Source organism: Haliotis cracherodii, unplaced genomic scaffold, assembly GCF_022045235.1.
Source record: "Haliotis cracherodii isolate W230 unplaced genomic scaffold, xgHalCrac1.p SCAF_6, whole genome shotgun sequence".
NCBI classification, from domain to species: Eukaryota; Metazoa; Mollusca; class Gastropoda; order Lepetellida; family Haliotidae; genus Haliotis; species Haliotis cracherodii.
Window position 1 is genome coordinate 22,991,820 of NW_027266319.1, and position 144,179 is coordinate 23,135,998.

The window sequence follows — 144,179 nt, forward strand, 5'->3', positions numbered from 1 at the left end:
ACCGTACCGTACAGGCACACCTGTAGATGTGAACTTAGCCTCATACAGCTTGACTGGGAATTTATCAAGAGATTACCCTTTGATAGTTATGAATGAACGATTTACTTCAATGTGTTACAATATATACAATTATCTTATTCCATATGAACATGCTTGCAGCAGTGTCATAACATATGTATTGTCTACCACTTCTAACAAAAGAATAAAATCCAAAATCCCATTGAAAATGCTCTGAAGAAAGATACTTGATAAATTTCACACAGAAACGAAAAGATAAAAACATACTATAAGTTTAAAAATGGATGTTAATTTATCACACTTCCAAGATGCATTCCATTTGCCCTGAACCTGGATTACAAAAGGATTATGGTTTCTTGATACTTTTTAGGTCAAGGAAGGAGACAGGAAACTTAAGTATACATAACAGAGACCAGTCCATAGTTATATTAAATAAGAAGATTTTATCTAACGTCACATGTTTACAATACTACAGTGATGACAAAAACATCTCCAGAACCACAAAATGCAGCAATGTTAATTAACAACAGTTGTTAACAGCTAATATAAATAATACCACAATCACAGTTTATTCATAGACATGTCTATGTGAAGACAGGCAAACCATATCTAAATGATTCCAAAGCTAGACCTGACCTAAACATTGGTAAATGCTTAATCTGCGAACACATAAAAAATCGATTAGAACTACACATCTATCAAACAACACTGTCCCTGCTTGACAACAGTATAAGAATATAAACCGAAATATCGCAATTACAGAATAATAAAGAAGTTGTTATCCATAAAACATTTTTGTCTATTGTCATCCTTAAACTTCTAAGAAATGCCTGTCAAACAATGAATATTGGATTAGTAAACATTCACTCATACAGTCACACACTGATGTCAACCAACCATTTATATATTACGCCTTTAACTTGTAAGTAAAGTTTGCAGCTAGAAGAAATCCAAATCATTATCTGTAAGTGGCATTAACTTCTCTTTTTTCAATGAGACATTTCCGTTTTAGGTCCTTTATCAAGCAAGAAAAATTCTGTCTTCAAATAAAAGTCATATTATTTAGTGAGTGAGTGAGTTGGGTTTAACGCCACTTTTAACAGTATTCCAGTTATATCGCACCGTGTCAGCTTAATGTGGGAGGAAAGCCCCAAGTGATGCAGGTCTCAGACGTTTACCACTTCGGTGAAACCCACAAGCACGGGTATGGTGCGGACAAACCTAGAAACATAATTGGGGCGAACCGGGATTCGAACCCACAATCATAGGTTTCTGGCATGCCCAAGGGACGCAACTCTGCACAGCGAATCGCCACGCCTCAGATGACTGGGCCACCCGTGCCCCCACGATTATTTAGCTTAACTGAGGTAGTATAATTGTTCTGTTATGTTTTGGTGAATGTGGCATGTCTAAGACATTAACACAGAGACAGAGAGAGGGGCAAGGATCATTTGTTTACATTATTTACATACACAGGTCCAGACTAGGTTAAGCGTGACTATACATCGTATGATTCCATTCACATCAAGAATAACATTTCATTTCAGACACAACACAATCAACTTGCAAACAAGGTGAGTCAAGCTTCCATCAAAGGAAGCTGTAGAAACATAAAGGTACAACAATAAAACGTGAATGTCATTCTCTTTCTGATATTAACACACAGAGCCTGTTCACTGCTGGAACTGGTAATTAACAGACAGATGTTGTTGATTTTTAAAGAATGATACACAATTGATGACACTACCTCACTCATTCACAGCTAATGAATGCTCAATTATATGTAAAATATGCTGTATGACATCCAAGTCGTGTGAATCGCAAAAGCAAGGGGAGATAATTATGGCACCCAAAGTTCTACATGGTAAAGTTACATACCATCATAACTAAGAAAAATCATGTCAATTTCAAATAAATACAAACATTCTTGGAATCACTTAAATAAACAATTTAATTAAATCTTAACTGAATTCTTTAAGTATGTAATCTATTGATATTCAGGGTTGAGCTGACACATTGTGATTAAACTTACTCCACAATTACCATACAACTGACTGTCATGACACCCAGGTTGTGCACCACACAGTGGCACTGTAAGACCAGTCTCCTTGATTCCCAGGGCATCTCAGGACTGGATGGGCAGGATGGGCAGAGTGATGGGCAACATGTCAATATTGCTCACCACTGACTTCACCTTGACCTTCCTGCTGACGAGGGTGAGACTTAATGTGATTGGACGGATGTGATGCTACTCTCTGAAGCGAGATTCCTGGAAAGGCAATGTTGAGTCATTTATCGTTTCAATAGACTTGCGCCAGTAAGCAGTCCAAGGATATTTAATACAAATATATAATTTTAAATCACACTGCCAACATGAATCTGCTAATGATCTGTCCAATATGAATTTTCCTTGGGGTAATAAAGTCTTATCTTATCGAAACTTATAGACATGACTGAGTGAGACTAAACTGTGTCAGGCCAATTATCTGTGACAATTTTCCCAATAATCAGACCATTATATTCCAAACATTTTTGTGTTTATGCATTGCCACTCGCATCAATGCATAGCAAAGATAGTCAGTCAACCTCAATGGCTGATTGCAGTGTGAGAAGCTATATCGTACCTTAAATTACTATACATCCATTGCCTGTCATACTCATTTCTTTAATCTTTGTTTTTACAATTTTACACCGCTTTTAGCAATATTCCAGAATTATTTCATCAATACCACAACGAGGGACACAGAAATGGGCTTTACATATTGTACCCACGTGGGAAATCGAACCAGGGTCTTCGGCGTGACGAGCAAACGCTTTAACCAAATGGCTGCCCCAGCGCCCCACGTCCACAATGAAGTGAACAGAATGGTGAGTATGGATGTACACCGCTCTTCACAATATCCCAGTTATATCGTAGACAGGGGACACCACATCTGTGTTTCACACATTATACCCATGTGGGGAATAGAACCTGGGTCTTCGGGGTGACAGGCTATCACCTTAACCACAACACTAAACCAAGGCACCTTACCACAGAATACACACCTTATTATGGTTTGAAGGTTGGTCTGTGGTCCAAGCTGGAGCGAGCTGTGAGGTTGGACTTTGTTGATTGCTGAGACATCGTCCGTGCAGTTGTACTGGCGCGGGAGAGCCGACCTGGAGGATACAGACAGAAAACCTTGACGATGGTGTTCACAGTAGCATCTATTACATCAAAGGAGGAGGACTACATTTCATATTTCTATTTCAGGTGTAAACTTAAACAATTGTGAAAAAACAATAGATTTCCTGTAAAATTATTGCAACAAAAACTGATGTGAAAGATGTAAGAATAGTTGAATTCAGAACAGCATTGAATTAAACTGTTCAAGATTATTCCATAGGGGATGACTCATTCTTGTTAATGTCAAATAATGCACACCTGCTCTAACTTATGCTTAAAGAAAGGATTAGGCATGACGAGTGGCTCACAGGATCTGCACAAATCGACAAGAAGAATTTCTAGAAGCCGTTATAGGTAGTGTGCTTATCATGCTTATGAAAGATCTAAACTTTGTTAATTTCAATTGCATGTTTTGGAGTAAACACAATGCTAAATGTATAATTAGGCCATAATTGATAGACAAAGTATATATTAGAGACTTCCAACAGATGTTTTTATGATATTTGAACATGACCAGTCTCTGACCCAAACTGATTGAAGTACATTGACATACATTAGACATACTGATGTACTTTTCATGTGAGAGATTCAATAATTATAATTTTTTAATTCAAAGTTTACATGACATTCAGCTTTTCCATTGCAAGAGAGGAGAGTAACCCAACCCTGGAACTGACGTTCATAAGTGTATGACACAATTTGATGTTCATACGTTTTTCACGAGACTGTATTCTTGAAATGACAAACACTAATGGCCTACTTCCACATTCCTGGGGAAACCAACGAAAAAGGTTTTTACAGTTGGGCCCTCACTCTATGAAGGTTTTTCTATCAATATTTCCAAGCTTAACTTAACTACAAAATTGACATTTTAAAAAAGGACCCCCATTCCACCTCATTTATCCATTGTGTATTTATGCAGAGACTTAAACATATACAGAGACTTAAACATTATTTATTTCAATTAACACATGCATACTTTAGACTATTAGCAATACTAAAAGAATAGATGAGGATCCAGTTGGTTGAAAAGGCGGATAGCGGGCTTTGAGGGATTATATTCATCCTCTACAGCATGCATGGATTTCTAAGAATATATCTTACAAACCAGGTAATCACAATTGTTTGTACACAAATCTTTCCCTTATAAAGCAAATAAACCAGCTGACGGATCTCTAGTGTGTGTCAGTATCATGATAAAGGCCAGATGAAGGCTGGTATGATCTACAGCACAGTGTGTGACATAGTCTGAAAATCTTGCCAGCCAGGTTAGCTAGCTTGCCTTACAAGTTACAAGGGAGTTTCAAATTTCACAAGTTTAAATATGCGAGTTTATATGTCCAGATGATAATTCTATGAAGATAAAGTGACCCCAAATTTCTAAATGGAAAATGTTATATGTTACTCCAGTGATAAGATAATCATATTACCATAGTACTGATCTCATATTCTGAATGAGAATCTGGATTGTGTAGTGTACAGTCAAAAAGTCAGAATGAAGTATTAAAAAATGGATGCAAGTCAAGGTCATCTCAACATACTACTTTTACTAGCCATAGGCGTGTGGGCAGGCGGCTATTTCACACACTGGAGCAGCACCACCCACATGCAAGGTTTAATTCTCATGCAGTAGTACACTACTGATACTGATGGCACATGCTACATGTTGATGAATGTTATCACACACAACTGTACAGAGCATGTTTAAGGTTAAATTGCTATTAACAGCGAAAGAAGATTCACTCTGCATAATACTGTCAAGTATCAGAAATGGTACATAGATCAATGATGGGCAGTACTGACTTTACTCCATAATGCTTATGAAAGGTTCAGCCTCTGATGAGTGAGTGAGTGAGTTGGGTTTAACGCCGCTTTTAACAGTATTCCAGTTATATCACGGCGTGTGGGATGAACGCCCGAAGTGATGCAGGTCTCAGACCTTTACCACTTTGGTTAAACCCATGAGCACGGGTATGGAGCTCATAAACCTAGAAACCATAGGTTTCTGGCGTGCCCAAGGGACGCAACTCTGCACAGCGATATATATGCATACTTCGAGCCGCAGGGCATGACTAGAAGAACTCCCATGGTACATTAGAATTAAATCTTAAAGATTTGTAACCTACTGAAGAAATATAACAAAAATGCAACTACTCCCTTCTTGGAAAAAGCCATGAGAAACACAAATATTTTTTAACTGGCCTCCATACTGAACACAACAGGTGCCTCACACTACCCTGGGGACCTTGGCCAGTGCCTGAAATAAATGTCTGTCTGCCCGTGGCTAGTAACTTTTCTGTCAGGCTGCATCAAATTTTCCTCCACCTCCCCGACTATCTGGCAGTTAATTTTAAGACTACTTACGTATTCAGTCATATCATAACACCTCGTAGAGTCTCAAGGAATTGTTTGCACTATTTCAACTGAATTAAGACATGATTTGTCTTTCATTTTTCACGATTTTTCAATATTCATGTCTGAATGTGGGCAGGTAACTTTGAAGATGGGCAGGCAACATTTATGAGTCACCTTCCCGACTATCTTGTTGGGTTTTGAAATTATCTCAAACACAGCCCTGGGCAAGAATATAGGTAACATCGCATGACTTAACACTGGGCTTTGGTTATAGGGCATGTAATCACCAGTATGTGTGTCTGTGTGGGCCACACACCACCACAGTTATGTCAGCATCTGTCATTATACATCTGTGAATAGTCATGCAAATATACAAGACTAAATACTGACTACCACTGTATACTGACGCCATGCAGTACAAAATGCTAGATATATGATTAGCATGCATCTCTAAACAGCACAGTCCTATTGGTTTACTTGATGCATCACCACTAACCTTTCTCTGAAAATGATGGAAACAGGAAGAATTGTCAACAGATGTATCACTCAGAAATATATAGGATAAATAGGACGAACACACACTTACACATGTGTATCACAATGTTTAAGAACTTCACAAGAATGACCTGCAAAAAGCATGTGAACTTTTTCTTAAATATTTCAGTCATTTATAATCCACTAATTTAATACCTCTGATAAATGACAGTTGTTAACCCGCATCACACAGGCAAACCATTCAAATATTACCCGTATTTCACCCAAGCTGATTGTAAGGCAAAATTTGTCCGTTCTGCTACCTAATCCACTGTTGGGTAAAATAGCTAGACATATCGAATCCTTATGTAGGAATGATACAAAATGAAATGGTAACTTTCAAACTAGAGGACAAATCAAAATACTTCTAAATGGCTCGGTGTGTTCATAGCTTTCAGCCATGGGAGGCATGCCATTTTACACTTGTCAGAGGGGAACAGAAAGTACGCGATCTAGACTACCAGTTGTCAGACTTTCATTTTGTGGAAGCCTCGGTGGCTGAGTGGGTTAGATCTCCGATTTTATGTGATTAGATTAGGTGCCTCGCTCTGGCAGTGTAGGTTTGAATCCTGAATTGGACTCAACCTAAAAAAGTACGAGAATCTATACTTTACTAAGAAAGTGTTATCCAAAATATTACATTTGTTATATCAAAGGGAGATAACTTGACAGAATATTACCTCCCTTTACTCATTGTGACTCATTGAGTTTCCTAAATCTGGTAATTTAAGTGTCACTGAAGAAGGAAATGAAGACTTGTGGGTTAATATGCAATATGGTGGCCATCGGATACCCATTATAATTACCTACAACAAGGATGGGAACTGGAGACATCACCTCCCCGTAATCCCTAGAGGGCTGTTTATACTCACTTCCTATACTCTGGTCCTTGAGAGCATGATCTAAGTATATTGACAATCTGTCGATATCGTCACTACAAAAGTGTTTCTGATCTGCTGGCTCTATGGTCTTCAGTTTCTTCTCTGTGACTGATATGGGCGGCGTCCCTGTGATCAGACCCTCAGGGTAATTCTTGTATGCTACCTTGAGACCTGAAATTAGCACAACAATTGCAATAGAATGGCGGGAACATGGAACAGCAAAAGGAACTATTGATACATCCACTGTCAATACTTTTATACAATGTTGCTTCACCACCTGTGATACACCTGGCTGGTATGCAGTGGAGTGTTACTGTCAACCAATCAGTAAGGCCACAGTCTGCTAACAGCAAGATTGATGATGTCGAGTAGGGATGAAGCGATTTTTTTTTAATTGGATGCATTGCAATACTCTGTTTCATGATAGAATATTGTATGTCTTGGTTATGTATCGATACAAAATGATACCGTATATCGCTGTGTATAAGGCGAGTTTTTCGTACCTAAATTGAGGGGGGTTAAGAAGGGGGGTCGTCTTATACACGGAGTCGAAGATCTCACATTTATTTCCAGTTGTTTCACTTTCAGCTTCCACTGGCGATGTCAACCCGCAATTGACAATAAAACTTCGCATTTCGTCCTAATTAACTGTTCCAAAAACTATTTCAATACATAAACATGATTTGTATCTGTTTTCCTTGAACAAAGTTTAATCATTTCTGCAAATAAAGTTGAAATGACCCTCGCCTCGATGCAGATTGTTAAACCATACACATCTGTATAATAAGAGTGACCTGTAAAACAGCATAACATTGTCTTAAAATATACTAAGTATAAAATACTAAGTACTATAAGCATGTGTCGGATTGTACTAATCTGGACTAAAGCCGGTTTTATAGTGCTAGCCCACTGAGATACCATGCCGCAGTTACATGGATACCTGAATCAGATACAGTATGCAGCCTCTGAGCCGACCAGTCCTTGTTTTATCCACTTAATGCAGAGCGTCAGACAGGGTAACAACAAGTACTTCATTTAAGTATCTTTTGATATGACTTGGCCAGGGATCAAAACACTTCCACTCTACAGGCAGAGGTGCTATACACTACACCACGGAGGTGTGTCCGTGTTACACTGCATGGTGGACGGATGTATTGAAGGGGGATGCAGGTTTATAGTTGTGTACACAATCTTGTGAAGTACTGACAATGTTTATCATACCTTATCTTTTCTTTATAGCTAAAATGGATAGAATTATCATTAAACTGCCCGCATGTTAACAGAAATCAGGGGCCACTGTAACTTGATTATGCCCTCATATTGCTTGACGACGGGCCATTATCATGCCCATTGTTAGGTGACGTCATAGGATAGGGATAGGTGACGTCACATTCAATAGTGACGTCATCTTGTTTGTTCTATGACGTTTCCATGTTTGTAAAAGTGGGTCAGTAACGTTCATGTTGATTGCAGTAAATGTTTCAAACCCGATATTGTTGTTTACTTTTATTTGATAACAAATTCCATCCATTAGCTACAATAACAGTAACGCCATTTTTCAGGGCATTATCATTTGCAGAAGCCCTTGGCCTTTTCAAATGCTCCTCTTGTCGGGCAGTTAATGGACGACCTTGGGCTTCTGCAAATGATAAAGCCCTGAAAAATAGCGATACCCTTATCTTACTGTCCAATTTAATATCCACAGTATAATTTTTCTTTTGCTGACTTCCTGTTTACTGAACAAATGACTCACCCCCAGACAACAAGAATATGTTGTCGTAGCCTCTCTGTACAAACGTCGTCGCTGCATCGTGGGCAAGCCTTTCATCTTCATCATATAATATAATGATTTTCCCCGTCTGGTTTCGCTGAGAGACAAGTTAAGGAAAACGAGGATACAACTTTCAGCATTGAGATAGTACTTTTAAACAGGACTCCCTGCCCAACCCAACGTAAGTCAGTATATGTGTAACGCAAGTGCAGTCTCATTTTTTTATCAGCCAAAATAATCAGAGTTATCTCCCTTTCAAAGCTCTTCTTGTGCAAAGACAAGAATTTTATGTCAGTTTTCTTTTCGTGATAACAAAGCATTATTGTTACCATGTACGAAGGAAACGCAAACAAACTTAATTGGCTATAAGCTTGTGCCATCTGTGTTTGACCAAACATTTACATTCCGGTAAGAAATAGGGCCTTCATAGTCAAAAGGACTTGTGTTGATGACTGCATTATCTGCAAAGCTGATGACAACAACTGCTACAATATGCCATAAGCAGATCACCGAGTCTGACCACCCAATCCAGTTACTTCATGAAACTAGCACAGGCTGCTGTGGACCTATTCTACAGAGGGGGGGGGAGGTGTGTGTGTGTGTGTGTGTGTGTGTGTGTGTGTGTGTGCGGGGGTGCGCAAAAAAAAATATCTTTATTTCTGTATAAATTACCACCAAAGACAATAAATAGATCTTAATTGTGCACCCCCCCTTTTAAAAAAAGCTGTATCCGCCAATGGGGGTCATCCTAAAAATTCGGTTACATCCCATAGTGATATCAACCTGACACAAGAGACGAAGTTTGGACACATGAGCTGAGAAGGATACGTATACTAGAAGATCCTTAGTTTCGTAGTTCACAGACCGAGTTAACATCGTGCGAGGATAACTTTTTGCTGCAAAGAGAAATTTAGACATACAAAAAATACTGTCAAGTGAGAAATAACCAAATCAAAATTTGTCTGATTATTGCAGTAATACTGGGTTTTATTTTGTTACATTGCTTCAGTTAGTTACATGATCATCATGTTTGCTATATGGGCGAGGTATTATCGATGTGATGTTAAATATTAACTCATTCACTCGAAATGATTGAACTGGTGACATGATTTGTTACTTGTGTAAATATTTCTCAGCATAGCTTTTCCATTCTATCAACTGCAAATTTCAATTGTTTTATACAGTAAACTTTGACTTTGCAATGATCTGAGTCATCATAATGAGAAATATTACAAACACAAGTTTAGCACAAAAGAGTTTTGACAAATCAAAAATTTAACACACCTGAAGTATCCTTATAACCAAAGGTTAACAATGGTTGGTATTTGAGAAACAGTTTACCTGTAATGATGTGCAAGACTATTTACCTGTAATGATGTGGGAGACTATTCACCTGTAATGATGCTAGGGACTATTTACCTGTAACAGTGTGGGAGGCTATTTACCTGTAATGATGTGCAAGACTATTTACCTGTAATGATGTGTGAGACTATTTACCTGTAATAATGTGCGAGACTATTTACCTGTAACAGTGTGAGACTATTTACCTGTTATGATGTGAGAGACTATTTACCTGTAATGATGTGGGAGACTATTTACCTGTAACAGTGTGGGAGGCTATTTACCTGTAATGATGTGCGAGACTATTTACCTGTAATGATGTGCAAGACTATTTACCTGTAATGATGTGGGAGACTATTTACCTGTAACAGTGTGGGAGGCTATTTACCTGTAATGATGTGTGATACTATTGACCAGTAACAGTGTGGGAGGCTATTTACCTGTAATGATGTGCGAGACTATTTACCTGTAACAGTGTGGGAGGCTATTGACCTGTAATGATGTGCGATACTATTGACAAGTAACAATATGGGAGGCTATTGACCTGTCATGGTGTGGGAGGCTTTTTACCTGTCATGATGTGGGAGACTATTTACCTGTTGCAATGCGGGAGACTGTTTACCTGTAATGATGTGCAATCCTGTTGACCAGTAACAATGAGGGAGACTATTTACCTGTAACAGTGAGGGAGACTATTGACCTGTGACGATGCGGGAGACTATTTACCTGAAATGATGTGACACTGATTGTAGGAGTCTTCATCCCGGATATCCAGCAGCAAGTACGGGCACAGGTCATCTACAAACGAGTTTTTGGGTGGGGGTGGGGGTTTGTCCATATCAATTTCTCCTACACCTCGTATCACGCTGAAAAACACATAAATATGATACTCAAAAGAATCCAAGGAACACTGGAATTTTCAAGCAGATTTTAACAACAGCTGGCATGTGTGTTATAATCTTTAATGCAATTTCTAGACATGCCATTATATGACCAAAAAAAACAGATCAGCACAAAGAAAGGATGATAACTGTAAAGTTAATAAGTTGCACTGAAGACGACTGGGGTCATTTGTTAAAGTCACAGTGGGCAGAAACACTGATTCACTGGTTAATATCGTGTTTGATCACCTCTGTTGTTAATGCATTTGAGACAACATTAACACATCAAACTAACCTAGTTTCTGATGGTAATCTGAAGAAAGGCTAACACTTCTTGTTGCAAGAATTACACTAAATGAGCACCGCTTGCTGGCTGTGGGGGTTATCCCAAACTTTTGTCCCAACACTTCCTGCAAATGTTCAGTTGGTGCCAAATTAAGAGAATAGGCTGGCCAGTCCATTTTTGTAACCAGTACACCAGGGGAGACAACAAGCACTCACTGTTGTAAAGACCAGTACACCAGGGGAGACAACTAGCACTCACTGTATTATGGAAGACCAGTACACCAGGGGAGACAACTAGCACTCGCTGTTGTAAGGAAGACCAGTACACCAGGGGAGACAACAAGCACTCTCTGTTGTAAGGTAGCCCAGTACACCAGGGGAGACAACTAGCACTCACTGTTGTAACGTAGACCAGTACACCAGGGGAGACAACTAGCACTCACTATTGTAAGGAAGACCAGTACACCAGGGGAGACAACTAGAACTCACTGTTGTAAGGTAGACCAGTACATCAGGGGAGACAACTAGCACTCTCTGTTGTAAGGTAGACAAGTACACCAGGGGAGACAACAAGCACTCACTGTTGCAAAGACCAGTACACCAGGGGAGACAACTAGCACTCACTGTTGTAAGGGACATCAGTACACCAGGGGAGACAACTAGCATTCACTGTTGTAAGGGAGACCAGTACACCAGGGGAGACAACTAGCACTCACTGTTGTAAGGGAGACCAGTACACCAGGGGAGACAACAAGCACTCACTGTTGTAAGGAAGACCAGTACACCAGGGGAGACAACTAGCACTCACTGTTGTAAGGGAGACCAGTACACCAGGGGAGACAACTAGCACTCACTGTTGTAAGGGAGACCAGTACACCAGGGGAGACAACTAGCACTCACTGTTGTAAGGGAGACCAGTACACCAGGGGAGACAACTAGCACTCACTGTTGCAAGGTCGATCTGCTGGACTCAGCCCCATCTCTAGATGAAGCAGGAGGAGATTCCTCCCCATCACATATCTTCTGTACCTCCTGGTCAGCGGTGCTTGGACGATCACCATCTCCAAGGTCGCCATCTGTGAAAATATCAGCATTAGAAATTGGCACCAGTCCTGTTGTCCTTGGCAAACTGCCCAATAGTTGAGGTATGCATCATAAGGACTAGTAGAAATTTGCCGTTTATCATTATAAGGACTAGTAGAAAAAGATCTTAGTTTCTACCACTGAATACATAATGCTTGATGGCAGAGTCAATGAGCAAAGACACTTTGATAACACAACCACAGAATGCGGAACTTTAGTTTCAAAAGCTGATTTAACCACACAGCAACACTACGCCCAATACTTACCAAAAGACCTGTTGGTGTCAGCGACTTCTAATTTAGCTATCTGTACAATCTAAAAACAAAAAATGTATTTCTACACCAACGTATCACTTAACACATGCTGTGCTAGGGCAGTGTTTGAAGATAATGGAGGCAGGAGGGGGTAAGCTGGGGGTATCTCACACTCTCCCAATTGTATAGTCTACTGTTACAGCACTACCATTACATTTTTACGCTGCTCACAATTTAAGAAACATATCTACTTTCACATCAATAATGACAATGCTGTAAATGTGCACAAGGCTGGTCAAAGTCGCAGTTTCAACAAGTTTTATTCAAATAGTTCAGTGAGTGAGTGAGTGAGTGAGTGAGTGAGTGAGTGAGTTTTACACCCTTTTAGCAATATTCCAGTAATATCACAGAGGGGGAAACCAGAAATGGGCTTCGCATATTGTACCCATGTAGGGGAACTGAACATGGGTCTTCAGCATGAGGAGCGAACACTTTAACCACAAAGATACCCCACTGCCTCTCAAATTTTTCGAAGACCACATTGTTCGTCTGCTAAGTCAAATTTTATGACGAATACCACTCTAACAGTTAATGATGACTAAATACACTGAGACCAAGTCTCCACTTCACAAATAACATCTAGACCTGGACTGAAAACTGAAAACAAAACATGGACCAGAGTCCCACTTTACATCTTCCCGAGGCAAGGGAGTGAACTGACCAGTCCAGTTTCCACCATTGCCAAACTAGGCTGGAATTGTGGAGCTAGTCCAATCAAAATTGTGTAATGAAATCGACGTCCAGTTCATAAACTGCATAACAGAGCTGGGAGTGTTGGTTTTGGAACTACATTTTCATTTGGTCATTCAGTATAATGTTACACCTAAATGAAAGTTCGCAAAATGTCAAGATGCCGTTGACTTCTAAGCATACTATTGTTTTAGGCACCAGCTGCATTGTGTTTTTGTGAAAAAATATTGATATATCTCTACATACTTTATAAACATGAAGTCTGGCATCAATGGGAAACTTATTTATGGCTAACAGGTATAAAAAGTGGAGATAGTTCCCCCTTAAGTTCTACAGGTACATGTTTATACCCCGGAAACTGAGTATCTCACCAGCTGTATCAGGGTCGAGACTTTCATCCGTTTGAAGATCTCATCCTTCTTGAATTTGTAATCTGAAAGAAATGAGTTTATAAGTAATCCATACATATATATATATATAAATCTACATTAATCATGAAAATCCCCAGAAAAACTCAACCATGCAACACAGGAGTACAACAATATGCAGGAAAATATTCCACACTAATAATCCTGCAAAAGAATCACTTGCCTAAATGGACAGGTTTTCCACTCAAGCGCAAAATTACTACAGTGTAATTTTGGCGTTCTTCCGAAAATTCAAAATTAAAGCGTCTCCGAATCATTTTGCTTGAACACTGTTAATATTCACATGTACCAAGTATTTGAAAACAGTTCAAAAGTCCATTAAAGAGCGACAAGTTCCTGCCATCTGTCGACAGGAGCAATTTCACTGTGGTGTCCAAGTACACACAAAATTTACATACACCCCATTACTATTGCATTTCATAACGAGGCACAGTTAAGGTTGTAAAATGTTTTGACTTCAGTCTCTCTTATTTTCAGTGTTGATAGTAATCTCACTGACATTACATATTTCTGAATAAAAAAGAACTATGATTACATTAAATAAAATAATCCTCTTTTGTTCTACCTATATGCAATATCAGCGCAGAAGAAAGTCAAACCTTAACAGGGCCTCATGTAAATGTCCGTAATTGACAAGTAGTTACTGTAAAGATTCACAAAGTGATTACCCTCCCCCCTTGACAACCATTCTAAGGGAATACCGTAACATGTCACTCTCACTTTACTGCGTCACGGGTCACTGGAAACATTCACTATAACAACGCTCTGCCGCTATACTACAGCACCCTTCATTGCTCGACACCCGTACAATAAGAAGTCATAGTCAGCACTGACAGAACGGAATCCGTAATCCATCTATATGGACTGTCATTTAAAGCTATCCATGATCTCAACACGTGACATATATTCACGTAACTGACATTGGAAGTCGTGGTATATATGAAAAGGCAAGTGCTAGGTTATCAAATGTCTGTGTTGAATTCAGTATATTTGTACTTATGGTCTCGCGGCATACATTTGAATAATCCCATGGCTCCCTCAAGTAGCACAGGCCCTTTGAAGCCATGTCTGATATAGAAAGAGGCTTTTTAGCTGAGTGTGTTTCTATTCCAAAATGCATTATGTCTGCCTATGGCCATGATCAATGGCCAGCATAATCATGACAAGACATTTTTTTGTAATCCTAATATGGGATATTTATGACACAGAATCACACAAGGCAATAAACTTTTTGTCACATTATGCTATTCTTAATTGGTTTAAAATATTTTTTTACTCAAAGAAATAATTTTAGAAACCATGTACATTTTATGAACACTATACTTGAGTGAGTGAGTGAGTATGGTTTTACGCCGCTTTTAGCAATATTCCAGCAATATCACGGTGGGGGACACCTGAAATCGGCTTCACACATACTAGAGAGGACTGCCTTAATTACCATATAGACCAAAAATGTTATGTCATCAGAAAACATATATCAAAACTTGTTGGGAATAGAAGGCATTATAATTGAGCAAAAAATAATTGATACCATGCATTATTAAAAGTAAATCATACTGTTCGACCTGATATGCATATTCATTGAATGATATTTGTGATACCAAGTTTGTCAGTTTGGTTTATGGCATAGACATAATCAAAAACTTGGGGAATGCCTTAATTCTTATATTGGCAAGCAATTTCAGCTCTAATGAGCCTCCAGAGGCCATACATAAAGGACAATCATGATGCTTAGACTGTTTTTGCCGAAGTTAACTTGAGTAAGAAGCATCATGATTATCTCCCTTGTTCCCTTGGTATATATGACATCATGTGAAGTTAGAACATGACACACTGCAACGCAATTATCTGTTATGTATGGTCTGAAGAGGTTCGCCTTGAAGAAGTATAAATTCTTTTTCTATATACTGCCTGAGAATACACACAGACACGGACACACAAAAGACATGCACACACACACACACACACACACACACACACACAAGATCTTAAATATTTGTTAATGGAGGCCTTAGACATTTACACTATCAACATAAAAGATTGATAAGTGGATTGTCTCCTTTACGTAGGATGTAAGACACAACAAACATGAAAATTATACTAAAATTAAAACATCTGTATCACAAGATTGTGTCAGACATTTTTTTGTCAATGAAGGTGTCACTGCTTGTCCCAGGAGAAGATGTCTACAGTCCTTATGTAACACATGCAATACAGAATGAACTATATTGAGGTGAGGTGAGGTGAGGTGAGGTAAGGTGAGGTGAGGTGAGGTAAGGTGAGGTGAGGTGAGGTGAGGTGGGAAGGCTAATCTGAAGGATCATGAATATTTTTGTGAATATTTTTATGAAATTATGTGCTGAGTCTTCACTACAAAAATAAATATCCCAAAAATATTCAAGATCCCTAAAGTCTTGTCCAGTCAATTTAATAATTTTTTATAAAGGTGTGTCCCCGTAACAGGAAAGGAATAACATAAAATCTGATGCTGAAATTCCAGTCAGTTATGACATAATCCACAAGTGTTGCCGAGCATGATGAAGCACTGATTACATATTACAGATATTAATGATCATCGGATGTTAACGGACGGGAGGTCTCACCAGGCTGTTTGTAAACATGGATGAAGACAGGATACCATGTGTAGTAGTGACGTTTGTTAAAGAGCTGATAAATAATTGATATGTATCTCCACTGACGACTTGACAACAGATCTCTCCAAGCTGTCAATAATTCATTGGACTGTGACACACCACTTTCCTACCTACAACATCCTGCTTACGACACCCTCTAGACAATGTATGAGTGATTATTTTAGCTCTCAAAACCCATCTTTTCAAGCGCCAGTATAATAAATCTCCTCTTCACCACTCTCTCTTAATGGAGAGCTGAACGCAGGAATCAGAATGATCAGCGCATGGATAACAAATGACCAGCTTGAGTGTCAGCGGTCGAAACTAACATGTTTAGTCCACTAGTCCTCATAATGATAACCTATAGCAAACCTCTTAAAAATGGCAAATTTCTATCAGTCCTCCTGATACCTCATATATTGGGCAGTTGGCAAGGACTATAAGACTAGTGCCAATTTCTATTGCTGAGTGTTAGCAAGTTGGTAATAATCAATGGTGTCTTTACTGAAACAGTTGTCTAACACATCTGAAGACATTTAAATAGTATGAATATAATATATGCTAAGATTTCCTACACATCTCACTCTGTGTTTACCACACAGCAGTCAACTTGCTGATGTCTGTTTGTGTGGACTTCACGGGGATTCACATCGGTTAATTTTCCAGGATGCTGACTCATCGTTTCCAAAATATCCTGAACACATTTTTCAAATTTTGGTGATGGTATATCCTATCAATATGTAGTAATTTATAATCTGTTGTGATGATATTTATCTCCAGCAAAATCACTGCTTCATGAACGGATTAATTAAGTAAGGCCCCTGATAAAAACCCTCCACAATAACCCCCAAAAATGTCAAGTCAAAATACTTGTATCTCTGTTCCAATCATGCAGCATTCTCAGACATCAGCTACCGGCCTGAACCCTAGTCTTGCAAAATTCTTTTCAGTCTCTTTGTCCAATAACAACACAAAAATCGCCTGAAAATGCATCTTCCTGGGGCATGGGAGAACTGACTAAAAAAGTACAGTTTTCACCCTTGCCGAAATAGACCGGAATTCCGGAGTTACATTTTGGCTGCACTAACAAGTCTATGCATAGGCTAATCAAAATCGTGTAACGAACTAGACATCTGGTTCGAAAACAACATGGATTTCAGAGGGAAGATGCTGATAATTATGCTGAGAGCCAAGTCTGGGTATATATCTCTCTATCTCTCTCTATATATATACTACTTAAAAGAAGTTAAAGAACACCTGATTCTTTCACATCTTTCATATAACTATAGTTAATCCGTCATGCCATGACAGATTAACTATAGTCACATGAAAAAATCTGCCATGACAGATCAACTGTAGTCGTATAAAAAATTGTGTTCTTTAACTTCTTTTTAGTTTTATATAATTACAACCCTGAATTTGAAAAGATGACAAACTGATAAATGAATTCAACTGATTTAAAGAAATACCTCGTTTTCCAGCATTAATAATATCCCACAGCTCTAGACGCTGTTCCTTAAACAACTTAGGTCTTGGTGGTGCCGGGCGAGGAGAGTAACAAGGGCTAAAATTGTGAAACGGAGGAACACTCTTCTTAGGCATCTTGCAACATCAGACCACAAACAAATCTTGATTAATCCACATTCTATTCAAACACAATCTACGGACCCAAGAAGTCTCCCGTCAGCAGCGAGATCAGTGATCACCATGGTAGAGACAGCCCACATACTAGTGTATCAAGTTCAACTGCCGGCTTAATCCTACACCTATTTATTTCAATGATAGCTGGAGCCCCAACTGGATACACGCTCACATAAACATAGCTATTTATTCCCTAGAGAATTACACATAATACAACGTCAAGGGGTTAAAGAGAAAGTGCTTGACAAAAAGTATACAGTTTATATTTTTAACATTGCTTCTGATCCCCACTTGATACAGGCTGACTGCCCCCTGAACTTGGCTTATCTATATAAGCGCATAAGTGATAAGTCTTGGCTTGGTATCATCTGTATATCGGAGCTTTGTACAATGCTACGGAGAAAACAATTGCATTTATTTCCTGAATGGCAGGCTATAGCATGGCATGTGTATTGTGTAGGTAGCTTTGCAATTGTTAGATAACACTGAATAATGTTCTGACTTGCAATTTACATGATAAAAATGGAATTAAAAACCTGAACGATATAAATCATGCAAGTCTACTTTATGAATGTTAAATACTAGATTCCTGCAGATCAATATTTACTGATTACAATTAATTATTGAACAGTGTTCCCATGGATACAAATGAACAGGGAATTAAAGAATTTTTTATTTGTTTTTTTGCTTTGAGCTACAGTCAACAATATTCCGATCATAGTATCCTTAAATAATTAATTGTGGACCAGAAAAAACAGTAACTATGGTAAGGAATATAATGAGCAATGTCCTATGTCGTCGAGTACAATGCCTATAATCAGCCCCAACAACCTTTAGCACTGTCTTCATCACTCAACAGTCTGTGACATTAGCCACTAGTCTGAAGCCTGAGTCTAGTAAGATCCTCTTCCGTCAAGTTAGCTCAGCTAATAATAGCCTACATAATAACAGTAAAATCTGGGCCAGACAAACCAGTGATTGAAATAATGAGCAATGTCACAGATCGTTGGTGTATGATGACACAGAATTAGCCAAGACACAGCCTCAACCAGCTGGGGACCAATTCTAACCAGGGTCCACAAGGGAGGGATACAAATTTTATATCATGTACACTGTAGAACTACACATAAGCTGCTCATCTGCGTAAAATAACCCCCAAAACTATTCCAAACCCAGTTATTTTCAGTTAACTTGCATAAAGAAACACATGCATTAAATGAAAAACTCAATTGTTTGAAAACAGCATGCGTAAATACCAAATGAAGCTTTTACAGCATGCGTAAAAAGGAGTTAATTTCCGAAACACAATTACGAGCTAATTCACTTTCCGAGTCAAGCCTATATTTAGTACTGTTATATACATCTAAAACATTATTACATTTTTTTTTAAATCTCAAAATGCTTACTCATTCTGGGAAAAACCCAATAGAGTGATGAATAGATGAGTGAAAAAATATTGGTTACCCAATGAAGAATGTAATAACCCAATTAAAATAGAAACCTTCGAGTAAAAAGTCAATTTCTCAAAAAGTTATCTGGAGCTCTGATACTGTTACAAATGGTTGTCATGGTGAAGAGTGAGGAATAGTCTCAGATAGTTGACTTTGACCCTGATAAACATGATCATGAACAGCACTAGTCAACACCACACTGCAATCTTGAACACTTTGTGTACTCCCACATCGACAGGCATTCTTTGAGTTGGATGTAATGCTTTAATAAACTAATTCATTAACATCATTTCATGGTATGGCATGTAAGCCCAAAGCTGTGTGGAAAGCCTAAAGTGATGCAGACCGGAGATGTTTAACCAACATATCCTGGAGCTGTCAAGGGACGTAACTCTTCACAAGGAATTGCAGCACCCTCCATCAGTTCGACCAACATACTAGACATGCTAGAGATGACAGGTGAATGAGGAAAGTTATGTGAACAACGGCTAACAGGAGTATCCAGACAGATTTTATGTGTGCTTTACACAGTCAAAATATCTGAACAATGACAAATAAAACCTTTATCTCTCAGCTCTGTTACAGCTTGAAACAAAACATATTCTTTACAAACAGGTTAACATTTTTGGCTTTAAATTTGATCCAATATTGGCAATGTACTACTATATCAGCGCTAGAAATTGGCACTAGTCCCATAGTCCTTGCCAAACTGCCCAAAAGTTAAGGTATCATAAGGTCTAACAGAAATTTACCATTTTTAAGGGTTTTGCTATAATAGGTCATCATTATAAGGACTAGTGGACTAAAACTGTCATGTTAACCAAATATGACCTATTGAAATAACAAACTACCCATGTTAGTGCTGTTGTATTTTGTTCAAAACGTAAAATATGTCTCTTAACAAGGGTGCAGGCAATGAGTTGGATGAGCCCTTCAGTTTGAGGATTTTCAATTTATGCCACAGGTCACAAAAGATTTCATTTAAACCCAAGTCCAATAAAACTCAAGCGTTCTTGTGCTTTAACTGTAATAGTTCAGGGCATAACTAAAATTTATTACACTACACATGAGGGTAGAGCAAACTTTATCTCTTAAATATGATGACATCCTTATTAAACACAGGTAGAGATTGTAATCTACAGTAGAACCAGCACCGGACACTGAACAAGAAGCTACAATGACATGTGTTAGACAGTGACCTTTGTTTGTTGTTAAACACCTGTGCAACATTCCAGCTATAATACTCAATAGAATGGCATAACAGATTAACTATAGTAATATGGAAGAATTGGTGGTCCTTAACTTCTTTTGAAACGGACATATGGCACTCATGTATGGACTGGACAAACCAGTGATTGATATTATGCCGTCCACAAACAATCCACCAAGTCACCGAGCCTGACCTCACGATCCATTAAGTCACCTCTTACAACCACCCTGAATGTCCAGTGTCAGTGAAGACATAGACACATGCACCCAACTGTGGAGACAAGCCTGTCCTCAAGGTCTCAATGATCTGGGTATAATTTGGGAGCACTACGTCTGTTACTTCATCATAATAAGCTCTTAACAAAACATTCCATTCTTAAAGAAGATGTATCTAAACCTCTCTCGTACCAGCTTATCATGCTTATTTTCACAAATCTCCATGTGTGGGTTCGTTTAACATTCAGAGGAACAGGTGGTCCTTCTTTTCATCCTTAACTGTGCAAACATGAAGATAAATAGCTTAATATGTTCAACCTAAACAATCAGACTGAAAAGAATTTAAGAAAAGGAACAAGTAGTCAGAGGGTATGATCATGAATATTCAATATTCCTACACTACACATAAATGCCCATTTCATAAAATCAAATATACGAAGCATACAAAATGTAGGTTATACGGGGAAAAATATGGAGTTCGTTGTCTCTTTTTTTTGGTTTTAAAGGCTGTACTCACCAATATTACAGCTATATGACGGCGATTTGTAAATCTGGATCAGATAACCCAGTGATTGACATCATTGGCATCGATCTACACAATTGGGATACAATGACATGCATCAACCAAGTCATCGAGCCTGACCACCTCACCCTGTTAGTCGCCTCTAATGACAAGCATGGGTTGCTGAAGACAAATTCAAACCCGCATCTTTAGGAAAGTAAAATATGACACAATGGTCATGCCACATGCATACACGTATGTGTCACCATGGTTACTCATTAACTATAATTACCTATTAATTGGTGTGGTGTTTATTACTGATATCAGGGGCGGTCTGGTAGCCTAGTGGTTAAAGCGTTCGCTCGTCACGCCGAAGACCCGGGTTCGAACATGGCTACAATGAGTGAAACCCATTTCTGGTGTCCCCTGCCGTGATATTGCTGGAATATTGCTAAAAGCGGCGTAAAACCATACTCACTCACTCACTTACTGATATGACAGCAAATCACAACTTCACTTATTTAAACATGCCTGTACACTGAAGATCAGTCGAAGCACTAGTGGACTATTGATGGCCATTACCATGGCTGGGTTGCTTGTCAACAACAAAAAAAGTAAAAAGATTCAAATGAACAAAAACTTGATGAATGAAACTAATAAAAAGATTACAGTGAACAAAAGAAATGAATGTCAAATTAAAGTTTTATCTCCAACAATCCTGATCTCAGCACCATTAATCATGTTAATATGTATCCTAGTGTCATGGGTTTTCGGACGCTTTAAGAAACATTCGTAGTTTTTTCTCTGATCACAAGAAGAACTGTAAAACATCTTACTCAGTCACAAAAGACGACTTTATCTTAAACACAGGTCATCATCTGGGTACATCATGTACTACATGTGTTTACAATGTCTGTGTGATGCCACACCCCTTGCTATAGCGCGAGTAATCACGATAAACATGGCCGTCTGAAAACGCATGATGTCTGAAATCCTATGATCCAATGGATGATACTTCAGGCATGAAACAGCGTGTTTCTTGGTGTGGGAAGAAAGCTTAAAGTGACACAGGCTATTCAAACCCCGAAGCACAGGTCTGGTGAACCAAGAATCATTACTGAGACAACCTGGAATTCAGCAGATCTTGACACAGCAAAGGTATGAAACTCTGTACAGAAAATGGTGGTGCCTTAGACGGTTGGTCTACCAATACCCACACGAATCCAGATAGTTAGAGCCCAGAATGCATTCTTAGGGAACTTCAATCAAAGTCTGGGTCAAATAAATGGTTCACAGAGAGGAGTATGGATCCTTGTTTCAATGTTTTTCATAAGGAATAGTTACAGTACATTACAGACATATATCTTGGTAATGACAAGAGAACAGCATGTTCCATAATTATTGGGGTTGAGCAGTCAGTTATACTTTTAAACCAATCCAACAAAGTTGAACAACAGTGATTGACCAAGTGACTTCAGTATCTGTGTACCTCATCATGTCATCCCTGTTGCCAGCATTGCAACTATTGTTCTTTGAGTGGGTGATTTGTGCTCTTTAAATATGCAGCATTAGACATTTGCACTCTGGCTTCATTAGTCATGGGTGAGTCATTAGAATTGTCCACTAGCCCTAATGGAAGACACCTTAATGTATTCTCTTCCTTTGTGAAAGCTAGACAAAAGTCTTCAAAACATCCAGTATTTTCATCATTATTTACATCCTGAGAATCGAGATAACATAAAGCACCAACGTCATGCACTCTTTGGGTTCTTGGGGCCACTGCCCTTCTAAACATTTGGGGGGCTAAAATATTCCTCACCTGACAAAGATATTTGTGTAACAATTCTTGTCAAAAATTATCTTGAGGTTAACCTTGATTTTGATATATTTCTTCAACTATTAAGGGTAACAATAACCCCAGTAGAATCATGACATCCTTGGTAGAATCATGACACCCTTGGTAGAATCATGACATCCTTGGTAGAATCATGACACCCTTGGTAGATCCATGACACCCTTTGTGAAATCATGCTAACTTTGGTAGAATCATGACACCCTTGGTAGAATCATGACACCCTTGGTAGAATCATGACATCCTTGATAGAATCATGACATCCTTGGTAGAATCATGACATCCTTGGTAGAATCATGCTACCCTTGGTAGAATCATGACATCCTTGGTAGAATCATGCTACCCTTGGTAGAATGACACCCTTGGTAGAACCATGCTACCCTTGGTAGAATCGTGACACCCTTGGTAGAATCATGCTACCCTTGGTAGAATCATCACATCCTTGGTAGAATCATGCTACCCTTGGTAGAATGACACCCTTGGTACAATCATGACACCCTTGGTAGAATCATTACACCCTTGGCTTTTGTAGTATCAAAACACCCCTGGTACAATCACGACACATTTGGTAGAACCATTATACCCTTGGTAGAATCCTGACATCCCAGGCATTATTATGACACCTTCTGTAGTATAACCACAACCCTGGTATAATCACACCTTCTGTAGTATAACCACACCCCTGGTATATTCACACCTTCTGTAGTATCATTACGCGCCTGGTACTATCCTGACACCCTTAGTAGAATAATGACACCCTGGCAGAAAAGGGACACCCTCTGTAAAAAGTATAATGACACCCTAAGTAGAATCATGAAACCCCTCGTAAAAGATAGAAACCCTCTGTAGTACTATAACACCCCTGGTAGAATAGAGACACCTTCTGTAGTAATATAACACCCCTGGTAGAATAGAGACACCTTCTGTAGTAATATGACACCCCTGGTAGAAGCAAGAAACCCTCTGTAGTAATATAACACCCCTGGTAGAAGACAGAAACCCTCTGTAGTACTATAACACCTCTGGTAGAATATAGACACCTTCTGTAGTAATATAACACCCCTGGTAGAAGACAGAAACCCTCTGTAGTAATATAACTCCCCTGGTAGAAGACAGAAACCCTCTGTAATACTATAACACCCCTGGTAGAAGACAGAAACCCTCTGTAGTACTATAACACCCCTGGTAGAAGACAGAAACCCTCTGCAGTAATATGACATCCCTGGTAGAAGACAGAAACCCTCTGTAGTACTATAACACCCCTGGTTAAAGACAGAAACCCTCTGTAGTACTATAACACCCCTGGTAGAAGACAGAAACCCTCTGTAGTACTATAACACCCCTGGTAGAAGACAGAAACCCTCTGTAGTACGATAACACCCCTGGTAGACAGAAACCCTCTGTAGTACTATAACACCCCTGGTAGAAGACAGAAACCCTCTGTAGTAATATGACACCCCTGGTAGAAGACAGAAACCCTCTGTAGTACTATAACACCCCTGGTAGAAGACAGAAACCCTCTGTAATAATATGACACCCCTGGTAGAATATGGACACCATCTGTAGTAATATGACACCCCTGGTACAATATGGATACCCTCTGTAGTAGTATGACACCCCTGGCAGAATATAGAAACCCTCTGTAGTACTATCACACCCCTGGTAAAAAATAGAAACCCTCTGTAGTATCATGACAGCCCTGTAGAACAGACACCCTCTGTCTAAAACATTATTCCAGTTATATCACAGCATGTCAGCTTAATGTGGGAGGAAAAACCCAAAGTGATGCACGTTTTAGATGCTTACCACTTCGATGTAACCCATGAGCACAGGTATGGTGCTGACATTACCTAGAAACATAATCGGGGTGAACCAGGATTCGAACCCACAATCATAGGTTTCTGGTGTGCCCAAGGGACGCAACTCTGCAAGTGAATCGCGGTGCAATGGATGACTGGGCCACCCATGCCCCCTTGTAGAAGACAATATTTGTTTTCCCAACAATATGAAGCATAATCATTTTTTCTCAAGCATTTTCGGGGATACAAATGGCGATGACTGACCATGCTGAGTAATATTTACTTTAGTGTGTTGAAATCTGCATGTAATATCTGTGTCATTCACTGTCAAATGCTTTAGCTCCCAATACATCACAACAGTATTACAATACAATTTCTTGGCCACTACACAGCCCAAATTCATATGCAGTATTCCCTCCTACACGTTTCTGTCACAATATTGCATACAGGAATGCTTAAACACCCAGTCATTCATGTGTATTCATGAACTCAAAGTCTGACGTCTGGAGCCAGCTTCAGTATGCACACAATATCAGCTCATTCCTCACCACTTGGGATCTTGCAGATTATGGAAGGGGATGAGTGTTTAAAATGACATCGTGACCACTCTTAAGTGTCCATAGACTTAGTCACATGACACCATAGCTAACCACAATCTCTGTAACTGTCCGTCACCATTTCGTCCCCTTCCATAACTTTTTGGCATGACTAGGCATAAGTTTAACAGTGTGGGCTGCTAGTTTGTTGGGAAACAGTTTGAGGATCCTGAGTTCAAGTCTGAAGAATTCTCACAAAAACAGGTTGCCTGTCTCAGTGACTTGTGACCTATGACAGAGTGGTACTGAATTCTAAATACCGCATTCGAGGTAATAAGCGTCCAGGGCGCTCTCAAAATTAGAAATAGGGGGCTCTTATTAGAATATAATTTTGGTGAAAAATTGTAAATTTCGTAGTTTATGCTGACAGCCTGAAATGATACAAAAGAAAAGTCTGTGCATATTATACACGACAGATATATTTTCCAGAATTTAATTGCCCATAACTAAGGGTGTATTGACACACAAGAGCGTATTATACACAAACAAATAAGTCTTGTGTACATTAATCAATTGGAAGGGGTGCTATTTGGGATTGTTCATTAGCCCATATATTAACAAATATCGCCATGGCGCTTATTACGTCAAATACGGTAATCAAGACGCACCTACTTGATGACACAGATAGGTGCCTGGGGTGAAATCCTCTAGTATCTGTGCAGCGAATGAGCTAGTGTTATGATAATTGTTCAAATTTAATAGACCCACCTCTCTTGAGTTCTTCAATTCGTGCCAGGTATCGCGACACACTGCACCCTGCAAACACAAACATGGACATCAACACTCAACGTACTGTTCAAAACATTATTCTATTACTTATAGTATTCAATATCCTGGTATTTGAAATACAGTTTAAATGTGTTGAATATGGACACAACAATTATTAGCAAAACTGCATTACTGGTGTTTCACATTGGGAAAGGGAGGTCACTCTAATTACAATCTGGCTCTTTCTCCATTGTGATTGTATTTGCAATAAGTAGTGTTTGCCAGCAAATTAAAAAATTGTTCTTTTGCCAAGGAAATCAAAAACATGTCCATAATGTGGGCCAATGTTCTGAATAGAGATGGCTGCAGTTGGGTCCACTTCATAGAGGGTCAGTCATCTGTTGAGCGTTATATATATTACATGCACATCCTCTTAGGTCGGCTTGGATCAATAATTTTTTTCTAAAACAAACAGTGTTATTATTGAACTTTAATTAGTTTTAAGCTAACAAGACTCAACAGAATTTACTAGACTTGGGCTCTGGACCATTGGTTAATGTAACATCATATATAGTGATAGGAACAAGTATGCCTACTGTACATCCGTACATCACCAAGCTTCATAGGCTGACTTAGTGTTGATAATCAATTTGAATAATGTATGCCCACTTTTCTTTCGTCATAGTGGTAACAACAGGTGTGTCCACATTTTTAAGCTGCAAAGCGTCACAAGGTTGGCTTACTGATAATCATTTTTTAATAAAAATTTGCCCAGTTTTCTGTCATAGTAGATTTGTAATCTTTTGGCATGGATACATAGCAACAGATATTATTCTTGTTTTGCTTTCAAGATTGAAAATTACACCCTTTTCATCAAAGAATTTTAGATAATTAGCATACATAAAGTCTGTAAACATGATAAAGTAACTGACAGAGCTCCAGATAAGCTGCGTATCTGCGTGAAATACGCATCAGAAATGCAGAAATATGCAGTAAAATATAATCCAAGCGTATCAAATACGCAAAGAACATTACAGATACGCTACAAAAATAAAACTTGTGCGTATCATGAAAATATTGTGAAGTAACCCTGCGTATTCGATTAGCAAATCAGCAACTTATTTTGAATTATAAACGGGCATTCCGTCGACCTTGCCAAACTCCAGGATGACAGTTACATCATGATCATTTGCCATCACACTTTCTTGTGGAAGTATCGTATATATAAAGCTCTCGAACCCACACGACACCAGTTTGCAGGGACTAGATGAATAATGTTTTTAAATATTTAACTTAAATACCCACATCTGTAAAAACTAGTGGGTAACAGAAATTTGAATACGCAGATTGAATTACTGATACCCAATGATTTTAAAATGCATGGGTAAAATACCCACAACACCAAAAGCTTATCTGGAGCTCTGCTGATCACATCAAAATTAAGAGTTCAGCAAATACATATATAGAAAGCAATTCGATTGGTTAGATTAAATCCATTTATACCAGGTTCATAACATTTGATAACGGAGAGATTCCAATATCATGCTTCACTCCGGTATTTATAAACACAGTTATTTCATTCCAAGCAGGGGTGCTTTTATCTGTTGACATCGATCTCCCTGATTTTAAAGTCAGATTCTTGTGGCCGAACGCGGTATCAGATGAATATAATTCTAAACCTCTATTCCAGCTACATGATCAATCGCTGACACAAGCGTAGATGAAATACATCTTGTCAAACTCACCTGTGTCCACCGTCGCTTTGACATGTTTGTACTTGGGATTCTGAGGGATCTTTTTGGACAGTGGCTGTAACAGTAACATTGAAATATTTAATAATGATCGACTGTCAGATAAGGAACCAAGAAAATGAAAGATCAATAATTGTATCAAAAACATTCCAAAAGTCAAAGGCATCAAACCCACATCAACTTTTTTCGGACGTGCTGAGCTGACCGCCGACATCTTGTTATGGTTCGTAACCCGGCGCGATTCCCTTTTACGCATGCGGTGTAGAGAAACAGCGAGTATCGATTTCCGGACAGTAGATATAAAATCTGAGCATTCTGGAAAATGCGGAAAGAGTGAAACGAAAATAATGCTCATAAAAAAGTACGAAATTAACATCAAAGGAACAAAATGATTGAAATCATACGTTGGATAAATTATTATTTTTCTTATCATAGTTTACATATAAAATAATGCCGTATAAATATATGCCATAAATCTATTTCTAATGACACCAGATAATGACGGATATACATAACGAAGTCTAGGTCTGGTGGCATTTCCGAAATATGCAAAATAGTGCACATAAATACATTCCAATATACAATGTTAAGACCTTCATAGTTTATTATCAATAACACAACGCTCATTCAATTTACGTTTAATATTCCTACTTGTACTCTATTTCCATCGAGTCTGGCGCTGAGTGGCATTGAATTGACTTATTTCATGCATGTTCAATATCAACCATCGATCATGTTTACAACTGGCGTTGTCACTAAACAGATTACTTCAGAAAACATTGTACTCGTTGACACGGAGTCTGTCTGATAAAATTATACGTTCGGTATTGTTTATGAGAGGCGCTACTTGCTGACATACAAAGAATACTTCAGCCAATTGTAAGTTCAATGCTTCCAGATACCTATTTTTTTTGGTCTAAAAATAAAATGTATAAAAATTAAATTTCATATATATTTCCTCAAAAGGTAGGAAAACGTAGGGCGAGAGGAATAGGGAAGTACACACAACATGTCTAGGTTGGATTGGCTGTTTAGTGCAAAACTAGATTCTTCCGATCTGTCACAATTCGCCATGATTCGTTGTGTTAAAGTAAATACTTCAACACCACGAATTATGACGACTTGCGACATGATGCGACAGGGTGAGTGAGTGAGTGAGTGAGTTGGGTTTAACGCCTCTTTGAACAGTATTCCAGTTATATCGCGGGAAGTGATGCGGGTCTCAGACGTTTACCACATCGGTGAAACCCACGAGCACGGGCATGGTGCTGACAAACCCAGACACATAATCGGGGAGAACCGGGATTCGAACCCACAATCATAAGTTTCTGGCGTGCCCAAGGGACGCAACTCTGCACAGTGAATCGCGGCGCCTCAGACGACTGGACCCCCCTTCCCCCCTGATGCGACAGGTGTCGCCTGGAATCTCAGCACTAATGACTGTCATACATGTCTCTTCCCCGACCCCTCTACACTTTCCGATATGTCGCAATTCGTTGCAGCTGTGATGTGAAGGTACCGTTAATTACTTCAACACAACGAATTCTGACAAACTGCGACATGTCGGAAAGTGTCGAGGGGGCAGAGGAAAGACATGTGTGACAGTCACTAGTCACTAGTCCACAATACTATATATAAGCTGACGTTGCACATCAAACATCGAGTGATTAACACGCAATTGCTGATCAACATATTTATTGAAAATCACTCAACGCCGCATTTGAACCGACCTCTTTGCACAGTACGAAGTCAATGTGTTGCCCTGGTCACCTTATTCGTCAGATTATAAATCCCATGGAACACTTCTCGGACGAACTGGTACAACGACCTAAACTATTACTTAGTAATCCAACTTCTAAATGTCTCTCAAAGAAGTTATCATCACTTGACCTCAGACAAACGGAACAGGCTCGGTTGGATGAATGGAATAACCTGCCTTTGAGGGATGACTGAACTTAACCAATCTTTATTACACTCTAGCAGAGCACTAGCAGCGAATGAGTGGTACAGTTCAATGGTTGATTATACAAAATGTATGTACATGAAAACATTATGTCAAAAATATATTTTCCGAGCAGTCAGACCATGCAGGAACAAAACACAGCAAACACACATTTATGAAATATTCTTTCCCGGTTTGAACTTTAGCATGATTATTTTACATAACTCAGATATATTTCTCAATGTTCCTATCTTCGGCTATTAAAACGTAAATTCGTTGTGTACGTTAGGTTTCATACGAAAAGATGACCGTTGTTTCCTCTCATTTTCAAATGAACAAATAGTGAAATTCGTCACACAATTGGCAAAGTGGGAATTTTCTTTCAGTTAATGGTATTTCCCTCCATCTTGACAAAAACGACATTGCGTCGATGAGACTTCTTTGTCGGTGTTGCATGCGACCAGCGACGGAGGGCACATACCGATGACAACATCACTGTGTGATTACTTTCTGGCACCTGGGCTTTGACCCCTGCATTTATCCATATGTTAGAAGTAGGGTCTTTGACGTCTGTGTTCCAGATCGGCTTCTCCTGTCCACTGACAACAACACTAGCTTCTACCGTATGAATAATTGAATAAACACTCTACTGTATTGTACATTTTCTCTCTGTGGACAAATAGTGATTCGGAAATTTGTTAACGCAGCATGTTCGTCAATATTGCAGCTACTGTGAAATCCTGGGTGGTCAGCTTTGCTGACTTGGTTGTTACATGTCATGTGTCCCAACTGCGTAGATCGATGCTCATGATGTCAATCATTGGAACGCCTGGTCCAGACTCGATTATTTACAGACCGCCGTCATATAGCTGGAATATTGCCGAGTGCGGCGTTAACAAACTAACATTGTTTTGGTAATAAGGTGAAACTTCTTTAACTCGAATTCTCAGAGCTTGATTTAATCATCTTCCAGAGGCAAAGGGGTTACCTGACTCTACAAGTCCAGTAGAAACTGGACTTTTGGAGTCAGTCAACTCCCTTGCCTCGGAGAGATGGATTGAATTTTAGACGGTATAACGTTATTGATGTCCTCATTTTGAAGCATTGCCTAAATTCGAAACTCTGCTTGTCTCAACCTTCGGATAGCCCGAATGTTGAGGGTGAACAGAACTGCCAGTTGTCAGGGTGATCCTGTACTGTGTACAGACACATCACAGTCTCGACGAGACCATTGTTTACTTACAGTTAACATTCTGTGTTTAGTCATTGTTCACAAATTTATGTTTAGTCATTGTCACGTTTGATTTATTATCGATAGCCTGACAACCAAAACATGACGACAAAACACAACCGGCATCAACAAACAACAGCGTGGTTATAATCAATACAAGACTAATGTATAGATAAGTGAATACTTCACAATTTTAACCCAAGGTGCTTCACACCCAAACTTGTGTCATGTATGCTTTAAAGTTATGACGTTAGTGTACATAATAAACATTCAAAAGGTGTTCAAAGTACAGCCATGCTTCAGAATTGACCGAAAGATGGTGTATTTTCATCTTACGTGGGCAGAGCTTTGGAGAAAGTTTAACGATTGACAATGTGTAAACTAGTGTTGGGATCGACAAGTGATCGTGCTCAGATCTGGATTGTCATTTCCCGAATGACCTGATACGTTGCCTCGGAGATCCCCGTTTTAATCGGGATATAGATTTACTTGTATTGTTGCACGTTGCATCAATGGCCAGTTCATTATAGAACGTACATAGAGCTATATGGCAATCTAGGCTGAATGTATGTACGAGGTGAGGTGAAATGGGGTTTACGTCGGGTTTAAAATAAGCGCCATGTGTGCGTGTGCGCGTGCGTGCGTGCGTGCGTGCGTGCGTGTGTGTATGTGTGTGCCTGCTTGTAATAGACCAAACAGACACAATGCCGAAATTTAACAAGGATACCCCATTCAGACCACTCCTTGTTTTATCCCCTTATGCCGAGCGCAAGGCAGGGAAACAAGTAGTACCATCTTTTAACGTCTTTTGGCATGACTCTGCCGGGGATCGAACCACCATCCTTCCGCCCTCCGGGCAGACGCTCTATCCACCCGTCCACGGAGGCGGTCTCTGTACGAATCCTGAAGATCAATGTATATATATTTATCTTGTAGAAATAAAACTTAAACTAGGCTATGCATATTGATCACGTATGCGCCATCCTGTAGCATACCCTGATATGTCATTCACTAAGCGATGGTTGCAATGGATCCTCTAAAAAACAAGGGCGTTTCCAATTACGTATGTTGGTCTTTGGTGAAATTCAACACGCATGTCTAGGCAGTGGCGCATAACGTACCCAAACAGCGTTCATCGATCATCTAAAGTTTGGATATAGTTGAGAACACGTTCTTTATTTTACTTACTTAAATGCTTGAATAAACATTTATTCATTTCAGAAGTTCCTAAGTTCCGATGCTAGGCTTGGCGTAAGAGGCCACTATGCTTGTCGTAAGAGGCGACTAACGGGATGGGGTGATCAGGCTCGCTGACTTGGTTGATGCATGTCATCGTATCCCAATTGTGTGGATCGATGCTCATGATGTCAATCACTGGATTGTCTGGTCCAGATTCGATTATTTACAGACCGCCGTCATATAGCTGGAATATTGCTGAGTGCGGCGTTAAACAACAAACAAGAACTTATTCGAGGCAGGAGTAGGTTTATGTTCATCTTCCCAAGGCAAGAGAGTTAACTGACTTTAAAAGTACAGTGTGGAAACGCAGTATTAACATTTTTGAATGCGACATATAGACAATTCAATTTGTCTGTAAATCATATCTTATATATTTTTTTTCATATTGTCAATGTATATAGGACAGTGTTACGTATGTGATACCGACTGTGCAGATTAAACATATCTCACATCACTGTGTAGATACAAAAAATACTGTCACATATAATAGAAGTTGTCCCTGCGATAAACTAGATATATAAATGAGGTCATCTATCTAGAACTACTTGTTATAATGAACTCTATATATCGATGCGTTGCATATTTGCTCGAAAACATATTGCCGGTATATCGATCCAAAATACATTAATTGTCCTGATGCGGGAGCGCTAATATGAATATAAACATGGCTGCAAATCATTTGTCACTATATGGGGCGTTTAACTGAGGAATTATATGCCTATACGTGATTTACATAAAGTTACTTTTGTTTGTTTGTGTGTGTGTGTGTGTGTGTGTGTGTGTGTGTGTGAGAGAGAGAGAGAGAGAGAGAGAGAGAGAGAATGTGTGTGTGTGTGTGTCTGTGTGTGTGTGAGAGAGAGAATGTGTGTGTGTGTGTGTGTGTGTGTGTGTGTGTACAAAATATGAATTACGCTCGCATTATACAATTTGCATTCCTAATATATACTGAGTCAAATTAAAAACTTTATATTTTTAAAAGTTATCCAATATATGATATACAACGGACAAATGTATCAGAGAAGGTAATTTTGAATCATTAATGTCCAAAGAAGGATTTTAATTAACGGTGGTAACCATAATTTGTTCCAAGCACCTACGGTATTCGGTAATAACATCAACAGTTTAAATCATAAGTCCCAAGCACGAGAATCTGATGGCACACAAGTTCAGTAGCCTGTATGGCCACCATGTGCGTTGACAACTACCACACAACGCCTCCGCATGGACCTTGTGATGCTTGTGAACACATGATTGGAAAGACGACGCCATTGTTGCTGCAAAATGGTGCCAAGATCTTGCAAATTCTGTGGTTGGTTCTGGAGAGTGCGCAGACTTCTGCCAAGAGCATCCCAGACGTGTTCGATGGGATTGAGGTCGGGAGACCTTGACGGCCAGTCCATGACGTTGATTCCCGCATTCTGAAGGAAATTCCTTGTCAAAATTGCTGTGTGGGGTCTGGCATTGTCATGTTGGGAGATCAAACCGGGTTCATGTGCTGCCATAAAAGGCAAAAGTTCTGGTGCCAGTACCTTGTCGCGGTAAGCAGCAGCGTTGAGGTTTCCACGGATGACAAGAAGCCTGTAACGTGCATTGCCACAGAAAGCACCCTACACCATGACACTTCCGCCTCGTAATCTGTCAGCTTCCTGTACATAACACTGGGCGTAACGTTCATGACGGCCTCCACACCATCAGCAAATCGAAGATTAAATCGGGAATCATCACTGAAGACGACTTGATTCCAATTCCTCTGAGTCCATCGTTAGTGTCGCTGTGCCCACAATTGACGTTGACGTCTGTGTAATTGAGTCAGAATCGCCCGCAGTATGGCCGTCGTGCTTGAGATGAGCAGTTATCAGACGGTTTCGAACAGTTTGCGCACTCAGTCTACCCCTAAACAGTTCATTTCTGGTTGATGTAGCCGTCAAATATCGGTTACGGAGGTGACGTAAGACAATCTGACGATCCTCTGCATTTGACGTCACACGTGGTCGACCTGGCCGAGGGCGATTAGCGGTGGTACCCGTTTGCTGTAGACGCGTCTGTAAATCATAAACAGTCCGTCGACTACAACCCATCGTCCTTGCGACTTCAGCTACGGACGTTCCCGTCTGCAACATGCCGATGGCACGTTCACTTTGCACATTTGAAAGACGTGGTATGTCAAATGGCCGTAAAGACTTTTGTTTTCTTGTGTTTTTCTATTTTTGTTAATAACTGCTAACAAGTATGGCTGAAAACACGTGCGGTATTATGGTCACGTGACCAGTTGCACGTGAAAAACACCCTTTGCCATTATAGTGCTGTGCACATGATTTTTATCGATTCACCTGCACAAAAACGGGTGTTATCTGAAAACAATACGTGGCCATTACTGTTTAAATACACAATAAGGGCCCACAATGATAACTGGTCAAAATGTTAAAATTTTAGGATTGTGAAGTTTTTAATTTGGTTCAGTATATTTACGTTATTTTCCATTTTCAATTAAATAGTGTTTGTTTTGTGTATTTCTACTGTTTGAATCTAGGTAGCAACGCCAATGTTTGATGGAGACACCTTTTGGTTCTCATTGTAATGACTATTTGAAGCGTTGTTCTCGGCAGACAATGCGGCGTTGATTACATCGCCTCTGGGCCCGGTCGTTCATTGAGGATTAGTTACCCAGCAATTCAACAACACCACAGAATCATAATCTGACTATAGTATTATCATAAACTAGACGCCATGTGCTTGTTGTTTTAAGCGTTTTGTATTCAAGGAGGAGGGAACTTATTCGGTGTTGTGAACAGAAACTGTGTATTTTAGCTATACTTTTGCAATACGGATGAGTCATTTGATAACACTCCTATACTTCTAATCATCATCATCATCATCATCATCATCATCATAATTCCCCGTGAATGTGTCTTCAGCAACCCATGCTTGTCGTAAGCGGCGACTAACGGAATCGAGATGTCAGACTTGTTGGATGAATGTCATCGTATCCCAATGGTGCAGATCAATGCTCACGATGTCAATCACTGGGTTGTCTAGTCCTGACGCGATTATTTACAGACCGCCGAGATAAAACTGGAATATTGCAGAATGCGGCGTTAAACAACAAACAACAAACTCGTCCTTATCGACATCGTACACACTACATCGAAGGGGGAGCGAGGAGCCACCCGGATCCCCCTCCCAACTCACGTTACGATTAATCTGTGGTTACTTTAACACGCGGAACCTATGAGGAGTCACAAATTGTCACAAATTGATTCACGCCGTTCACCAATACAAACACATATCCAATGCTACGCCGTTTGAAAAAGTTCCTGTCCCAGCATTAGTGTTTGAAAGCACAATGCTGGAAACCTTAATCTATATTAATACCCGGGAAAATGTTCAAACCGTTTGCAATGATGTGCATTATGCATAGGTTAGTGAACGAGTACCCGGTCTACTCTTCTAAAGAGTTTCATTTCAAAGATGAATGTTTCTAAGGTTACATTATCTCATAAAAGTCAATACTAGAAAGGGGGCACGGGTGGCCCAGTCGTCTAAGGCGCCGTGATTCGCTGTGCAGAGTTGCGTCCCTTGGGCACGCCAGAAACCTATGATTGTGAGTTCGAATCCCGGTTCGCCCCGAGTATGTTTCTAGATTTGTCAGCACCATACCATTGCTCGTGGGTTTCACCGAAGTGGTAAACGTCTGAGACCTGCATCATTCGGGATTTCCTCCCACATTAAGCTGACATGCCGTAATATAACTGGAATACTTTTAAAATCGACGTTAAACCCAACTCACTTATTCACGCACAATAATAGAAACATTTGAGGTTATGTCGTTACCAAGTGCTCTTTAATGCATTATTAAATCACTATAACAGTTACACACAGTGTTGGAGTAGTTTGGCTAAATGCGGAATATCACGATTCAAGTAACGGTTGTGTGGTGATTATAATGCGAACCGCTGTTACAACGATATTTACTGCATTTATTTCCTTCGCGCTAGGTAACAATACACACGGTATAGGTTACCTTCATTCCGACAATGCTTCTTTGTTTTCAAATAAAAAGGTGGGCCTGATACAGGTTGTCCCAGCGTCGATTCCGGTTTAAACAGGTCCCCAGCAACCTAAGCCGGTCGCTAGGGGCTACTTAATGGATCGGGTGGTCAGGCTCGGTGACTTGTGGATTAGGTGTCCGCCTCGTATACCCCGACGACGTTCATGGGTCGTTCCTCACGATATCAATCACTGGATTATCTGGTCCAGAGATTTTTTTTAAGTGAATGATTTCTTCAAAACAATGCCCAAAATGAATAGATTGTTGGCAGTGGCGAAAACAGTGAATGGTTTGATAGAATTTTAATTTTTTTTAAATGACAACTGTGCCTTTGTGAAAAGATGAACCGTACAAAACATCAACCACTTTTGAGATTATAATCTTTGTGAACCCGGTTGTCGGCGTGGTCAACGCTTTAACCACCAGACTACCCCGCCGCCCCTTATAATGAAGAGGTGTTATGTTTCTGAAATATTCTAACCGTTTCCTTATCAACATGACAAAAATCATTGATATCATATCGACAACTTTCTTTTTTAAGTTTTCTCCGCCTTCATCGCATAAAAATAATCATGCATGAATACAACTGATTCGCAATTTGTTCTTTCGATTTCAAACGTTAGTATTCTACGCGTGAAAAATGAAGGTTCGTGTCTTTTTACTATCCAATATGATATCTAACGATCGGGATGTCTGAGAGGCATATACAATTTTATTATTTCAATTAGAACTTCGGTGTTATGCAAGCGCGCACTGATTGTGCGAAGATGCCAAATGCAGCGTGACGTCATCCATTGTTCATGACGTCGCAAACGATTATTATGTTACGTGTTCCTCAATGGAATTCTGGAGCAAATGTCTCAAGTTGACACAAGGAAACCCACCTTTTTCTACAAAATTATGTGCACCGTCTACTTGTCTGAAACGCGTTTAGTGAGTTGGTTCAACTTATGCTGGATTACCAGCGGTACCTCTGCCACAGGCCAGCGCCATATTACGATTATACACTCCATTCAACAAATTACACACTCAACACATTCGTTAACAACGCGTTCGTTTACAGACACAGAAGACTTTTGGTCATGTTATATGCAATTTATCCGGTAGCAGTTGCGTTATGCACAGGAGTCCGTATCTAAAAATAGACGCCCTCATGCATATTCATGACCCTTCGGGCTCGCGTGTGGAGATTTTCATGAATATGCATGAGGGCGTCTATTTTTAGATACGACGCTTGTGCGTTATGCAAAGTCATGTTTACACCAGATAATGCTAAGTCATCACTTGTGCGGACCTCCATATGAGCTCAAAGCTCTGTGAACATCTTCAGCGGACGTGCAGGACCAGTGCTTGTGAGACTTTCATTTCATTGCAAATCACATTTAACATAACGTTCTATCGTGTATATTTTCCATTAGTAATTCAGAAACATAAAACTGTATTACATACTATGCTTGTAAAATATTTTTGATGATGTTTCCAAATGACAACCAATAGAAACACATTTTTTGGATATGTGTCTGGTTACTAAGTAAGTGACAGGTCGTCCACAATCTCATATGGATCCGTGAAGATCCAGGAATAGGTCTTCAGCAACCCATGCTTGCTGTAAAAGGCGACTATGCTTGTCGTGAGAGGCTTAACGGGATCGGGTGGTCAGGCTCGCTGACTTGGTTGATGCATGTCATTGTATCCCAATTACGTAGATCGATGCTCATGATGTCAAACACTGGATTGTCTAGTCCAGATTCGATTATTTACAAACATTATTTACGATCATTTACATACATTTACCGTCATATAGCCGGGATATTGCTGAGATCGGCGTTAAACAACAAACAAACAAACAAACAAACAATGTCATGAAGCTCAAACGATAATCGCAGTTTCTGTTGCAACAGGAATTCTCAACGATGGTGTTGGTGTTGCAAGTTGCTGTGGTGGTGTTGGGTGTTGCCATTGCAGTGTTCCTATTCTACCCCCCACCTCCGTTTTCTCAAAGACTGTTGTCATGGAAACAGAGAGGCAAACTATACAAACATTATGACCTGGAGGTATTCTATATTGGTAATGATGTCTTTATGCTAAATAAAAAGATCAAACTTTAATCAGATCTCACCTTTAGCATTAGATATTTGATTGGTCAGGTATGTAGACAATGTAGATATTCTGTTTCCCTCCCCAGATGAGGCACAGTCCATCACCTGTATAGATCCAAATGTATATAATGTAGACATTCTGTCTCCCTACCAAGATGAGGCAGTCAGTGCATCTACTGTATAGATCCCAGTGTATACAATGTAGACATTCTGTTTCCTCCCTAGATGAGGCAGGCAGTCCATCTCCTGTATAGATCCTAGTGTATACAATGTGGACATTCTGTTTCCATCCCCAGATGAGGCAGTCAGTGCATCTCCTGTATAGATCCCAGTGTATACAATGTAGACATTCTGTTTCCTCCCTAGATGAGGCAGTCAGTGCATCTCCTGTTTAGATCCCAGTGTATACAATGTAGACATTCTGTTTCCTCCCTAGATGAGGCAGTCAGTGCATCTCCTGTATAGATCCCAGTGTATACAATGTAGACATTCTGTTTCCTCCCTAGATGAGGCAGTCAGTGCATCTACTGTATAGATCCCAGTGTATACAATGTAGACATTCTGTTTCCTCCCTAGATGAGGCAGTCAGTGCATCTCCTGTATAGATCCTAGTGTATACAATGTAGACATTCTGTTTCCCTCCCCAGATCAGACAGTCAGTCCATCTCCTGTATAGATCCCAGTATATATAATGTAGACATTCTGTTTCCCTCCCCAGGGGAGGCAGTCAGTCCATCTCCTGTATAGATCCCAGTGTATACAATGTACACATTCTGTTTCCCTCCCCAGATCAGACAGTCAGTGCATCCCCTGTATAGATCCCAGTGTATACAATGTACACATTCTGTTTCCCTCCCCAGATGATGCAGTCAGTCCATCTCCTGTATAGATCCCAGTGTATACAATGTACACATTCTGTTTCCCTCCCCAGATGAGGCAGTCAGTGCATCTACTGTATAGATCCCAGTGTATACAATGTAGACATTCTGTTTCCCTCCCCATTGAGGCAGTCAGTGCATCTCCTGTATAGATCCTAGTGTATACAATGTAGACATTCTGTTTCCTAACTAGATGAGGCAGTCAGTGCATCTTCTGTATAGATACCAGTGTATACAATGTAGACATTCTGTTTCCCTCCCCAGATGAGGCAGTCAGTGCATCTCCTGTATAGATCCCAGGGTATACAATGTAGACATTCTGTTTCCCTCCCCAGATGAGGCAGGCAGTGGGAAAGGAACTGTCTTCTGTCTACATGGTTTCCCAACTTCCAGCTATGACTGGATCAAGGTAAGATTGTTCTGAAATAACATGAGGGAGGGAGCAGTAAAGTATGATTATTAATGATACCTTTGGCAGCATAAATATTCAAAAACACAATTTTAAGAAACGTATAATAGTCTTGGTTCTCAAGCACCGCCCGCATCATCATAAAGTCCACCGCACGTTTCGTTTTTATTTCCAACAAAAAACAAAAGAACAAAACAAATAAATCTTCAAATAATCGGCGTAACCAAGACACGACAACAGCGGTTTCGCCGAAAGTATTGTAAACAAAATATGGTTCCATACTAGCCATAGCATTGAATTTCCCTGCCAAGAACCAAAATGATCCACCTTCTCTGTGACCTTGGAGCACCAGGATGTGAAAGATTTGTCCTTATATCCTTATATATCCAGTAACGGCGTTGAAGGAATACCTGAAGGACTGTTCCTGCCGTTCTCGAGTATCATTAAGATACAAGTATCCCAAATACCTCATCCTTATAGTTATTGATGAGAGTGTTGGAGGCCTACCAGGCCTGTTGGATTGCAGCTGACAGAAGACTACACATCAACTGCTCCGTCAACGACATCTTGAAATATTGCAGTTGGCAGACAGATTCCACCTTGGGGATCTGTTGGTAGCAACTCGCCAGTCCTAGAAAACAGCATTAACATCACCTCTAGCCTGTTCGCGTAGGTCGCTGGTTTGACAGAAGTTCTCACACAGACTTTCGTTCCTCGTAAAGGCTAAGAGTAGCTTCCTGTCAGGTTTCGGCAGCAATTGTAGGCATAATGGCTTGCACCCTACTGCTGTTTCCTAGCAGATACCACATAATCTCCTTACATGTCCTATAGAAGCAACCCAATGGGCATCTACTGTATAGATCCAAGTATATATGATGTAGACATTCTGTTTCCTTCCCCAGGGGAGGCAGACAGTCCATCTCCTGGATAGATCCCAGTGTATGCAATGTAGACATTCTGTTTCCCTCCCCAGATCAGACAGTCAGTACATCTCCTGTATAGATCCCAGTGTATACAATGTACACATTCTGTTTCCCTCCCCAGGGGAGGCGGACAGTCCATCTCCTGGATAGTTCCCAGTGTATACAATGTAGACATTCTGTTTCTCTCCCTAGATGATGCAGTCAGTCCATCTCTTGGATTCGTGCTTCAACATTGAAATAAGAGTAGTTATTGGTTAATGGATGGATTTGAAAGTTGTGTTGATGTTGAAATGTCAACATTGAATCAACATCAGATGTCAATGCTGAAACAATGTTGATACAATATTTTTCAACGTAGCAACCTCAGATCAACCAAATTCAACATTGAAACAATGGCATGTGCTTTCTGGAAGGAGACGTATCAAGGGCAAGTAACTCTTAACTGGTGACAGTCATCCAGATTGCGTTTATGCAGTTTTCACTCTGTTATGAATATCAAAGGCAAGAAGGAAATTGCATACTGTTGTAAAATGATTTTTAAAAATTTATCACATGATATATGAAATATTAAAGTTTCTGTAAACATACATTTCAGATTATGCCATACCTGAAGGATCAGTTTGCTCGTGTTGTCCTTGTGGACTTCCCAGGCATGGGCTTCAGTGAGAAACCGGTGAGTTGACACCTCATCCTGCTGCTAATTAGACTGTGAAATTGTATCTGAGAACTGCTCCACTGTTACAAGTCAATCTACTGTTTTCTAATACATACATCAACTCAACTTTCACATGGAGTTCAATGCCAATTTTTCACCGGCCTCTTCAAGCTCTCTCAAGAGTACATATTAAGGAATATTTTTAAATTGTTAATACGATTTATAAATCCATTTATGTTCATGTATACCAGATATTTGGATTGATAATGTTTTCTGTCAAATTTACTGCCTTTGTCGCTGAAGATATTTTTAGCCATTTTTATAGGGCCTCTTTTCGCTAACAGATTTTTTTCAAAGCCTTCGGTGGTCAAACAATAATCTGTAGTTGTCATCAGGGACAGCTGATTGGATCAGGTGGTTACGTGACTTGGTTGATTGCAAGTCACTGTATACATGATGCAAGGAGCAATGCTCATGATGTCAGTCACTGGATTGTCTGGTCGATTATTTACGCACTGGCATTAAATCTCATGCAAACAAACAGCAGTCCAAATAGATGTAGAAATTAAAAAAAAAGTAAACCTGTTGATAAGTGATAGTCTCATCGTTTCATGTTGTGATGTTGTTTTTCGGTTACTATAATTAGACTGGAGTGAGTGAGTTTGGTTTAACGTCACTTTTAACGGTATTCCTGTTAAATCACGGCGTGTCAGCTTAATGTGGGAGGAAAGCCCGAAGTGATGCAGGTCTCAGACGTTTACCACTTTGGTGATACCCACAAGCACGGGTATGGCGCTGACAAACCTAGAAACACAATCGGAGCGAACCGGGATTCGAACCCACAATCATAGGTTGTTCAAGGGACGTACCCAGGGGACGCAACTCTGCACAGCGAATCACGGCGCCTTTGACGACTTGGCCATCCGTGCCCCCATTAACAGACTGGAAAGAAGACTGAAAATATTTGGTAAATTTCAGTTTTGGGAAGGCATGTCCAAGTAATTGAAGTACATAAAGACATGCCATATACACGACTTGATGATGCTAAGATCAGTTCAGTCTTCTTGATGTTATCACTTCTCGTGTTTCTTTCCACAGGGAGACTACAACTATTCGGTATTTGATCATGCAGACGTGGTAGAAGGGCTGGCACAATCCTTGGCAATTTCCTCCACACACATCCTGGCACATGACCTTGGCGACACGATAGCACTGGAGCTTGTTGCAAGGTGATTTAACTTTCACAAGGTACAAGTTGACATGAAAACCAAGTTGCACAAAACAAAACCAGGTTACCCCCTGGTCTCATCAATTTATCACAGTTTAAACATAGGCTGGTCATCTGCCATCGTTGACGCACTGCTGTAAAACGTCATAGCCACATGTGCACATAATCGTAAGGTACCCATAGTTTAAAGACATCGAGCCCAAGTATGGAAAAGTTGTTTGGTAAGAATGTATTGCCAATTTTGGTGTTGCCGATTTGTATGTTGCCATTCTTTGGTAGAGTGAGTGAGTATGGTTTTACGCTGCTTTTAGCAATATTCCAGCAATATCACTGCTTGGGACACCAGACATGTGGAAGAAAGAGTACAATAAGGGTGAGAAAGGATAGAGTCAATATTTATTTTCAGTGCAGTTATATGCAGGACATTAGTCTCTGAAGAGCTCCTTGGCCTAGGTAAATGTGTCTGGCATGTTTAAATGTGTCCTTGTTGGTCTCTAGATACAAGGAAAGACTGGAGAGATCGGAGACAGGGCTGGTCCTGACATCATTATGTTTGACCAATGCTGGTGAGAAGGGTTTATGTGAATGTTTCCATAATATTTATGAAAGTATTAATGTTTAATATGTTGAAAAAGGGGTTACGCACATCCCTGCACCCCGACATATTTATCCATTATGGGGTTGGTTGATTGTCAGTGATTTGGTGCTGACGGTCGTGTATTGGAAGTAATTTAATTACATTGTTTTAAGATAACTATAAAATACCATCAACAAGTAATTGGAACATTTTTTACGCCTTATAGAGATCAGTTTAACATTTAGGATACTAATCCATTTCTTTGTGCATTTGTACATATGTTTTTTTATTTGTATGCGATACACTTAAAGATAGGGGAATGCAGAGTTGTTGTACATTGATATGACGTTAATTACTTAAATGTAAAGTATTACAGCTAGCTTGCAACATTAGCTGGTATCAATGCCGTCGTTAAAGTTTGATAAGTTTATTTGGACTTCATCTGTTGATCTTTGTGTCCAGACCTTGAACATTGTCTGATATGTAGGAGAGTTGTTTAGATGTATGTGAACATGTTGTGTTCCAGGACTCTTCCCAGGGAAATTCTATCCACGACTAGTTCAGAGGGTCTGTATCTGCTGAGGTTGTAATACAGTACATATCTCAATTGTAAGGTTGTAATATGATGCATATCTCAACAGTAAGGTTGTAATACAATGCATATCTCAGTAGTAAGGTTGTAATACAATACGTGTACATATCTCAATAGTAAGGTTGTAATACAAAATAAATCTCATTAGTAAGGTTGTAATACGCTACATATCTCAATAGTAAGGATGTAATACAATTCATATCTCAATAGTAAGGTTGTAATATGATGCATATCTCAACAGTAAGGTTGTAATACAATGCATATCTCAGTAGTAAGGTTGTAATACAAAATATATCTCAATAGTAAGGTTGTAATACGCTGCATATCTCAATTGTAAAGATGGAATACAAAATATATCTCAATAGTAAGGTTGTAATACGTTGCATATCTCAATAGTAAGGATGTAATACAATTCATATCTCAGTAGTAAGGTTGTAATACTATAAATATCTCAGTAGTAAGGTTGTAATACAATAAATATCTCAAAAGGTTGTAATACGCTGCATATTTCAATAGTAAGGATGTAATACAATACATATCTCAATAGTAAGGTTGTAATACTATACATATCTCAGTAGTAAGGTTGTAATACAATACATATCTCAAAAGGTTGTAATACGCTGCATATCTCAATAGTAAGGATGTAATACAATACAATGTCTTAATAGTAAGGTACCAGTGAAGTTCAAGGTTAGAATAGGTCTTCAGCAACCATTACTTGCCATAAAAAGCTTGTCGTAAGAGGCGACTAACGGGATCGGGTGGTCAGGCTCGCTGACTTGGTTGATGCATTTCCTCGATTCCAATTGGGTAGATCGATGGTCATGATGTCAGTCACTGGATTGTCTGGTCCACATCTCGAAAGGTCACCATAATAGATATAACTTCATGGTGAGGTCACCATACAATACATATCTCAATAGTACGGTTGTGTACTCAATGTGTTCCGTGCATGTATATCCTAATCTGCCCACGTAGTGCATCACTTGCTTACAATTGAATTTACACTTGAAACATGGCTACATTTGTAACAAAGACGTTAATCCTCCTTACTGTCACATATCCAACTTGAGAAGTGTGAAACTGTTCTGAGTGAGTGAGTATTGTTTTACGCCGCTTTTAGCAATATTCCAGCAATATCACGGCGGGGGATACCAGTAATGAGCTTCACACATTGTACCTGGGAAAAAGACCCGGGTCTTCGGCGTGACGAGCAAACGCTTTAACCACTAGGCTACCCGACCGCCTCGAAACTGTTCTGTATGTTGACGGACACAGGGTGGTGTTTATGCTCTGTCAGTAGCACACGTCAAATCAAGTAATTTAATCTCTTCTTGTTAGTAGCCGCAGTGTAGGACTCTTTTGTTGTTGTAGGTTTTTCTGATTCCGGTTATTGGCAGAATCGCAGCAAGATTTTCGTTTTTCTGGCTCTTCAGAAACGGAGGGTAAGTGATTGAGTGAATGTAAAGTGATACTGTTGGCAGCAACATTACAGCAATATTACAGCAGCTGGCTACATAAAATCGGCCCAAAACCAATCCAATTAAAATCAGATCGTAGTTCTCGCTACCGCTAAACAAATATCTGAGGACATCCCATTACGGGTCACGTCCGGCCGACCTTTGCCGAACTCTGACCGACCAATGGAATGACTAACAAGAAGTCGACAATAGCCATTCAGGAGGCAGCTTAGTCGAGTTTTATGGCACGAGTTTCAAACTGGTGCCTACTCTTCGAAATATGTTTTGACATATACTCGATTAAAAAAATATAAACTGAACAAAAGAACATTCTGGAATGGCTAATAGATGGTCCAGATTGTATGAATACAGACATATAGTCCATAACTGTCGTTCGGAATACCCTGTGTGGTTGTACCATGGGGATTCCAGGTTAGAATAGGTCCCCTTCAACCTATGCTGGTCGTACCGTAGGATCCAGGTTAGAATAGGTCTCCATCAACCTATGCTGGTCGTACCATAGGGATTCCAGGTTAGAATAGGTCTCCATCAACCTGTTCTGGGCGTACCATGGTGATTCCAGGTTAGAATAGGTCTCCATCAACCTATGCTGGTTGTACCGTGGGGATTCCAGGTTAGAAGAGGTCTCCATCAACCTATGCTGGTTGTACCGTGGAGATTCCAGGTTAGAATAGGTCTCCATCAACCTATGCTAGTTGTACCATGGTGATTCCAGGTTAGAATAGGTCCCCATCAACCTATGCTGGTTGTACCATGGTGATTCCAGGTTAGAATAGGTCCCCATCAACCTATGCTAGTTGTACCATGGTGATTCCAGGTTAGAATAGGTCCCCATCAACCTATGCTGGTCGTACCATAGGGATTCCAGGTTAGAATAGGGCTCCATCAACCTATGCTGGTCGTACCGTAGGATCCAGGTTAGAATAGGTCTCCATCAACCTATGCTGGTCGTACCATAGGGATTCCAGGTTAGAATAGGTCTCCATCAACCTGTTCTGGGCGTACCATAGTGATTCCAGGTTAGAATAGGTCTCCATCAACCTATGCTGGTTGTACCGTGGGGATTCCAGGTTAGAAGAGGTCCCCATCAACCTATGCTGGTCGTACCATAGGGATTCCAGGTTAGAATAGGGCTCCATCAACCTATGCTGGTCGTACCATAGGGATTCCAGGTTAGAATAGGGCTCCATCAACCTATGCTGGTTGTACCGTAGGATCCAGGTTAGAATAGGTCTCCATCAACCTGTTCTGGGCGTACCATGGTGATTCCAGGTTAGAATAGGTCTCCATCAACCTATGCTGGTTGTACCGTGGGGATTCCAGGTTAGAAGAGGTCTCCATCAACCTATGCTGGTTGTACCATAGGGATTCCAGGTTAGAATAGGTCCCCATCAACCTATGCTGGTCGTACCATAGGGATTCCAGGTTAGAATAGGGCTCCATCAACCTATGCTGGTTGTACCGTAGGATCCAGGTTAGAATAGGTCTCCATCAACCTATGCTGGTTGTACTATGGGGATTCCAGGTTAGAATAGGTCTCCATCAACCTATGCTGGTTATACCATGGTGATTCAAGGTTAGAATAGGGCTCCATCAACCTATGCTGGTCGTACCATAGGGATTCCAGATTAGAATAGGGCTCCATCAACCTATGCTGGTTGTACCGTAGGATCCAGGTTAGAATAGGTCCCCATCAACCTGTGCTGGTTGTACCATGGGGATTCCAGGTTAGAATAGGTCTCCATCAACCTATGCTGGTTGTAATGGCATGGGGATTCCAGGTTAGAATAGGTCTCCATCAACCTATGCAGGTCGTACCGTAGGATTCCATGTTAGAATAGGTCCCCTTCAACCTATGCTGGTCGTACCGTAGGATCCAGGTTAGAATAGGTCTCCATCAACCTATGCCGGTCGTACCGTAGGATTCCAGGTAAGAATCTAGGTCGTAGGAGGCAACCAAATGGATCAGCTAGTCAGGCTTGATGGCTTGATTGACAGCATGTCATAGCACCCCAAGGGCATGGATCATTGTCTGCTGAAGACTCTTTTATTCACAGGCAATTGTCAAATAGCTGGAATATTGCTGAGTGCAGCGTTAAACAAACCAACTGAAATATATCAATTTGGTGCCTTAAAGATTTGGATAAAAACGACTTGAATGTATACTGAGATTCTGCGTTAATCATTCATTAACAATTTGTACTTATAACCCCAATTTAGTCAAATAAATACAAAATGTTTAAGTGTTAATTATCACAAGATACATTTTGATATTTAGATTCGGAGAAGTATTTGGTACCAAGCCGACGTATGAAGACTTTGAGGATTTCTACGCTGCTATCAGATACCGAGATGGGAATAATGCTCTACCAGGGTATGTATGATTGGACTTTTGAAGTCAGTTACCTCACTTGCCTCGGGAAGATGTGTGGACTGATGTCCTCACAACACATATATAGATGAAACACTGAGAGCCCAGTATTACTTCATGTCAACTGAGACTTGTAACTTTCAGAAGTTCAACTTTCAAAATACAGAGAGAGAACCTTTCTAGTCAGCGGGGAGACTCGTAATCCAGCCCCATTCTCGGACAACTAACAAAATACCTCCATCGTAATTTTTAGCTCCTCCCACTGAAATGAGTCATAACTCTTAGTCTCGTTGTCTGTTTGTCTCAACAAATACTAATTTACACTTTGTCAGCCTCTTAAGATTCACCTGAAGTTGAGGAGGCGACGTACAAAGCCAAGGGAGATAACTCCATGTTGTTGTTTCAGTGTTCTTCACTTTATCAAGGAGAGATATGAAAATGAAGACAGATGGGTTCATGGCAGTCTGAAAGCATCCCCTATTCCAGGTACAGTCAGTAAAAAAATGTGAACCAAGATTCTTTCAAATTAACTTGATTCATTTTATCACTTGGTTTACGAATTTTTGTTTAAAAAAACTTGAAGTGATTTCAAGTAAACAGTTTCAATCGAATGAAAAAACATGTAAGAAAACCAAAAAGCAAAAGTTTTTTAAAATTTTTATTACAAAGTGAAAAGGTTATCTCAACTTTATGGACCCACTTCATAATGAATTTAATCTCTGACGTTAGTTGAAACGGACATGATGGCAAGACAATAAGTCATATATTCAGCAGTTTTGTTTGGTGTGGCACAGTGCATCATGACATAATGATGTTTCAGTGCTGATGGTGTATGGGCCTGCTGACCCAGTCAATCCCTCCTCGGTATTTCCAGATCAATTCAGGTCAGATAAAGAAATGCTTTTACTCTCGTAATTTGTCAGAGTAGAAAGACGTTTATTCTTAAAGGGCACAGAAATCAAGATCTGGTACTCCACTTTAGAAGAAAGTTTTGTTACAATTGAAGAAAATGATAATATTCCTCTGTGAATGTGGCCGATTATTGACCGAAAAGTTGCGCTCGTCAACCACTGGTATGACTGGCCCAAGCTCAATTATTTAGAGGCCTACATGAAATAGCTATCATATTGTCCGCAATGACAGCTGTGTAAAACCTTCTAGCGCCCCTTCTAGGCAGCTTGGGTTGTATACTTCCCAGGGAGTTGAGAATGATAACTGGACTGCAAATCGATCCACTGGTCGGGGAACAAATAAAACCACATTTGAGCAGATACTAGTATCTGGATACCTGCAATATATAAATGTATAATATAATAATAATAACTATCAACCACTTGTGTGTCTGGCCCAAGCTCAATTATTTAGAGGCCTGCATGAAATAGCTGTAATATTGACCACTGTGGCATAAAAACTGTTCACACCCAGTCTCTATGTAAACATGCATGTGGCAATTTATGTCCAAGAAGATGACCTACTAATTTCCTCAATTGATTGTTGTATTTATTCCAGGAAAATCGTACCTCAACACAAGCTGGTTGTCCTAGACAAAAGCATCGGCCATTTCCCAATGTGGGAGGACCCGGACAATACTGGAAGGAGTTATATAGAGTTTATTAGGGGGCTTAAGTCCAACAAGCCCAAACACTGAGGGTTTATATAATAATTCATTTGACAAACATTAAAAAGATTCCCCTTTTCTTGCAAAATATATGTCAATGTCATTAAAATCATGTCTTATGATCACTCTGATTCAAAACCCTGTCTGTCAAGATCCGAGAGGTATACACTTGAGGGGTGTTTGGCAATAAAATGGGTGTCCTGGTGTGGCCATGGAACAAACAGCAAATAAAATAACATGCATGTTATTGGTGTTGAAACTGATTGAGTGCAGTTAATCTTACATGGAATGTCCAAACATTGATTGTGTCTTCCAGACAGGAAATATCAGTTATTATATAAGTTATTTAGTTTCGATCATTTCAACCATACGCTTTTACATCAGATGGCACTTGCAGTGGGTATTATGCGCGTCCATTTATGATTTTGTTGCATATAATATGTATGTAAAGCCTCCAGGTACTTCCATCTTCCCCATGCAAGGGGTTGAGCTGGCTGTAAAAGTCACCCTTGCTGAACTGGTCTGGAGTTATGGCGTTAAATTTTGGCTGGAATTACGAGTCTATGTGTAGTCCAATCAAATTTGCATACCGAAACCAACATCCGGTTCCTAAACAACATGACACCTGTCGTGCAGTTTTTAGTCGATTGCAGGATTTTCAGAGCATTTTTACACACAGCTTGGCGTCAAGGCATGTTCAAAATCTCTCCATGTTTTGTATTCAAGGTGCTCAAGTGTTTTGATGCACATCGCAGAGAGAACTATTTTATTACAATAAAGGTATTGATTGTCGTTTAGATCGTCTTGACTTGGTAGAACCATTTTGTTTGAAGCAAATGCAAGTGATATGAGACATGGAATCGGATTGGTCAATAAGAGGGACGTAACTTACAATAGCCACTGGTGGCGCTACGATCGAGACACTAAATACCAGCCTTGTTCGGCAAGGGTCGAAACTGGACTTAGATAATCTATTTTGGTTTCTATATTTCAGCATGAGTATGCCACTCAGGATACAAAGGCAAGATGTATTTCGGCTTAAGAAAGGGGAATATATGGTAAATAGTGCTTCATCGTTTCCCAAGTGCCTTGTTGCTCAGTGCTCTGTTTACTCAAATGAAGGGTTAGCTCCCTTGGATCACAATTGATTTATGCTTCTCTTCGATACCAACAGTTTGTGAATCGTTCAGTTGTCATGGTGGCATGTGACAACTACATCATTGAAAGAGGATAGCAATGAGTTTTCCAGTTGAACTTTGTTATCTGAATTGGTAGATTTCTGTGATTGTTTTGGATGAACCAAAGACGTATATACGTCCGTGGATGAACTCAACTTGCTTATTTTGTTGTTTGTAATGAGTTGCAAAGTATTTCGTTTTGTTGTAATTCCCGACATACATTTACATATGAGCCTTAATTGCTCCCTTATTAAATAATCAGATTTACAATGATTGTTTTATATTTTTTATGTTTACATAAACAAGAATAAATCATTTGATATTTTAGCACATTTGGGCGTTATGTTTTTGGTTTTCAACAGATACTGTGCTGATATCCGTACAGTTTATATCTTAGGTTAGACATGATATACTTACGCATTTTGACAGTGAAAAATTGGTCGGTAGGTCTAAAAAATTGTTTTAAAAAAGTCATCGTACAGGTGTGTGTTTTTTTTATCATTGTTAAGTTGGATTTGGATGGTTCGGTGAAAATAAATTTGTTGCCTGGTTTGGATCTAAAATCTTACTATTCAGTGCCTTTTGGTTTTATTGATTGATTGGTCTGATGGTTTTAACGTTTATTTTTTACTTGTTATGAAGATTTATATTGTTGGAAAATAACTGTTTTTGTAAATAAAATTATTGTTATTGTCAAAGCGTTTTTTATTGTCTTTGCCTTCGGCTGTATTAAGAAAAAACCTTGTCATTCTGAATTTATTTTTTCTGGATCTTTGAATTTTAGGGTTGATGCATCTGTAAAACCGGGCAAAAAAGTAAATCTTTAGTTTTGTCTGTAGCTTCTCTTCATGAAAGTGTGTGAGTCAACGAGCTTGATTTAATTTGATTTGATTTATAGTTTGTGATACAGTGGACAGTGTTCTCATGTAATATGCCAATCCAATAAACCTCGTTTCAGAATCTTATGAATATGCAACTGAGGTCACCTTCTTTTAACCTCCATACATTGATTCAATGTCTGCCTGTTCATTAAATAAACGTTCCCATTAAGTTTGAATAGGGGTTTCCCTCAAAGTGAGTTATTATGTAGACAAACTAGGGGACAACAAATCATGAGGCGCAATATGATATATGTGATGGTTCACTCAAACACTGCCTTTACTTCACTGAGCGAATAATTGTGAGAATGACTTTATATGATAAAGAGATTATTGTCCTCATGTGTTTCCATATCATAAATATCAAATATAAGGAATAACAAATATGCCTTGCATAATACAATTTTTATTCCCAGTGTTATCTATGGCAGGAAAACGCACTCAGCTATAATCCATCTCTATCACTGCGAGTCAGTTTAATATAGGAGGAAGGTTAACTGCTACAATTAAGACATCCTACAAAAGGTGGGTGAGGGGAAATAGTGTTTATCATTGCATTCAAGGTTATTGCACTCACACAGTGATGTGCGTGTGTCTTTGTGTCTGTGTCTGCTGATACTAGTCCGGAATAATGCAGGTTTTAACATGGGTACTTCCCTCAGACACAGTATACTGACTCTGAGCCAACCACTCCTTGTTTTATCGCGTAAATGCTGAGCACCAGGCAGGGTAACAACAAGTACCACCTACAGTCTTTTGGTATGACTCAGCAACTCTGCACAGTTAAAAGCGTGAGGCTGACAAGATGCTGTTGCTATCAACTAGTTTGTGGTTAGGTTCATACGCAATTAGACTTAGCATTTTGTTAAAATAGTGAGTGAGTGAGTGAGTTTGATTTTACGCCGCTTTTAGCAATATTCCAGCAATATCACGGCGGGGGACAACACAAATGGGATTCACACATTGTAACCATGTCGGGAATCGAACCCGGGTCTTCGGCGTGACGAGCGAACGCTTTAACCACTAGGCTACCCGACCGCCCCTTTTCTTAAAATAAGAACCGGTACATGGTTAGGCATATCGTATGATCAGATGTAATTTCGTGATGCATTGTTACGTAGGTGAATAGTGACACTGCTATCACCCCTGAAGATCCGGGGTAGAATAGGTCTTCAGCAACCCATGCTTGTCGTAAGGGCTCAGTCACACATTCAGGATTTTTACTGCCGTCCTTAATAGGACCATTCCCGATTAATATTTGTCAAAAGTCTGATCAAGATCCTTTGATTCGTTGCGGGAAATTAACAAATTTGTAAAAACATTTATCTAATCACGACAACAATCAGATATTGTTCAGGAAGCGTCCCGATACAGCCGTTTCCAGTCGAATTCGTCCCGATTCTCCCGTTCTCAATCCGAACCTGATCCGATTTGTATCTTCCGCATCGTACAAAACGACCGAATCTGTCCCGACAGGTTTCCGATTCCCCCGAATGCTACCCGACAGAGATCAGACAGTGAACCGTCAAAGACGGTTCGCATTCGGCAATATCTGGACGCAATCTGGACTCAATCGACAAGAAACGGTAATGAACAATTTCTGCAAATCATACCCGTTCATCACGACAGCTCCCCGATCCACAGTACACCGTCCAGACAACACAGGACATTGTTACAATTTTGATCCGATACAGCAGAATCTGTCACGACATAGTCACGTTTGTAATCCGACAAGACAAAATCGGCTGAGTTTCCCGAATGTTACGGGACGCACAATACTGTCGGAAGTGGCCGACCTCTCTGGATCATTCCCGATCCGTAAGACTCTGTTACAAACGTATACGACTGCGTTCAGACAATGATAGGACATTCCATATCATTGAGGATAGTTATCCGATTTTTTCACTTTTCGTATCCTAGTGCTGTCTAATCTCAAACGGGAGCCATAATCGGCACTGTGTGTACGCAGCCAAAGAGGCGACTATAACGGGATCGGATGGTCAGGCCAGAGACCATATAATATTATATGGTCTCTGGTCAGGCTTGCTGACTTAGTTGATGCATGTCATCGTATCCCGATTGCGTGGATCGATGCTGATGATGTCAATCACTAGCAGATTGTCTGGTCAATACTCGATTATTTACAGACCGCCGTCGTATAGCTGGAATATTGCTGAGTACGGCGTTGAACAACAAACAACAACATATCTGCAAAATAGATCTTTAATGCTCCAACACATGGCAGAATACCTTGAAATCCTCCACCTACTACATATATTCTGTACATGTTCATTATTCAACCTTGAATTGCTTGACAGCGTTATAAAGATCTTTATCGATACGTCGCCATTACAGTAAAATAAAAAAGTTGTTATCCATAAATTGTGTCTCCTTTATTTCAGAAATCATGACAGTCAACTGACTTAATACAAATAAAAGGACAAGACATCTGATATATTTGTTTTAAACGATTCTGTCGGACCCGTGAAGAGCGGGGGTGGAATAGATCTTCAGCAACCCATGCCTGCCGAAAAAGGCGACTGCTTGTTGTAAGAGGCAACTAACGGGATCGGGTGGTCAGGCTCGCTGACTTGGTTGATGCATGTCATCATATCACAATTGCGTGGATCGATGCCCGTGATGTCAATCACTGGATTATTTGGTCCAGACTCGATTATTTACAGACCTCCGTCATATAGCTCCAATATTGATGAGTGTGGCGTTAAACAACAAACAAGCAAATCATTATAATAGAAATGTATGTGACTATTTTTCAATAATTCCCACTGAGAATGTTTTCTATATATTCATTGGCTTGTTTGTAGCAATATATGTTACATTGTTTCATTGTGTTCGAAGATGCCAATAGGAACATGACGTCATTTGAAAGCATTTTCTTAGATAATTAAAGATAACGTCATCCATTGTTCATGACGTCTCAAACGATTTATTGTGACGTATTGCCAACAATAGACATCTGGAACCAATGTCTCAACTTGACATAAAAACAACAACATTTTTTTCTACATTTACTCAGAAAAAAGGACTCTGGGTAATATAAGCTTGAGAACTACAACATTAATTTACAGATAATCCGTCCTTCCGAGCAGGATTTTCTCTTTTAATCAGTTGTGAGTTATACACAGTGAACGGGCGAGGGAATGTGTTACTCGCTTCTGTCCCATGCAATAAATAGTACATTTACGCACAGGCAATTGCAACGGGCTGCATGGTTAAATCTTTAAAACAAAACATACACAAACAATGATGAATATATAGATATACAGCTATTTGTTTTTATTTTGTTGAATATTTTATCATGAAACCAAATACCTAGTTTGACAAGCAAACAATGCTGATTCGTCTTTTCAACCCATTTAAATGACATTCGTCGATTCCGTTGCCTCGAGTTTCAATTTGAACACACCCGCCTTAAGGAGCCGGAAGTGTGACGGCGGAGGGTCGAGATCAAAGGTCTGTAAACATCGTCAGCGGACGAGCTGGGTTGTGTGAGACTGTAAATTTATTGCTTATGTGGTCTCTGTCAAGAAAAACACAGAATTAAATACTTCCTATCTGACTGGTCTATTGCCATTGTGCAGTGTCATTTATTGTAAACACGACTAAGCACAGAGTCAGAATGACGTATTTAAAAAACTTTGCGTTTTCGATATATTTGATCACTGTTGATGCTTTATTAGTTTAACAAATGTGTGTATTATTTGATTCACAATAAGAATGCATCGTATAATTATATCTTTGTAAATGTTTTTGGACGCATAAATGATTATACACTAAATATTTCCATGGCATTACCGAGGCTTGATCGACTTACTGTTAGTTTTAAGGTGTTGCTAGTCTGTCTGTCATACCACGGACTTGTATATAGGTCCGTGGTCATACAGACCCTGAAACAAATATAGGCCTATACAAAACAGCCCAGTTCGGCCAGTCTAGATTACTGCAGTATCTGAAAATGAAGAGAGTCTCTGAGCTCCTTTTTATTATATTTTTTAAAGATAATTTAACAACTGTTTTTTTCTGTAAAATATGTTCATTTCAAAGACTAGTTTGTGTTTGGTGTTGCAACAAGATTAATCCACTGTATCTATTGCAACAGGAGCTGTGAACGATGGTGTCGGTGTCTCAAGTTGCTGTGGGGGTGTTGAGTGTTGTCATTGCAGTGTTCTTCCTTTACCCTCCCCCTCCCTTGTCTCAAAGGCTGTTGTCATGGAAACAGAGAGGCAAACAGTACCTATATAATGACCTGGAGGTATTTTATATTGGTAATTATACTATTATACAAAAACGGATTACAAGATCAAACTTTAATCAGATCTCATCTCTAGCATTAGATATTTGATGGGTCAGATATGTAGACATGGTAAACAATCTGATTCCTTCCCCAGATGATGCAATCAGTCCATCTCCTGTATAGATCCCAGTGTATACAATGTAGACATTCTGTTTCCCTCCCCAGATGAGGCAGTCAGTCCATCTCCTGTATAGATCCCAGTGTATACAATGTAGACATTCTGTTTCCCTCCCCAGATGAGGCAGCCAGTCCATCTCCTATATAGATCCCAGTGTATACAATGTAAACATTCTGTTTCCTTCCCCAGATGAGGCAGGCAGTGGGAAAGGAACCGTCTTCTGTCTACATGGTTTCCCAACATCCAGCTATGACTGGATCAAGGTAAGATTGTTCTGAAATAACACAAGGGAGGAAATATATCTAATTTTTAATGATAGCTTTGGTAGTAAAAAACACAATTTTGAGAAACGTAACTACTTTTTTTAAATATGAAGTGTGTATCATTGCTTGAAGAGCTCCAAATTTGCATTAGAACTGGATGCATTAGTAATATCTCAAATCTACCATGACAGTGTTAAAGACATACTCCTCTGTCTGAACAGTCAAGGTAATGTGGTGACACATGGTCCTGTGCACAGCGCACAAGTCCCTAATCAGGTGAAGTTAACCAACGTCGGATGGAGAGTCCTTGGATGGGTGAACGCGTTTCGGCAGCTTGGCTCCTGAGAATTTCTAGGGCTTCGGTCCTGGTCCACACGGGAGCACAGGGAAATGTGTGGCATCTCCTTAGGCATGTGACTTTGTTCGAAATGTGCCTCTGTTAAACCCAGCAGTGAATGGGTACCCGGTAGGATGAGATGGCAGCTTAGGTTGTATTCTCCCCAGGGAGCTGAGAATGATTCTTGAGTGCACACTGATCCAGTGACTGGGGTAATAATAGCAGTTTGAGCATGCCCCTGAGTGGTGTGGAAATATGGGCAAAATAACTGGCCTATTATTATAATTATCAATGAGTAGGGGGAGTTGGGTCAGATCAGCAATTTTTAGAAAATTATGGTAAAATCACCTCACCTGTTCCAGTAGATTACAGATCATACTGCTCAATCCTTCAGCAGAAGTTCTTGCATGGACTTTCGTTCCTCATAGGGGTTCAGGATACTTGTTCTCATTGCTATATGGCTGAAATATATAAGGACATGACCCAATTAGGCCAGAAATTAAGAACTTGAAATTAAGACAAGAGATATAATTTGGATGAAATGGTTGCGGATGTGGAGGTTCTGGTGGACTGCAGAAAATGAGCTTAAGTACTGTTAAGTGAGCCCCAATGCTACCGTTGCCAAGCAACCCATGCTGCTTACCAATGCAGCAACCACTTCCCTGCAATTACCGTTGCCAAGCATCCGATGTTGCTTACCAATGTAGTGACCACTGCCCTTCAACTACCATTGCCAAGGCAACCCATGTTGCTTACCAATGCTTGGACCACTGCCCTGCAACTACCGTTGCCAAGCAACCCATGTTGCTTACCAATGCAGCGACCACTGCCCTGCAACTACTGTCGCCAAGCAACCCATGCTGCTTACCAATGCAGCAACTACTGCCCTGCAACCACTGTTGCCAAGCATCCCATGTTGCTATGCAGCTAGCGCTGTTAGGCAAGTACCATTCCCAAATAATGAGCGAGGGCAACTATTGTTGCCAAGCTGACCATCCGCTGTAAAGCGGACATTAAGCCATCTGCTGTAATCAGAATGGATAAATTGGTTCTTTCTGTGAAGTGGACAACCCTATTCTATATAATTTATAATTTGGGACGGATCCAAGTTGCCAAATGTAACTTGTAATGCTGTCCATCAACACTTATATGGCTGAAATAATGCTGATGCGACATTAAATTTTAGGTGAGATGAAATGGGGTTTAACGTCACATCCAAGATTATTGCACTTAAATAGCGACATGCATGTACGTGTGTGTGTTTGTGTGGCTGCTTGTACTAGTCCGGACTGATGCCGATTTATAGTGCTAGTTCACTGAGATACCATGCCACAGTTTAACATGAATACCCCACTCAGACACAGTATACTCCAAGCCTACCAGTCCTTGTTTTAGCCCCTTAATGCTGAGCGCCAGACAGGGTAGCAACAAGTACCATCTTTTAACGTCTATTTGTATGACGCGGCCAGACTTTCCGCTCTCCGGGCGGACGCTCTACCACTAGACCACGGAGGCGGTCACATTAAATTTTAACTTTCCTTACAGATACCACATACATGTACATTGTATCTCCATCCTTGTCTGGAAAAAGCAAGAACAGGAACAGGGGGAAGTAACTGGTGACCATGGTCCAGTTTGTGCTCATGCAGACAGTTTTCACCCTGTTTTAAATTTTCAAGATAAGATAATTGCATACTCTCTTATCAGGATAAGTATATAGTATATGAAATATTCAAATGTCGATGAATATACATTTCAGATTATGCCTTCCCTGAAGAATCAGTTTGCTCGTGTTGTCCTGGTGGATTTTCTTGGCATGGGCTTCAGTGAGAAACCGGTGAGTTGAGGCGTTTTAGTTTTTGTCAGTTGGTTTACAAAATATTTGGCTTAAAATTCAATGTAGGTGGTGAAAAAAGAAACAGATAAATAATTTTCAACTTTCAGATTTGTACTGCTAGTAATGTGGCTTTTAACAACAAGCAAAGAGTGGTAAAAATATTTGTAGAAATAAAAAATTAATAAACCTGTTATTAAGTGTTTTCTTTAAAGAAGCGGTAGTCAGATCAAATAGAGAAAAGAGTGTTTTATTAATGGAAAGTCGGTGGTGGCAAGTGGTCCTGTGCACAGGGCACTTGTCATAAATCAGGTGAAGTTAAGCAATGTCGGGTTCTGAGTGTTGTTCGATGGGTGACTGCATTTGGCAGTGTGACTCGAGAGTTTCTAGTTTCGGTCCTGCCCCACACTGAAGCACATGTGGTGTCTCCTTGGACAAGTAATTTTTGTTCGAAATGTGCCTCTGTTCACCGAGCAGTAAAATGGGTACCCGGTGGGATGAGATGGAAATGTGACTGTAAACCTTCTACCGATGGCAAGGCAGCTTGTGTTGTATACTCCCCAGGGAGCTGAGATTAAAATCGAGTGCACACTGATCCCATGACCATGGTAATAATGTAGCATTTTATGAATGCACCGAGTGTATGGAGGCTGGTGCACTACATTGCTGCGGGGGACACCAGAAATTGGCTTCACACATTGTGCCCATGTGGGGAATCAAACCCAGATCTTCAGCGTGATGAGCCAACGCTTTAACCGCTAGGCTGCCCCACACTACTATATGAGCAAACAAAATGTGCCCCATGGCGTGAGATAGTGATAAAGCAGTTTTCTTGTTATTATTAAAAGTCATATTGTGAAAGTCTTTTTTGTTGGGTAGACATATCCAAGTAATTAAAAATAGAAACAAGGTGTCATTCATATACAGGACTTGATGACCGTGTTGATGATACGACTTCCAATGTGTTCTGTATGAAGGTATTAAAATATTTGGTCATGTGGACCTGAATGTCTGTGGTTCGAAATTTAATGGCAGCTACACTTAGTTAATCTTTTTGTTGTTATGACTTTCTTGTGTGTTTATCCACAGGAAGACTACAACTATTCCATATTTGACCAAGCAGACATGGTAGAAAAACTGGCAGAATCCCTGGCAATATCCTCCACACACATCCTGGCACATGACATGGGAGACACAGTAGCACTGGAGCTTGTTGCAAGGTGAATATCACATCCTAGCACATGACATGGGAGACATAGTAGCACTGGAGCTTGTTGCAAGGTGAATATCACATCCTTACACATGACATGGGAGACACAGCAGCACTGGAGCTTGTTGCAAGGTGAATATCACATCCTTACACATGACATGGGAGACATAGTAGCACTGGAGCTTGTTGCAAGGTGAATATCACATCCTAGCACATGACATGGGAGACCAGTAGCACTGGAGCTTGTTGCAAGGTGAATATCACATCCTTACACATGACATGGGAGACATAGTAGCACTGGAGCTTGTTGCAAGGTGAATATCACATCCTAGCACATGACATGGGAGACCAGTAGCACTGGAGCTTGTTGCAAGGTGAATATCACATCCTAGCACATGACATGGGAGACATAGTAGCACTGGAGCTTGTTGCAAGGTGAATATCACATCCTTACACATGACATGGGAGACACAGCAGCACTGGAGCTTGTTGCAAGGTGAATATCACATCCTCATCATCAGGTTAGTGGTTCGATTCCTGGCTGCATCATACCAAAAGATGTTTAGTAGAGAAAGAAGAAGAGTGGCGAAAGAGTTATAATGGAATAGAGGATAGAGACAACATTTATTTTCAGTGCAGTTTATATGCAGGACATTGTTCTCTGAATACTCTGTCTGAGCTTCTTGGTCTAGGTGAATGTGTCTGACATGTTTAAATGTCTGCTTGGGACCCGTGAAGATCCGGGGTAGAATAGGTCTTCAGCAACCCATGCTTGCTGTAAAAGGTGACTATGCTTGTCCTAAGAGACGACTAATGGGATCGTGTGGTCAGTGTCGCTGACTTAGTTTATGCATGTCATCGTATCCCAATTGCATGGATTGATGCTCATGATGTCAATCACTGGATTGTCTGGTCCAGACTCGATTATTTACAGACCGATTTCAGCTATTTGGATTACTGCTGAGTGCGGCGTTAAACAACAAACAAACAAATAATGTCTGCTTGTTGGTTTCAAGATACAAGGAGAGACGAGAGAGATCGGAGAAGACAGGGCTGGTCCTGACATCCCTGTGTTTGAGCAATGGAGGTGAGGAGAGTTCTTAAGGTGTGAGTGAGTGAATGAGTTTGATTTTACACTGCTTTTAGCAATACTCCAGCAATATCATGGCGGGGGACGCCAGAATTGGCTCCACACATTGTACTCATGACGGGAATCGATCCCGGGTCTTCGGCGTGACGAGCGAACGCATTAACCACTAGGCTACCCAGTTCTTAAGGCCAACAAGGAATGAGTACTGATTTCATCAAGTGTCAGCTAGTGTTCAAGGGAGGATGCAGCTTTTGGAAAAGGGTTGGGAGCACATTATACGCTTTGCCAATTTGCTTTCAGTTATCATCTAATTGTGTTGGAAACAAATTCACCAAATACTTAGTCATACTGTAGTTATGTATTTTTACAATCACCTGTAATATTCCTGATTGTTTAAAAGATTAATATGCTTGAAAAATAAGTGGTGCACACACCCCTGCAAGCAAAGTTTGATCAATGTATTGTGATTTAAGCTGTAGATCTTTATGTCCCTATCTGTAACATTTTCATGTAAGGCTAAAAATGATATAGTCTTGGTTCTCAGGCACTGCTCACATCATCATAAAGTCTTCTGCACGTTTTGTTTATATTTCCATTTTAACCAAAAGAATCCTAAAAAAAATGTGATCCAATATAGCACATAGTTACTTCCCTTTACATGAGCACTGCTTTACTACGCATGGTGGCAATAGGAGTATAGTATGCTTGTTTATGTGAGAGTCCAGGTTGATTTGATGGTACACAACTGTTTATTTGGCTATATATACCAGTTTGAACAAGCAATAAAACCAAAAAATCACCGCCTGCCTGCACTATATTTTCAACAGTCATTGCCTGAGAACAAATTCTTTTATTTTTTTTTAGCCTAAAATTAGCTGATTAGCAACATGTTATGTTTTAGGACTCTTCCCAGGGAAATACTATCCAAGAGTACTCCAAAAGGTGTGTATGTACAGATTGTCTTGGGACCAGCATGACACTATCCGAAGTGAGGCTGCAGTCATATATATACAATAGGGCAGACTAGTACAAGCCAATCTCATTAAAATCAGATCTTAGTTCTGAGATTGAGTACAAGCAGACACTCATGCACACACACAGACACGCACAAAGTTGAGAAATGTAAAACAAAGTTGAGAAATGTAAAACCAAGTTTTGAAATGTAAAACAGTCCTGTGTGTTTACAGAATGAAAGACACAGGGTGTGTTATCAAGTAATTCAAATGTCTTTTGTTGTTGTTTGTTGTTTGTAGATTTTGCTGATTCCGGTTATAGGCGATATTGCATCAAGATTGTCCTTTTTCCACCTCTTCAGAAGAAGGTAAGTGGTTGAATGAATCGTATTTTGTGTCTGCAACATCATAGCAATACCACAACAATATCGCAGCAACTTTCCTGCAGCCTGCTACATATATTCGTCCCAGGAGGGGCGGTCGGGTAGCCTAGTGGTTAAAGCGTTTGCTCGTCACGCCGAAGACCCGGGTTCGATTCCCGACATGGGTACAATGTGTGAAGCCCATTTGTGGTGTCCCCGCCGTGATATTGCTGGAATATTGCTAAAAGCGGCGTAAAACCATACTCACTCACTCGTCCCAGGAACGTGAAAATCTGTCCGATACACGAAAGCCTGACGTTTTGTATATCAAGCTCTTCTTTATCCTGATGCTCTTTATATATGTAGCATGTACTGCTCATTGCCTGATCCCTGTGGGGATTCCAGGTTAAAATAGGTCTCCATCAACCTGTGCTGGTCGTACCAAGGGGATTCCAGGTTAGAATACGTCCCCATCAACCTGTGCTGGTTGTACCATGGGGATTCCAGGTTAGAATAGGTCCCCATCAACCTGTGCTGGTTGTACCATGGGGAGTCCAGGTTAGAATAGGTCTCCATCAACCTGTGCTGGTTGTACCATGGGGATTCCAGGTTATAATAGGTCTCCATCAACCTGTGCTGGTTGTACCATGGGGAGTCCAAGTTAGAATAGGTCCCCATCAACCTGTGCTGGTTGTACCATGGGGAGTCCAGGTTAGAATAGGTCCCCATCAACCTATGCTGGTTGTACCGTGGGGATTCCAGGTTAGAATAGGTCCCAATCAACCTGTGCTGGGTGTACCATGGGGATTCCAGGTTAGAATAGGTCCCAATCAACCTATGCTGGTTGTACAGTAGGATCCAGGTTAGAATAGGTCTCCATCAACCTGTGCTGGTTGTACCATGGGGAGTCCAGGTTAAATAGGTCCCCATCAACCTGTGCTGGGTGTACCATGGGGATTCCAGGTTAGAATAGGTCCCCATCAACCTGTGCTGGGTGTACCATGGGGAGTCCAGGTTAGAATAGGTCCCCATCAACCTGTGCTGGGTGTACCATGGGGATTCCAGGTTAGAATAGGTCCCCATCAACCTGTGCTGGTTGTACCATGGGGATTCCAGGTTAGAATAGGTCCCCATCAACCTTTGCTGGTTGTACCATGGGGATTCCAGGTTAGAATAGGTCCCCATCAACCTGTGCTGGTTGTACCATGGGGATTCCAGGTTAGAATAGGTCCCAATCAACCTATGCTGGTTGTACCGTAGGATCCAGGTTAGAATAGGTCTCCATCAACCTGTGCTGGTTGTACCATGGGGAGTCCAGGTTAGAATAGGTCCCCATCAACCTGTGCTGGTTGTACCATGGGGAGTCCAGGTTAGAATAGGTCCCCATCAACCTATGCTGGTTGTACCGTGGGGATTCCAGGTTAGAATAGGTCCCCATCAACCTGTGCTGGGTGTACCATGGGGATTCCAGGTTAGAATAGGTCCCAATCAACCTATGCTGGTTGTACCGTAGGATCCAGGTTAGAATAGGTCTCCATCAACCTGTGCTGGTTGTACCATGGGGAGTCCAGGTTAAATAGGTCCCCATCAACCTGTGCTGGGTGTACCATGGGGAGTCCAGGTTAGAATAGGTCCCCATCAACCTGTGCTGGTTGTACCATGGGGAGTCCAGGTTAGAATAGGTCCCCATCAACCTGTGCTGGGTGTACCATGGGGAGTCCAGGTTAGAATAGGTCCCCATCAACCTGTGCTGGGTGTACCATGGGGAGTCCAGGTTAGAATAGGTCCCCATCAACCTGTGCTGGTTGTACCATGGGGATTCCAGGTTAGAATAGGTCCCCATCAACCTTTGCTGGTTGTACCATGGGGATTCCAGGTTAGAATAGGTCCCCATCAACCTGTGCTGGGTGTACCATGGGGATTCCAGGTTAGAATAGGTCCCCATCAACCTGTGCTGGTTGTACCATGGGGAGTCCAGGTTAGAATAGGTCCCCATCAACCTGTGCTGGTTGTACCTTTGGGAGTCCAGGTTAGAATAGGTCCCCATCAACCTATGCTGGTTGTACCATGGGGATTCCGGGTTAATATAGGTCCCCATCAACCTGTGCTGGTACCATGGGGATTCCAGGTTAGAATAGGTCCCCATCAACCTATGCTGGTTGTACCGTTGGGATTCCAGGTTAGAATAGGTCTCCATCAACCTATGCTGGTTGTACCTTTGGGAGTCCAGGTTAGAATAGGTCCCCATCAACCTATGCTGGTTGTACCGTGGTGATTCCAAGTTAGAATAGGTCCCCATCAACCTGTGCTGGTCGTACCATGGGGATTCCAGGTTAGAATAGGTCCCCATCAACCTATGCTGGTCGTACCAAGGGGATTCCAGGTTAGAATAGGTCCCCATCAACCTGTGCTGGTTTTAAGGGTCGACGTTATGGATCAGGTGGTCCGGCTCGGTCACTTGATTTAGTGTCATCATATCCTGAGGGTGTGGATTGTTCACAATATCAATGACTGGATTGTCTGCTTCAGACTCTATTACAGGCTGCCATCCATATTGCTAAATGTGGCATTAAATAATTGTTTGATGATTTTTGATATTTGGATAAAATCCATTTCATTTAAACATAAAACAATTTGTACTAATAACAACCAATTTAGTCAAATAAACACTAAATTTTTAAGTGTTAATTATCACAAGATACATTTTAATATTTAGATTTGGAGATATATTTGGTACCAAGCCGACTTCTGAAGACTTTGAGGACTTCTATGCTGCTCTCAGATACCGAGATGGGAATACTGTTATGCCAGGGTATGTATGATCTTTGGAAACCTGGAGATGTCGACCGTAATATACTACTCAACGTTTGATAAGGATAATCAGATGTGTCAGATATTTAAACACTTGTCTCATACAACTTCCCGAGGCAAGTGAGTTAACTGACTATGAAAGTCCAGTTTCCACCCTTGCCAAACTAGGCTGGTATTACGGAGTTACATTTTGGCTGGACTAACGAGTCTCTGCATAGTCCAATCAAAATCGTGCACCGAAATCGAAATCTGGTTCGAAAAGTGTCATGCAGATTTTGGTTGACTGCAGGATTTGCAAAGCATGTGCACCGCTAACTTGTTGCCAACAGATATTTTCTAAATCTTTTCATGTTTTTAATCAAGGTGCTCATGTGATTTGATGCACTTCGCGATGTAAGACTCGCTTTATCACACTATAGATCTTGATTATCGATCAGATCGTCTTGACTGGGCGCCACCGTTTTGTTTGAAGCAAATACAAGTGATACGAGAGGTTGAATCTGATTGGTCAATAGGAGAGGCATAAAAAGGACATAACTCGTAATAGCCACTGGTGGCGCTACGATCGAGCCCAGGAATTCCAGGCTAGTTCGGCAAGGGTGGAAACTGGACTTTTAAAGTCAGGTTACTCTCTTGCCTCGGGAAGATGGTCTCATATTGTGAGAATCACTTTTGTTTATCACTGGAAGATAAGAATAAGTTGAGCACTATATTATGATGCTGGCTGAATTCTTGACTTATTGTCAACAAAATTCTTCCAATATGATAAGTAAAATATATTATGAATTTTGCTGGAATAACATCCTCTGTCGTTAGTTATGGTGTCTTTTGATGCCATATATGGTATCATATTAGATCAGCAGAAAAATATTGTGAGGTGAGAGGTGGGTGTTATTAAATTCAAGATGGCTGCTACTGATGGTATACAGGCTCATGTAAGGTCTGTAGTTCTGCTCTGTGGTTGGTAAGTCTCACTTTAAGCATAATAATTGGTGATATCCTCAGTTGATATCTGTAGTCTGTGTCAAGTTCCATATCTCTGTTAAGTCAGCATGGCTACATTCTTAGTACAAGTGAGCAAAGCTTTCAGTGATTCTATATATGATTTCTGATCTTGGAAATGAATGTTAACACATGTTGTGGATTAATTACACTGTGGAAGAGAGGTATATATGACCCGGTGTAAGCTGCCAAAATCTACCCCCCTTCAGAGTATACCTGGGGAGCTTCCAGAATCTTCCCCGGGGTACATTTTGTGGACTACCCAGAATCTACCCCCCTTTCCCAGAAACTACCCCCGGGGGTATAATCTGGGAGTTCCCAGAATCTACCCCGATGTAGACAATTCAAAATGTTGTTTAAAGCATGCAAAGATGAAATAAATATTGTTTATACAAATAAAAAATATCTTACAAAATCACATTGACTTTAACTCATTGTAGTCATCATCAATTTGTAAGTTCTAAAGTTGGTGTTGAGAACTGTGTGAGGATATGTCTTACACTTATGTTATTGAATAAGCTTTAATATGCGTTGTGAATAAACCTAACTACCAAAATCGGGATCGCCTCCGTGGTCTAGTGGTAGAGCGTCCACCCGGAGAGCGGAAGGTCCGGGGTTCGATCCCCAGCCGCGTCATACCTAAAGAGTGAGTGAGTGAGTATGGTTTTACGCCGCTTTTAGCAATATTCCAGCAATATCACGGCGGGGGACATCAGAAATGGGCTTCACACATTGTACCCATGTCGGGAATCGAACCCGGGTCTTCGGCGTGACGAGCGAACGCTTTAACCACTAGGCTACCCGACCGCCCCCATACCTAAAGACGTTAAAAGATGGTACTTGTTGTTACCCTGTCTGGCGCTCGGCATTAAGGGGCTAAAACAAGGACAAGGCTCGGAGTCAGTATACTGTGTCTGGATGGGGTATTCAAGTTAAAATGTGGCATGGTATCTCAGTGTGCTAGCACTATAAATCGGCATCAGTCCGGACTAGTACAAGCAGCCACACACACATACACATGCATGCATGTCGCTATAAAAGTGCAATAATCTTGGATGCGACGTTTAACGCCATTTCACCTCAACTCACCTCACTAAAATCGGTAGCTTTGCATTTATATATAGATGTGTATAACCCATTCAAATGAGTCATTCATTCTCATCTCACATGCGAGATTTCTTTAATTATGATTACTGTTTGGAAAAACTGGTGCTACAACCTTTGTCTTCTAAATTTAAATAACAGGATATGAATATTTTAAAACTATTTAGATGTGTACTGAATAGGCATTTATGTAAACTTAATCAGATGACAATGTTGTTACAGCAATTGACCAGAAAAGATCACGATTGAGTTAGATGCATCCCCAAAAATAAAAATTCATGTACATTCTCATCTCACATGTGAGATTTTGATAATTATGATTAGGGGTGACTGTTGGTCTGGAAATCATTATTGCAATAACTATTGATATTGAAAGAAACTACTGCGATAACTATTGATATTGCAAGCAACTATTGTGTTAAATATCGATAGTTTTCAGAGTATCATTTTAGATGGATTTTAGAGTTGAATTAAACCTTGGAACTGATGTTTTGTTTGAATGTGATAACCCAAGTTTGTCACAAACTCCACTTCACTGTCACCCTACGCCATTTTACTTTAAGAAAGAGCGGTCGCTAAGCATCAAGGGCAGTTATAACTCTAATCCTCACTTGGCTGCGTTCGTGAGCGTGATTTGGTGACTCAGTAGCATGATATGGTAAATACAATTGAAACTATCAATATTCCTAACTGAAATCAATACTATTGATCAGAAACTGATTTAACAGTTATTGACTTTAAGTGCTTACCAATAGCAATATAGCAATATTTTGATTTATCGTGGCAGCCCTAATTATGATTACTGTTGAAAAACTGGTGCTCCCCCCTTTGTCTTCTCTATTTAAATAACAGGATATGTATGTTTTAAAACTAATTGTGTACTGAATAGGCATTTATATAAACTTAGCCAGATGACAATGTTGTTACAGCACTTGACCAGAAGAGATCAAGAATGAGTTAGATGCATCCCCCTCAAAAACTTTATTGTACATGCATGAAATATAAATGTTTAAATCCAACAGGGTTGGAGCAGATTCTGGTAGCTCCTAGATTATAGTTATAATCCGGGGTAGATTCTGGGAGCTCCTAGATTATAGTTTAAACCCGGGGTAGATTCTGGGAGCTCCTAGATTATAGTTATAACCTGGAATAGATTCTTGGAGCTCCCAAGATTATAGTTATAACCTGGGGTAGATTCTGGGAGCTCCTAGATTATAGTTATAACCCGGGGTAGATTCTGGGAGCTCCTAGAATATAGTTATAACCCGGGGTAGATTCTTGAGCTCCTAGATTATAGTTATAACCCAGGATAGATTCTGGGAGCTCCTAAATTATAGTTATAACCCGGGGTAGATTCTGGGAGCTCCTAGATTATAGTTATAACCCAGGATAGATTCTGGGAGCTCCTAGATTATAGTTATAACCTGGGGTAGATTCTGGGAGCTCCTAGAATATAGTTATAACCCGGGGTAGATTCTGGGAGCTCCTAGATTATAGTTATAACCCGGGGTAGATTCTGGGAGCTCCTAGAATATAGTTATAACCCGGGGTAGATTCTGGGAGCTCCCAGAGTATACCCCTGGGGATTGATTCTGGGAAAGGGGCTTAGATTCTGTGAGCTCCCAGAATCTACCTCGGGGTAGATTCTGGATGGCCCCAGAATCTACCCAGGTATACTTTGAAGAGGGGGGTATACTTTCAGACTTTGCACCGGTTTCGGTACTGGGATGAGGAATATGGACTCGTCTGCCGTTTAGGGTACCGGGTATGTTTCTGTATTCTGATTTTGGCTAGGGTACATTTCTGTATACAGAATCGTACCTGGGGTACATATCTGTAGTACCCATGCTGACAGAGACCCCTTCAGCCCCACTATAAACTCACTGTTCTTTTTGCTATGCAAAATCACGCAGCGGTCTTTCCAAAATATCACACGATCCTGAAAGATGAAAACAATGCTGAGGATAAATCAGCCACTTAAGGGGGAGAATTCAAAGTGCCTCCCTTCCCTCCCAACATGTTCAATTCTGGGCAGGAATGTAGAAGGCAGTGTGAAGTGGAGGTGACAACCCACTGAGCCAAGGGAGATAACTCCATGTTGGTGTTTCAGAATCCTTCACTATATCAAGGAGCGATCTGACAATGAAGACAGATGGGTGTATGGCAGTCTAAAAGCAGCACCCATTCCAGGTACAATCAGCCAACAAATGTGAAGCAGGACGCTTTCAAATTAAGGTGTCTCAAATTTGATTCTTTAGGCCTTTTTTTAATTACTTGTTTTTTTTTATTTTGGTTCAAAAAACATTTTCAAGTGATCTCAAGAATGAAAAAACATGTCAGAAGAAAAAAAGCAAAGTTTTTGTTGTGATTTTTATTGCAAAGTGAAAAGATTACCACTCCTATACAGACCCATTTTACGATGAATTTAATCGCAGAGATTATTTGAAACAGACGTGATGGCAAGAAATAAAGTCATTTATTGAGCAGTTTTGTTTGATGTAACACAGTGCATAAAGATATTATGATGTTTCAGTACTGATGGTGTATGGGCCTGCTGACCCAATCAATCCCTCCCCGGTATTTCCAGATCATTTCAGGTCAGATAAAAAAATGCTTTTACTCCAATAATTTGTCAGAGTAGAAAGAAATTAATTCATTCAGTGCACAGAACTCAAGATCTGACATACTTCAGTTTAGAAGAAAGTTTTGTTACCATTGAAGAAGCCGATTATATTACCTACAAGGGCAAACATTTCGGGGTTCATAAACACCATATTTGTCCCAGGGTCATATCACGTCATGAGAAAACAGTGTATTGACGTCATTGTTGACGTCATTGAAATCTTATTGTGACGTAACGTCGGAATGACATCAGGCTAGAAACGACGTCATAGATGAAGATTGTTGACGTTATTCGACAAATTGTGATTCTGCTGCTGTTGAGACTTGCTGTCCTTTTTGGTACACACTAAAATTTGTCTCTGTATGTAGACATCTTCTTTGGTAATAAATAGTCCATTATATTCTGTGAATGAGGCGAATTATTGACCGAAGAGTTGACCCTGCTGTCAACCACTGGTATGTCTGGCCCAGCTCAATCATTTAGAGGCCGACATGAAATTGTTGTAATATTGACCACTGTGGCATTAAACCTTTGATGACCTACCAATTTCCTCAATTGATTGTTGTATTTATTCCAGGAAAATCGCACCTCAACACAAGCTGGTTGTCCTAGACAAAAGCATCGGCCATTACCCACAATGGGAGGACCCAGACAATACAGGAAGGAGTTATATAGAGTTTATTAAGGGGCTGAAGTCCACCAAGCCCAAACATTGAGGTGTTATATCATAATTCATTTGACGGGAAATAAAAAAGATTCCCCATTTATAGAAAAATAGATGTCAATGTTATTGAAATCAGATCTTTTAGAATCCCTCCGATTCAATACCTCTGTCTGTCAATATCAGGCAATATTTTGAAATTAAAATTAACTGACATTCTTCTCCATTGTGATGACATGATGTAAAAGATATTTCATATCTCAAAATTACAAAAACATATTTGTACCTTGCATTTATGTAATATTTTTGTATGGAATATGTGGATGAACAAGGGATTATTCCTTTAGGCCTAAGCGTATACAGACTGTAGAAATATTCCTTAAAATGAAATCTGTTCAACGACCATGTGTACGAGTGAAACATCTGACTCCAACGAATGAACACTTTCGTACTTTTGTTGTCAAAATCATGGCCTCATCAGACCTGGGATTTTACCTCTATTTGGATAAATTGAAAGTGATTCTGTGGCATCTGATTGGCTGGACTAAAGATAAACATTAGGCCATTCCTGCTAACGGTCTACTTGTTCCAGATTTGTTGATAATTTACTCAAAAGAAACATGAATACCATACCTGTTGGTTTATATATGATAAATTACTCATGTTCAAGAGATATTAGATTGGTTCGATGCACAAACGAAAATACTGGTATGTTGTGTGAACTGACGCTCATGAACACATCACATGTGACGTCATAGATCCGTGACTCGAGATGCACCATTTGTCTGGTGCAGGATTAGCGTGTAAAGTTTGGAAATCACGTGCAACATATTGTGCTAAGAATAAAGACACTGTTTGGTAACACTTGCATGATTGTTAGCTTTGTCATTAAGTGGTACAGTACATTGGAAACATCTCCTCTTAACATACATACTTCTCCATGTTTCTATGGTTCGTGTTTCTTTTGGTGGTGAGTATAGGATGGGCGGGGCTTGTGTTTCATTATTGCACGGAATAATGTAACTAAGTTCGTACTGTTGTTTACATTTTTATGCATGTCAATGATTAATAAGCAGTCTGTGAAGTTATTATTGTTGACATATTTTGTTTAAGAGAATTGACTTCGAAGTTTTTGTGTTTATGGAGAAAAGCTGTTTGCACATTATGTTTATCCCTGCATAAACGCAAACAATATGAAAGTCAATTCTTGTGCACATGTAAGTCTTGTGACTCTCAGCGATACATTTTTTTTATCTTTGGCATTAAGATGGGTATCCTAGGGAGTCCTAGGGTAGACACGAACCAACAACATATACGGTACATAAAAAGTATGCTTGTTATAGATGTGTAAACTTGTGATTGAGTGAAGTAAATGTTCCATGTGATGTCTGTACATTTATTGTGTCTTCCAAACCAGAAATATCAGATAAATTCTGATGTGTCAAGTTACTTACTTTCAGTCATTCCAACTATACTCTTTTGCGTCGGATGGGACTTGCTGTGATATTATTTGCGTCCATTTTCATTTCGTTGCATGTAGCACACAATATTTTGTATCTGAGGCCACCCTGTCTCAACGTCCATCAAAGTCCACCATCCTTGATTATCCATGATGTTATGTCTTCATGCTAATAGTAGGGGTGGTCGGGTAGCGTAGTGGTTAAAGTGTTCACTCGTCACGCCGAAGACCTGGGTTTGATTCCCGACATGGGTACAATGTGTGAAGCTCATTTCTGGTGTCCCCCACCGTGATATTGCTGGAATATTGCTAAAAACGGTGTAAAACCATACTCACTCACACACTCATTCTAACAGTTATAACTACCCCGAACCAAATCAACTCGACAGCTTCAGTTTCAGCCTGATAAACATGGCATAAAAACTAATGTCCACTCAAATTGGAAATTTTAGTATAAATTGTATATTTAAATATTTATCCTATCTCACACAATGCAAATCTTCATTTTTGATCCTATGTAGAAACGTGCCCGAACCATGTTTCCAGCTTCTAAAATAAAAACATTCACCTGAACACACCCCAGGTTACAACCAACTGGGGCAATCATGTGCTCTCGTGCATGGTGACCTTCCAGACTTTGACCACATGATTCTCTCTACCAACTCGCTCTCTTTCTCATCGCCACTATGTGGAGAAGTGTTTCTTGGACCTAGAGAATATTTTAAAAGAAATTTTAGACTTGATTTGATTTCTGCCCGATTAACATGGCATGATGCTAAAAATAGACGTCCAATCAAATTACTCTCATAGGCGAGATGCAATGGGTCCAGGGTATATATTATAATAGAACGGGGCTACACTAACCCTTGGCGTACTTGCAATGAACCACTGGGGTAAAATACTACTCAAAAGAAGTTAAGGAATACCAATCCTTTCATATTGCTCGGTTATCTGTCAAGCCATATTTGTGTTAACTACGGTATCGTCAAAGTGAAAAATGTGGGTGTTCTTTCATTTTTTTAGTAGCATATTTGTTATGGATGCAATGGTTGAATCAATGGGAGATGAATTGACTAAATCATCTATAAGGGACAACAATGTGTTGTTCATGCAGTTGAACTTTGTTATCTCAGGTTATGAGATTTGTAAAATTGTTTTTGATGAACTCATCATGTGAAAATTGTTTGTAGCGAGTTGAGAAATAATTTGTTTGGGAGAATCCCCAAATGTGTGATACAATTATGAATGAACGTTAATCGCTGCTTTATTCATTCATGAGATTTACAATGATTGATTTTTATTTTTGACGTTTACATAAACAAGAATAAATCATTTCCTATTTTTGCAAATTTGAGTAATGTTTGTGTTTTCTATAGATACTGTGCTGATTACATCAGTTCATATTTCAGGTTGCCCTGAAGCTTCCTGTCATGTTCTTGAGTCACTATGTGGCTGAGAGATTGCCGATGTGACGCACTTCTGTACAGACCCGTGAAGATCCGGGGTAGAATAGGTCTTCAGCAACCCATGCTTGCTGTAAAAGGCGACTAGGCTTTTTGTAAGAGGCAACTAACGGGATCGGGTGGTCAGGCTCGCTGACTTGGTTGATGCATGTCAATGTATCCCAACTGCCTGGATCGATGCTTATAATGACAATCACTGGATTGTCTGGTCCAGACTCGATAACTTACAGACTCGTCATATAGCTCGAATATTGCTGAGTGCGGCGTTAAACAACAAACTAACAAACACTTCTCTACATGAGTGAGTGAGGTGAAAAGGAATTTAATGTGAAATGGGCTTTCAAGATTATTGGTGTGGTGTGAGTTGTGGTGGTGTGGTGTGGTGTTGTTTTTTGTTTTTTTGACGCCACACTTAGGAATATTCCAGCTATATGATGGCGGTCTGGACCAGACAATACAGTGATATGACATCATGAGCATCAATCCACGCAATTGCGATATGATGACATGAATCGACAAAGTCAGCGAGTCTGACCACCCAATCATGTTAGTCGCCTCTTACGACAAGCAAAGTCGCCTTTTACAGCAAGCATTGGTTGCTGAAGACCTATTCCGCCCTGGATCTTCACGGGTCTGTGTGTGTATGTGCATATTTGCTTGTACAAGTCCAGTTTTACAGTGCTAGCCCTCTCAGATACCATCCCACAGTTTGACATGGATACCCCGGATTATACTGACTACGAGCTGACCAGTCCTTGTTCTATCCCCTACAAGTACCATCTTTCAATGTCTTTTAGTATGATGCTGCAGGCCATCAAACCAATGATTGATATTATGAATGACATCCCACATCACTGGAGTATGATGACCCACAATGAACCACATCACCGTGCCAGACCACTCCATCCATTTCGTCTATGACCAGCATAGGTTCCTTAGGACAAATTCTACCCCGGAATCTCCATGGGGTATGTCAGTACAACATGTCCCAAGATAAAAAATGTTATATTTTGAATAACACTTTGCTGGTAAAGTATAAATTCTAGTACTTTTTGGGGGGTTGAGTCCCAACCGGGTTTGGGCACCAAATGGCCAGCACACAAAGTCATCGATCTAACCCACTCAGCCCTCAAGGCTTCCAACCCTAAAAAGTACCAAAATGGTCATTTTATTCTGCAAACAGACCAGACAACGCCCATATAAGGTCCCCTTCTCCTTGCATCACATTGTCAATACTTCGTCCACAGAGAGATTATACAACTCAACATTTTCTCAAGGATCAAAATAGTCATCTTTTGTCAAAGGTGGTCCTTAGCAAATGCTGAGTAGCATATATTAGCAATAGAAAGAAAGAGAAAAACAACAAATTTGAAAAACTATTTTCATTGTCATAACAACACATAATTATGTAAATAAATATATGGGAAAATAATAGATTCAAAACAGATTTGAGTCACAGCTGCAATACATATCTACATGTATCAAACATAAGTTGCATGCATCAATGAGATTCTGAGAATACTGTCATCGTGGCCATGAAAGGTGATATTTAAATAACAGTAAATATCATCATTTATCATATAATGGGTAGGTTTCTCGGCAGGATAAAGCCAACGGATAAAAACGATATCCGTTGGGGTCATATGCGGATAGAGATGCAAATATCAAAGGTCAAGTAGGACTACTTTCACTGTTTGTAAACAAACATGGCGTCGCCCTCGTCATTCGGCGATCGAGTCAGAATTAACCATCGGGAATCTGGATAAACTACAGGGATAATTGCTATCATTATCAAAAGAACAGTCTAATATACTGAGAATCAGTGTCTAACTGTGACGTAGCTAAGGCATTTTATAAGTTTTGGCAACTTTGGAGATATAAATTTTGAAACAATTTTGCGAGGGCACGAGGCCTAGCCAAGCTGGATCAGTAGCCATATCTGTGCTTGTAGAACTCGGCGGCTTAAAACCTTCTCCACATATCAAAATAGTTGGATTGGGCCGAACTATGTTTGAATTGTTACCTTGTTTCGTTTTGTCGCTGTGTGTACATCTGACTACACTTCTTAACGTAATGACAGGACAGACCGACTGTCAACAATGTCTGACCGTGGCCGTGACGTCTCATAGACTAGGGTTAGAGTAGCTTCCCTTTGACAAAGGGCAGTTACTCTAGCGGACAGACCGATGGATTGTCGCGAAAGGCAATTAAAAACAACTGTTTTTTTGCGTATATGTTGCTTCGCCACTGTATAAGAAACAGATTTCAGTTGGAACTATATTGGCTACTGTCACTGTCCGACTGACACATCACTTACCCTGTGACGTAATAAATATTAATGCGCGCATTCCAGGAAAACTCGCAATGTTTCGATAATGTTTGTGAGAGAGGGAAAGCGATTTTGAAGCACAGAATTAAAGAATGACATTATATGATAAAGAGGTTATCACGCTTGTGTGTTTGGGGATGGTAAATATCCTGTATTAGGAATAAACACTATGTATTTAGCTCGCCAAGGCTCGCTAAATACAATGTTTATTCCTAATGCAGGATATTTACCATCCCCAAACACACTCGCGTGATAACCTCTATTGAATTGTTTTGAACAAACACTTTTGTTCATGATGATAAAAATATCTCAAATGATATAATTGAAACAAAATGCCAGATTTGTCATCCTAAAATACAGATAACCATATCAACTGCATATCAAATTATCGGAAACTATTAATTATCCCTTTCAGAAATCTCAAGTTCTACTTTCATCATAGATACAAAGCACCGAGTGAGTGAGTGAGTGAGTGAGTGAGTGACTTTAGATTCAAGCTGCAATTTTGCAGTAATATATCATCCCAGAGGACACCTAGAAACGGCTTTACGCACATCACTTTGTTTTATTTGTTGTTTATTCAGCTATATAACAAATAAATAAATAACCAAATCCAGGGATTGACGTCATGAGCATCAATTTACGCAATTTGGATATGATGATATGCATCAACCAAGTCAGCAAGCCTGACCACCCAATCCTGTTAGTTGCCTCTTAGGACAAGCAAGGGTTGCTGAAATCCAATTCTAACCCAGATCTTCACAGGGTTACACAGGTCTACACATCTAGAGAGTCGAAAAGGTGTAGGGGGCGGTCGGGTAGCCTAGTGTTTAAAGCGTTTGCTCGTCACGCCGAACACCCAGGTTCAATTCCCGACATGGGTACAATGTGTGAAGCCCATTTCTGGTGTCCCCCACCGTGATATTGCTGGAATATTGCTAAAAACGGCGTAAAATCAAACTCACTCACTCACTCACTCGAAACGGTGTAAAGATTGAAAAACATGGAGCAACCATTTTTTTCTTTGGATGGATTTTTTTACGACTGAATGCATTGTAGAAATGATGAGACTCTATGTCGACCAATCAATATATAAAATATGTCATTATGCAGATGAACAAACAAAGAGATGAAATAGGCAAACAGCCTGGTGTCACAATACGCCAAACTCACATCAATAAATCATGGGGTACTTGAGTATCAATACCAGGTCAACCAAAGAGAAAAACTTGTTTTCAAAAACAGAAAGGTGTGTGCTACTTATTTATTGTGCTCACTAAAATATTGTACACAGAAGCTATTCACTTGTTTGAATAAGAGTCAACAAAGCATTTGGAAAATGATGAAGATGAAGCAGGATTGAATATTGAGTAAAAATTCTACTCATATTATATATATAACAATGGCTTTGTGTGGGGGCACCTGTTTCTCAATGCACAAGTCGAATTCACAAACTCGGCTCAAAAGAAGCTCACACACTTGTAGGACGGATCAAAGTACCTGAACAAGGTTTTACCTGAGAGTCTGAGGTTTTCTATCATACCCATGGACTCAGGTGGATTCAGGATTTTTTAAAAGGCGGAATAATGTCACCTTTTTTATTTGTTAATTTGTTAACTTCAGAGTGTGTGGTAGGATCCATATTTGATCATCAGGGAACTCCTGAATCCGCCAAAGTGAGTATTTGTACAAAAATAATGCTGTGGTTCCAATCACTAATCATTTCTTACTAATTATTTAACCATACTACTGATGATACACTTATTTCTTTAAAATACAGTCAAGTCTTTTTAATCCGACACTCGTTAATCCGACAATCGGCTTTATCCGGTGCTAATGATGGGAACCGATTAAATCAGTGCTATTGAGACCCGTTAATCCGACCGTCTCGCACTGTGTATTACATAAGTCCCCATCAATATTTGTTCTTTAAGTATGGACGAACAAATATAAAATGCCCATAACAAATGCAAACAAAAAAGCTTTGTTCGATCCAATATGTTATTGTGAACAGCATTTTGTATGTTTTGGGGTATAAATTCCTATTTCATTTGTTCGTAAAACTCAACTGTGCCAACAATTCAGTATTAAATTTGTGACTCTTGACATTTTGGCAAAGAAAATATGACAAACAAAACCAAAAATAATGGTATGGGGCTTAAAATGAACAATTGTTGCCCACTGGACATGAATAAACTAGTATTGGAACCAGGGCATGTAGATCTAGGTTCCCACCAGCAGATCACCAGGCCTGGAAAGGTGCACACTTCTTATGGTGAACTTTGACCTTGAATTCGGGACCGTCGTTCAGCTCCGCCCAGAAGAAAGCCTTCAGTCCCATGAATCCTTCACTTTTGATTTTCCGAGCCGTGTAATTGAATGCTGGAAAATACACAGGTGCGTCAACTTCATACACAAACAAATGACTTGGAAAAGTGTGAAAAGGCTTTGAAGTCACTAAGGGATGATATGCACAAAATATCGTCTTCAGAAACCCATAGATTTTAGATGCAGATGTCAAAGTGCAGTAGATAAACAGTTGTAAGCAAAGGTCAAAGTTCATAGCCGGGTAAAAAAACAAATTACAAGGTATCTCATTCTTACCGGTACTGCTTATCAAACTTCATAATGACGAATGTAGAAGTAATAGGCAATTTTTACCGTTGCTGCCATGGTGACTATTAAAATAGGATTGAAGTTTTGTGAGTATTTTGAGAGAAACAACAGCTGTGATCAACCATGCCAAATTTCACCCTCATAGACTTTGTGGTTTCTGAGATGTTGAATGTAAAGGAACAGAGCAGACAGACCTACAGAACATGTGCCACAACATCTACTCAGCTGACTTTCAGTAAGTGTTGGTGAAGTGTAGTGACTACAAACCAGTATTGATGAAGGCCTTCCCTTCCGCTGATGGAGGAAAGTAGTGACTACAAACCAGTATTGATGAAGGCCTTCCCTTCCGCTGATGGAGGAAAGTAGTGTCTACAAACCAGTATTGATGAAGACCTACCCTTCCGCTGATGGAGGAAAGTAGTGTCTACAAACCAGTATTGATGAAGACCTACCCTTCCGCTGATGGAGGAAAGTAGTGTCTACAAACCAGTATTGATGAAGGCCTTCCCTTCCGCTGATGGAGGAAAGTAGTGTCTACAAACCAGTATTGATGAAGACCTGCCCTTCCGCTGATGGAGGAAAGTAGTGTCTACAAACTAGTATTGATGAAGACCTACCCTTCCGCTGATGGAGGAAAGTAGTGACTACAAACTAGTATTAATGAAGACCTACCCTTCTGTTGATGGAGGAAAGTAGTGTGTACAAACCAGAATTGATGAAGACCTACCCTTCCGCTGATGGAGGAAAGTAGTGTCTACAAACCAGTATTGATGAAGGCCTTCCCTTCCGCTGATGGAGGAAAGTAGTGTCTACAAACCAGTATTGATGAAGACCTGCCCTTCCGCTGATGGAGGAAAGTAGTGTCTACAAACTAGTATTGATGAAGACCTACCCTTCCGCTGATGGAGGAAAGTAGTGACTACAAACTAGTATTAATGAAGACCTACCCTTCTGTTGATGGAGGAAAGTAGTGTGTACAAACCAGAATTGATGAAGACCTACCCTTCCGCTGATGGAGGAAAGTAGTGACTACAAACCAGTATTGATGAAGGCCTACCCTTCCGCTGATGGAGGAAAGTAATGACTACAAACTAGTATTGATGAAGACCTACCCATCCGCTGATGGAGGAAAGTAGTGACTACAAACTAGTATTGATGAAGACCTACCCTTCCTCTGATGGAGGAAAGTAGTGTCTACAAACCAGTATTGATGAAGACCTACCCTTCCGCTGATGGAGGAATGTAGTGTCTACAAACCAGTATTGATGAAGACCTACCCTTCTGCGGATGGAGGAAAGTAGTGTCTACAAACCAGTATTGATGAAGACCTACCCTTCTGTTGATGGAGGAAAGTAGTGTCTACAAACCAGTATTGATGAAGACCTACCCTTCCGCTGATGGAGGAAAGTAGTGACTACAAACGAGTATTGATGAAGACCTACCCTTCCGCTGATGGAGGAAAGTAGTGACTACAAACTAGTATTGATGAAGACCTACCCTTCCGCTGATGGAGGAAAGTAGTGACTACAAACTAGTATTGATGAAGACCTACCCTTCCACTGATGGAGGAAAGTAGTGACTACAAACCAGTATTGATGAAGACCTACCCTTCTGCTGATGGAGGAAAGTAGTGACTACAAACCAGTATTGATGAAGACCTACCCTTCCGCTGATGGAGGAAAGTAGTGACTACAAACTAGTATTGATGAAGACCTACCCTTCCGCTTATGGAGGAAAGTAGTGACTACAAACTAGTATTGATGAAGACCTACCCTTCCGCTGATGGAGGTAAGTAGTGACTACAAACTAGTATTAATGAAGACCTACCCTTCTGTTTATGGAGGTAGTAGTATACACAAACCAGTATTGATGAAGACCTACCCTTCTGTTGATGGAGGAACGTAATGTGTACAAACCAGAATTGATGAAGACCTACCCTTCTGTTTATGGATGTAGTAGTGTACACAAACCAGAATTGATGAAGACCTACCCTTCTGTTGATGGAGGAACGTAGTGTGTACAAACCAGAATTGATGAAGACCTACCCTTCTGTTAATGGAGGTAGTAGTGTACACAAACCAGAATTGATGAAGACCTACCCTTCTGTTGATGGAGGAACGTAGTGTGTACAAACCAGAATTGATGAAGACCTACCCTTCCGCTGATGGAGGAAAGTAGTGTCTACAAACTAGTATTGATGAAGACCTACCCTTCCGCTGATGGAGGAACGTAACGTGTACAAACCAGAATTGATGAAGACCTACCCTGCTGTTGATGGAGGAACGTAACGTGTACAAACCAGAATTGATGAAGACCTACCCTTCCGCTGATGGAGGAAAGTAGTGTCTACAAACTAGTATTGATGAAGACCTACCCTTCCGCTGATGGAGGAACGTAACGTGTACAAACCAGAATTGATGAAGACCTACCCTGCTGTTGATGGAGGAAAATTGTGTTTACACAAGCCAGTATTGATGAAGACCTACCCTTCTGTTGATAGAGGAACGTAGTGCGTATGAACCAGAATTGATGAAGACCTACCCTGCTGTTGATGGTCTGGTTTGATGTGCAGGATGAGGGAGCGGTTCTTGTTGTACACCATCATGGATGTCATGTCAGTACCAATGCCAGAACCTACAACACATCACCACCTAGTTTTGTCGCTGCAAAAGGCCTTACCATCTGTAAGATTTTAATCCAGATTTTTAAAAAATGGTGAGAAAGGAGGCTTTACATCATATGCATCAACCAAGTCAGCGAGCCTGAACCAACGATCCCGTTAGTCGCCTCTTACGACCAGCATAGTCAACTTTTACGGCAAGCATGGGTTACTGAAGACCTGTTCTACCCTGGGTCTTCTTTGTACGTAGGTACTTGGGAACACTAAAATGATGTGAGGCAGAGCGTTTGGTGAGGTGTGTGAGAAAGCCAGGGCTTGTACTAGTCCGGTAAAGAAGCAGATGAAAGTGTCGTCGAAAAACTGTTGCATGGAACACCTACACAAAATGTCCTTACATAATTGATTTACAAATTACATTTCTGTAATTCCACATAAGTATGTCACTCAGCAATATTACAGTTATATGATACTCTGTAAAAAATCAGGTCTGGACAAGACAATCTAATGATTGACATCATGAGCATCAATCTACTCAATTGGGATACAATAACATGTGGGGCGGTCGGGTAGCCTTGTGGTTAAAGCGATCGCTCGTCACGCCGAAGACCCGGGTTCCATTCCCGACATGGGTACAATGTGTGAAGCTCATTTCTGGTTTCCCCCGCCGTGATATTGCTGGGATATTGCTAAAAGCGGCGTAAAACCATACTCACTCAATCACTCACTACAAGAACATGTATCCAAGTCACTGAGCTTGACCACCAAATCTGTTAGTCGCCTCTAACGACAAGCATGGATTGCTGAAGACGAATTCTAACCCGGATGTTCACAGGGGTATATATTTTAATACTTCTATGTCACATGAGCCATACCTATAGGAAGCTGCACCTTGACAACGAAGCGTTCCTTGGTGATGTTTTTATTGGAGAGCTTCATGTGTGTTGTAGAAGTTGTAGACACGGACATGTTGTGATGGGAGATGGTGGACACCCATTCTGCGTAGGGCTCGGCCCACACAAACCCTGAAACACACATCACATATCTCTGTGTTTCATCTCATCTTATGCATAAATTTACAAATAGAACAAATTGTATGAAATTATTTTCACATGAAAACTTGAAATGAACTCAAAAGTTGAGTCCAAATTTAGTCCATAATTCTTTTAGTCCATAATTCTTTGAGTGAGTGAGTGAGTGAGTGTGGGATTTAATGCCACTTTAAACAGTATTCCAGTAATGTCACAGTGTGTCAGCTTGATGGGAGGAAAACCCGAAGTGATGCAGGTCTCAGACGTTTACCACTTCGGTGAAACCCACAAGCATGGGTATGGTGCTGACAAACCTAGAAACAATCGGGGTGAACCGTGATAGAAACCCACAATCACATGTGGCATGCCCATGTGGCCTGTCTCTGCACAGAGAATAAATTCTTTAAAAGTAAACTCATTTTTTATAAAGTAGCAAAAGGAACAACTTAATAACTTGGCAAATGTGCCCAAAAATTGACTTAAAAAATATTGAACAAATTACTAATAACTAATAGGAAACATGATTTCGAAACAGACACAGAAAGATTGCTGATAATCATACCACTTTTTAACCTGTAGAGGTAAAGAATGAATGAGTTTAAAAAGCCTGCAGGTCTTCAAACCACTTTGATGAAACCCATGAACACTGGTATGGTGCTGACAAACTTAGAAACTAGGGCTGGGACGAGTCCAAATTAACCTTCCCGAATACCCGAGTATGTTTATCTCCTTTCTACCATGACTAAATAAAACTTATAGAAAATATATTGAGAGACGTGGCTTGAGTTGAGTGAAGTGTTTGAGTGGTTGTCGATCTGAATTGACGGAATCACCGACAACAGCCTTTAAACAAAATACGGCGCTCTATATGCTCAAGCTGTTTGTTTACAATGTAATACTTTACACAAACTTATGACAGGCACTGAACGCATTTAGCGTGGCAACTTCGTAAGCTAACATGAGGTGGACACCCCCAAAAGAACAATAAGCAAGCCTTGCAAAGATTTCATTCTGAACAGCATGTGTCTATTATGGCATCATATCGCTCCTTGTGACGCAAAAGATTTGACATCACAGTCGTACAAAGGAAAGCGCCAAAGAGCAAGCTCACTGTTGTCCTTAAAGCTTGAAGTAATTCTCTTTGCAGATTTCTATTGTGTTTTATGCATGAAAATATTGCCACACATCCTTTGAATATTGTAGTAACGGCAACTTTTGATTTTATAGCATATAATTGTACATATAATTATTTAAATATGCCGTCTGACATTGACTGCAAAAGAAGTACTATTCTAAACATATTAGCTACTGCGGTGATGCAGCCCTCAAATCGGCTGTTGTAATCAGAGGGGGTTTATTGTGATTTGATACCTCTGACTGACCAATCAAAATTGAGTATTTACCAAATTCATGGAAGAATAAAGAGTATCCCGCTTCTACCCACCCCCACACTCCTTCTTGTGGCCACCCTCCTTCCAGTGTTTCCGCTGACACTCCTTGCTGCAGTAGAGTGGCCCCTGGCACTGCCCGCAGGTCTTCAGGCCTGTAAGTGGTTGTTCACCACACTCCACACACCGGGTGGCTGGAGCAAGCAACATGATTGGCCGCAAACTCTCAAACATCATTTGTTTGTTTGTTTGTTTGTTTGTTTGTCAACAATATTCCAGCTCTATGACGATGGTCTTTAAATAATTTAGGATGGACCAAACAATCCAGTGACAGATATCATGAGCATCACAATTGGTACACAATGACATGCATGAACCAAGTCAGCGAGACCGTTAGTCGCCTCTTATGACAAGCAGAGTTGCCTTTTACGTCAAGCATGGATTGCTGAAGATCTATTCCAACCCAGATCTTCACAGGCTGAATTCTTAGTATTTTCTGAATATGTGGATTCTCTGTTACTTACATATATCAACCTGTGTAGATTGAAACGTATACTTTGAATACTGCATTCAAACTCAGACTTATATTCATATAGAAACAAATATAATTTTATAAAAAAAGAGAAACGAAACAGTGACAGGAACCTTACTCTTGAGAGCAGTGATGGTTTTCATGTGGTCCCCAGCCAGATCAAGTGGAGTGGCGCCATCCTTAGACTTGGCACTGGTACAGGCGCCGTGTCGAATCAGCAGACCCACTCCATCTGTATGCCAGGAATACATGAATGTTGTTTTATGACACAACATTATTTCAGCTAGCTATCAGCCAGGGTACAATAGAGCTGGCAGATACCCTATATTGGCGAGCAGATTTGTGAGTGAGTGAGTGAGTGAGTGAGTGAGTGAGTGAGTGAGTGAGTGAGTGAGTGAGCGAGCGAGTGAGTGGTGGTGGGTGGGTGGGTGGGTGAGTGAGTGAGTGAGTTGGGTTTTACGCCGCTTTTAACAGTATTCAAGTTATATCGCAGCATGTCAGCTTAATGTGGGAGGAAAGCCCGAAGTGATGCAGTGACATTTACCACTTCGGTGAAACCCATGAGCACGGGTATGGTGCTGACAAACCTAGAAACATAATCGTGGCGATACAGGATTCGAACCAACAATCATAGGTTTCTGGTGTGCTCAATGGACGCAACTCTGCACAGCGAATCGCGGTGCCTAAGACGACTGGGCCACCCGTGCCCCCCAAGCTTTTTTAACCCTATACACAGGGTAGAAGAGTTTCAATGTTTTTTTCCCCAAAGCAAAGACATTACCGTGAGAACGTAACACTGGAAATACCATGGCAACAAATCCTTACAGAAGTATGGAAACTGTTCTTGTAATTACACTGTCTGGTTATAAAAAGTGTTCATTGTATATATGGACTAATGTTTGTAACCTATTTTATTAATCTTATTCAAAAATTTATTTAATATTGTTTACATTCATTCTAGCTAAATCGTGTGTGAAGTGATTGGTAGAATGCACAACTCACCGTTATTTACAGCAACAACGGTCAGATTACCGCTATTGACACCTTGAAACGAACTTTGGTGGACAGAGAATGGATATATATATCATAATGCCATACTTTGGCTTGTTAAAAGTCATATTTGTTGTAGTTTGACTATTGCATGACGTTCATACAGTTTATGAAGGCTCATATTTCAATGAACTCACACAAAGTGAAGTCAATTCTTAAATAACTTGCCTTCAAATATATCCATCATAGTCATGCAATATCACTTCTCCCGGGGATTTATCTGTGATTCAAACTAAATGCCCTTGGCCAAAAATTTTGAACATTATATTTTAACATGGTGTTCAATGCAATAATGTAAAACTACAGATTATTTATTGGTCCTGTCAGTAAGACACAAGTCATGTCATCAAAGCCATAACATCAGTATAACCATAACAACATGAATTGAGAAAGTTTGAATTCCAATTTCGGAATTCACACTGACATTTGCTGCAGATTTTGGTCGTAATATCTGGCATAGACAAAATACGGTTCTAGGAAACTCCAAGGGACCACAAATTTAAGTTTGTTATAACCATAATTCCCTATCAGCATACATAAAGCATATAAACACCAAATGGCTTTGACAAAATAAAAAAAGTTTGTTATATCCGTCAGTTCGTTATAAGCGTGTTTGTTATAAACATAGTTTACTGTACAAAAGTCTCTATACTCCATTGATACCCATGGTATAATGTAGGTAGTGGAATAAGTGCGATCGACACGAGGACTGTGACTGTTGAGCATTGTCAGCTCTCCTTTGACCTTGACATTAGATTCATACCTGGATTCTGTGCATGGGCAGCCCCGTGTAGAGGTGTTGCACCGCTGTAGTTGATGCAGTTGACAATGATGCCTGATTTCTGGAGTAGAGTTAGTGCCACGTCATAGTCAGCATATCGACCTGCATTAAACAATATAAACTGTCCTTAGTTACGCGGGGCAGTGGGTTAGTCTAGTGGTTAAAGAGTTCAAGGTCCGAGTTTGTTCCCATATGGGTACAATATGTAAAACGATACTCACCCACTCTTAGTTCTATTAATAGACTGGAGATACTTAATCTGGTTAATTGAGGAGTGATTCTGCTCTTTTCTGTTTAACCTACATATAATGTCAAAAAAATCCAAATTTGTACATTTGCATCCCTTTATCGCAATATGACTTTCAATATTTCAATATTGAGTGAGGATGGTTTTATGCCGCTTTTATCAAAATTCCAGCAATATCATGACGGGGGACACCAGAAATGGGCTTCACACATTGTACCCATGTCGGGAATCGAAACCGGGTCTCCGGCTGGATGAGCGTATGCTTTAACCACTAGGCTACCCAACCGCCCCGGCATGCGAAGAAACAATTTGTACAAACCAAATTAGTTATTACACAAGTCCTCATTGACAAATTCCATCACGTGCACGAGCAAAATGTTTCTCATTTCGCATGACAATAATCATAATAATAAACATACACCAATATTAACCCTACAAAAGACACTGCAGTCGTACTAGTGACAACTGTCAGTGAAGAAGAACCTGTAGTCTTGACTATCTAATCTCAATACTTATCACATCGTGGCTAGTGTTATCCATGAGATAAACCAATCCGATAAACTTGGTATCATGATAGGAAAAATATATGCAAATGAGGTCACTGAGCAGGAACTACTTTTCGATTCAATGTCTACTTGATCAATAATAAATTATTGACAAACTTCCCATTAAGTATAGATAGGGTTTCCTAATGAATGGGCGTTTCTGTAGACAAACATGGCTGCAAGTTACTTGGCACTATATATGATGAATGGGGCAGTTCACTCAAACATTGTATTCATACACAGTTTCCAAAGTTACATTTTTGAGTGAAGTTATGTCTTAAACACTAATTATTTTTCAAATTATATGTTATGATAACGAGATCATTAACCTGGGGTACCATGTTACAAATATGAAATATATATTATTTTCGCCAAAAGCTCTTATAATACAAGTTTTATTCCTAACAAGCTACGTACGATACAAAAACTCACTTGGCTATTAATCTCTATATATCGCAAAGCCATACATGTCTACCATACAGATCTATTCGTCATCACAGAATATTCACCAATGAGTTTCTTTTTAGGAGAGGATATATTCATTGAAGTGTAGTTGAGTGGCTAGTACTTCACTCACCAGTAGCCATGAAGAGAGGAGTAAATCCGTGGTCATCGGCTGCATTGATGTCCGCTCCATGGTCCAGCAGAAGGTTGACCGCCTCCACCTGAGAGAGAGAGAGAGAGAGAGAGAGAGAGAGAGAGAGAGAGAGAGAGAGAGAGAGAGAGAGAGAGAGAGAGAGAGAGAGAGAGAGAGAGAGGAGAGAGAGAGAGAGGAGAGAGAGAGAGAGAGAGAGAAGAGAGAGAGAGAGAGAGAGAGAGAGTTTATATTTAGCAATTCAACATGTTGAACAATATTGGTCCTACTTATGAACCTGTGGTGATCCAGGTCGTAGTGGTCCACAGTACCTTAAACTGGTGTGTCTCGAATATTAGTCGCAACACCAGCATATAGCTTGACCACGGGAGCTGATAAAACATGCACCAATGCAACGTACTATTGAAAACTGCAACCTAATATTTATGTCTACATGTAAAAAAAATTCAAAGCTTTGTTTGACAGACTCTTACCTGTCCACAAACCATCAACTCTAAGCTTCATACATGCCATGCGACATCACTAATCTCTGTTATGTATGATTCATGATACATGGCACAGTCATTAGAGATGATATTATTTAGACTAGTTTATGCATTTTTAATTTGATAAATTAATGGGGACAGGGCACAACCTGGTTTTGTTTGGTGCAACTAGTTTTGCATGTCAAAATAGTGAGTGAGTGAGTGAGTTGGGTTTAACACCGCTTTTAACAGTATTCCAGTTATATCGCGGCGTGTCAGCTTAATGTGGGAGGAAAGCCTGAAGTGATGCAGGTCTTAGATGTTTACCACTTCGGTGAAGCCCACGAGCACGGGTATGGTGCTGACAAACCTAGAAACATAATCGGGGCGAACCGGGATTCGAACCCACAATCATAGGTTTCTGGCGTGCCCAAGGGACGCAACTCTGCACAGCAAATTGCAGCGCTTTAGATGACTGGGCCAGCCATGCCCCCTCATGTCAACATACACCTGGTGCAAGTTAAATAGAGTTTCTGAAATCAAGCCATGCGTCACACGGCAACATCAATTGAACATGACGAGTAGGCTGAGATGAAAACCAGTGAGCATCTTCCTGTTCTCACTTATAACTATGGTAAATACATGACGCTATTCTTGTAGAGTATTCAAAGCCTTGTCATCTACATCTTCCCGAGGCAAGGGAGTTAACTGACTATAAAAGTCCAGTTTCCACCCTTGCCGAACTAGGCTGGTATTATGGAGTTACAGTTTGGCTGGACTAACCAGTCTATGCATAGTCCAATCAAAATCGTGCGCCGAAATCAAATCCGGTTCGTAAACTGTCATGCAGATTTCGGTCAATTGCAGGATTTGCACAGCATGTGCACCGCCAAATCGTTGTCAACAGATATTATCCAAATCTTTTCAGGTTTTTAATCAAGGAGCTAACATGATTTGATGCATTTTACGATGTAAGAACCAATATAGATCTTGATTGTTGATCAAATCATCTTGACTGGGCGCCGCCATTTTGTTTGAAGCAAATGCAAGTGATACAAGAGGTGGAATCTGATTGGTCCATTAGAGAGGCATGGAAGGAACATAACTCGTAACAGCCACTGGTGGCTCTACGATCGAGCCCAGGAATTCCAGCCCAGTTCGGCAAGGGTGGAAACTGGACTTTTAAAGTCAGTTAACGCCCTTGCTTCGGGAAGATGTGTCATCTAAAGGGGCCAACAGCACTGGCAAAGCATTGGTAATAGTAATACAAATTTCATTTTGATACCAGTTGTTTGTTTGTTGTTTCAGGAGTGAGTGAGTTGGGTTTAACGCCGCTTTTAACAGTATTACAGTTATATCACGGCGTGTCAGCTTAATGTGGGAGGAAAGCTTGAAGTGATGCAGGTCTCAGATGTTTACTTTGGTGAAACCCACGAGCACGGGTATGGTGTTGACAAACCTAGAAACATAACCTGGGCGAACCGGGATTCGAACCCACAATCATAGGTTTCTGGCGTGCCCAAGGGATGCAACTCTGCACAGCTAATCATGGCACCCTAGACGACTGGGACATCCATCAGCGATGTGACAATACAGCTCCATCTTCTTAAGGCAAGGGAATTAACAAACTAGTTCAGTTTCCACCCTTGCTGAACTAGGCTGGAATTATGGAGTCATATTTTGGCTGGACTTACGAGCATGGACACTACTAAGTCTGTGGATGTTGGTTGTTGGTTTGTTGTTTTATGCCACACGCAGGAATATTCCAGCTATATGACGGCGGTCTGTAAATAATCGAGTCTGGACCAGACAATCCAGTGATTGATATCATGAGCATCGATCCACACAATTCGGATCGATGACATGCTTCAACCAAGTAAGCAAGCCTGACCATCCGATCCCATTAGTCGCCTCTTACGAGAAGCATATTCGCCTGTTATGACAAGCATGGGTTGCTTAAGTTTGTGGAACCAACAAAACCTCAACACACTACTGATCCTTCACAAAAAACAATTCTTACCTTGATATTCACTTGGCCCTTGGAAAGGGTTGAGTCACATGACAATCTTGTTAAAGATTTATTTTTCACACTAACGGCTCACCTTCCTATGTGCAACAGCAAAATGCAGAGCAGTCATCCCTGCAGTATCCTGAAGGTTAATGTCACTCTTGGATATACCCTGAAACATGAGTCAGTTGGTTACAGTATATTTCCACATGCAGCTAGCCACTAACTTCAATTGTACTGAAAATGAGGAACTTTTTTTACCCCTTCACCCCCCCAAAAATCACAATGCAAAAGCACTTTATATTTTATTATAAAATGTCCATTTCCACATGACCCTCCCCAATATGTTTTTTTTTACCCTCCCGATTCTCCTCTCTCTCTCTTACACAATTTGCTCAGCAGAGTTTGCGTCCCTTACTCGTGCCAGAAACATATGATCATGAGTTTGAATCCTGGTTTGCTATGGTTTTATTTCTTGGTTCGTCAGCACCAAACCTAAGTTTGTGGGTTTCAAAGAGGGCACAGCATCACTTCGGGCTTTCCTCCCACATCAAGCAGACAAGCCATGTGATATAAGTGAAATACTCTTCAGAGCGGTGTCAAACTCAACTCACTCAGTCACTCACTCATACAGTGTATGTAACGCCAAACATGGGTGTACTGAGGTTGAAGCTCACCTGGAGTCTAGCCTCTAGCACATCACAGCGGTCATCGAGGCAGGACATTGTTACAATTTCACTCAGGTCAGTTCCTGGTTTGTGAACAGAATTACCACTTTTGTTACTCTGTAAATAATTCTTGTTTCTGTCCACCGTCTCCATTCTTGTACCAGCTGGAACATGCAGGGTAAATCAAATCATCCCACTGATGAGTTAGATTGAATTAATAGATCAGTGATGAGGCCATCAGGATGATTTATGTAACAATCAGCATTTTAATACATTACCAAAGATTCATATGTAATTTCAGTAAATATTTAATAAAGCTCAAACCTATCTTTTGGTCAGTCTCATTAGAAACAGATCTTTAACCCCAATACAGTATCTCTCTGCATGAGGGGCGGTCGGGTAACCTAGTGGCTAAAGCGTTCGCTCGTCACGCCGAAGACCCGGGTTCGATTCCCGACATGGGTACAATGTGTGAAGCCCATTTCTGGTGTCCCCCGCCGTGATATTGCTGGAATATTGCTAAAAGCGGCGTAAAACCATACTCACTCACTCACTCACTCTGCATGAAACTTAACAACCCCTCCAGTTCAGAGCTGCATAACTGATTTCTTCATCCCAAAAACGAACTGTAAGCACCAGTTCCGCATGTAAATAAAAAAGGCCACTCTATTATATTGTTATGGATATTTAAGATACCCGTCTTTCTGTGTGTGGGTTTTCATTAAAATCAAATTTTCAGAACCGAGCAGGAAGAGAAATGACTTCTTAAGAAACATATGGATCCTTCATTTGGATTGGTCGAACAAACTTCAGAGAGAATAAAAGATTTGATTTTAATGAGATTCACTCCGATAGAAATAAAAGATTTGATTTTAATTACCGGGTATATTGTATTATGGCATGAGAAATTTGACAGCTGTTCTGTTAAAATTACTTTGGAAAACTCTGGTCCTTGTCAAGCATACCATTTTGGTATAATTGCTCTATATTAAAAACAGGAAAGTTAGAAGGAAAAATGGTCAGTTTTTACTATGGGTGTGCTACAGTCCTGTCTAGCCAATGATAATATCTAAATTTCACTTGAATGAAATGTAAAATATGTTTGTTATATATACAAAGCAAAATAAACAGGAAAGATTCTGGTCATAAATGACATCATGCTCGAGATAATGTTTATCGCCATGCGATACTGTGTAGTGATTGGAAGGGCGCTTCTTTTAATGTCATCAGTGAACGTTGCCCAAAGTTTAACTTTCGCGTAACCCACTCGTGTCACAAGTATTCACTTGAGTTCACCTTTGTGTTCAGAAGGGAAACAAAAATTAACTTGGGTCCCTAACTTTTATCTGTGAGTCAAATCCGTTGTGTAAATATTTCGTCAGTAGGAAAATCCTTGTGTATCAGCCAGTCCCACGTTGTTTACTCAAGCGAGTAAACTCCTTACAGAGAAGAGGGGCGGTGATGAGGTATTGTTCTATATAAATAGCCGTATCTGGAGTTTTAGTCGTTTAATGATAAATGATAAATATTACAAAACCTGATACACTACAGCGACGTCAGTCTGAAAGATACTGGCATATTTCGCGGACTTTGATTTGATTCAAAAGAGCCATTCATGACACTATAACGGTTATCTCATGATAATAGTGTAACAAAATATTTATCGGCTACATTTTGGTTTAATATAAAATGTTGACGATGTCTCACCTGAAACTGGACCAACTGTGACCCCGTCACCCTCATTGTTGCAATGCATTTCCAAATAACAAAAACAAACAAACACCAAAAAAAAAAAAAAAAAAACACAACAAAAACCAAACGTAATAAACATATCTAATGTAACAAAAACTGAAAATGCACTGCCAATTATTATATTGTTTTGGACGTTAGCTATCACATATCATTGTGCATGTGTTATGAGGAAGGAAATAAACCAAACTTATTTCCGTAATTTGTACACGGAACATCGGGAATGTTTAGCAGCACTGTTTGAAATGATCCGGGCGCATATTCGCCTCTGTGAAGCGTACGATCCCTAACTGTACTATATATACAGGCATTCGGGCAAGTACGAATATACTTTTGAGATTATTTTGTATGATTTTATTGACAGAATGGTAGATGTATCCATGTTTGATTTACTGTTTTGTTACTTGGTAGGGGATGTGTGTTGTGTGGTGCAGTGTGTGTGTGTGTGTGTGTGTGTGTGTGTGTGTGTGTGTTGTTGTTGTTGTTGATTTGTGTTGTGTTGTGTTGGTGTGTTGGAGTTGGGAGTTGTTGCTGTTGTTGCTGGTGGTGTGTGTGTGTGTGTGTGTTACTATATACTACTCAAAAGAAGTTAAGGATCACCCAAATCTTTCATATTGGTAAGGTTAATCTGTCATGGCATGAGAGATTAACTATTGTAATATGGAAGAATCAGGTGATCCTTGACTTCTTTTGAGTAGTATATATGTTTGAGGCGTGGCGTGCAGTGTTTGATTTGTTGTTTGACAGGCATATTATCTCAGAAGTAAGTTGACGGAGGACAAAGTAGACAAAACCATTATGGATATCAACTTCTTTATAATACTGTAACGCGACAGATCATTATACCCTTTGAAGTAAGGTGACATTGGTTTAACGTCGCGTCCAAGATTATTCCACGTATATATAGTCTATAAAAGCGACGCACATGCATGTGTGTGTGTGGCTGCTTGTATACTAGTCCAGTCTGATGCCGATTTATAGTGCTAGTTTCCTGAGATACCATGCCGCAGTTCAACATGAATATCCCATTCAGACACAGTATACTGACTCCGAGCCGACCAGACTAAGTGTTAGTCTATCTTTCTCAGTCCCTGAACCATATTATTTTCCCTTCAATCCAGCCCCTCCTGCAAAAGCTCTAAGTGAAGCAAGTCTAGATTTTCAACAGGTTCAGTAATCTCCCCAATCACAGGGGCTCCTTTAAAATTTGAATGGACTTATTCGTTTCTATCAAAACCTTATATATTCAGAGACTGAGCGTTAGCCCACAGTCCTTGTAGCTATAATCAGATCAGTAATACAACACGTTACTCTTTTGCTGACTGGTTTCACGATGCAATTCAATCTAGCAATGCTAGTTTGTCAGTTGACCCACACTTCCTGTTCTTAACAAACCACTCTCTCTATTTCCGTACCGGAGTGAGTGAGTGAGAGAGTATTGTTTTACGCCGCTTTTGGCAATATTCCAGCAATATCACGTCGGGGGACACCAGAAATGGGCTTCACACATTGTACCCATGTCGGGAATCGAACCCGGGTCTTCGGCGTGACGAGCGAACGCTTTAACCACTAGGCTACCCGACCGCCCTCTTCTGTACAGGAAGATGTTCAAAGCAAACTCTTTCCCAGAAATCAGAATCCTTATCTGTTGCATTATAGACAGGAAAGAAACCGAATGTAACACCGGATTTGATATAACCCTAGACTAACGATTAGTCTATGACCATATACATTTTGATAGAAACAAACAACTCCATTTAATTGAAAAGGAGCCTCAGTGAGGTTGGAGATTCAGCCTGTGGAAAATCTAGACTTGCTTTGTTTAGGACTACCGCATCACAGTAAGGGCTGGGCGGAAGGGAAATCATATGGTTCAGGGACTGCGAGACAGACTAGTATAACCCATGCGCATGTCAATATTCATATCGTTCAAAATGTCTGAATCAATTTGAAGCCACGCGAAGCACGTGTATTTGATTTCGCGCGCTGTTACAGCAAAGGCCACTGTGATCGAGTGAGTGAGTGAATTCCTACTGTGTGGAAAACACAAGAGTGGCACTGCATTGTATATTGTATTGTATTGTTTGTTGTTTAACGCCGCACTCAGCTATATGATAGCGGTCTGTAAAAAATCGAGTCTCGATCAAACAATCCACTGATTGATATCATGATTATCGATCCACGCACTTGGGATACAATGACATGCATCAACCAAGTCAGCGAGCCTGACCACCCGATCCCGTTAGTCGCCTCTTACGACAAGCATAGTCGTCTTTTGCAGCAAGCGTGGGTTGCTGAAGACGTATTCTACCACGGATCTTCACGAGTCCACTGCATTGTAACCTCGTCATATGACGTCTTAGTATGCCTCAAAGTGAGATTGGCCAATCAGAGAGCATCTGGACTTTAAAAGTCCAGTTTCCACCCTTGCTAGAATTACTGGGCTCGATCGTTGCGCCACCAGTGGCTATTACCAATTATGTCCCCTCTAAGCCTCTCCTATGGACCAATGAGATTCTACCTCTCGTATCACTTGCGTTTGTTTCACCTTGATTAAAAACATGAAGATTTGGAAAATAGCTGCTGACGACGAGTTAGCGGTGCACATGTTTTGCAAATCCTGCAATCGACCGATATCTGCACGACAGTTAACGAACCCGATTTTGATTTCGGTGCGCGATTTTGATTGGACTATGCATAGACTCGTTAGTCCAGCCAAAATGTAATTCCATAATACCAGCCTAGTTCGGCAAGGGTGGAAACTGGACTTTTATAGTCAGTTAACTCAATTGCCTCGGGAAGATGATCAGAGAGCAGAACTACTAACCCCATATGAGACCGTTCACCGTCAGTAAAAATCCAAGATTGTTACTGACCTAACATGAGACCGTATACCGTCAGTAACAGCCATTTTGGATTTTCCAACACCCACCTCACATATTTTACATGCAAATTCTGCGCGACATCATCAATGGAATGTACTTAGGATTTGAGAAAAATAGCCATAAATGCACATGTAAGTGATTTGTCCCTAGTTGTTTACGCTTTCATGCCTCTTCAAAGGTATGAATTTGGGACTTAATAAGTGCGTCTAGGGCTATAGAATGCAGAGTGGCACCCTTTTTGTTTTAATTTGGACATTAAGATTAAACCATTTAGATTTCAAACAATACTTACTTCAGAAAAGGTTAAATATTCCTAATACAGAAGAGAAAAAATCCTCACCCGAACCTTCAAGACAGTGCTTAGTATCAAGTGAGTGAGTGAGTATGGTTTTACGCTACTTTTAGCAATATTCCAGAAACATCAGGGCGGGGACACCAGAACAGCATCAATATGCGACGCATGAACACATTGAAGTCTGCTTCATTTGACGCGGCAATAAAATGACATTAGTGGTGTGATTTAAGTGAAGCAATATTACAAGAGAAATATTTCACTCTTTTTACCCTCATGGGTAATATATGTCAATTCAAAGACGTATGCAGATTAAATTACGTCTTTGGTCAAATAAAGAACACCCTTATGGTGAAAATGTCCCATTTGCACATCCACGGGTCAGGAGGGTATATGTTAAAACTTCAGTGCATTCAAGAGAGAGATGGGGAGAGAGATCCCCTTTGCCAAGACGTTTGTCGCTTACGATCCGTTTTCGTATAACACCCAGTCCACAATTCACTGTTTACACCATGAAGTGAGTAACGTTTCCGGGATTTCCGACGCGACCGGTCCCGTACTGATAATATATTATATGTCGTCTACACGAAGTTCATGATTCCCAATGAAAAGTCTTGTGTTTAAGAAGGTAACACTTAGATGAAAGGTTATTATGAACAGTTATTGTGTGACATTGGTTTATTTTGTTTGTTATCCCTGTTGATGCATGACAACCTCGATCGATAAGCAACAGGTGCCCCCTCATCCCGAGGTCAGCTTCTGAATTTCGATTCAACGTTGTCAGCGATCTGATTTTGTGACGATGGATGGTCAGACAAGGACTTCTTTTGTTGGAATGTAGATGATTGACAATGTTCTGAAAGGGATTTAGCGAGTTATTTGAGGATTAACTATGATGGTTTGCAGAAATCCAATACACATCTGATGGTACAGCATTCAGCTGGTACTATACGATATAATGACGAATAATTACTATGGCCCCAGAAATGTTGTCAAAATATTTCGCCAAAGGACGTTTATTTCTGTTCACACCCGTGGCTTCAATATGGCTTTTGAAGTAATTTTCAGATATAGCCTTTGGTCTGAAAGCTGTAAAGAACTAGCTTAGTTTCTTATTTTGATTTCAAACTTGTCATTGTAAACAAATTGTTCTTTGACCATTGTACTGTTAGAGTGAAACAGTAATTTGATGCAGTTCACTTTTTGTGACTAATGGTGGGCATATGCTCTCCTCATCTGGTATGCTAGGAAGTTAAACAGCTGCAAAATCATATTGATATATGTGCATGGTCAACAAAGTCTTTTTTCTCTGCTTTACCTATATAGAAGGTCTTGATGAGGGGTATTAGAAGTCAGTAAAATGTTGGGCCCTTAGCCTGTACTGGTCACTGACCAGTTACGGCCATTGTTTTCATGTTATTTCTGACACATTCCATGTTCAAAGTTGAATGTACCAATAACTTTTTGTGAAACTATGAGCAAATGTGCTTATTTCTGTCTGTGGAATAAGATTCAGTTGATTTCTGTTATAATGCTATGATAGGCGATCAAAACAGTGGAAATTGAACTTTTCCGTCAACTTCCTGTACCAGTTATTGTCATCGTGTTATCAGCATGTGCCACATGATCACACGCACCGCTTAAGTTATACAAATTACATTTTTTAATATCTCAAGTATCACACTCATTTTTTTATTCATCAAAATGAATAAGAAGTGCTATTATCAATTTGTCATCTGCAAACTGATAAAAACCAATGTTCCCCAAATTTGATCTTCTTATGCTTATCCTACTATGGATTTTGCGATATATACAGGTTATGCGCTTTTGGAAATATAGCTGAAATAGGTTTCAGAATTGTATTTTGGGGTGGAAATAACAGACAGATAAAAACCAATGACACAACTGAAAGTGAATCATCGTGTTGTTTGATTTATATTGTCGCCTTAGCTGGTCTTGTGACCCCGCCCGCATGTCTTTTCTAAAGTTGTATTTGAACAAGGTGTTTATAGTGTTTTTTAAAAACATTTCTTCACAAGGGTCTGTTTTGGTCATTATTTTCAGATAAATATTTCTTTCTTCTAATGAAGACGACCACATTTTGCACCATTCTTTTCAATTCGGTTTAAAAAGAAAACACCTGCGAATAACAATATGTCTGAAATAATTTGTAAGCAAAAGTAGGACTTAAAGAATGCACTGCTTAACTTTAGAAAGAACTATGTTCAAATCAAACAACAACTCATACAAATGTTGCACAGTGAGATCATTCAACTGATATAGTTTAACATATTATTCCATACAGTGGCGTGTGATAACAATGCTATATCAAGGCTAGTGAAATCAGTTTAACACTATGCCTGTTGCTGAAATATTCGCAACGCAATCTTCTGAACATAAAAAAAATTAAAAAGTCAAACCAAATCTTGAAGAAAGTTTACAATTTGAAGAAAACATACCACTTTATAGATAACAACTTCCGGTTTATTGCATATGCACCACCTGGGGGCACGGGTGGCACAATCCTCTAACGCGTCGCGATTCACTGTGCAGAGTTGCGTCCCTTGGGCACTCAAGAAACCTATGATTGTGGGTTTGAATCCCGGTTCGCCCAGATAATGTTTCTAGGTTTGTCAGCACCATACCTGTGCTCGTGGGTTTCACCGAGTGGTAAACATCTGAGACCTGCATCACTTTGAGCTTTCCTCCCACATTAAGCTGACAAGCAGCGATATAACTGGAATACTGTTAAAAGTGGAGTTATACCCAACTCACTCACTCTATTAGATGCCATATTTCATACCTTGTATTCAAAGGGAAACCACTGTATGAATTAACTGCCCTTGACAAGAAAAGGTCACGGTCATAATGTAGATCAACTTGCAAAACCTTTTGTATTGGGTAATTGTTAAGCTATTATCTATTATCGAATTGTTATTCATGTTATTAGGCGTAAGTCATAATTGGTAAATACAGTGTTTGTGGCGTGTCTTCTAGGACATGTTTGTGTGTTGAGAGTGTAACTGGAAACCACTTGGTTTTGTATTCAGAAATAATACAGAAGACACATACTGCCAAATCATTTTCTTCAACATGCTGTCTGTTGTCAGCCATCTTACCTGTTTTATAAACCTACTGGCTGTTTGTGTAACACGATATGGAGTTTTTGAAATTGTGGTAACACCTCGTAGAAGGTATTACAATGATTGTAACACCTCGCAGGAGGTATTACAACGATTGTAACACCTCGCAGGAGGGCTTACAATCATTGTAAACCCTTGATAGAACAAAAACTACGAACAGCTTACGAGACGCATGTGCAGATTTTGTGCCATTGCGAGACGCACGTGCAGATTTCGCACCGTTGCGAAACCCACGTTCTGAGGTCACCGGTTTCATTGAACCGAGTTCCCGACTGCAGGCGATATTTCATCTCTAATACAGGTTATACAATTGAGAGTTTTTATTACAGTTATTTAATTAAAAACGTTGTCTATGCGATGAGTCGGTTTATAAGTTGGTCAAACCATTTCTCCTCGGGATTACCAGCGATTGTAAATCCTGACATTCAGTGACATACCTAAGCCCCTGAGGTATGTCACCGAATGTCAGGGTTTACAATCGTTGGTGATCCCGAGGAGAAATGGTTTCTCCTATACGTAAGCTCCTAAGACAAGTCTGATCCAATTTTCAATTTTGTTGTATAAATTAAGATAACTTAGTGTTGTGACAGCTTCGAGAATAGACTTAATTGAGGTCTTTTTCGCTATGGGGCGGTTGGGTAGACTAGTGGTCGTGGGTACAATGTGTGAAGCCCATTGCCAGTGTCCTACGCCGTGATATTGCTGGAATATTGCTGGAATATTACTAAAAGTGGTGTAAAACTGTACTCACTCACTTACTTTTTCGCGATGATAATCTTAGTATGAAGACACCTTCATGAGCACATAGAATAGGTCCAGTTCACATGATTTAGTCATCTTTTACACCTGGGCCTAGATTTTCGAAACGATCTTAGCCCTAAGATTATCGTAAAGTTATCGTAAGGAAATCGTAGGCTATCGTAGCATATTTTCAAAACTATCGTAGCCCTAAGATACCTTAAGATTGTCGTAGATCTAAGATAGCCCCATACCTGTCGTAAGTTTATTTTATCTTCATCCAAGATGGCGGCATACTTTTCCATAGATATTATGCCAAACAATTAGTCTGCTTTACGTTCAAACATGGACATTTCATTTTGTAATACTGAGTGATTCAAATTGACACTTCGAAAGCATCGAGGATTTCACGTCAAAAATGTTCTTAATCGCGACAGCGATCCACATAACTGTGGAGTCGATAGCTTACAATATATTTCTATCCGAGTCCATGCTGAAGAAGTGTGAAACAACATACCTTTTCGATAATTTGGGAAGGATAAAAACGGAAGGTGTCGGCAGGCTACAGTGACCTCATTGATAACTCAGGGGGAGCTAATCTTAGTTCAAACTCTAGTTGAGAGTGGTTTCCCTTTGTATTCGCCCGGACACCTTGCTCAATGTTACAGTTTTCATGAAGCGCAGAGTTCCGCTGTTATATTTTCTGGATCGCCTTTGTGTCAATGCTTTAGTCTTTATTTTCACATTTAAAAAAATTATTTCAATCTACATATGGAAAAAAAACCAAAGGTTTCACATAAGGTTTTACATTTAAAATCGTGTTCGGCGGGTGGTTTTAATAATTGAATTGTAACTATACAGTGTAGTATTTATTGACTTAACAAGGAAATACATGTGATCAAATATTTGTTTTCAATATCCTTTTTTCTTTCTTGCAAAAGTAATTGTAATTTGTTTCGTTTTAAATTCAATACCTATGTTATCTATATCATCTTGAAAGACAAATATCTGAAAATAAAATGATTAAAAACTGTCTGTTGAACAATTGCATTCTTTAAAAACATTGATTAACGGCATATAGATGTATTCAATTAAATATAACAATTTACTGAAATTTTGACAGTAAAAGTTCAGCACAGATTTTCGTATCGACAAATCAAATAAAAAATGTGTTCCCATGCTCGTTCTGGTTCTCGTCAAAATGTAGCATGGTTTGCAAATTCCAATATATGTTCGCAGAAAAAAGTTCATTGAATGAAATTTACTGATCAATATAAAATACACATTTTCAACACAATAATCTTTGCATTCAATAAACCGTTTTTAAAATATTTTGGTGTTTTTAATATTTAAGTCTACATCTTCCCGCTTTATGTATAAAAAATATATAGATATACTTGAGACCATTCAAACAATAAAATGGACAACGGACAAATACTAGTAAATGATCCTCAGCAATGCTGTCAGACAAGCCAAACATTGAACTACGTTCTGGAATAGATTTGACACATTACAAAGTATTTCGCTCCTTAGTCAGATTTCAATGAAATCAGACAAATCAGTTTATTAGCTCTACTTAATTTAAAAGGATAGAAAATGACTATATTATATGTATGTTTACGTTAACTTGTGGCGTGTTCCATGAGACAACATAACTTGACAATTCCGAAATTATCTCTCTTTGGGAACGAAAATTAGTGTCACTTTTAAATTTTGAAAAGAATTATGGATCTAGATAGATAAAAAATAATTTCATCATCTAAATACTTAAAGCTTGATATTGTATTTTAGTCCTTGGTTAATTCGTGAAATATATTGGATACATAAATAACAAAACAAACTTAACAAGCTTAGATTGTCATAAAATCTTGCTTGTGGGTGCGCTGCTTCCTTTAACAATTTTTGTTTTGAGTGTTTCCACGTGTAATGTTGGTGTTTACACTAATATAAACTTGACTTTTGACATAAACACAAACATATACAGTATACATCACTTAACATCCGACTTGAACACGCATGTTAAATGCTGAACGCATATGCTGTTCGATCAAAGGTCTCGTCATTGTAATTTAGAATAACGTCCCTTACTTTCGTCCTTGACTTTGCACGCGATGTGTTTATATCATAAAGTTCTGCGCGGTCACGAGAGGACCATTTGAAGGGAAAATAGTGAAGTATCTTTTGGCACATTATTTCCATTCTAATAGCTAAAGTGTGGTAACACTATACTTATTGATTATAACATTTTTTGGCTTTGAAAAATGCTATTGCATGGCACACGAATGATTTTTGTGTTCGGTTATAGTCATGGCATCTTTTATCATAGGAACAACATGTCTACATGTAGGACATATGTAGGATTGTACAGAATTTCACTCAAATATGTGCATGTTAAACAATGTGATCATGAATTCTGTGTCACTTATCTATGTTGTTGTTATTGTCAGCAGCTGGGAAATCCCTGTGACGTCATTGGGAAATACCCCGCTTTTCTATCTCCAACACAAATGAGTTCTCTGTCAGAGTTACGATTGGTATCGTAGCTCTGAGCGATCTGCGACAGGTTTACGATAGTTTTGAAAATCTAACTTATCCTAGCCTTGAGATATCTTATCTTTAAACGTAAGTTGTTAAGATTTATCTTAGCTAAGATCGTTTCGAAAATCTAGGCCCTGGACATGTAGAGAGCTGAGAGCCTTTCTACCCTGCATCCCAATGGAAGTGACTGCAGTATGTACCAGACAGTGGTTTTGTCTAGAATTCCAAACTAAGTGCCCTTGACTGGCAAATTGGGTAAAAATTGTCTTTCTCTTTATTCATGTAGAATATCGTGTACAAACTGAGATTGGACGAAACTGATTTACATTGCCAGTCCTGTGGGACACCGAAAAGTGGGCTCTTTGAATCATTATGTATTTGCCCAAAATGGTAGGAGATTAAACCATAAGTGGTGTAGCTCCGAGTGGTTTATTCTCGATGCAGTGTTTTGTTGTACGATATACAACAACCACAAGTCGTTTATTTCTTATATGAGATATCAACATTATGTGCAGCCTCTTTAAGGATGTTAATAGAATGTACACACTTTGAAAATATTTACTCTTACTTAAATAATGATGACTTCCTGAATACAATCTGACCTCGGCAAAGTCGGACAAGTCCATTTTATGAAATGGGGGTTACATTTGGTATTTCCCATATATTCTCCCAATTTTCACGTTGATTATGTGTAATAGAATGCAGAGTGGAATCCCACCCAGTACCACTTGCCATATCTCTCACACGTTCGGATACGATCATTGTGTTCTTCTGCATTGCCCAAATAAATCTAGGGGAAAAACTAACTTCCCTCTAAAGAAATCAGCTTGTCAAATCCTTTTTAATCGTTATCCTCACTGTACATCTGGCTTCATTACCTGCTGTTTGTTATTTTTACTGTACATCTGGCTCCAGCCAATCATCTCTGTGATATATCATGATATAACATTTATATCTTTTGTCTGGGAGATGGGATCTTGACACCTTAGGCTCGCATTTATCTAAAAGCTTCAAATCTATTAAACTATGTAGACATAACTCTTGTCTTATTAAATAGTATGTCTAGGAGATGCGCCCCCATTACCTTAGGTTAGCATCTATCTAAAAAGCTATAACTGAAACTACTGATATTTTATATATGCATTTTACCTGATGATAAGTATTACTTGCTAAACTATAATTATATGAAATGATGTATAAATATTACACCATCATAACTCATAAAAGCACTTGATGTGGATCTAATTATTATAGGAAAACTTAGTATAAATCTTATATCATGATAGATACCTGTTATCTATTACTGTTGTTGACAATGTTAATCCGTCGCTTATCAATACATATCATGCATATATACCTCTCATCACTTGGTTGTTGTCACTCCAACTTGATAAGGGTGTAAGAATCTACTCAAAACATATCTATATGCAATAAACCAGAAGTTGTTATTCAGAAAGGTGTACTTTTTCTTCGTAATAATTAATTTAAAAAAATAGGTAGTCCAAAGTAAATCCATGTTTTTTTGCCCTGTTATCAGTGAAATACAAGTTACCTCTTCAAAAACATAACATTAGTTACCTTTAGTTGAAACAAAACACTTTGATTTGGGAAATCTTTGTTCTGGTTTGGTAATTTGTCCTTATATTTGCTGCAGGCTTAGGGCCAAATACTGTGCTCTGATTATAGCTAGATAACCATGACAACTCCCTGTCGTGTTATGTAATTATATATACCACTGTCAGTCATCATGATACTAAAGTAAGTGAGTGACAGTCCAGAATATTACTGGCAACATGCCAGATTGGTGCATCATGTGACATTTCCTGTAATAATGTATTTATGTTTGCGATAGCTCGTTCCGTGTAATTTACACTAATTATCCACACAACATATCATCTCATTGCCCAGCTGATAAGAGCATTGTTCTCTTTGTGTAAGCTGGTAGTTTAGAGGTACATGCATTAGCCATTTTATGTTTGTAAAGTTTGATTTTTGTTCGTAGATAAATATTTTGGCCAATATGAATATCATTAATCAAATGGTTAAGAAAAACTAGTGTTCATGTGTGCACATGAGCATGATGAGAAGTCTCATTATGGCATGACCTGATATTGTTTGATCTAAAAAATAGGTTGTGATCACACATGTGGTGGAACATTTGTCACAATAACGAAAGGCAGACCCTGAATAGTCCACCGTGCTTATTCTATGGGGTTCCAGTTAAGGAATTCAGTGTGGGGGGTTACCATGTAGGATGCAACACAATAGTGAAACATGCACTGTGAAAAATGAGTATTTTAATGCATTTAAATGAGTATTTGTATTTTATTCTTGTAAATGAGTCTGTGTTGATATATCAGTCTGAAAAACGTTTTTCTATCATGTCTATTTGTAACAGTTTCTGAAAGGTTTATGGCTAATTGAATAGAAAGTGCATGCATATAGTATGATGTATTTGGTCCAGTACAGCCTTCCTGCTTATCAGTAAAATTAGGCTTCAACTGGTAATTGATGCAACTACCAGTCCCTGTGGACCGACAAAAGTACAAATAAAATATAAAACATTGGTGATATTCATATAAGTACATTTTTCGATCAAAGTCAGTTTGTTTGTTACCATCAGGGTTTCCCCTTGTGTCTATTTCTAGGTTAAATATCCATTTGTAGTGACTTCGTCTCGAAATATTAAGAAAAACAGAAGAGAAAATTGTGACTGAAGTTTGTGTAAATGACGTATAGATCTAACTAAGTTACTTCAGAGATGACATCCTTGCACTGAACATGATGTTGAAAGAATTAAAACCAAATAATTTTCATGCGTTTTTTTATTTGTTGAAAGTTGGGTCTGGCAAAAATTGGGGTACTGGTAAATTTAAGAGTTGCCAGTCCACAAGGACTGGCAGTTTCAAAAGCCAGCGGGAACACTGTAGTACATAAAGTTATCAATATTTTCTTAGTTCAGTTTAATTTTTTTCCAGACTCTGAAATATATGGCATTTGTCAGAGAGTTTACCACAGTAATGAGAGGGAATCAGTGAGGCTGCCAACCCCCTTTTGGTAAGCTGAATTGAAGGGTATTGTTTGATGGTATTCGCTACTCAGCAGTGCTATGTCATATTAGGGCACAACCCTGAATCTTCATTTTTTAACATTAGTGTTTTGAGATGGCCCCTGTGGCTTTCATGCGATATTGCAAATGAAGGATTCGGTGTCACAGACTCTGTGTTGCTGGATTGAGCCTGTACACAATGGCCTAGTGTGCAGTCTGTATAACCTATCCTTGTTGCAAGGGCTGCTACATCATACGGATTGTTATCCAAGTCCCCAGTTGTATGACTCATGTATTGTTGAACTCCCCCAATACTGTAGCGTCCCAAATGATTAACTTCCTGAATGTAAAAAGCTGCAGCTATCAGGTTATGATTTGTTTATATTCACTGTGGGTACTTGAGTTTTCAGTAGACTTTGTTTGAATAAATACTATGATATGGGTTAGGTGAAGAAGCAATTAGATCTCACCATGCATACTAAATTTCTTGTGAAGAAAATGAAATTGGTATTATCATGATTATGATCCATAGTCATGTAAAAAAAAATGTTGTCAGTGTTATCATGTTGATAACAAGCGGTGATTTTTTTTCACATTCTTCTTTTCTGTTCCATGTCATTGTTAATTTTGAGAAGATCCAGGTTAGAATTGGTCCTAAGCAATACCCATGCTTGTTAGAGGCGACGAACAGGGTTGAATGGTCAGGCTCGCTGACTCAGTTGATGCGTGTCATCATATCCAAGTTCCATGGATCAATATTCATGATGTCAATCACTGGATTGTCTGGTCCAGACGTGATTATTTACTGACTGCTGTGATATAGCTGAAATATTTCTGATTGTGGAGTAAACAACAAACAAACGAGGTCAGTATGTATCCCCAACATTTTGATTTAATTGGAATATGGAAGTAAGTAAAGAAACATAATATTTGTAATAGCAATATTACAGCTATATGACGGCGATCTGTAATTAATCGAGTCTGGATCAGACAATCCAGTGATTGACAACATGAGCATTGATCCACGCAATTGGGATACGATGACATGCATCAACCATTTCCGTTAGTGGCCTCTTACGACAAGCATAGTCACCTTTTACGGCAAGCATGGGTTGCTGAAGACCTATTCTACCCTGAAATCTTCACAGGTCCGGCATCAACCAAGTCAGTGAGCCTGACCACCAGATCCTGTTAGTCGCCTCTTACGACAAGCATAGTTGCCTTTTACGGCAAGCATGGGTTGCTGAAGACCTATTCTACTCCAGATCTTCACGAGTCAGAAACATGATGATGATGATGATGATAATAAACATGATGAACTTGTTTATTTAATGTTAACAAAATCAGTGATGTGACTCAAACAGCTTTTGAATGATTTATGTATGCCCTCACTGCTAATTGATTCTGCTGATAACAATGATCTTCACGGCTGGTTGAGTTATCTCCCTTCCACCATGACAACCTAAGGCCCCTCACAGCCATAGCACATTCATGAAAGCTCTCTATACTTTCGCTGCCACCAGTCAAAGCTCCCTGCTGTGATACATGGCTACAACCATGCTTGGAGTTGAGCTCGCAGCTGATTAACCATGCTGACCGTTATGTTTACAAACAAGTGATGACAGTCGTGATGCCAAATACTCTTACCCCAGCCAAAATATTTTGATTGTCAATTTGAATTTCTATTTCATTTAATATTTGAATTTTAACTATGATGCAGTTGGTATAGTAAGAATGTAAGGGGGATGTAGGGTGATTTTCCGTTTGTCTGCAATCTCTAACCAATCTGATCAAATAAACCAAAAGTTAAATGCTAAGGGGAAATCTGCATGATCTGGTCAGTCGTAAACTTTTTAAAAATTCGCTATGTTGGCATTCTCAAAGGTTACATGTTACGACATTTAGGGTGAGAGGCAACCTTCAAGATTCTTGAAATGGCCGCTTCCACACTGACAGCAGTGATGTTAACGAGAGTGTAACGAAGGTGTCACACGCTGGGAAGGAGCTTGATGACATCCTGTATGTCGAACATGGTAGACAGCATGGTAAAGTCTTTGGATTGTGTGGAATTATGATACCCCTTCAGGGTGAACTGTCATGGTAACCATGGTAACCAATTCATGACAACCATTTTCCAGGGGCATTTTCTGAGATACTCATCAACCTGCCTTGATTTTACTGATATACTGTTCAAATAGCATTAAACTTGACTCAGTAATTTGTAGCCAGGTTTGCCCTGATTATGATCTTTGAGCCACCAGAACCTGAGCACCGTCCTCATGTGCTACTTCCAGCTGGCATCCTACAGTAAGCAGCCTGGGTGATGTGATTGAAATATTGCTCAGACTGTATTAACTTTGAGTGAGTTCGTGAGAACGGTTTTACACCGCTTTTAGCAATATTCCAGCAATATCACAGTGGGGGACACCAGCAATGGGCTTCACACATTGTACCCATGTCGGGAGTCGAACTCAGGTCTTCGGCGTGACGGGAGAATGTTTTAACCACTAGGTTACTTGACCGCCCCGTATCCACTTTAAGAAGAAAACAATAGTCTGATCATCGATACATGTAATATATGGAATAATTGAAGCTGATTTGCTCAATCTTGTCAACAGCTCTGAAATAGCTATATGTCCAAAACTGTCAGGACGATGTGGTCCAGTGGATAGAGCAGCTGCCATAAGGGAAGATGGACTGTGGGTCAATTCCCGGCCCTGTCATTCCAAAAGCCTCTGTGGACTTGTGGTAGAGCGTCCGCCCGGAGAGCGGAACGTCCGGGGTTCGATCCCCGGCCGCGTCATACCAAAAGACGTTATAAGATGGTACTTGTTGTTACCCCATCTGGCGCTCGGCATTAAGGGGCTAAAGCAAGGACTGGTCGGCTCAGAGTCAGTATAATGTGTCTGAGTGGGGTATTCATGTTAAACTGCGGCATGCTATCTCAGTGAGCTAGCACTATAAATCGGCATCAGTCAGAACAAGTACAAGCAGCCACACACACGTGCATGCACGTCGCTATATAAGTGCAATAATCATGGACGCGACGTTAAACCCAATTTCACCTCACCAAAAGACATTCAAAGATGTTGTTTTGTTGTTACCCTGCTTGATGCTTGGCATTAAGGGGTGAAACAAGAACTGATTTGCTGGGGAGTAATATACTGTGTCTGAGGGGGGCGGTCAGGTACCCTAGTGGTTAAAGCGTTGGCTCGTCACGCCGAAGACCCGGGTTCGATTCCCGACATGGGTACAATGTGTGAAACCCATTTATGGTGTCCCCCGCCGTGATATTGCTGGAATATTGCTAAAAGCGGCGTAAAACCATACTCACTCACTCTGGTGTCCCCCGCCGTGAATTTGCTGGAATATTGCTAAAAGCGGCGTAAAACCATACTCACTCACTCACTCACTCACTGTGTCTGAGGAGGGTGTCCATGTCCAACTGCTGCATGATATCTCAGTTGGCTAGCACTATCAAACAGGCATCAGTCCGAACTATTACAAGCAGATGTGCGTGCGTGCATACACAAATGCATGCATGGCGCTATGTGTAGCTATATATAACTGACAGCCTGCATATATTGCAGACTCGGGATGCAGTAAACCTGACACAGTGATCTAGTGTTTGTGTTGGTTTTTGTGACCTGTTATTATTTCAACTTTTTCACACTGACACTCATGTGAGATGATTTAGCAGAAAGATCTATGTTTGTGATGATACTGCGTCAAATCAGGTGTCTTTGTCAGGGGCAGGTTTTTTGTTATGGTAGGTGGGGGGGGAGGGTGGCGCTTAGAAACTAGGTATATCATATTTTGCTGGTCCCCCACCCCCCCACCCCCCAAATCAGGTGTCTTTGTCAGGGGCAGGTTTTTTGTTATGGTAGGTGGGGGGGAGGGTGGCGCTTAGAAACTAGGTATATCATATTTTGCTGGTCCCCCACCCCCTCCACCCCCCTCCACCCCCCTCCACACACCACCCACCTCCACCCAAATACTTGAGACCGTTTGGGATGACAGCCTCCTCTAAATAAAGTACAAATTTATAATTTAATCATGTTAAACATGTTAAATGATTTAATTTTATTAATTATTTTTTTATGTTCTGTTTATGCTCATTCATTTTAATGTAAACATGGTCAAAGAAAGTAAATCATTATTATGCATGTTGAAGCAGTGAAGATAGTATTTAAATATTAATATGTTACGATATTAGGTTCTCTAATTTTACAATTTACTTTATTTTTAGATACTTCCCAGGATTCATCAGTTTAAGGGAAGATGGAGAAGACCAACAAATAAGGATAGTGTACTGGAAAGAGTGACTATGTGATCCTGGAGAAATCTCTGTACTAACACTGCACTTATGTAATCGTTTCAGTATTTTTTTTCATAATCTCTTCCATATTCCTTGCTCAAAGTTTTGGATATTTGCAACTCGAGACTGCTAGATTGTCATCATGTTTCTGAAATGTGTAACAGCTGCTCTATTCTTGCCTTTTGTCATAGCTTTCTATAAAGTCCAGCAGATCGGAAATGATGATACAACTTTACAACAAGTTACGATAAATGCAGACACGAGACAGTTGTTTGTTGGAGGTAAAAATGTCCTTTATCATTTTGATGCTAATTTAACCAAAATTTCTGAGACAACGACTGGTCCAGTGGAGGATAATTCCCTCTGTCCTCCTGTTGACCTTCCGTGTGAAAAGTCAAGGTCACTGACAGATAACTTGATGAGTGTGCTGGAGGTTGACCCAAGCAAGAAGAAATTGTTGGTGTGTGGGTCGGTGTCACAAGGTCTATGCAGCATGCACAGTCTGTCTAACGTTGCTAACTTCAAACAGATGAATAAGTCTTACGTTGAAAATTTTGTAGGCAGCAGAAAATCTGTTTTCGCTTTCTTTGACAAAACAGTGAAAGGATTTTTGTACGTGGGTCAAGAGTATGATCAGCGTGATTTAAAGTTCTCACCCGCTGTTGTGTCTACAAGATTTGTGGAACAGTATCGAGATACGTTTCAAATTAAATATTTGAAATATGATACAAACTTACGTCTGTTTTCTGCTGTGGATATTTACAGTGCTATTAAACCATCCTATCACATGGAATTTCTTTACGGCTTCGAGCACAACAACTTCACATATTTCGTCACTGTTCAACAGAAGACAATCAACACACGTAATACAGTTGTTACAAAACTTTTGCGGATTTGTCAAAGTGACCAGTTTTACTACTCCTACATGGAAATGGAGCTGGAATGTTCTCGACAAGACACCAAGTACAACAGAGCTACGGCTGCTCATTTCACTGAGAGTAGCGGCGCTGACACCAGTGTCCTGTATGTAGCAGCAGGCATCACCGAGCCGGCCTCAATTAATCTGGATGAAAAACGGGGATTTGCCATCTGTAGATACACCATTGACTATATTAATAGTGACTTCCGTGATGCTCAGGATGAATGCTATACCTTTGGAGAGGGAACACGACCTGATTGGGTGCATAACACAACCAGTCAGAGATGCTACATAAAGAAGGTATTTGTTGCTATAGTCATGATGGTTACAGTGAGTTTTACAATATTCTTCATGTTTGTTTGTTTGTTTGTTGTTTGTTTAACGCTGCACTCAACAGTATTCCAGCTATATGATGGCGGTCTGTAAATAATCGAGTCTGGACCAGACAATGCAGTGATGGACATCATGAGGACCAATTACATGCATCAACGAAGTCAGCGAGCCTGGCCACCCGATCCCGTTAGTCACCTTTACGACCAGCATAGTCGCCTTTTACGACATGCATGGGTTGCTTAAGACCTATCTTCTCGGGTTCTTAAACTTTGAAATCAAATGAATATGCACATGGGGTTTGGGAAAGAAGTGTTTTTTTCAGAATATATCCAAAACCTGAATAACGATTTTGTTGCCATAGTGATTGTGATTTGAAACCTGAGATAGATCTTTGTAACATAAGTAAAGGTATTTGTTTAATGTAAAGGAAATGAAGCACTAAGTGATATGCCAAGGATCATATAAATCTGGCATAAATCTTGTATGTTGGCTGCAATCACACTATAACTAAAATTTCAGATTTTCAACAGAAGTCCTCTTCACTGTCAACTACACATGATAAGTTGTTCCTCAACAGCCTTGTCTGCAAGGTGAAAAAACCCGTCACTTCTTTCTATTCCATCAAACTACAAGAGACAGCCATACCCGTGCTCGTGGGTTTCACCGAAGTGGTAAACCTCTGAGACCTGCATCACTTCGGGCTTTCCTCCCACATTAAGCTGACACGCCGCGATATAACTGGAATACTGTTTAAAGCGGCGTTAAACCCAACTCACACACACACAAGAGACAGATGATTGGGGAAGTGGGAGCAAGTATATCTGATGTAACAGAGGTAGTATTTTCAGAAATAGCTGGAATATTGCTGCGGTCGGCGTGAAACAAACAAACAAACATCAAAGTTAAAGATAAAAACCTATAGTCATGTGCCCAAATATGTAAAAGACAGTAGTGTATGTTCTGAACATTGTGCAGTTGTTTTACTTCCTCGTTTGCAGCCTCTGCCTGAGGACTTGTGTGGCTCAAGCGCCAACCCAGGCATCCAAGCTGAGTACCCCATTGAGGGGGAGCTATTTTTCCCTGAGTCAGGGTCCTTCTTTAACAAATCCATCACCGCCATTGTTGGAAGTCAGGAGAATGACCAAAAGTATGTCATCATCGGCACCAAGGATGGCTCTTTGCATAAGGTTTGTCTTGTGTTGTTTCTAAGTCGTAATGACCTGCACTATTTTTCTCACACATTGAGCTAACATGCTGTAATATACCGTATTCGATGTAATAAAGCTCAGGGCGCTCTCAAAATTAGAAATAGGGGGCTCTTGTTAGAGTTGAAAGATCGGGAATCTCTAGGTTTATGTACCAGAAATGATACAAAAGAAAAGTCTGTGCGTGTTATACACGACAGATATATTTTTCCAGAATTTAATTGCCCATAATTAAGGGTGCATATAACACACGAGTGCGTATTATACACAATAAATAAGTCTTGTGTACATTGATCAATCAGAAGAGGTGCTAATATTGAGATTGTTCACAAGCCAATATATTAGCAAATAACCCTGTGGGTTTAGTAGAGCAGGGCACTTATTACCTCGAAAATACGGTAACTGAATACTGTTAAAAATGACGTTAAACCCAACTGACACACACATACACGTGCACGCACACGCACACGCACACACACACACGTACACACACTTATGTACACATATATAGAGGATATTATATGAGTCATCATGTCATACTTTGTGTATGACACAAGTGTCTAAATTCCGGTTTTTCCGTCGCTCAAGAAATATGGGAATTTAGGCACGAGTGTCATAAACATGAACATAAGTATGAACACAAATATAATGTTCTATTTATTACTGAACATACAGAGACAAATCTTAGGTATTACCTATAAGGACAGCAAGTCGCAACAGCAACGGAACCACAATTTGTTGCATGACATCAACAATCTGCAGCTATGATGTCATTTCTAGTGTGACATCATTCCGCACTCATGTCATAATAAGATTTGAATGATGTCAACAATGCCTGCCCTCCTGGGTAATAAACAGAGGGAGGGAGGGAGGGAGGGAGGGAGGGAGGGAGGTATGCTATCATGTTGTCAATGTAATTTCTTTAACAGGTGATGCTAATTATGAAGAATGAAATTGTGACTGGAGCTCGGAAGTACATGACTTTTGCTCTATCTGACGCTAAACCAATCGAGAGAGACATGGTACTTGTTGAAGAGACACGGTCACTGTATTACCTCACTGGAAACAAGGTACAGTAGTCTCAGCATATTGACAGCACTGTACACAGCAAGTGAGAGTAAAGAAATAGAACAATTGTCACAAGTAACAAAATATCACATCAACAATGCCGTCTTTATTCGTCAACAATGTTATTTGCATTAACATCAACATTGTTGTACTATCATCAACAATAGTAGGCAGCAATACATCATTATTATCCCCTGCCTTAAAGTGGGGCGGGGGATATAGGAACTGAGTTCGTCCATCTGTCCTTCCGCACATCCTTCCATCCTTCCATCTGTCTGTCCACTTCTCAAAGGGGACAAATTTTTTCAAAAACTTTTTAAGTCGGAGAAATGAAATTTTACATGCTGATCTTACTAGTCAAGGTCATGAATTCAAATGAGTTTAAAACTTGGTGTCGTAAATTCATTTTTGAAGCCTTACGGCCGGGCCATTGCTGCTTAATTTTCAACTCAGTGCACACAGCATGAAATAGGGACAAGTTTTCACACAAGCTACTGAAGTTACTTGAATGGAAGTTTCCTTGCTTATCTAAGTGATACTTGTCAAGAAAACAAGTAATTCTGAAGTAGTTCGAAAATTGGTACTTTCAGTTATCGTTTTACATGTTTTACATGTTTTACTGAGTTAATGACCTTGTTCCCTGCTTTACAACTCAGTGCATACTGCATGAAATAGGACAAATTTCACAGAAGCTAGTGAAGTAAATTCAATGAAAGTTTTGCATGCAAATTGCTCCTGTAAATTATTAATATAGAGTTACGGCCCTTGATCCATGTTATTTTGCATAGTGCATAGTGTGTGCGACAAGTTTCTTCAGAAACTACTGAAGTTCCATGATTGTAATTTGCATGGTTATCTAAGAGATACTTGTCAAGGCTGAGTTCGAAAAGTTGTGGCGTAAATTATTTTTTTCAGATTTGTGGCCCTAGATCCATGTTGTTTTAATTAGTGCATCGTGTCTGCAATTGGGACAAGCAGAAACTACTGAAGTTAGCTTATCTGAGAGATGCTTATGAAGACTGAGTTATTTTTTCTGGAGAAGGGGCCTTTTGTGTGTATCATTTTCAAATTTAATCATTCTTCTGATAACATAAAGCGACTCTAGTGCCTATATCTTCTTAAGGCTTCTTAGGACTCTGTTTTATAGGATATATTCACAACTATATGAACAAACAAAATCTCATGTGCCCCATGGTGGGGGATAGTGATAATGCTGTTTCCTTGATTTAGATATGGACTTTTTCCTTCTTTTCTTTATGGAGAATAAATATTAATAAGTGGCCAGTTGTCTGAGGCTCCACTTTACAAAGTTGCAACAGTAAGGACTCACGGGTGATGGGTTCAAACCCCAGACTGCTAATGACTGAGCTTCTCGGTCTGCCCTTACCTTACCTACAGCTGAAAATGCAAATGATTTGTATCTCGTTCCTCATCATCTTCTCGATGCAAGGGTGTTACTTCATTAAGAAAGTCTAGTTTCCACCCTTGCCGAACTAGGCTGGAAATATGGAGTTATAGTTGGGCTTCACTAACGAGTCTGTGCATAGCCCAATCAAAATTGGCATGAAATTAACATCTGGCTCATCTACTGCCATGCAGATTTTGGTCGATTGCCAGATTTGTAAAGCATGTGTACTGCCAATTCGGCGTGAACAGATATTTTCCAAATTCCTTCATGTTTCTTATCAAGATGCTCACATGATTTGATGCTCTTCGTGCAGTAAGACCCGTTTTATTACCATATAGATCTTGGTTATTGATCTGATTGTCTTGACTGGGTGTCGCCATTTTGTTTGAAGCATGTGCACGTGATATGAGAGGTGGAATCAGATTGTTCAATAGGAGGAGGGACATAGACAACTCTAGACCTGATATCATATGTCCTTGTCAGACAAGACTAGAACTACCACTTGCCCTGATATCATATGTCCTTCTCAGACTAGACTAGAACTACCACTTGCCCTGATATCATATGTCCTTGTCAGACTAGACTAGAACTACCACTGGTCCTGAAATCATATGTCCTTCTCAGACTAGACTAGAACTACCACTGGTCCAGAAATTATATGTCCTTCTCAGACTAGACTAGAACTACCACTGGTCCTGAAATCATATGTCCTTCTCAGACTAGACTAGAACTACAACTGGTCCTAAAATCATATGTCCTTCTCAGACTAGACTAGAACTACCACTGGTCCTGAAATCATATGTCCTTCTCAGACTAGACTAGAACTACCACTTGCCCTGATATCATATGTCCTTCTCAGACTAGACTAGAACTACCACTGGTCTTGAAATCATATGTCCTTCTCAGACTAGACTAGAACTACAACTGGTCCTGAAATCATATGTCCTTCTAAGACTAGACTAGAACTACCACTGGTCCTGAAATCATATGTCCTTCTCAGACTAGACTAGAACTACCACTGGTCCTGAAATCATATGTCCTTCTCAGACTAGACTAGAACTACCACTGGTCCTGAAATCATATGTCCTTCTCAGACTAGACTAGAACTACCACTGGTCCTGAAATCATATGTCCTTCTCAGACTAGACTAGAACTACCACTGGTCCTGATATCATATGTCCTTCTCAGACTAGACTAGAACTACAACTGGCCCTGAAATCATATGTCCTTCTCAGACTAGACTAGACAGTGCACAGCTACTACCAGTTTTGATCAGTATCTCTTAAATTTGAGACTGGTATAATTGGTATTGCTGTATTTAACTAAGATTCAAAGACAATAAGTAACCAGAAATTAGTAACTTGAGTGATGTGAGTTTAAATTTTCTGATTGATCATTCATTCTAAGTATAATTTGACTTGAATAAAGACTATGACAGTCACTTAACTTGTATTTGATTAACCATTAAAACAGTTTAGAAGCCAATCATGTATTTCCTGGCACACCTCAAAATATAGTGGCACACTTAATTTGGCATAACTGTGAGCATTGGCACACATGAAATAGATTTAATTTCTATACCTGATATACATGTATTTCCTGACCAGGTCCCTGATATACATTTATTTTCTGACCAGGTCCCTGATATACATTTATTTTCTGACCAGGTCCCTGATATACATGTATTTCCTGACCAGGTCCCTGATATACATGTATTTCCTGACCAGGTCCCTGATATACATTTATTTTCTGACCAGGTCCCTGATATTCATATATTTCCTGACCAGGTCCCTGATATACATTTATTTTCTGACCAGGTCCCTGATATACATATATTTCCTGACCAGGTCCCTGATATTCATATATTTCCTGACCAGGTCCCTGATATACATTTATTTTCTGACCAGGTCCATGATATTCATATATTTTCTGACCAGGTCCCTGATATACATGTATTTTCTGACCAGGTCCCTGATATACATGTATTTTCTGACCGGGTCCCTGATATACATGTATTTTCTGACCAGGTCCCTGATATACATGTATTTTCTAACCAAGTCCTGATATACATGTATTTTCTGACCAGGCCCTGATATACATTTTTTTCTGACCAGGTTGTAAAGTTTCCTGTTGACTCATGCCGTGTTCACCATGACTGTGACCAGTGCCTCACCAGCAGAGATCCCATTGGCTGTGGCTGGTGTGTGGATAACTGTACGACCAGGACGGAATGCAGCAAGACATCGGACTGGAAACAGGCCCAGTGCCCTCCATCTGTCTATGAAGTGGGTCACAGTTTCCATCTGGCATTGGCCAAACTTTTTAAAATTTTCTTGCTAACCAAATACATAAATTGCAAATGATTCTGTGGCATTTGACTAGCTAACCAAACAGTTTGTTAGTCGTTTATGTTTCCATAAACTGTACAAAAAGTAGGCCACACCCGCTTCCCCACTACGTACTTGTTCCTGATTGGCTGATAGTAGAATGGGTGGGGCTTGGGTATGGGTATTATCGTGCTGAACGATGCCACTGATGTTGTATTGTTGGGTACAGTTGTCATGTTATAACAGTATTATTATTGTTGACATATTTATTTATAAGAATGGACTTACTTTGTGTAAATATTGTGGAGCATAGTGGATTTACTTAGTTTGACTTTGTTTTTAACATTTAAACCTCAATAAACGTAAAATAATAAATAAATAAAATTGAGAATTTATTAGCTTGAGAAGGTCAAAAGTTGTTTAAAATGCACTCATGGTAATAAAAATGGTATTTCACAAGCTAGTGAGTAGTACTAATAAATAAATTGCAACATTTCTCATGAGTGTAGAAATGTATTTCTTTTTCGTGTAGGTCTATTTCACATTTGGTGTTGTCAGGGCCAAACCTCACCAATTTCATTGCTGACCTTTCTACGTACATCCCTTTAGAATATTTTGAGATAGTGTGGTAGCCTTGTGGTTATAGCCATGTGCATTCCTCAAATATTCTCTTATCGGTGGGGTAGCCTTGTGGTTAGAGCCCTGTACATCTGTATTAAATCCTTAGAGGTGGTGGGGTAGCCTTGTTGTTAGAGCTACGTATATCTGTCTTAAATCCTTTGAGGATACGGGGTAGCCTTGTGGTTAGAGCTACGTACATCAGTATTAAATCCTTAGAGGAGGTGGGGTAGCCTTGTGGTTAGAGCTACGTATATCTGTCTTAAATCCTTTGAGGATATGGGGTAGCCTTGTGGTTAGAGCTACATACATCTGTCTTAAATCCTTTGAGGAGGTGGGGTAGCCTTGTGGTTAGAGCTACGTACTTCTGTCTTAAATCCTTTGAGGAAGTAGGGGTAGCCTTTTGGTTAGAGCTACATACATCTGTCTTAAATCCTTAGAGGAGGTGGGGTAGCCTTTTGGTTAGAGCTACATACATCTGTCTTAAATCCTTAGAGGTGGTGGGGTAGCCTTGTGGTTAGAGCTACGTACATCTGTCTTAAATCCTTAGAGGAGGTGGGGTAGCCTTGTGGTTAGAGCTACGTACTTCTGTCTTAAATCCTTTGAGGAAGTAGGGGTAGCCTTTTGGTTAGAGCTACATACATCTGTCTTAAATCCTTAGAAGAGGTGGGGTAGCCTTTTGGTTAGAGCTACATACATCTGTCTTAAATCCTTAGAGGTGGTGGGGTAGCCTTGTGGTTAGAGCTACGTATATCTGTCTTAAATCCTTAGAGGTGGTGGGGTAGCCTTGTGGTTAGAGCTACATACATCTGTCTTAAATCCTTAGAGGAGGTGGGGTAGCCTTTTGGTTAGAGCTACATACATCTGTCTTAAATCCTTAGAGGAGGTGGGGTAGCCTGGTGGTTAGAGCTACATACATCTGTATTAAATCCTTTGAGGATATGGGGTAGCCTTGTGGTTAGAGCTATGTACATCTGTCTTAAATCCTTTGAGGATATGGGGTAGCCTTGTGGTTAGAGCTATGTACATCTGTATTAAATCCTTAGAGGAGGTGGGGTAGCCTTGTGGTTAGAGCTACGTATATCTGTCTTAAATCCTTTGAGGATATGGGGTAGCCTTGTGGTTAGAGCTATGTACATCTGTATTAAATCCTTAGAGGAGGTGGGGTAGCCTTGTGGTTAGAGCTACGTACATCTGTCTTAAATCCTTAGAGGAGGTGGGGTAGCCTTGTGGTTAGAGCTACGTACATCTGTCTTAAATCCTTTGAGGAGGTGGGGTAGCCTTGTGGTTAGAGCTACGTACATCTGTATTAAATCCTTAGAGGTGGTGGGGTAGCCTTGTGGTTAAAGAGCTACTATGTCTGTATTAAATCCTTTGAGGAGGTGGGGTAGCCTTGTGGTTAGAGCTACGTATATCTGTCTTAAATCCTTAGAGGAGGTGGGGTAGCCTTGTGGTTAGAGCTACGTATATCTGTCTTAAATCCTTTGAGGATATGGGGTAGCCTTGTGGTTAGAGCTACGTATATCTGTCTTAAATCCTTAGAGGAGGTGGGGTAGCCTTGTGGTTAGAGCTACGTACATCTGTCTTAAATCCTTAGAGGAGGTGGGGTAGCCTTGTGGTTAGAGCTACGTACATCTGTCTTAAATCCTTTGAGGAGGTGGGGTAGCCTTGTGGTTAGAGAGCTACTATATCTGTAATAAATCCTTTGAGGAGGTTGGGTAGCCTTGTGGTTAGAGCTATGTACATCTCTCTAAACCCTTTGAGGTGGTGTGATAGCCTCTACGTACATCTGTCTTAAATCCTTCGAGGTGGGGTAGCCTTGTGGTTAGAGAGCTACTATATCTGTATTAAATCCTTTGAGGAAGTGGGGTAGCCTTGTGGTTAGAGCTACGTAATCTGTCTTAAATCCTTTGAGGTGATGGGGTAGCCTCTACGTACGTTTGGGAAGCCTTGCAGTTATAGCTGTGTACATCCATGTTAAATGCTTAGGGGTGGTGTGGTTGCCTTTTTATAGCTACATATATCCATCTTTGATCCTTAGAGGTGGTGTGGTAGCCTTGTGAGGCTGAGGCTAAGGTTTGATTCCCTACATGGGTACGATATATGAAGCCAGTTTCTGCCGTCACGATTGCACACCGGCTGTATATTTCAAGGCTGTACTGTTTATAATGCAGATATTTCCTGTGTCGGGTCCGACTGCTGGTGGAACCAAACTCACCATCACCGGGAAAAACCTGGGAGGGAGGAGAAGTGATGTTTCTCACACAATCAAGATATCCGATGTTGTGTGTGAAGTACAGAGAGGGTGGTCACCGGAAAAGTAAGAGTCTGATGTCAGTAGACATGTCTGCCAAAGTTCAAGGCCATTGCTAAGGTCAAGGTCATTGCCTGTTACTAATGCATTTTTACTTATGTATTCCAAAGCCTTGGTACTTGCTGCAGCCTCGAAGGCACACGAGGCTCAGTTGTTGTGCAGGGTTGTGTCCCTTACGCAGAGAATTTTGTTCATGATTTTGATTCCCAGATTTGCCGCGATTATGTTTCTCGGTTTGTCAGTACCAGTCCAATGCTTGTGGTTTCAGCAAAGTGGTTAATGTCTGAACTAAACCTGCATCTCTGTGAAATATTTTGATACTTTATGCAAATGTTTGTCACCATCACCATGGTGGCAAACGAACAAACAGATGATCTTTTGTGTGAGAAAATAATGTTGCAAATCAGAAAAGGACTTTTTCTCCTCGGAGCTCTGACAGATATAAATCTTTATGTGAAGGAAAAGTAACAGTTACAGTCTTGTCACAAATTAAGAAACATACTTTTGAAATTTAAACAGCTGATTTAGCTTGAATGTTCATCAATATTTATGCAAAACTTTGTTGATACTGTTGACTATTTGTTCATGTGTTTTGTCACACAAAATCTCAGGTTGATTCCAAAACATGTACAAAGAGTGAAACCAAAGTTGGCTTTCAATTGGCATGTGACAGGTCAGGTTGTAAACTGAAACTTTTCTTAAATTCATTTTAGCATGTAAGGTCTAGGTCAACACAGATATTTAGTCAAGTCCCGTTAATCCGACAAGTTTGGTTGCATATGATTATCATTATGTCGGATTAATGAGTATGTTTGATAAACAAATTTAAGTAGTATCAATGTTTATGATCAAAGGAGTGCAAGACTGTTGGATTAATGCCATTCACACAATATTCTTGTAATCCATCCATCCGAACATCCATCCATCCCAGAAGAATACCATACAGTGAACATGACCAAGAAATACATCATCACAAGAGGCACTTCGAGCCATATCAGTAGATACTTGCAAAGTTGAAAGATATCTTACATGCATGCACACGTGCACACATGCACGCACGCGCCCACACACATACACATGCAGGTATACAGACATACATAGATGCACACACACGCACAGATGCACGCACAGAAGCACAGAGGGAATTTTATTCATAATTTAATTCTTGAATTCTTGAGACTCCCAAACAAATTTGAGACGTTAATGTTTGACTGTACCAGTATCTACATGAATCGGGAAATTTGTTCTTATGTTGGCTGCAGATTTGAGGCTGAATACCGGCCTCTGAGCAGGTATAGATAAATCCTTGAATATTAAGCAGATTATTACGTTGTCACCATGGTTACTTCCTTTTTCAGGCACCATGGTTACTTCCTTTTTCATGGCTTTAACGTGCCAACTTTGGTTTTTGTATTCTTTGTAGACTTTTGTGCTTACTCTTTTTTTAGACTTGTATGCATCACAAAGGCTACTAAGAGTGAAGTTGGCAGCATTGTTCGAGTGGATGTCCAAGACATTTATACAGATGCTGAAAGACCATACCAAGTTTCAGGAATAGCAGAATCAAAGCAGTCGTTTACGTTCAAGGTAAAATTGTGCAGCTTTAGGCTTAATTTTATTTTTTTTGAATTGGTTTTCAGGCAGTGGCTTTTGAAAATATAGTGTCATGTGGCCTTTTTTTTTTTGGAACTAGTACGTAACCAAATAAACATATGTGTACATTCAACCTGGGAAAGGGTCCAAGGGCATGTAATTTTATTCCCTGTGAATGAAACATTGTCTGCCATACGGTACAGAAATACCATTGAATTTGTAAATTATCATATCCAGTGATGTTTTATCAAAAAGTTAATTTTTTCATTGACCAAATTTGCAAACGGCAAACAGGGCTCCAGATAAGCTTTTGGTGTTGTGGGTTTTTTACCCATACATTTTAAAATCATTGGGTATCAGTAATTCTATCTGGGTATTCAAATTTCTGTTACCCACTAGTTTTTATACATGTGGGTATTCAAGTTAAATATTTAAAACACTATTCATCTAGTCCCTGCAAACTGGTTTCGTGTGGGTTTCGAGAGCTTTATAGGACTCAAAAATACCACGATACTTCCACAAGAAAGTGAGGGCAAATGATCATGATGTAACTGTCATCGTGGAGTTTGGCAAGGTTGACGGAATGCCCGTTTATAATTTCAAAATAAGTTGCTGATTTGCTAATCAAATGCGCAGGGTTACTTCACAATATTTTGATGATACACTCAAGATACACTCTGATACAAGTTTTATTTTTGTAGCATATCTGTAATGTTTGTTGCGTATTTGATACGCTTGGATTTTATCTTACTGCATATTTCTCCATTTCTGATGCGTATTTTACGCAGATACGCAGCTTGTCTGGAGCTCTGGGCAAAACATGCACACAACTTCAGCCGCCATGACCATAACATATAACACAAGATGCGCACTACATCAGTGCGCATGTAAGGGGAAGTAACTGCACGCTAAATTGGATCATCTTGTTTTTAAGTATTGTAGGATTTCACTGCCGGGGTCGTGTGTGTTCAAGACGTGGAATATTTAAGGATGTTATTATTTTTTGAAAATTGTAATTAAAACGAAACATGCAGCAGACTTTGTGATGATGCGGTGGTGCCTGAGAACCAAGGATATTTCTTTTTTTACCCTTAAGTATCGATTAAACCCCAGACATACAGGTAGTTGGTTCGTGGTAAAATCAGGATTTATTTCTTTATTAACACATCATTCGATTTAATTATCTGCAGTCAGACTGACAGCACTAACTCACTCAGCCATCATGAAACTGAATTTCTTTGTTCCTATTTGCTTTATTCCCTACTAGCTCACGTGACTGAAAGTCAAGTGAGCTTATGTTGTGGCGTATTGTCTGTCCATCCATCTGTCCATCGTTAACCAACATCTTCTCTGTAACGACAAGGCCTATTGAAACTTTGTATGAATGATCCAATGGCCTGATATGGTGTCACTAAAAAGTGCTTACGGAAATCCTATCTGATATTAAACATGGCTGCCATTTATTTTTTTGTAATTAAGGTGAGCTACAGAACTTTTGTCGTTTTTTTTGCCCATATATGCCATGGGTTAAAGTCCCTGATTTGCTGATTATGAATTGAACTGTCGCTATATACTATTACCAGTGCAACAATGAGTTCATGCGACACCACATTGCTGTGACCTTTTTGCAAACTTTTTAATAAAAACAGTGGATCAGTTGGTACAAATTAACCAATCAGCATAAAGCCGAAATTTCATTGTCAGTTCCTCAGTGAGTATTACTAAATATAATTTTGCTATAGCCGTGTCCTTGTGGGTGATGTTTATTTGATCACTGTTATGTTAGTGGACCTTTTGACAGGTAAATTGTAATGTTCCTCTGTTCTGATCACAGAATGTGTCGCTAGCATCATTCAGCCCCAACCATGGCCCAATATCTGGTGGGACCAACATTATAATCCATGGCGAAAACATGAATGTGGGCAGCGAGCACAGCGTCACAGTTGCTTACAACTTCAGCTGTGATATCTTCAGGTAAGTAGGGGCATGACTGGCCCAGTCGTCTGAAGAGCTGTCATTCGCTGTGCAGATTTGCGTCCCTTGGGCACGCCAGAATCCTATGATTGTAGGTTCGAATCCCGGTTCGCCCCGATTATGTTTCTAGGTTTGTCAGCACTATACCTGTGCTTGTGGGTTTCACCGAAGTGGTAAAAGTCTGAGACCTGCATCACTTCAGGCTTTCCTCCCACATTAAGCTGACACGCCGTGATATAACTGGAATACTGTTAAAAGCCGCTTTAAACCCAACTTACTCACTCACTCTTCAGGTAAGTAACCCGTTCACATAGATACACTATCCATTGTTTACTCCAAACTATATTATAGAGAACACTGACATATATAACTGTGACAGTATTCCCCATGCAACACAGGCCATAGCCTTGCGGCCATCTTCACTGCACATTGCTTCAATGTCCAGTAGTGTTATGCACCGAGAGGGGCGAGTTGGATGTCTGCGAGTTATACATGGCCTGCCTCCAGTACCTGACCAGAATAGATAATGTAAATTATGACATTATTGCTTCATTGAATTACTGCGAGTGTGATGAGTTCCTCTCTCCCATGAACTTTCACACTTGAAGATTTGGGTTCGAATAGGTCTTCAGCAACCCATACTTGCTGTAAAAGGTGACTATGCTTGTCATGAGAGGCGACTACCGGTAACAGGATTGGGTGTTCAGGCTCCCTGACATGGTTGATGCATGTCATCGAATCCCAACTGGATTGTCTGGTCCAGACTCAATTATTTACAGACCCCCATCATATATCTGGGATATTGTTGAATGCGGCTTTAAACAAAAAACATTACAAACAACCAAACAAACAAATCCTTTGAACTTTAAAAACCTATAAACAAATGATAGCACAAAGACTGTAGACTAAAAATTCCATCATATTGTATGGGTGGATGGCAGTTAAATTGAATAAGGGGCCACGGGTGGCCGTGTTGTGTAAGCCCCCACAATTTGCTGTGCAGAGTTGCATCCCTTGGGCATGCCAGCCACCTATGATGGTGGGTTCGAATCCTGGTTTGCCTCGATTTTGTTTCCAGGTTTATCAGCACCACACCCACATTAAACCTAACTCACTCATTCAGAAGATTTCAAGAAAACAAATTTGTTTAAGATTCAACAAGCATGAAAAGATACCTGTTGAATTAACAAGTCTGTAAGACACTATCTTTTGCAGCTTGAGCAGTAGGGAGATCAAGTGTACGACGGCGAAGTGGTCCGAAGTCACAGGGTTGATTCCGCGTCAGAGGAGGTCTGCGGAAGCACATAAAGGCAAAGGACCTGTCAGAGTGATAGTGGATGGAACATCTTTCACAGACAATAAAAGCAACTTCCTTTACCTACCCGATCCAGTCATTACAGACATTGACCCTGCAAGAGCTTTTGTCAGGTAATACCTGATTGGTTGGTATTGTTCTCAATAGTGTTAGTTCCAGCAAGACTTGAGTCTGTTACTGAGGACAGGAGTACAGTATTCCCTCGTTATTGCGCCCTTCACTATAGCGTTAACTTGGTTATAGCCTGCTAAAGCATGGCTCCCCAAATTTACTAACATTTTCAATAAACTCAAGTTTTCAAATGACTCATCTTTTCTCAGAAAACATTATTAGCTGATCAGCACGAACACGTAACACCGGAAATACCAGTCAACAAATCCGAACTGAAGTACGCAATTTAATCCTATTATTATAATATTTAGTAATAAAAAAAAAGTTCATTGTTTATCTGGAATAATGTTGCAATATATTTTTTAAATTATATTCAAAATTCATTCAATAATTACAATAATGTTTACAATAATTTTGGCGAAACCGTATGCGAAGTGATCAGTAGATCACACAACTCACCGTTATTAACAGCAACCATGGTCAGATTACCGCTAATGATGCCTTGAAATGAACTTTAGTTGCAAGAAAATGAAAACACATATCATAAATGCCGCACCATGGCTCGCTAAAAAGTCATCTTTGAGGCAGTTGGATTATTAAATGTCAACATAACGTTTTCGAGAAAATACACACAGTAATCTTAATCTCTGCATATAAAAGAATGCCTTGGAGAGTTTTGTTGGTCATCTACCTGCGACTCGACCTTCGTTAAACCGCTGATCATCTATAACGCTCATTAATTATATAGTGAGGGATCACTGTGCTTGCCAAGGGGAGATCACTCTGATTGTTTGAGTCACTGATGAAGAAGTATCAACACCTCAGGATTTTGAAAATACCTTAACCAGTATTTTGTAAGCGTGGATATTTTACCTTAATATATAGATACATGAGATCTGCGGTATCATAACCAAATTGCTTGAATACCCTGAAAATTTAAAATCATTTCTGTTCTGTAATTTCAATGGATGACTTCTGTCAATTACAAATGAAATTAAGTTTTCATCAATCCAAGTAACTTTTGTTCAGCATTTAATGACATTTGATTCAAATGCAAGCCCACTCGTCGGCTTGTTTTGACGAGTGGCAGCATTTTGGTGTGAGAAAGAAGTTAACAAACGCTTGTAATTGTTTACCTAAATTATTAATACGTTCTTAGTAATAACAAAATACATGTAGCTTATATCCTAATCAGACGGCATATTTGGCCACTGTCTGTTACAGAAGTAAATAGAATGTTGTTTTGCGCAGCAGGTCTCAAAACTAGATTTTAAAGGGAGGTAATTATATTGATTATTTTTGTTGTAAGCGATTTGTTACTGACGATCAAATGCTGAAAGTAAAAATGAATGATTCTGTGAGGGAAATGGCTGATATAATCAGGGATGGTGGGATTGATGAGAAAAAACCTGATTTGGTTTACAAATAAACCGAAAAAAGGAAATCTTGTAAAAAAAAATGTATGACAGTAAAATAACGAAATAACTGTGCAAGACGCATGGTTGAGCTAGTTTGAAAGGGCGGAAAACGTACCTGACAGTGACTGTGAATTATTTTGTACTCTCTGTCGTAAATATCCCTTCCCAACTCAAAACTTAAGTACAGTAAATGGTTATTATAACTGAGAACATACCACTTTTTAAAATTTAAGAGGGCAAGTGAAAATGTTGAAGTACGAGTACAAAAGAACAGCTACTTGCCCTGGAGGACAAGTTGGGTTTAAGACATTTTGCGGGTCCTGATATGTCATAATAGGCGCGGCTCAACCTATTTATTCCATTTTTTGCAATATTTGAAATTTGATTTGACCTATTCACTTTGAGCGTAGTGACAGCTGAAACTTCTCATTCGTTTTTGTTCAAATTATAAGAAATTTGGTATATGTGTTGATTCAATACCGATGTTAATTTCCTGAGATATTTGAAATTTTTACCTTATTTAACCTTTGCACCATGCTCCTAAATTCTTCCCAAATGCATTTTCTTTCACTGTAATCATCATCTCTGCAGAAAGGTTTGATGTTGCAGCAGCATCACCGTTACAAAAATCTTTTTGGATCTTTGTTTTGGTCTATGTTTATGTTGTTCATGTCAATCTCCTCTCTGTCTCTGTCTCTGTCTCTCTCCCTCCCTCCCTCCCGCCCTCCCCCTCTATCTCTCTCTCTCATGTACTGGGGGCGGTCGGGTAGCCTAGTAGTTAAAGCGTTAGCTCGTCACGCCAAAGACCCGGGTTCGATTCCCGACATGGGTACAATGTGTGAAGCCCATTTCTGGTGTCCCCCGCCGTGATTTTGCTGGAATATTGCTAAAAGCGGCGTTAAACCATACTCACTCACTCACTCACTCATGTACTGATGATTCTGTGTGATGAGTGAGGTAGTTCCAGACAATGTATAACATTGAACTGATTGAAAAAGACTTTAATAAATTTTAGGAAATGTGATATGAACCTCGGATACATGCTTGTTGCTCTCTGTTTCAGTGGAGGTCGGAGGATTACTGTGAAGGGCCAACACCTCAACTCGGTCGCACACCCTCGGATTGGTGGCATCGATAACAATGTTGTCTTAAAAAAGTCAGGGGTGAGTGTATTTGGTGATGGAAAGATTCGCCTTCCTATTCAAAAACTCCCCATCCTCTCCACCACTCACGTAACCTTCCACACCTCCCCTCTAAACTCCTCCCCATCCCACTCAATACCTCCCCTCTCTGTCAATAGGGCGGTCGGGTAGCCTAGTGGTTAAAGCGTTTGCTCGTCACGCCGAAGACCCGGGCTCGATTCCCGACATGGGTACAATGTGTGAAGCCCATTTCTGGTGTCCCCCGCCGTGATATTGCTGGAATATTGCTAAAAGCAGCATAAAAATTATACTCACTCACTCACTCACTCACTCACTCACTCACTCACTCACTCACTCACTCACTCACTCACTCACTCACTCACTCACTCACTCACTCACTCACTCACTCACTCACTCACTCACTCACTCACTCACTCACTCACTCACTCACTCACTCACTCACTCACTCACTCACTCACTCACTCACTCACTCACTCACTCACTCACTCACTCACTCACTCACTCACTCACTCACTCACTCACTCACTCACTCACTCACTCACTCACTCACTCACTCACTCACTCACTCACTCACTCACTCACTCACTCACTCACTCACTCACTCACTCACTCACTCACTCACTCACTCACTCACTCACTCACTCACTCACTCACTCACTCACTCACTCACTCACTCACTCACTCACTCACTCACTCACTCACTCACTCACTCACTCACTCACTCACTCACTCACTCACTCACTCACCAACCAAGCTGTCCACTACCTTCGATCTCATTGTCCAGAAAGCAGCTGGATGCGTCATACGAAAATACGTTCAAAGATGGCTTTTCTTGTTACTCTGTCTGGCGCTGAGCATTAAGGGGATAAAACAAGGACTGTTCAGCTTGGAGTCAGCATACTGTGTCTGAGTGGGGTATCCTTGTTAAACTTTCAGGACTGTGTGTGTGTGAGAGACTTCATCACTCCAGTGCCCACAATGTTGCAACACCTTCAAAAACTCCCCTGGACCCTCAATAACTAAAAGCAAGGTAGAGAGTATTACCAAACTTAGAAATTTACAAATAACGATAAAATATATCAGAATAAATTGAGAAAATGTTTCAAATATTGAGGAAGATATGTCGTATCTACTTTGGCTGTATCATACACCCGTATCTTGTACACATGAAAATAAATGTTAGAAAGTCAATCCTTAATTTAGTATTTTAATACTTCGGGTTCCAAGACTAAGTACCCATTGGGGGGTAAGAAATTCATCTATAGAGACTTAGGTGTTCAATATTGATGTTGCCAGTTTCGGCAGTGTCCTAAACCTTCGTCTGTTCACCTGTCTTGATGTTTCAGTATATTCAGTATCCTCTTGTGGATGTTGGCCATTGTAACCTCTTCTCGTCTTAGCATGATTTAATTCCATGGGCGAGGTTGTTAGCTTTGATGAGCATAAAAAGTGATGCCAAGCAGGCTCACCCTGTTGTCTGTAGGAGATAGTGTGTGTAGCCTGTCTTGTCGAAATAATTGACCGGAGACCTCTTCCGGATTGGTTTTGGTTACATGTAGGCTCCTTTCTTCAAAGCTGCGATTGTTCTTGAAATGATGTCCTGCATGAAGACACATAACACATGTACTACCTGTTATCATGATATTGCGTCCTAGTAACATAAAGTTTTTTTTAACTTTTTCTTGTGTTCACCCATTCACGAGTTCCTGTCTTTACAACACTAAACTGTGCGTCATCTTGTTGTTGAAGCATTGTTTAGCGCCATCTCACATTTGCGGTCTATTACAGGCTTGAGGTATCTGCACCCCACCATCAAATCGCAAGAAGGATAAATGCATGGCATATAAAATTTTCAATATAAATGCTTATCAGATTTTCATGTTTGTAAAAAACTGTATTATCAGGTTATTATATAGTTTTTAAAATAGCCATGCCAGGTGACGAGAATATTTTAACAAACACATCAGCACACCTCTGTTAACTATAATATTGTAATTTAAATGAGAAATAAAAAGTATAAAGTGACCTGAATGCAACTGTTTCAGGAGTGTGATGTGACTGATGGAGGTAACGTGATGATTTGCAATGCCATCGACGTGTCAAAGGCCCTTTCAACATCCCCATCTGAAAAACTTCCAGTGGGGATCAAAATCTTCTTCATAATGGACGGGGTAAAGAATCTCAGCCAGTCCGTATTCCCGAATGTGCGGACTCGGATCAGTAATTTCCAGTACTACCTCGATCCCAAGTTTCACAAATTCACGGGAGACAGCCACATATACTACTTCCCTGTCACAGACAGACATCTACAGATAGAGGTAAGGCTATCACGTCGTTTTTTAAGCATTTGCCAGCCTTACAAACTCACAAGACCCGATAGGAGTTCCAGGTTGGAATACGTCTACAGAACCTATTGTTGTACGTGACAACTTGCTGGGTCTGGTGGTCAGGTTTGGGGACTTGCTTGATCGTTTCCAAATGAGTGGTTCGTTGCTCATGATATCAATCACTGTCTGGTCCAGTGTTGATTATTTACAGGTTGCTGTCATACAGTTGTAATATTGCTGAGTGTCACATTCTACAGCATGAAACAATTATGCAATCAATTTAAGTATGGGGGTTCTATTTGAAATGGCCCCTTGAAGATTCGGGGTAGAATAGGTCTTCAGCAACCCATGCTTGCCGTAAAAGGTGACTATGCTTGTCGTAAAAGGCGACTAATGGGATCGGGTGGTCAGGCTCGCTGACTAGGTTGATACATGTCATCGATCCCAATTGATGCTCATGATGTCAATAACTGGATTGTCTGGTCCAGACTCGATTATTTTACAGACCGCCGTCATATAGCTGGAAAATTGCTGAGTACGGCGTTAAGCAACAAACAAACAAACAAATCTATTTGAAATTATTTTGTCTGTGCATCAGTGAAGTGATTGTATAATCAGACTGAATGAGCTTGTGACAAGATGCATGGATGGCTCACTCACTTTTCTTGTGAAATGACACCCCTCAATACACAGTGAAGTCTTTCATGTGTTGTATGCTTCGTTTGTTTGTTGTTTAACGCCACACTCAGCAATATTCCAGCTGTATGACGGCGGTCTGTAAATAATCGAGTCTGGACCAGACAATCCAGTGATTGACATCATGAGCATCAATCCACGCAATAGGGAAACAATGACATGCATCAACCAAGTCAGTGAGCATGACCAGCTCCTGTACCACTCTTCTACAGTATGTGATCACGTTACACAGCCAATTGACGCTGTTGGTTTCTTGTAGTTTAAAACCGCACTCTGAAATATTCAAATGGCCTGTTAATTATCACAGTAAATGACACGCCGTCACCGATCCTGACCACCCGATCCTTTATGCCTCCTCTTACGACCAGCAGAGGTCGCTGGTGACCACTTCTACCCTGGAGTCAGTTGGTATAATGTTGGTTTGAAACGCCCACTTTTCTTACTGGACGACTGACTGCTTCTGTGGTCTTATGGTAGAGCGTTGACCCAGAGAGAGGAAGGTAGGGGGTTCGATCAATGGCCGTAACATCCCAAACAAAAGTTAAAAGATGGTACTTTTTGTTACCCTGCCTGGCACTCGTCATTATAGGAACAAAACTAGGCCTGGTCGGGTCGGAGTCTGTCTTGAACATGATGTTAAACCCTATTTCGTCTCCCCTCACTGTACTGGACAACCGTTATACATTAGAATGTCCCCGCATACAGCTGCTCTTTGTCCCGTTATTATGTATGTTCAACAGGAGGCCTGCATGCGTGGGAACTTGTCATTAGGGAGATTTTGCATGCAAATACATGCGACAAAACCTTTTCCATATTCATAACAAATCTCTGCCAAAAGCAGAGTTGATTGTACAGTTCCAACTACATCATGAGCATGTGTTTACGAGTCTCCATCAAATAGTAATGACACCAGGTGTTCGCGAAAAGGTGTTTACAGCCGCCACATGCAAAGGCAAGTCAATTGTTGATCACTGAATATGTTATGAACATCAGTGATTTTTATATTTAGCTGATTTTTTTCCTTCTAGGGAGAATACCTGGACCTTATTTTGCATCCATCAGAGTTCAAGGTCATGGTTGGGTCTTCACCATGCAATGTCACTGAGGTCAAGGCCACCTCTCTTTCCTGTATTCCTATCAACAAGCCAGATAGTGTCAGTGAAAGTAAAGAGGGCCAAGTGGCGCACTTGGTGACCGTAAGTTTACATTCTTGAAGCATTCTGTTACCATGGTTACAGTGATGAAATTCTCTGCAGTCATTCTATTTCATGGCATGATTTGTACATTTTTGACATTGTCTTAGATTGTTTTGTTTTTTTCTTTTTACCTGATGAAATACATTCACATCTCTCTGTTATCATGGTTATATGGATTGTTGATATCTTTTTGAAATACTCTTAGATCTCCTTGTTACCATGGGGACATGGTGTGTTCGTCACTTTATGAAATACTCATTTTTGTTCATAACATCAAAGCATATTTAGCCTGAGGCAAAATAATCTTTTCAGGGACTTATGATTTTTTTTACTAAAATCATAGGTGCCACCCCATATGACCATGTTGGTGTCATGTTAGTGTCAAGTTAGTGTCAAGAGCTAACACTTTGGTCTTCTATGATCATGTTATTATCAAGAACTAACACAATGGTCTTCCATAATCATGTTAGTGTGATGTTAGTGTCATGAACTAACACTTTGGTCTTCCATAATCATGTTAGTGTGATGTTAGTGTCATAAACTAACACATTGGTCTTCCATAATCATGTTAGTGTGATGTTAGTGTCATGAACCAACACATTGGTCGTCCATAATCATGTTAGTGTGATGTTAGTGTCATGAACTAACACTTTGCTCTTCCATAATCATGTTAGTGTGATGTTAGTGTCATGAACTAACACATTGGTCTTCCATAATCATGTTAGTGTGATGTTAGTGTCATGAACTAACACATTAGTCTTCCATGATAATGTTAGTGTCATGAACTAACACACTAGTCTTCCATGATAATGTTAGTGTCATGAACTAACACTTTGGTCTTCCATAATCATGTTAGTGTGATGTTAGTGTCATAAACTAACACATTGGTCTTCCATAATCATGTTAGTGTGATGTTCGTGTCATGAACCAACACATTGGTCTTCCATGATCATGATAGTGTGATGTTCGTGTCATGAACTAACACTTTGGTCTTCCATGATCATGATAGTGTGATGTTAGTGTCATGAACTAACACTTTGGTCTTCCATGATCATGATAGTGTGATGTTAGTGTCATGAACTAACACTTTGGTCTTCCATGATCATGATAGTGTGATGTTAGTGTCATGAACTTACACATAGGTCTTCCATGATCATGTTAGTGTGATGTTAGTGTCATGAACTAACACATTGGTCTTCCATGATCATGATAGTGTGATGTTAGTGTCATGAACTAACACATTGGTCTTCCATGATCATGTTAGTGTGATGTTATAGTCATGAACTTACACATAGGTTTTCCATGATCATGTTAGTGTGATGTTAGTGTCATGAACTAACACTATGGTCTTCCATGATCATGTTAGTGTGATGTTAGTGTCATGAACTAACACTTTGGTCTTCCATAATCATGTTAGTGTGATGTTAGTGTCATGAACTAACACATTGGTCTTCCATGATCATGATAGTGTGATGTTAGTGTCATGAACTAACACATAGGTTTTCCATGATCATGTTAGTGTGATGTTAGTGTCATGAACTAACACATTGGTCTTCCATGATCATGATAGTGTGATGTTAGTGTCATGAACTTACACATAGGTTTTCCATGATCATGATAGTGTGATGTTAGTGTCATGAACTAACACATTGGTCTTCCATAATCATGTTAGTGTGATGTTAGTGTCATGAACTAACACATTGGTCTTCCATAATCATGATAGTGTGATGTTAGTGTCATGAACTAACACATTGGTCTTCCATGATCATGTTAGTGTGATGTTAGTGTCATGAACTAACACTTTGGTCTTCCATAATCATGTTAGTGTGATGTTAGTGTCATGAACTAACACATTGGTCTTCCATGATCATGATAGTGTGATGTTAGTGTCATGAACTAACACATAGGTTTTCCATGATCATGTTAGTGTGATGTTAGTGTCATGAACTAACACATTGGTCTTCCATGATCATGATAGTGTGATGTTAGTGTCATGAACTAACACATTGGTCTTCCATGATCATGATAGTGTGATGTTAGTGTCATGAACTAACACATTGGTCTTCCATGATCATGATAGTGTGATGTTAGTGTCATGAACTAACACATTGGTCTTCCATGATCATGTTAGTGTGATGTTAGTGTCATGAACTAACACTTTGGTCTTCCATAATCATGTTAGTGTGATGTTAGTGTCATGAACTAACACATTGGTCTTCCATGATCATGATAGTGTGATGTTAGTGTCATGAACTAACACATAGGTTTTCCATGATCATGTTAGTGTGATGTTAGTGTCATGAACTAACACTTTGGTCTTCCATAATCATGTTAGTGTGATGTTAGTGTCATGAACTAACACATTGGTCTTCCATAATCATGATAGTGTGATGTTAGTGTCATGAACTTACACATAGGTCTTCCATGATACTGTTAGTTTGATGTTAGTGTCATGAACTTACACATTGGTCTTCCATAATCATGTTAGTTTGATGTTAGTGTCATGAACTAACACATTGGTCTTCCATGATCATGATAGTGTGATGTTAGTGTCATGAACTAACACTTTGGTCTTCTGTGGTAATGTTGGCGTCATGTTACTGTCATGATGTTATGCAAATGCCACGCTGTTATGAGCTTCTTCTCTATTCCCATCTCTAGATTGATGTGGGCTCTCTTCACTTCGATGAAATAGGCGATGTTGTCTACATCAGCGGCACTTTAGTGGGAATGGCGACCAGCATCATCATCCTTATTGTCATCCTCGTGTTCATCCTGGTAGCCGGCATTGTGCTGCTCATCATCATGAAGGTCAAGAAATTTGGCTTCTTCAAGGAGATCAGCGATGAAGCCCATCATGTGGCATACACTGCGGGACAGGAAATGAATATCCATCAGATGAGCGGAGCGGGAGGCACTTATAGTTTTGAAAATCGACAGAATGGTTAGTTTTTATCAAACAACTCTGGCAGGAGAAGAGGGAACCAATGGTTGCTGGGATGCAATTGCTCTGTGACGTCAGACTGTACAGAAATCTTAATTTTCTCTCGTTAGTTTGTATTGTAATAAAACATTTCTGCATACATGTCAACTTTCAATCAGTCAGCCATTGAATATGAAAACTGCAATCATTACATAAAAAGATTTAATCTGAACATGGGACTTTGCAGCAAACAAGTCCAAAGATTTGATGCCATGTGTCTCTGTAATTAATATGAATTGAAGCTTATGAATTGTCATTTTGTGGTCCTAAGATACTGTAGTTTTAAAATATAATAAGAAGTCAAAATGTGATTTTTTACCCATAAGGGTGCCCTTGTATGAAACAACCTTAGCTCTACATCTGTCGTAAGTAAACGTTATGGTATGGTAGTTACGATCACCTTAGTACTAAGATCGCTTTGTACAACAGCTCCAAAGTCCCTTAACTCGTGATTGGTCTCAACATAAGATTGTTGAAGAAAGAACAGATTGTAAATCATTTACAATTTCTGTCAAGGGCATTAAGGAGACACTATGTTTTCTGTGGATGTTTGTATATGCTAGTGTTGCTGAAACAATTCAGACTTTGTATAACTATGTTTCTGTTCAGATTACGCTGAGCAGCGTCCTGTGCAGGATCACCATACGGCTTTGTCATTGGTGAGTGACGACATGCTAGCACTCATAAAAAACGAGAATCTGCTTATCGACCACCAACATCTTACACGTGGAGACATTCTGGGAAAAGGTGAGTGAATGTGGTCAGTGAGATGAACATGAGATCGGAATGATGTAAAAGTGAGATCAGAGTGAGATCAGAGTTCAGAGTGGCATCTTGAGCAGAGTGAATTACAGTAAATAGGTCAGTGAGATTAGTTGGGTCAGTGTGATGTCAGTGAGAGATCAGGGTGAAGTTAGTGTGAGCTCAGGGTGAAGTTAGTGTGAGATCAGTGTGAAGTAAGTGTGGGCTCAGGGTGAAGTTAGTCTGGGATCAGGGGGAAGTTAGTGTGAGATCAGTGTGAATTTAGTGTGCGCTCAGGGTAAAGTTAGTGTGAGCTCAGTGTGAAGTTAGTGTTGGCTCAGGGTGAAGTTAGTCTGGGATCAGGGTGAAGTTAGTGTGAGATCAGTGTGAAGTTAGTGTGAGCTCAGGGTGAAGTTGTGTGAGCTCAGGGAGAAGTTAGTGTGAGCTCAGGGTGAAGTTGGTGTGAGCTCAGGGAGAAGTTAGTGTGAGATCATAGTGAAGTTAGTGTGAGCTCAGTGTGAAGTTAGTGTGAGCTCAGGGTGAAGTTAGTGTGAGATCAGTTGGGTCAGTGTGAAGTTAGTTTGAGCTCAGAGTGAAGTTTGTGTAAGATCAGTGTGAAGTATACTGTGAGCTCAGGGTGAAGTTACTGTGAGCTCAGGGTGAAGTTGGTGTAAGATCAGTGTGAAGTATACTGTGAGCTCAGGGTGAAGTTACTGTGAGCTCAGGGTGAAGTTACTGTGAGCTCAGGGTGAAGTTAGTGTGAGATCAGGGTGAAGTTAGTGTGAGCTCAGAGTGAAGTTAGTGTGAGATCAGGGTGAAATTAGTGTGAGATCAGTTGGGTCAGTGTGAAGTTAGTGTGAGGTCAGTGTGAGGTTAGTGTGAGCTCAGTGTGAAGTTAGTGTGAGCTCAGTGTGAAGTTAGTGTGAGATCAGTGTGAAGTATACTGTGAGCTCAGGGTGAAGTTAGTGTGAGCTCAGGGTGAAGTTAGTGTGAGATCAGTGTGAAGTTAGTGTGAGATCAGTGTGAAGTTAGTATGAGGTCAGATTGAGATCAGAGTGAGGTCAGTTTGAGGTTAGTGTGAGATCATTTTGAGGTTAGAGTGAAGTTACATTGAGTGAGATCAGAGTGAAGTGAGATCGAGAAAGATCAGAGTGAAGTGAGATCGAGAAAGAGGTTGAAGTGAGGTCGGCGTGAGTGTATTGCCTGCCACATATTCTTTGATTATTTATTATTATTATTATTACAACTTGAATTCATGGTAGAATTTGGAATTGGACCCCTTGAGCCATGGAGACCGCTTCGGTGGTCTAGTGGTAGAGCGTCTGCTGGAGAGCGGAAGGTCCGGGGTTCGATCCCCGACCGCATCATACAAAAAGACGTTAAAAGATGGTACTTGTTGTTACCCTGTCTGACGCTCGGCATTAAGGGGCTAAAACAAGGACTTGTCGGCTCGGGGTCAGTATACTGTGTCTGAGTGGGGTATTCATGTTAAACTGCGGTATGGTATCTCAGTGAGCTAGCGCTATAAATCGGCATTGGTCCGGACAAGTACAAGCAGCCACACACACACATACATGCACGTCGCTATATAAGTGCAATAATCTTGGACGCGACGTTAAACCCCATTTCACCTCACCTCACCTTGAGCCATGCACCACACTGTAGAACCATTTGTATATTGACCTCTACATCTTCAGGACATTTTGGCTGCGTCTACCGAGGCTTTCTGACTTTACCAGATGAGAAAGGCGACATGATGGTTGCAATAAAAACTCTTCACCGTGAGTACAATTTCATTCTATATTCACAAAAGATACATGTACAGTGAAAACTGTCAAAATCGGACAAATTTTCTCTGGTCCCATCACTTCCTTAATAAATCATCATTACTCAGAGTGACCTACAATACTTTAATTCAGACTCACCCTCCCACCCACCTACCCAACAAGACCTACCCACCAACCCATCCACCCACCCTTGAAGATCCGGGGTAGAATTAGGTCTTCAGCAACCCATGCTTGCTGTTAAAGGTGACTATGCTTGTTGTAAGAGGCGACTAACGGGATCGGGGGGTCAGGTTTTGCATGGATCGATGCTCATGTCAATCACTGGATTGTCTGGTCCAGGCTCGATTATTTGCAGACAGCCATCAAAAAGCTAGAATATTGCTGAGTGCGGCTTTAAACATTAAACAAACAAGACCCAAAGACCCCCCCACCCTCCCAACTCACTCACTCACTCACTCACTCACTCACTCACTCACTCACTCACTCACTGTGTTACAGAGGATGCTCCCCGGGACATTGAGTTGCAGGCTTTCCTCCAGGAGGCTCTCATCATGAAAGACTTCCAAAACCCCAACGTCCTGGCACTGATCGGCATCTGTCTGGGGATGGACGCTATGCCTCTGGTGGTCCTGCCCTTCATGTCACACGGTGACCTCCTCTCCTACATCAGGGATGAAACCAAGGTAGGTTCTCAGGGGTTTAGTTGTTGTTGAGATACATGTACCTTAGTATGTTGTAGGGCTGGGAAGATACACCAACTGTGCGATCCGATACGTATCACGATACGTCTAAGACCTGCATCACTCCGGGCTCTTTTTCCACATCAAGCTGACACAATGTGTTATAACTGGAATACTGTTCAAGTGGCATTAAACCAAACTCACTCCCTCACTCTAACCTTTCATAATGCCTACTTTTGATAGTACTACTTTCACTGAGTGGAGGAAAAGGCATTTGGACAAAGTTTGAAATATGTGGTTTTTATTGCACTTGTCTGCAAAAATCATCTGCCACAGGTCACAGAGTTGCCATCTACTTAATGGTAAAAGTGGTAGTCCACAAGGAAATGTCACTGGTCCTGCTACAGAATTTCCATCTATCTAATGGTAAAAGTGGTAGTCCACATGGAAATGTCTCTAGTCCTGCTACAGAACTGCCATCTACCTAATGGTAAAAGTGGTAGTCCACAAGGAAATGTCACTAGTCCTGCTACAGAATTGCCATCTACCTAAAGGTAAAAGTGGTACTCCACAAGGAAATGTCACTAGTCCTGCTACAGAATTGCCATCTACCTAATTGTAAAAGTGGTAGTCCACATGGAAATATCACTAGTCCTGCTACAGAACTGCCATCTACCTAATGGTAAAAGTGGTAGTCCACAAGGAAATGTCACTAGTCCTGCTACAGAATTGCCATCTACCTAAAGGTAAAAGTGGTACTCCACAAGGAAATGTCACTAGTCCTGCTATAGAATTGCCATCTACCTAAAGGTAAAAGTGGTAGTCCACAAGGAAATGTCACTAGTCCTGCTATAGAATTGCCATCTACCTAAAGGTAAAAGTGGTACTCCACATGGAAATGTCACTAGTCCTGCTATAGAATTGCCATCTACCTAAAGGTAAAAGTGGTAGTCCACAAGGAAATGTCACTAGTCCTGCTATAGAATTGCCATCTACCTAAAGGTAAAAGTGGTACTCCACATGGAAATGTCACTAGTCCTGCTACAGAATTTACATCTATCTAATGGTAAAAGTGGTAGTCCACATGGAAATGTCACTAGTCCTGCTACAGAACTGCCATCTACCTAATGGTAAAAGTGGTAGTCCACAAGGAAATGTCACTAGTCCTGCTACAGAATTACCATCTACCTAAAGGTAAAAGTGGTACTCCACAAGGAAATGTCACTAGTCCTGCTACAGAATTGCCATCTACCTAAAGGTAAAAGTGGTAGTCCACAAGGAAATGTCACTAGTCCATCCTGAAGTTTACTAGTTTTTGACTAGCGTACTTGAAACCCTTCTGAGAACACAGTTTTCTTTTTTCCGAGTGTTCTGAACCAAGTACACCTCAGAAAGTATACGCTGGACCATCACATGTTGTTTTATGTACATGGTTAGCTTCCTTGCAAAGTTGCATGTTCAAAGATTAATAATATTGGCTTACATCCTTCACTTCCCTTAATATTTTTATCTCCAGTGCCTTATACATGTGTTTATCATATGATGGGTAGGTTTCTCGGCAGGATAAAGCCAACGGATAAAAACGATATCCGTTGGGGTCATATGCGGATAGAGATGCAAATATCAAAGGTCAAGTAGGGACTACTTTTAGTGTATATAAACAAACATGGCGTCGCCCTTGTCATTCGGCGATCGAATCAGAATTACCATCGGGAATCTAGATAAACTACAGAGATAATTGCTACCATTATCAAAAGAACAGTCTAATATTTTGAAGATCAGTTTCTAACTGTGATGTAGCTAAGGCATTTTATAAGTTTTGGCAACTTTGGCGATATAAATTCCGAAACAATTTTGCAAGTGCACTAGGCCCAGCCAAGCGGGATCAATAGCCATATCTGTGCTTGTAGACCTCTGCTGCTTGAAACCTTTTCAACAAATTAAAATAGCTGGATTTGGCCGAAATATGTTTGAATTGTTACCTTGTTTCGTTTTGTCGCTGTGTGTACATCTGACTACACTTCTTAACATTATGACAGGACAGACCGACTGTCAACAACGTCTGAACGTGGCCGTGACGTTTCATAGACTAGGGTTAGAGTAGCTTCCCTTTGAAAAAGTGCAGTTACTCTAGTGGACAGACCGATTGATTGTCGCGAAAGGAAAGTAAAAACAATTGTTGTTTTGCGTATATGTTGCTTCGCCACTGTATAAGAAACAGATTTCAGTTGGAACTATATTGGCTACTGTCACTGTCCGACTGACACATCACTTACCCTGTGACGTAATAAATATTAATGTGCGTATTCCAGGAAAACTTGCAATGTTTCGGTAATGTTTGTCGGAGAGCGATTTTAAAGCACAGCATTAAAGAATGACATTACATGATAAAGAGGTTATCACGCTTGTGTGTTTGGGGATGGTAAATATCCTGTATTAGGAATAAACACTATGTATTTAGCTCGCAGAGGCTCGCTAAATACAATGTTTATTCCTAATGCAGGATATTTACCATCCCCAAACACACTCGCGTGATAACCTCTATTTAATTTAATATTACATAGTCATTTATTATAGGGGATGCTTGTAAGATTAAGGATATTAACATGAGTAGATGAAAGTTTTAATACTCTAAAGCTTGCCAAGGAGTTTTAAACTTTTATCTATGAGTGTTGATATATATATCAAAAGACACTTGGGTGAGATTCTTGTTATCATCCAAAATCATTCTAAACTTTTTCAGTTTGTAAACAATAATAACCTTGAGTGTGTGTCGTAAGAGATGTCACTTGGTCTCACCCATGTGATATCTCCTGTAGAAGCCAGTATTGGATGATAAAACCGAAATACAGTCTTTAGTGGCGTCAAACCCAACTCACCCACTCACTCTTGCTTGATGTTGGAGGTGACAATGAGGACTCGTGTGACCTGGATGTGTCAAACGCCACCCAGACAAAAATATGATAGGAATGTTTGGATGACAATCTCATTATAACCCGATATGATTCCTCTATGAGTGAAGATCTGAGGACACTTACAAGGTAATGCCATGTGAACCCTGACAGATCTCAGCTTTCTAAAATGATTTGGATTCCGTTGTTCACCAGCTCGATTGGGACATTTTGACTTTAACAAAGAAATCCCACACAGAAGAGAAATATTCCTTCGATTGTATGCCCTTTTGGGGTGAAATATCCACAATAATATACAGGCACAACCTTATTTATTTGAAATCTGAACTGGCCTATCGAGTCCAATATGTGTTCCAAAAATCGGATTAGTTAACAAGTGTCTGATTGTGATGGAGGTGTTGTCATCTCTTCTGGCAGACAGATATCATATCAGAGCAGCAGACTTGATTTTAGTGAGATTGGAATGGATGATATACTAAAAATTCTACTAATTTCCCTTGGCTTTCAGAACCCCACAATAAAAGATTTGATAATGTTTGGCATAGACATTGCTAGAGGTATGGAATACCTGTCCAGTCTCAAGTTTGTTCACAGAGACTTAGCAGCCAGAAACTGCATGTAAGTTGTGTCTGCTTTGTGTTTTCAGTTGCTTGGTTTTGTTTGAAGTATTGATGCTTACTTAAAAATAATTTTGATTTTAAATGTAGAAACTTTCATTTCATTAATATCTGTTTCCTCACACATTTAACTGAACTTGACATACAAATACGCAATACTTTTCTAAAGCAGTGTAAAAACCCAACTCACTCATTCACTCACTCACTCACTCACTCACTCACTCACTCACTCACTCACTCACTCACTCACTCACCCAGTCTATCACATGCTTATTCAACCTAGCGCTCACCCTCTAACTGACCCTCTAACCCTAGCGCTCGCCCACTCACTCACTCTCTAACCCTAGCGCTCGCCTACTCACTCACTCACTCACTCTCTAACCCTAGCGCTCGCCCACTCACTCACTCACTCACTCTGACTTTCCTCACACATCTTGCTGACCTTGACACACACATATTACTGTTCACAGCAGTGTTTAACCCAACTCACTCACTCACTCACTCACTCACTCTGACTTTCCTCACACATATTGCTGACCTTGACACACACATATTACTGTTCACAGCAGTGTTTAACCCAACTCACTCACTCACTCACTCACTCACTCACTCACTCACTCACTAACTCTGACTTTCCTCACACATCTTGCTGACCTTGACACACACATATTACTGTTCACAGCAGTGTTTAACCCAACTCGCCCACTCACTCACTCACTCACTCTGACTTTCCTCACACATCTTGCTGACCTTGACACACACATATTACTGTTCACAGCAGTGTTTAACCCAACTCGCCCACTCGCTCACTCACCTACTCACTCTGACTTTCTTCACAAATCTAGCTGACATTGACAAACAAATAACTCTGTTCTAAGGCAGTGTAAAATCCCAACTCACTCACACATTAAATCACTAAATCACACACACTCACTCACTCTGACTTTTCTCACACATCTAGCTGACCTTGCACATGCTTAACACTGCTCAAGGTAGTGCTAAACCCAACTCACTCACCTACTGATTTTCCTCACACATCTAGCTGACCTTGACATACACATTCTGCTCAAGGCAGTTTTAAACACAACCCAACTCACTCACTCACTCACTAACTGATTTTCCTCCCACATCTAGCTGACCTTGACATACACATTCTGCTCAAGACTGTGCTAAACCCAACTCACTCACTCACTCACTCACTCACTCACTCACTCACTCACTCACCTACTGATTTTCCTCACACATCTAGCTGACCTTGACATACACATTCTGCTCAAGGCAGTGTTAAACCCAACTCACTCACTCACTCACTCACCTACTGATTTTCCTCCCACATCTAGTTGACCTTGACATACACATTCTGCTCAAGGCAGTGCTAAACCCAACTCACTCACTCACTCACTCACTCACCTACTGATTTTCCTCACACATCTAGCTGACCTTGACATACACATTCTGCTCAAGGCAGTGTTAAACCCAACCCAACTCACTCACTCACTGATTTTCCTCACACATCTAGCTGACCTTGACATACACATACTGCTCAAGGCAGTGTTAAACTCACTCACTCACTCGCCTTGTTGTGTGGCTGAAGGTTGGACGAGGAGTTCCATGCCAAGGTGGCTGACTTCGGTCTGGCGCGAGACATCTATGAGAAGGACTACTACAGCTCAGACAACAAGAAGACCAAGCTGCCGGTCAAGTGGATGGCGCTGGAGAGTCTGGAGAAGGGAACATACAACGCCAAGTCGGACGTTGTAAGTTGAAAGTTGACAGTCCTTGAGCATGTGGATGATTGGTAGGTTAGAATAGATCAGCTGTTGCAACCAGATAGATCGTTTGGTCAGACTTGGCGAGACCTGTGAAGATCCAGGGTAGAACAGGTCATCAGCAACCCATTCTTGCCGTAAAGAGGCAACTTACGGGATCGGGTGGTCAGGCTTGCTGACTTGGTTGATGCTTGTCATTATATGCCAATTGCGCGGATCGATGCTCATGATGTCAATCACTTGATTGTCATGTCCAGACACGATTATTTACAGACCGCCGTCATAAAGCTGGGATATTGCTGAGTGTAGCATTAAACACCAAACAAACAAACAAACAAACAGACTTGGTGACTTAGTTGATTGGATGCCATTGTACTCCAACTGTGTGGTGCTTTGCTCGTAACATCACTATTTTGCCTGGGCCATCTTAGCGCTAAGGTGATCGAAACTCCCATACTTTAACACTGGCTTACGATAGTCTTAGCGCTAAGATCACTTGTGGAACGATTGCCCTGGTTATCCGTGGCTTCTGTACCCCTTTGGGATATGAAGGGGTTTCAACCTACAATAATATGTGAAGAGTAGCTGCAATAAGCGTTATGTATCACCCGTGATATGGATTTGGGGATGTTTAAGAAACAGTCATATTTTCTCTCACATTACGTGAACTGTAAAACATATCATTCACTTAACTTTCTCTTAAAAACAAGCCATCATCTGACTCTGAGTATTTATAATGTCTGTGTGTGGGGGGCGGTCAGGTAGCCTAGTGGTTTAAGCGTTCGCTCGTCACGCCGAAGACCTGGGTTCGATTCCCGACATGGTTACATTGTGTGAAGCTCATTTCTGGTTTCCCCTGCCGTGATATTGTAAACGAAATAAACATGGCCTACCGAAAACGTATGATGTCTGAAAACCTATGATCCAACGATATACAGTTGTAGTGTTCCTGGGTAACAAGAGTTGTTGACTTTCAGGTTCAAACAGATTGGTAATATTGTATTACAACTGCAATAGGAATTAGTACACACTATATCTTTGATCTGGGCTGTATTTTCTGTCTGTGTTTCAGTGGTCATTCGGTGTAGTGTTGTGGGAGCTGATGACAAGGGGAGTTAACCCATACCCCGAGGTGGACAACTGGGACATCATCCGCTACTTGAAGGCAGGACGGAGGATGGCACAGCCCCAGTACTGCCCTGACCCACTGTAAGATTTACATCTGTGATAATGTGATCACTGTGGTGTTTGGTCACAGTAAGATTTACATCTGTGATAATGTGATCACTGTGGTGTTGGTCACAGTAAGATTGACATCCGTGATAATGTGATCACTCTGGTGTTTGGTCACAGTAAGATTGACATCTGTGATAATGTGATCACTGTGGTGTTTGGTCACTGTAAGATTTACATCTGTTATAATGTGATCACTGTGGTGTTTGGTCACTGTAAGATTGACATCCGTGATAATGTGATCACTGCGGTGTTTGGTCACTGTAAGATTTACATCTGTGATAATGTGATCACTGTGGTGTTTGGTCACTGTAAGATTTACATCTGTGATAATGTGATCACTGTGGTGTTTGGTCACTGTAAGATTTACATCCGTGATAATGTGATCACTGTGATGTTTGGTCACTGTAAGATTTACATCTGTTATAAGGTGATCACTGTGGTGTTTGGTCACTGTAAGATTTACATCTGTGATAATGTGATCATTGTGGTGTTTGGTCACTGTAAGATTGACATCCGTGATAATGTGATCGTTGTGGTGTTTGTTCACTGTAAGATTTACATCTGTGATAATGTGATCACTGTGGTGTTTGGTCACTGTAAGATTTACATCTGTTATAAGGTGATCACTGTGGTGTTTGGTCACTGTAAGATTTACATCTGTTATAAGGTGATCACTGTGGTGTTTGGTCACTGTAAGATTTACATCCGTGATAATGTGATCACTGTGGTGTTTGGTCACTGTATGATTTACATCTGTTATAATGTGATCCCGAAATGTAGTCCCCATCCAAGATTGTTGAATTGTTGCTGCTAGTTGTCACACCACTTT

At 40.1% G+C, this 144,179-nt stretch overlaps 4 protein-coding genes and 1 pseudogene across 7 annotated transcripts in view; 3 read left to right on the forward strand and 2 right to left on the reverse strand.

Annotated features, from left to right (window-relative positions):
• Nucleotides 1–1,338: 1,338 nt before the first annotated feature.
• Nucleotides 1,339–28,361, reverse strand: LOC139445561 (centrosomal protein of 41 kDa-like). Its single transcript, XM_071226716.1, has 12 exons — nucleotides 28,281–28,361; nucleotides 28,100–28,163; nucleotides 26,355–26,402; nucleotides 13,691–13,752; nucleotides 12,582–12,630; nucleotides 12,179–12,308; nucleotides 10,793–10,932; nucleotides 9,554–9,621; nucleotides 8,708–8,822; nucleotides 6,946–7,125; nucleotides 3,064–3,177; nucleotides 1,339–2,287 (listed from the first exon to the last, which is right to left on the reverse strand). The coding sequence occupies exons 1-11, from the start codon at nucleotides 28,359–28,361 to the stop codon at nucleotides 3,068–3,070; spliced, it is 1,047 nt and encodes a 348-aa protein (XP_071082817.1). The 3' UTR covers nucleotides 1,339–2,287; nucleotides 3,064–3,067.
• A 9,482-nt stretch (nucleotides 28,362–37,843) lies between these two features.
• On the forward strand, nucleotides 37,844–50,605 carry LOC139445384 (mesoderm-specific transcript homolog protein-like). Its single transcript, XM_071226524.1, has 12 exons — nucleotides 37,844–37,917; nucleotides 38,467–38,632; nucleotides 39,878–39,951; nucleotides 41,470–41,547; nucleotides 42,628–42,758; nucleotides 43,256–43,323; nucleotides 43,861–43,901; nucleotides 45,301–45,371; nucleotides 47,686–47,781; nucleotides 48,185–48,264; nucleotides 48,599–48,662; nucleotides 49,288–50,605. The coding sequence occupies exons 2-12, from the start codon at nucleotides 38,479–38,481 to the stop codon at nucleotides 49,424–49,426; spliced, it is 996 nt and encodes a 331-aa protein (XP_071082625.1). The 5' UTR covers nucleotides 37,844–37,917; nucleotides 38,467–38,478; the 3' UTR covers nucleotides 49,427–50,605.
• Nucleotides 50,606–54,876: 4,271 nt separating this feature from the next.
• Nucleotides 54,877–71,715, forward strand: LOC139444954 (mesoderm-specific transcript protein-like). Of its 4 annotated transcripts, none has more exons than XM_071225979.1 (12): nucleotides 54,877–54,926; nucleotides 55,573–55,738; nucleotides 56,075–56,148; nucleotides 58,245–58,322; nucleotides 59,409–59,539; nucleotides 60,546–60,616; nucleotides 61,521–61,561; nucleotides 61,873–61,940; nucleotides 64,651–64,746; nucleotides 68,962–69,041; nucleotides 69,385–69,448; nucleotides 70,052–71,715. In XM_071225979.1, the coding sequence occupies exons 2-12, from the start codon at nucleotides 55,585–55,587 to the stop codon at nucleotides 70,188–70,190; spliced, it is 996 nt and encodes a 331-aa protein (XP_071082080.1). In that variant the 5' UTR covers nucleotides 54,877–54,926; nucleotides 55,573–55,584; the 3' UTR covers nucleotides 70,191–71,715. The 4 variants fall into 4 exon arrangements, with proteins under 4 accessions (XP_071082080.1, XP_071082082.1, XP_071082083.1 ...); XM_071225981.1 differs by lacking the exon at nucleotides 54,877–54,926 and adding an exon at nucleotides 54,930–54,961; XM_071225982.1 differs by lacking the exon at nucleotides 54,877–54,926 and adding an exon at nucleotides 55,040–55,097.
• Nucleotides 71,716–77,462: 5,747 nt separating this feature from the next.
• LOC139446797 (uncharacterized) lies at nucleotides 77,463–90,081 on the reverse strand (annotated as a pseudogene).
• Nucleotides 90,082–95,393: 5,312 nt separating this feature from the next.
• The window catches only part of LOC139445905 (hepatocyte growth factor receptor-like), a 53,216-nt gene continuing 4,430 nt past the window's right edge, over nucleotides 95,394–144,179 (forward strand). Inside the window, exons 1-19 of the mRNA XM_071227162.1 lie at nucleotides 95,394–95,482; nucleotides 108,572–109,859; nucleotides 110,891–111,079; nucleotides 112,027–112,167; nucleotides 115,688–115,858; nucleotides 118,693–118,838; nucleotides 120,281–120,419; nucleotides 122,260–122,399; nucleotides 123,615–123,827; nucleotides 126,307–126,406; nucleotides 128,452–128,724; nucleotides 130,458–130,625; nucleotides 133,287–133,569; nucleotides 134,218–134,355; nucleotides 136,047–136,130; nucleotides 136,635–136,819; nucleotides 140,237–140,346; nucleotides 141,940–142,102; nucleotides 143,187–143,323. Coding sequence (XP_071083263.1) covers nucleotides 108,783–109,859; nucleotides 110,891–111,079; nucleotides 112,027–112,167; nucleotides 115,688–115,858; nucleotides 118,693–118,838; nucleotides 120,281–120,419; nucleotides 122,260–122,399; nucleotides 123,615–123,827; nucleotides 126,307–126,406; nucleotides 128,452–128,724; nucleotides 130,458–130,625; nucleotides 133,287–133,569; nucleotides 134,218–134,355; nucleotides 136,047–136,130; nucleotides 136,635–136,819; nucleotides 140,237–140,346; nucleotides 141,940–142,102; nucleotides 143,187–143,323 — 3,857 coding nt within the window. The 5' untranslated portion in view covers nucleotides 95,394–95,482; nucleotides 108,572–108,782. The remainder of the gene's footprint in view (nucleotides 95,483–108,571; nucleotides 109,860–110,890; nucleotides 111,080–112,026; nucleotides 112,168–115,687; nucleotides 115,859–118,692; nucleotides 118,839–120,280; nucleotides 120,420–122,259; nucleotides 122,400–123,614; nucleotides 123,828–126,306; nucleotides 126,407–128,451; nucleotides 128,725–130,457; nucleotides 130,626–133,286; nucleotides 133,570–134,217; nucleotides 134,356–136,046; nucleotides 136,131–136,634; nucleotides 136,820–140,236; nucleotides 140,347–141,939; nucleotides 142,103–143,186; nucleotides 143,324–144,179) is intronic.

Bases quoted from the DNA above. Each gene is read 5' to 3' on its own strand.
- LOC139445561 (XM_071226716.1), bottom strand. From the start codon at position 28,361: ATGCGTAAAAGGGAATCGCGCCGGGTTACGAACCATAACAAGATGTCG. The intron at 13,753-26,354 runs GTGGGTCTATTA...CATTTCTTTCAG, and splicing joins AATTGAAGAACTCAAGAGAG to ATTACAAATTCAAGAAGGAT. The intron at 12,631-13,690 runs GTGAGATACTCA...TTTTGTTTTTAG, and splicing joins TCTCGACCCTGATACAGCTG to ATTGTACAGATAGCTAAATT.
- LOC139445384 (XM_071226524.1), top strand. From the start codon at position 38,479: ATGGTGTTGGTGTTGCAAGTTGCTGTGGTGGTGTTGGGTGTTGCCATT. The intron at 43,902-45,300 runs GTCTGTATCTGC...TTGTTGTTGTAG, and splicing joins ATCCACGACTAGTTCAGAGG to GTTTTTCTGATTCCGGTTAT. The intron at 48,663-49,287 runs GTCAGATAAAGA...TATTTATTCCAG, and splicing joins GTATTTCCAGATCAATTCAG to GAAAATCGTACCTCAACACA.
- LOC139444954 (XM_071225979.1), top strand. From the start codon at position 55,585: ATGGTGTCGGTGTCTCAAGTTGCTGTGGGGGTGTTGAGTGTTGTCATT. The intron at 55,739-56,074 runs GTAATTATACTA...TTCCTTCCCCAG, and splicing joins CCTGGAGGTATTTTATATTG to ATGAGGCAGGCAGTGGGAAA. The intron at 58,323-59,408 runs GTGAGTTGAGGC...GTTTATCCACAG, and splicing joins TGGGCTTCAGTGAGAAACCG to GAAGACTACAACTATTCCAT.